This window comes from Monodon monoceros, unplaced genomic scaffold (genome assembly GCF_005190385.1).
Source record: "Monodon monoceros isolate NGI ecotype Baffin Bay Population unplaced genomic scaffold, NGI_Narwhal_1 Super_Scaffold_5, whole genome shotgun sequence".
NCBI lineage: Eukaryota > Metazoa > Chordata > Mammalia > Artiodactyla > Monodontidae > Monodon > Monodon monoceros.
Window position 1 is genome coordinate 31,392,299 of NW_021703782.1, and position 144,179 is coordinate 31,536,477.

Sequence of the window (144,179 nt, forward strand, 5' to 3'; positions counted from 1 at the left end):
TCCCAATCTAGGAACTTTATCTCCTCCCCCACTAGAGATTTAGCATGAGATTAGTCTTTAAGTTTTTTGCAATTTAATACATTATAATGCGGCCTTTTTATTTATTCCTAGGCTCTATTATATGTTGTAGCTTTCAGCTTAGTCCCAAAGACATTTTAATTCAGGTACCCTGGTTTAAACCTTGAATACATGGTTTAAAATGTGTATTCATATACATGCTTCCTCCCAAACACACCGCCAAATGGGATAATAGTACAAATATTGTTCTGCAACTCACTTTTTTTTTTTTTTACATACTCTGCAGAATCTTTTATGTCAGTTCTTACAGACGTGGCTTATTCTAACTTCTATTTATTCTCTCACGGTATGAACGTACCATAATTCACCGTTTCCCCTATAAGCTGTTCTAATGTTTTTCTTTTATTAAGCCACCATGAATATCTTTGACCATATGTCCCTGAGGATTTGTGTATTTCTGTAAGATAGATTCTTACAAGTGGAATGTTGGATCATATGAAATGTGCCTTTTTAAATGTTTATCTGTTCCATCTGCCTGCCCCAAACCAAAGTCTAGAGCTGGAAGAAGTATTAGAGGGCATGTGGTCCATCATGCTTTATAACAGGGAAGGAATCTTGAAACCAAAAGGTGACAAATGGAGATTAGAACAGTGTTAGGATGAGAGCACAGGGCTAGGGATACTGATCTGGAAAGTGGCACAAAAGGTGACGGGGGAGGTGGGGAGAGGTGGGGAGTGGGCTGGGAACCTGGAGAGAAAGGTGACATCTAGAGAAGCAGCCACCTCCCCCCCGGGGGTGGGAGTGGGACAGGAGCACTTGGAATGAAGACAATCAGGCTAGAGAGAGGGTCAAGGAAAGAGCGACGTCATTAGCAGAGCCAGGGCCCAGAGAAGTTAAGGAGAATGAGACCTAGGGATTTGGCCAGGAGGGTTTCTGGTAGAGGGATCTGACCTGAATACTTATCAATGACGTGTTTGAAACTGTCAACACAGAAACAAGTACCGTTTATTGCCTGTGTGCTCATAAAGCCCCCTAAGCCACCCAAGACAGAGGATGAGCCCCGCGGGTCACACAGCCCGCGAGGGCTTGAAGCCTGTTTCTACCCCGCAGGGTTTCCCCTTGCCTCCTGCAACGCAGGAAACTGCATGTCTCTTCTGAACCAGCTCCTATGATCTGAAGTCCAAACGGGTTGAGTCGGCAAGTCCTCCGCGCGCCCCCTCCCCCCGCTTTGAGCCCCCAAAGCCTATGGGGTGGCCTCACTTAACACCCAAGCCCCACCCACCCGGCCAGACCACGCCCATCGGGACACGCCCACTCTGAACCACACCCGCTCTGGACCACACCCACAGCCTCCAGCAGACCTGTGAGTCAGGCTCACCTAGAGCCCCTAACTGCTTTACTCGCTTGCGTCTAGTGCCTGGTAGACACCCTGCTTACTCAAAGGCGTGATGAATGACCTCTATAAGAATTATTAGAAAATGTCTTCTTTCTGGTTCATTATTTTGCACATTCATTCAAAAAACTCACTGAATTCTTAACAGCAAGAGACAGTACCACCTCCCACTGATAGAGAACTTACAGAGGTCTCTGCCTACTGCTAGGATCTGAGGAGAAACATTTGAAAAGACACAGCCTATGCGTCTAAGGATTGCAGAGACTGGCAGAGGAAATAAGCAAAGTAGATAATCTCTACAAAGTGCATTTAGCTCTGGGTAAAATACCACTTTGCTAATCTTGTTTAATCCTCACAGCCACAAATAAATCTCAACATATACCAGAGGAATCAATGATACAAATGAAATTAAGTGGAGTGAACTCCACATGTGAGTTTTAAAATTCTCTATATAGCCCCTTCACTCCCTTTTAGCTTAGAATGATTTGGTTGCCCAGATCTCTGTGTCAAAACTTTCTTTTGCTCCTTCCATTGATTTTGCTTTGGTTCTGTATGCATGGAGAGAGTATGCTGCCTTGTGCAAATCATTTAAGGATGCAGAAACTCAATGCAGTATAAAATGAAAATGCAGTATAAGAGGGGTGTGAAAGTTGGAGGTGTGTACCTAGGTAGGTGTACCTGGGAGATAGGTGGATCCCAGGAGCCTGGTCCATGTCACCTGGAGCAGCCAGGAAGGCATCACCAAGGAGGAGGCCCTTGAGGGGAGAGGCTTAAAAGGTGGGGTGAGCTTTGCTTGGTGGATTGCAAGTGGACAATAAAGGGGGAGGTGAGGCTCTGGGGGTGATGTTCTATACAGAGAAATCACATGTGCAAAGCACTGTGGGAAAGTGTAGCCTGATCTCAAGGGATCTTTAGCGTGACCTCAAGGAGTTCAGCATGGCTGATCATATTGTTGTTGGGGGATGAAAGATAATGCCATCTGGTGGGCGAGGACCAAGACTTTACATACCTGGCTTAGGTTTTTTTTTTTTCCTGTGAGCAATGGGGAACCACTGAAGAATAGTGAGCAGGGGAGTGACATGATGAAATGTCCACATGTGAAATACTTCTTGGGCAGTCATGTGAAGATAAACTAGAATAAAAACTATAGGTAAGAAGTTGGCAAGAAAACTATGGCTATGGTTTAAGTGAGAGGAGATGAGTGTCTGAAGTGGGCAGGTATCGAAGGTGATTGAGTGTAAGACGTTAGAATAAATTAACAACCTAAACTCTCCCCCAAGTTTCCGACATGGGAAGCAGGGTGAATGGCAATGCCACATACAGATGAAAGAAAACAGGAATGGGAACCTGTTTGGGGGTTGATTTCAAGGTTGGTCACACTGAGTTGGAAGTACCTGTGAGACAGCCAAGTGGAGATGTTTCCAAATGTGGGTATGGAGCATCTGCCTTCTGCAAACTTGGACTTCATTGGCGTCTTTTCCTCATATCCTCCTACTCTCTCTCCACTGGTTCTTATGGGGTCATGGATCTTTAAGAATGATGATGAAAGCTCAAGACGCTTTCTCCAGAAAAGTACATGTGCATAAGAAAAATCCTTCTGTGTTTCTCCTTGATTCTCACACTAGTACCACACTCATAAGAGTTCTGACACCAGATGTCAGATACCAGCTGTGTGTCCTACAATTTAACTCAATTCTGACACTATCTACCTGGAGATAGCATCAAATCCCACAGGTTAAGGGCTCAGTCCCACAAGACCTCCCCCACTCCCATTTCAGATGCCAATCACAAGTCCAGGTTGTCACCTGTGCTTCTGACCAGCACAGGTTCCAACAGCATTTTCATCAGGTTGGATTAATTTGAAAATCCCAAGATTCTCCATGGCTTGGTCTTTCTTGTGACCGGCCTCCATCCAGAAGCCATCAAGGAGCCCACCCAGAGTTGCCTCAATAGAACAAAAGTCTCTCTTAGTGCTTAGGAATTTACAAGAGTTTCAGGAGCTCTGTGCCAGGAAAGGGGAAGGAAGACCAAATACGTATGTCTTATTATAAATCATAGCACAACATGCATGCAAAAATGCTTGGATGCCTTTGGGAGATTCCATTCATAGACCTTATCTGAGAAACTCTGTAAATCACATCCCTGTGTTAGAGTAGGAGGAAGCCCTAGGGACACTAACAAACACCCCACGGATGCGTGGAGGAAAAGGAGTGACAAAGGCAACTAAGAGGAGGTGACCGAGGGAAGAGGGGTACCAGGAAAGGGCAGCGGAAGTCTAGGGTAACTGCAACCAAGGAGGGCCGAGATTCAGCATCAGAATAAGGACTGCGGGCTTCCCTGGTGGCGCAGTGGTTGAGAGTCCGCCTGCCGATGCAGGGGACGCGGGTTCGTGCCCCGGTCCGGGAAGATTCCACATGCCGCAGAGCGGCTGGGCCCGTGAGCCATGGCCACTGAGCCTGCGCGTCCGGAGCCTGTGCTCCGCAACGGGAGAGGCCACAACAGTGAGAGGCCCGCGTACAGCCAAAAAAAAAAAAAAAAAGAATAAGGACTGCCCAGGGTTTAGGGATTTGCAGCAAGAAGGAGTCGCTAGTGACCTCAATGAATGAGGATCCTGTAGTGTGATCAGGCACATGATTCGGAGAAGTGACCTGCAGAGGAAGTGGATTTAGTGAGGTCATTATCCACAGATTGGCATTGAGTGCCCTGCATACCTGAAATGCTTTCACCTGTGACAAATACCCAATATTTACTTAGTTCGAGTCTCTTGAGAAATGAAAGTCAGGTTTAAGAATAGAACACTTTGAAGAAAGAGTGAGGAGATCTGAGAAGGCAGTGAGTGGAGAAGAAAAATAGAATGTACGAAGAGACGTGAGTTACAAAGAGAATTGGTTGAGTTGGTCTATGTGGATTGTTGGAGGATGGAGGGAATGAAAAGTACCCACCCAACTGGGAAGGTATCTTGAGACCATTTAATCAACAGATCAGTTTATTACAGTTTAACTTATTCCCAGGGTGGGATCGGGCAGACAATGATCCGGAAGCATTCACAGATGCACTCCACACCACCAAGGGGCTGCTGGGACAATTTTACAGTTAACCCCAGGTATGGGGGTACGTGCTTGGAAACAGGATGTGCGTTCCTGAGTCAAGATGACTGATTGGGTAACTAGTCTCCTGGGCAATGGGAATACGTCCGAGAAGGTCTTCATCATTGTTTGGGGACTAATAGCGCATAGAAGCCACCTGGTCCTGATAAGTAGTAAACAATATCTATTATCTACCAAGCCACTGACGACAGAGAAGTGATTTACTGCACAGTACAGGCCTGGGTAGGGTCAGCAGAAGGACAGGAAGAACTGTATGGGCCCAAGATGGCATCAGTTGTGTTAACAGCCATACGTGGGTTCACAATTTTTTTTCCTTTAAAGACTAAATTTTGAGTCATTTTTCTATTCTACATGCAAAGTCAGAAATTAATAAACTTGGGAAAAGTCATTTCACTTACACGCAATATATAAATAAGATATAATTTTCTCTCAGCAAAGATAGCAGGAATGTGTTTGGTGTATAAACTAAAGGAGAAAAAAACATCATTGCTCAACTTTAAAAATATCCATGCATTTAAATAACGCACATCTGCAGTGGGGCTAATCCGCTGCACATGTAGGCTATAACTGGAAAATGGATGAAAAGAGCAGCAGGAAACAATTTTTTTAAAAAAAGAAAAAACCTTATTGTATAGAAGGGTGTGAAAACAGCCTTGTGCCTTGCTTCTTGGAATTAATGCTTCCTGTAGATAAATTACTAATTCTTCTTGGAGCAACGTGGAAGGGCCCTTTTTTGCTGGATGTCACTGAGTGGACTCAAGCAAATGCCCTGAGCATCCATACTTCTAGAGCTTCTCTTCACTTCTCGCTCAGGATCTGGGTCCCCTGATGCGCTCCACACATCAGGCCCACTTCACGGAAGTCTTCGGGCCTTAGCAGAACTTCCTGGATCAAGATTGCAAAGTTTCTCTGCCTTTAGAAAATCCTATCCATCTTTTTTGTTGATTAATTTACAGTTATTTATAACTACATTCTTAGTTATAATAACAGTAACAGCTAATGCTTCGATAGTCCTATGTGTCAACCATTAGTCGAAATGCTTTCCATACCAACTCACTCAGTCTTATGAACATATGAATAAAGAGAGGGTGGCTGAGTTGTTGTCCAGGATCGCACAGGTAATAAGTGACAGAGCTGGAAATGAGCCCAGGTAATCTGCTCTTAACCACTACCACCTTGTTCTAATCAATATAGTCACCACACAGGAAGCACAAGAGTAGAATAATAAACAACCATGTTCCCACCAGCCAGAAATGACAACTAACTTTCAATCCAATTTGCTCTATGACACTTCTTTGTTAAAGAATCCAAATAGTGCACACAGATAAACAATTCTTTCACCAAGGCCCCCGTTGGCCACTGAACCAGGCTTCCTTGTCTTGCTCTGAAGAGGCAATCACTGTCACAAATTTAATTCCTATTCTTCTAATCTGACCTGTAGTGATGTCACAGGCACTTTCTGGCAAACCAGTTCCCTCTATTATTACCTGATTGCTACCCGTCTCCTGTTTAAGGAATTCTAGGCTGCAAAACCTCCCACCAAAAACATCCTGCACTTGTTTACTTTTGCTTGAATTACCATTCTTGAACCAGGGATTGAGATAAAGACTACATAGAACTACAAGGACCGATAAGGCTCCATCTGGAGAAGTTTTAATGCTGAGGCTGGGCTGTGTGCAGAACATTCAGATAGGACAGGAGAGAAGCAAAGCGTGCCTTTACAGGAATTTAAGGAGCTGGCCTTCTGTCTCTGCCCCCAAGGCAAGAGCTCAAGGCAAAATTCTTGGCTTGGTCTCCAGGTCTTTCTCTTGCCTTCCAAGTCCCATAGAGCAAGACATGGATCTTTGTTTTGTTCACTGATGACTCCCAAGTGCCTAGAATAGTGCCTGGTTCATGATAGGCTCTCAGTAAATATTCGTTTGGGAGCTGAAGATGCCAAAAGCAGAAGGGGAACAGTGGGGAAAACTCAAGTCTTCAAGGCAGACAGCCTAGATTGGGTTGTCTGGCTCCAGCAGGATCCAGCTGTGTGGCCCAGGGCACGGTGCTTAACTTCTGAGGCTCATGTGCTTTTATGGGTCTGGACAGGGAGGGCGCTCCACCGTGGTTCACTGGAGGGACAAAGCCTTTTACCAGGCAATTCTGCCTGGGGCACCACTTGCCCTGTCTGTGCTGTCTGCCAAGGCTGTGCTAAGTCTCCACTCCCTGATGTCCGCCTCACCCCACTCCGGAAGACCAAGACCTCAGCGCTGACAGGCTCCTTTGTGGTCAGCTGCCCTCATTTAGGAGGAACAAAGAGAGGCAGGGCTTGGAATCTGAATTCCTACTCACTTCCTGTGACTACACAGCACAGGGAGAGTTATGGGGAAAACCCAGACTGCAACAGAGAGTTGCACACACTGCACGTACTTACGAAGCTCTTACTCAGCCTTGACGTTTCCCTGACTCAAAACAGTCTTGGATGGAGACAAATGAATATAGCCATTTTACAGGACCTGAGCCCCATATTTTACAAAAACAATCACTATACCAAGCTGATAACTTTGTAAGGATTCTTGAACGATTAAATTACTATTTGCCAAACATTGACGATGTGTGAGGCACTGTTGTAGGTGCTGGGAATGCATCAATGAACAAAACAAAGGTCCCTGCTGTCATGGAGCTTATGGTCTAACAGGCAAGCAGGCAATCAGTGTAGTCAATAAGTACATTGTACTGTTTTATTAGAGGACAGGGCCATGGAATTTTTATTCTGGACTAAGAATTATGATCATAACAAATTTAAAGGATTTAGTGAACAAGTATTTGGAAGGAGTAGAATCAGGGCAGCCCTCAGTTTTACTTTGGAAGATGTTAAGAAAAATAGGCCAGTGTCCTGCCCGCCGACTGGGGGAAACATCACATTTTATCTTACGTGCATTGTGTCCCAGGTTTTAGAACACAGTCATGCTGAATGACACCTTAATACCCTGTTTTGTATCATCTTTCTTCCCCATATGGCACACATTTAAGGTCCCCTCCACCATGCCCACCTCTCTTCCAGGCTCATGGTGAGGAAACTGGAGGTCAGAGCCCTTGAGTGATTGACTCACTCAGGTCCTGCAGGTGGCTTAACAATGGGAGAGTCTGGAACCTGGTTCCTGACACCTTGATGGGTTCTCGTACTTAGCCTGCTGGAAGTCTAGAATCTCATGGGCTGGACTGGGATGAGGACAGGAGAGGGGAGATTATACACAGCAATTACAGCTGTAGTATTTACTACTACAACAACAACAACAACAACAATAGCTAATTTATTGAGTCTTGAAAGTGCCAGGCCCTGGTCCAACAATTTCACAGATACTCTTATTTGGTCCTCACAAAACCCTAAGAGCTCTAGGAAACTGAGGCTCTGAGAGATTGCATACCCTGCTCAAGAACCCAACCTTGAAGAGGGGAAATAATGGGTTAGAACAGGCAGTCTAACTTCAGAGCTCTTGAGAGAAAAGACACAAAGACTTCCACATGCAAAAACAGAAGTGATGTGTACTTCACGTTGTCCCACATCAGACGCTCATAATATCTGGTGGACCCACTGAAAACAAATTGCCCATATGCATTGAAACTGGCCTGATCTCTTTCTTCTGCTATTTCACTGTCCCCCATGCCAGTATGTCACCTGTGTGCCGTGACCTTGGTTCCATACGATATCCAGCACCCCACCAACTGTCCACTCAGTTATTTAAGACAAGCTGATCATCTTTGCTCAAGAGGTCTCCAAATCATGCTTTTCAAATCCCGTCATTCCTTTTATATTTGCTCTTGGCATTATATAAAGCATAGCTTCTCATCAGCTGGAGCTATTTGGTTACCTTGAAATGCAGTTCTTGCTGGATGATGTAAATGCTTACTTTTCTCCTTAACTTTCACAGTAAGGGATTAAACCCGCTTAAGTGGTGATAAGTATGAGGGGGTTTTTCTAGAGTTTTCTATTTTAAGAATGGTTATGGACGTATGAATTTTCATAGACTTAATGTATTTCCGCTATAAACATTGTTCTTTTTGATGTTAAAATCATCTTGACTTTGACTACTTTTGAAGCCCTTTTCAGAGTATTCTTTTAGATACAACCTCCGGTTTAAAAATTTCCTTTTTGGAAGAAGTCATAGGTGCACCTGTCTGGTTCCTTTTAGGGGGACGGTATTTAGAAGCTGAACCAGGCCTTTAGAGCCCCTGTATAGCTGTGCTGTCTCTGTGCTGCCTCCAGGCCAGGCCCTGTGCTGGCACAGGGGATTCTGTGGCACACAAGACAGTCAGTGATCTCAACTAGAGGAGGTCTGGCAAGAAGATTGGGTGGTCTGGGGCAGCAACCCTGAGCAGCTGAGAGCTGAACAATGAGAATGAACCAGTCCAGGGGCTACACCAAGTTCAAGTGAAAATGCTCTGAGGCCAGAACAGAGTCCCGAGGTCCTGGAAGATTTGTGAGCAAGAAAGAGAGTAGAACAAAATGAGGGGAAGCCCAGGAGGTCTGCCTGGGTCCTCCTGTAACAGGACAATGACAAACAATATCTCAGTACGTGCAATCCTCACAAGAGGACGCTGGGAATAGGATTTCTTTTTTTTTGCTTTTAGTAACTAAAATTTGTATTGAGTGAATGAATGGAAGTTACCCAGAATGATTATTTTGATGAGTGTGAAATAATGCTAATGAACACTAACAAAGCAAATGATAAGTAACAAACCACATTGAACAGAAAAACTCAGAAACCAAGGTTCCCTTGCTTACTTTTAAATAGTTTTGTGTGTTTGTGATTGTTACATTGCATAAGTAGGACATAGTCTTTTCCTGCTCAGATTGTTTCCAGCGCAGTATATTGAGTAGAATTCAATATCAATATTTCCCAGCATTCACAAATAATACCGCAACTTCCAGATGTCCTACCAACTGATGTAAGAACCTTGACACTATCTCAAGCTTCTGCCGATACATGAAATAACTAGATAGTGACGGGTGAGGCTGAAAATGAGAGCTCAAGATGTGGTTTAAACAGTTACTTTTAGACTTAGAGCAACTTTTAAGGACAACTTACAACTTTGGGGGTACGTCCTTAAGTCTTTTAAATTCAATGTCACTGACAATTACTTGGCATCTCTATAATTCTGAGTCACATAGCTTGACCTAGTAATGACAAATCTTACGGTTTTAGGGATATGTTATATAAGAGGAAACCCCTATACCAAAAACCTTAACCTTTTTAGGTAGCAGAATCTTTGCTGTTGCTATTAATAAATCCATCCCAACTCTGAACGTAAATAATAAAATGTGTATGGAATCTGTATTTAACAACATGGGGGGAAATATGTGGGATAATATATAGTTTCAGAGATGTAAAAAATATACATTAGGGTTTCTGGGGAATTCCCTGGCAGTCCAGTGGTTAGGACTCCATGCTTTCACTGCCGAGGGTGCAGGTTCAATCCTGGTCAAGGAACTAAGATCCCGCAAGCCACGTGGCACAGCCAAATAAAGAAATAAAGAAATAAATTAGGGTTTCTGGGGCAGTGAGTGGGCAGGCTGGGGTGGGGGGGGTGGGTGCTGAGTGTTAGGATGACACCTGGCTCTGTCTGCTGGCCGCAGCCCCACAGCTCTGCTTCCTCAAAGGGGGATATGAGACCTTCTAACTGGAATATGCTGAGTGTTGCGTGGACATAAAACCCATTTCACAAGAGAAGGTTGAGACTAAGAGTGCCCTCATTAGATCGAGTGAGAAACCAGTGCTCACTTCAGCTATAGGCCAGCTTCTGAGCAGGGCAGCCCTGTTGCAATCCTTCTATTCCTCAACCTTGGTGGCAGGAGATGCCAGGAGGAAAATTGTACCTACTGTGTATTCTGAGTCAGTGGCATCGAAAACGGTCATTTCCCCAGTTTGCTCTCCTTATATGTGCCTGTCTCATCTCTGTGACACTTGTTTTCTTCCCTGCCCCTGGGAGTAGTCTTCAAGATATTGACTTCTGAGGTTCACAGATTTCACAATTTGATACTATTTTTTCTGTCTATAAGCCATTTCTCCTGGAGAAAAGGAAATTTCTTAAAATCCATACGGAGGTGAAGAAAAGCAGTATGTTATTGGTTGTTCTTTTTTACAGTGCAAAATAAAAAGAGAATATATATATATATATATATATAAAAATTAACAATTTCCTTGCCCACACACATAACTGACAAGGAGGTTAAGTTTATAATTTGTATATATAATAATTCACAAAACGTCTTTTTGTATCTTTTTTACTTTGATATAATTTCAAACTTATAGAAAACTTTCAAGAATAACAAAAACTCTCATCATTTAATCAGATTCACCATTAACATAATGCCTCATTTGCTTTATTTATTCTCTCTCATCTCATATACATTTACATGCTGCTTTGTTTCTGAACCATTTGGGAATAAATACAGACATCATACTCCTTTATTCCTACATACTCCAATGTCTATTTCGTGAGGATGTTCTCTTGCATAACAACAGTATCATTATCAAGATGAGGAAATTTAAGATTGTTACATTACTATGACCAAAATTCAAATTTGGTCAATTGTCCCTACATTGTCCTATAAATTATAACAAACCTTTCCCTTGGTCCAGGACTCACTCCAGGATGATGTGTTGCATTTATCTGTCAAATATTTTTGGTATTCTGTAATCTGGAATGGTCCTCTGGCTTGTTTGTCTTTTATGACCATAACAATTTTGAGGAATACAGGCCAGTTATTTTATAAAACGTCCCTCAATTGGCCCTAATGTCTTTCTGATTAGACTCAGATTATACATTTGGGACAGTAATACCACAGAAATGATGTTGTGTCCTGCTCAGTGCATCTTATCAAGAGGCACAGAATGTCACTTTTCCCCATTTTTGCTGACCGTTTGGGTAAGGTCGTGTCTTCCAGTTTTCACCATTATAAAGTTCTCATATTCTTTTTCTTTGATTAATATGTAATTTGTGGGGAGACACTAAGAGACATGTAAATGTCCTTCTCATCAAATTCTGCCAGCCACTAGCTTTAGCATCCATTCATGATTCTTGCCATCATGGTAGCAAAATGGTGAAGAAAACATATTTGAGTTTTCTCTTTCTCATTTCTCTCTTTCTCATATATCTCCTTTCCAGAGATTGCAATCTTTTTTTCCAGTAGCAGCCTTATTTAGCTGACCATCCCACCCACCATTCCCTCACAAACTGTGTCTTGTTTTCTCATCTGTGAAAAGGGACAAAGAATGTTTCCCCTAGGTTGCCTTTTGGAGCAGCTGCTGGTAGGTTTGCCCTGGAATCTTGAGTGTATGCGTTCTTCCTACACAGCACCAGGCACTTATCATGCGATACCATATCAAACCCACCCAGCAGGCCTGTTATAATGTAGGCACAACTATGAACCTCGTTTTGCAGGTAACAACAGATGTTTAGAGAGGATACCTGTGAGTAACTTGCCTGAGGTTCCAGCTAGTTAGCTTTAGTAAAAGGCAGAGCCTGGGTTGGCAGCTAGACTGAGTCCAGAGCCTACGTGCTTAACTGCTACCTTATACTCATCCAAAGCAGACTCATGGCTTGCTCGTGGCAGGGACGAGAGTAGGATGAGCTGGGCAAGGTGCCTGGGGTGCAAAATTTAAGAAGGCTCTCACTCTCAGGTCCTGACCCTGTGCCCGCATGATACTGACAGTGAGTGTCCCCTTAAAATGTGCACCCTAGGCTCACTTCGCCCTCCTCCAAGCCCTGGTTCTTGGGGAGGGCTGGACAGTGGGAATTGGCCTCCGTCACAGTTCATTGTACAGCTCACATATATTCCTGGGATACCTGGGAAGGTAGGGATTTCCAGTTTTTCCCTTTGGTCAATGGACAAACTATTCAGCCTTGAGCCTGATCCGTTCTAAGCAATGCTAAGCACAGAGACTACGATGAGTACCATCCCTGCCCTCCTATAGCTTGCAGGTCTAAGCATTCACTTCCAGGGGAATCAATATGACAGGTCAACACTTGGGCCTTCTTAAGAATCACCTTGGGCTTCCCTGGTGGCGCAGTGGTTGAGAGTCCGCCTGCTGATGCAGGGGACACAGGTTCGTGCCCCGGTCCTGGAAGATCCCACATGCCGCGGAGCGGCTGGGCCCGTGAGCCATGGCCGCTGAGCCTGTGCGTCCGGAGCCTGTGCTCCACGACGGGAGAGGCCACAACAGTGAGAGGCCCGCGTACCGCAAAAAAAAAAAAAAAAATCACTTCAACGTGCATTGGCACATTTTTTGTGGATTTCAAAGTACACAAATGGATTAAACTCTGCTGTCTTGACAACCTCATTGTTTTCCCTTTTCATTAATCTTTTTGCATTTATCTTGGTTATGGTTTGCTTTCCCCACTAACAGAATGAATACTTTGGGGTATTAACTCAGTTGTGCTTCCCTTGGGCTTTATTTCCTTTCAGAACTTAGCTCTTGACAGGACCAGGTTTCAGAAGCATGGGCTCAAATTACAACGTTGCCACTTAGTACTTATGTTCTTGGAAAAGTCAGTGTGTCCCCTGAGACTCAAGTGTTTCATTGGTCCACCAACGTGCCAAGATCATCTTTCCCAGGATTCTGAGTAAAGTGATACAGACGCCAAGTAATCTTAAATCACAGGTGCCATTACCCAGGCAGCAGATGCTGTGCCTGGCCTTTCCTAGTACCAACTGTATAGTGGAGGTGTTGGAAAGCAAAATCTAACTACAAAGGTGATTTTGTTGGAAAAACATCCCAAAGTATTTTCTATTTCAAATACACATTATTGCTTTTTTTCTTTCTTGGATGATCTGAAAAATTCAAGTTGGTTAATCAGATTAAGCTTTGCAGCCATCCCAGGATTACATTTTTTGTTTATTAAACTACTTCAAGATGTATTAAAACAATGTTATTCTGTAGTACGTGAAATGTCCTTCCAGGGAGGACAGTGGGAGCAGAGAAAAATTATGAAACATATAATACATTGTTCTCAACGTGGGACAATTTTTTAAAATTAATTTTACTCTTTTTGGAAACACTGTCACCAAAAGGAAAAGAATGACCTCACTATAGAACTACATGTATGAAGCAAGACCTACTATCATGTATTTATAATTTTTTTTACTTTCACATTTTTAATAAATTTGAAGGGGGTAGGGAGGTTTTTCATTAATGGGTTGGTATATATACAGCCCATGGGTCTTTGGTCTAAAAGCCAACTCTTAGGGAATGGAATAGGACATAGAAATCATTTGATTAAAAAGTCTAGTGATTCGGTTGCTACGCAATGGTTGCAAAGTTTAAAACTGAGTTTGAGGGACCCTGCAATGAAAATAGCTCAGACACAGAGGAGTTAAGAAACAGTTTCTCAGGCCTTGGCTCAGTTATTCCTTACAAATAACGATTCTGCATGACTAGGGAATGATTTAATATGCAGTCTTGGAAAGTTGAAAGGTGATTTTTCTGGTCACAATTTCTATTTCCAAATAGGGCAAAATGAGCCATCGCTTCTACCAAGGTACCATCATTTCTAGTGATAGTCCCATGAATCAAGTTAATTCTTGTGCTGCCAGGAAAGTCGGAATTTTCATTAGTTCTAAAAGCTCTTAACCATAGGTTTCAGATAGGTAGCATTTTAAGTTAAGACTTCTCTGGAAATGACCATCTTTTTTTTTGCATTTTAGCATCCAAGTTGTATGTGCAATTTGCTCTAATTAGGTCTCAATTTTTCCTATTAGCTGTTATTGCTGGAGAATGAAATGGGCAGGTCATTGTGTCTTTTAATCAACGCTGTAGTGTGATCTTGCTTGCACCATGACCTGCTCTCAAACATGCTTGTATCTTTTCAAACATACTGTCTGTAGCCTAGGGGCAGAGAAAACATAGGACTGTTGCATTTTAAAAGGTTCATATAACAGTATCTGCAAGAATGTCAGACATTTGAGTTACGTTTCTGCAATTACAACCATAAGTACAAGAATGAAGGTTTTTCTTTTTCTCTGGACAATAAGGATCCTCCCTAACCTTAAACTAGATTGAGTCTTGAGCAGCCATAGACAATACATAAATGAATGGGCATGTTTGTGTTCCCATAAAATTTCATTTATGGACACTGAAATTTGAATTTCATAGGGTTTATTTGTATCATGAAATAGTCATCCTTTCGATTTTTTTCAACCATTTTAAAAGCTAGAAACCATTCTTAGCTCTGGGGCTGCATAAAAACAGGCAGCAGGCTGGGTTTAGCTCTTGAGCTGAGTTGTAGTTTGCTACAGTAAGTGGCAGAGTCAGGATTTGAACCCAGGCAGTATGGGTCCAGTGAGCTCTTAACATATATATTATATATTATATTATATGTAATACATATATGTTAACATATATATATATTCAATATGATGATAATGATAGTAAATCACGCTCTTTATAGAAAATCTAGCAAAGGATGAAAGAGAAAATAGCAACCACCCACAAAACCACAACCCAGAAATAACCACTAGTAATATTTGATGTTTTCTTTCCATTCTTTTGTCTACTATATGCAGTATTCAGTTTATAAATTTTAGTTTTTCACTTATAAACATTTTTCACATTTCCACACAGGCCACACAATTATAATAATTAATGGATACGTGAGAGTTCATTTTAAATGTACTAGGGGAAATTGCTATTTTGAAAAAAATCCTACAGCTAATAATTTCATAAATCAAAGAATCTTTTGATTAAGTTGGTCACTTTTCATTTACCTGCCACATCTTTGCATTTCTAGGAGTTGGATTTTTTAAAAGCAACCTTGATTGCAGACAGCAGTAAAAAGGCTTTGGAATCCACCAGACCTGAATTTGACTTCTCACTGACACTTTATTGGCCAAATGGCCCTGGGCAAACCGTCAGTTTTTGTTAATCTGAGGTGTTAACTGAGGTGATGTTCAGGGACACCTCAGTTTTCCCTTGTTCCGAAGAGAAACCAAGACCACTATATATAATGTCCCAAGCAGGGACCGAGCGCAGAATTCTGCTCACTTGGTAGCAGCCAGTACTTATGTTCCCTGCCACCAACCACTCCCAGTGCCCAGCACCAGCACAGGAAATAGATTCCTTCCCTCAACACTGTAGAGAAAATGTCCTTTTCTGTTTTGAGCGGCAGGAGTCTTCTTCCTGGAGTGTAAATGGGCCCGCGGGAATGAGTATAAGAAGAAGGATTAATGAGGTGGGTGGACCTGATCTGGAAGTGCCCACCCCGCCCCTTGCCACTCCTGCCTCAACCCAACCAGGAGACTTTGGTCAAAGTTTCCAAACTGAAGCAGTGTCCAGGTTCCTACAATAGCAGGTGGCACCCTGACCTAAGCAGAGGCAGTGTTCTATTTCACAGGTACAGGGGATCTCCAGCCCAAACATCTGAAAAGAATTCGGAGCCCAGCCAAATCCATGAGCAGCAAAAACTCTTTGGAGCTGCAGAGGACGGCAGCACTCACAGCCGAGGGCTGCAGCAACACTGGCTTTCAGGTGAGCAGACCTTTCCTCTTGTTTAAGACCAAGTAAATGGAAGTAATGCTCTTTCCTTGCCTTTCTGGCAAGTTTCTTAACTACAGCAGAGGGCTTCTTGGAACGCAATAAGATTTTTAGTGGCACTCTTTAAGCCTATTATTTTTCCTTCTTGGGTTCTTCTCAGGTTGACAAACCTGAAAAGTCTCTTAACCGAAACTGTTTTGGTCCCTGCCACTTAAAGACAAGATTGTCCTCTCCTACTTGTGTTTAGGGCTCATATGGCACAGATATAGTTTTGTTTTGTTTTTTTATGTATTTATTTATTTATTTTTGGCTGTGTTGGGTCTTCATTGAGGTGCGTGGGCTTCTCCTTACGTTGGCTTCTCTTGTTGCAGGGCACGGGCTCTAGAGCGCAGGCTCGGTAGTTATGGCGCACGGGCTTAGTTGCTCCGCGGCATGTGGGATCTTCCCGGACCATGGCTTGAACCCGTGTCCCCTGCGTTGGCAGGCGGATTCTTAACCACTGCGCCACCAGGGAAGTCCACAGATATAGTATTTACCTACAGACATTTTCCCAAAGAACTGGTGAGAGGGGAAGAATGGGGAAGAATCCAGATCCTGGATGTAGTTAGCACCTCAGGGTCCCTTTCTCTTAAACCAGGTCTCAGAGCCCCTGTCAGATGGTGGCCTGGGTACCTGCCCTGCTGCAGGGGGCAGGTACCCAAATCATCTCATGTCATCATCCAAAACTCACTGAGTGATTAACACTGCTTGGCCCAGGGCTAGGTACCACAGAAGTCCTGTCACCATAAATCACCAGGCTTTTATCTGACTGGGTCTGGGATGGGAATTTTTCGGGGCTGTACCCAAGTATACTTCTTTTTTTTTTTTTTTAAAAGCACTGAAGTAGCTTACTTCCTTGCCTCGAATTAGAATGAAATATATATTTTTAAAAATTTATTTATTTATCTATTTTTGCTGTGTTGGGTCTTCGTTTCTGTGCGAAGCGGCGGCCACTCTTCATCGCGGTGCGCGGGCCTCTCACTATCGCGGCCTCTCTTGCTGCGGAGCACAGGCTCCAGACGCGCAGGCTCAGTAATTGTGGCTCACGGGCCTAGTTGCTCCGCGGCACGTGGGATCTTCCCAGACCAGGGCTCAAACCCGTGTCCCCTGCATTGGTAGGCAGACTCTCAACCACTGCGCCACCAGGGAAGCCGCCAAGTATACTTCTTTTCCTAACCTGACACTCAACATGGGAAGCTCACATGAGCAGGTGTCAGCAATCTCTTGGGCTTCAGCTTCAATAAACAGGCAAAACAAATGTTTAGGCACTAACAAAGAAAGGAACAAGGAAGGTAAAAGGGCTTTGACTCAAGTTGACTCAAGTCCTGAGTCTTCTACTCACAAGTTATTGTAACTTCCTTGATCTTCGGTTTAGTTATCTGTGCATGTGTCACAGTCATGCTTATCTCATAGATTATAAGTATAGGGGATGAAAAATCTTACCCTCTACCCTCTAATGTTCAGTTCCTAAGGTCTGTGAATTAAACTGACAAATGGCAGATAAACAGGAGCAAAGGCATATTAATAAAAATATTTATTAATATTTTTAATCTTTTGTACACATAAAAGTGACAGAAAAGAAGGCTTCACAGGAAAGAAGGGAACATCCCAAAGAAGCATAAGACTCAGAGGCTTATATACTATTTTAAAAAGGAGATAAGGGCTTCCCTGGTGGCGCAGTGGTTGAGAGTCCGCCTGCCGATACAGGGGACACGGGTTCGTGCCCCGGTCTGGGAAGATCCCACATGCCGCGGAGCGGCTGGGCCCGTGAGCCATGGCTGCTGAGCCTGTGCATCCGGAGCCTGTGCTCCGCAACGGGAGAGGCCACAACAGTGAGAGGCCCGCGTACCGGAAAAAAAAAAAAAAAAAAAGGAGATAAATTGTGGAGAAGTGACTAGACAAAGGAAAGAGTGGTTGGGCTCTTAGGGCAAATAAATTGTGGGAAAGTGATGAGGAAATATATGGAGGTAACTACTGGAAGATAAGGTTTGACCATGAGGTATCTCCTCGCCATTTCTGTCTCCAGTGACTATGGTTGTTCTTTGTCTGTTATGGGAGAGGGCAACACTCGCACGAGGGAAAATTATGCCCTGTTTTTAAGCAGATAGAGGAAGAGAAGAGATATCTTCTAAGAATTATTTTGAACTGAAGGCAGACACAGAAAGAGCTCTCGGCTCTTCCTCTATCTGCTTAAATATGGCATATTTAAGCCAAAGTGGCATATTTGGAGTGGCATATCCTGATCGCCATCATAAGTGAGAAAAAAGCATAAAGCAGGGAGCCTTTTCTGATTCAAAAGAATGGAAGGGTTGGAGTGGGATAAAGGGTCAAAGTGAATATGGCAGCAAGAGAAAGGCATCTGCAGTGGAGAAGGGTGCCTGTTGCCAGCAGCTGGCTGCCCATGGTCAGTGAGCAAGACACAGAGCCCCTGAAAGCCGCCCTGTTTTCTATCCCTCACACTCTTCTCCCGCAGCAGAGCATCTCCAGGCCTCAGGGTGCAGAGCAGTGCCTCTCAAACCCCGCAGAGTACCACACACCAGCACCAACAAGCGTTGACCAGGTTATTCGTCCAGTGCTTCTCCTTCAACGAGAATTTCCAGAGACATGTATTTACTCAGCAAGATTGTTAACTGCCCCCTGGATGTGGCCACTGCTAGAGAGGGAGACGAGTTCAAGAAGGAATAATATGCTAATCTTGCATCACAGATGTTCGGAGAACATCAGTTAGAGCTTAACGGTGGGCAGGGATTTCCCAGTTGAACAGGGAGGGGTGTCAGCAGAGCATCACAAATAAAGAGAACTGTCTGTACCCAGGCCCAGGGGCCTGAAACAGCCTGTGTGCTTGGGGTAGAGAAGATGCGGACCTGGGGCTGGGGAGTAGGGAAAGGGGGCAGGCTGGCGTCAGATCACGTGGCCTAGGCATTTGAGAAGAAAGCAATCAACATCTACACTCTCGGGAATTCCCTGGAGGTCCAGTGGTTAGGACTCCACACTTTCACTGCTGAGGGCCCAAGTTCAATCCCTGGTGGGGGAACTAAGATCCCGCAAGCCACGCAGAGCAGTCAAAAAAAAAAAATCTACACTATCAAATCATTAAAGGACTCTACTAGCCCTGTTAAAGATGGACAAAAAATGGAAAGAGATTTGTGTGTGGTTGGGACACCAGTTAGGAGGTTAGTGTGATGATCAGAAGTAGGTTAGAGGCGGTGGAAACTGACGCAGGGGGAAAGTACTTGTGCTCCTAAGAGGCCACTGCGTGGGATTGGGCAGAAGTCAGGGTGAGGAGTCAGAGCTGCTCTGCCTGTGAATATTTCCACATCCTCCTCTGTAATATATGCAAAAAATACATGTAATATATGTTTTTAAAAATGCTGTCTTAGTTCACTCAGGCTGCTGTAACAAAATATCTCGGACTGGGTGGCTTATAGACAGAAACATATTTTTCACAGTTCTGGAGGCTGGGAGGTCCAAGATCATGGCATCAGCAAATTCTATGTCTGGTGAGGGCCCCGTCCTCACATGGCCAAAAATGCAAGGGAGCTCTCTGGGCTTTTGTCTGTTTGTTTGGCCGCACTGCACAGCTTTGGATCTTAGTTCCCCGACCAGGAATTAAACCCGTGCCCTCAGCAGTGAAAGCGTGGAGTCCTAACCACTGGGACTAACCATGGAGTCCTAACCACTTCCCTGGGACCACCAGGGGAGTCCTCTGGGGTCTTTTATATAAAGGCACTAAACCCATTCATGAAGGCCCTTCCCTCATGACCTAATCACCTCCCAAAGGCCCCACCTCCTAATACACCATGCGGGGCATGACATTTTCAAAACAGGAATTTGGCGGGGGGCGTGGTGTGTGGACACAAACGTTCAGACCGTAGCAAGTGCCTAGCACAGTGTGAACATAGTAACAGTAGCTCTTGGTGCCAGGACAGGTTAAAGTCCACATTTCTAGCTTGAGTTGGAAGTGATTCCCTTTACGTATATAGGAAATCTAGGAATCGGGTTGGAGCAAGGAAAAGAATGACTTCATTTTGAGGCTGCTGGTTGAAATTATGAGGCTGAACATCCAGATACAGATATAAATGGAGCAGGAAGCTTTAGGCACACCTGCACCTGGAGCCTGGAAGGGGACATTGTACGTTTGGGGGCTGTTAGCACAGAGGTGGCCAGGGTGTGGACGAGACCACTGGGAGGGAAACCTGGGAAGTGCCAGTGTTTCAGGAGCAGCAAAGTCAGAGAAGTCAGAGGATGAAACAGAGAAGCCAGAGGGAGAGAGAGGACAGAACCAGAGGAGGGAAGGTCTGGGGAAGCAGAGGGGAAAGAGAACCACAAGGTGAACAGCAAAGACCCCTCCACGGTATGGAAGAGACACGTTCATCTGATTTGCTAATTAGGATATTACTGGTGACCGGGGCTGAGGGCCGGGACAGTCTGTGTTATAAGTGGGAGTTAAGAGACTGGAGAAAACGAGGACAGAAAGGACATTCCCCTGGCAGAGAGGAGAGGAGAGAAGAGGGACAGGCTCAGGAGAGGCAAGATGGAAATTGTAGGCAGGGTTTTTCTTATCATTGTAAATTATGACATGCAGAAAAACACATAAAACCAAATAGACAACATATTATAAAGTGCGACCCAGATCAAGAAATAGGACATTGCCATCCCTCAGCTCGGACACCCCTGCCCTGCACATTCTGTTCAACTGCCCCCCTCCCTCAGGCATAACGAGGTTCCCAACTTTGTGGTAACTACTTCGCCGTTTTGCCTTATGCCTTAACTTCTAATTATGAATCCTTAAACACTGCCTTTACCTGTTTTTGAACTTTATATAAGTAGAAAACCTCAAAAAAATTATTTGCTTCTTTTAGAACATTTATATGGAATTAGGTAAGATGAATCATTTTGTATCTGGCTTCTTTTGCCAGATATTTTATATTTCTAAGATTCAGCCATAGTACTGTGTGTAACCAGAGTTCATCCAATTTCCTTGATACACAGTATTCTCTGTCAATACTACACAATTTATCTATTTTACTGTCAGTGGACTTTGCCTCGTTAAGTTTGGAGCTTTGGGGAACTTCAAAATAACAAAGGCAGCTATGAATATTCTTGTACCTGTCTCCTGGTGAATAACACTTGTATTTTGGGGTTATACGTAGGAGTGGAATTACTAGGTCATTGGGAATACATATACACTTTCAACTTTGATAATAATTCCAGACTGGTTTCCTAAGTGGTTTTACCAGTTTATACTCCCATCCACAGAGTGTGAGTTCCTATTACTTCATAGCCTCAACAACATTTATCGGGTTTGTTAATTTCAGTGATTCTGGTAGGTGTATAGTCATATATTAGGGAGGTTTGATTTTAATTTTCTTGTGTTATTGGCCATTAGATTCCTACTTTATGAAATACTTGCTCAAGTCTCTTGTCTATTTTCTCTACTGGATTTTGTCTTTTCCCTATTGATTCGAAAGAGTTCTCTTTCAAAATGAAAGTCTTCTATCACTCTGAAGCTTTCGCTCTTTAACAGTTTGATAAACAAAAGTTAATTGTATTGTGGCCCCATTTATCAGGTGTTTGTTTTATATATCCTGTTTAAGAAATCACTTTCTACCCTGCAAGATCATGAAGATGCCCTCTCATATTTTCTATAAACTTGTTCTTGCTTTCTACATTGAGGCCTCTAGTCCCTCTGAAACTGATTTTTATGTATAGTGTAAGATGAGAGTCAAGTTTTCTGTGTTTCTACATGGACATTCAATTATTTCACCATCACTTTAAAAGGAAAAATCTTTTCTTCACTTGACAAATACCACAAATTCCAAGAGTCTATCTTTGGGGTAAGTTTTTTTAGAATAGGGCAACTGAAAGATTTTTTTCAAACTCAAAGAAGGGGAAAGGATCCAGAGAAAAGGAAGAGATGAAATTGACAGCAGGAGAGGTGGGATAAAACTCAGAACTTCTAACGGTGAAAATCCAGGCAAGTTTTTTTTTTTTTTTTTGCGGTACGCGGGCCTCTCTCTGTTGTGGCCTCTCCCGTTGCGGAGCACAGGCTCCGGACGCGCAGGCTCAGCGGGCATGGCTCACGGGCCCAGCCGCTCCGCGGCATGTGGGATCCTCCCAGACCAGGCCAGGAACCCGTGTCCCCTGCATCGGCAGGCGGACTCTCAACCACTGCGCCACCAGGGAAGCCCCCAGGCAAGTTTTTGAACGAACCTCTTTCTTAAAGCATGTCCCTTAGAATCCCAGCACAAGTGTTCTCCTGCCCATGAGTAAACACTGATCTTGCCATGAGTGGCCGTTAGAGGCACAGGGCCCATCCTTGCTCTGACATCGGTTGGGTAGGACCCACTTATGAATGTCCTGAGACAGCCCTAGACTGGAATTGTGCCTCTACTCTACACACACACGGAGGAAGGCCAGCTCACTCCATGATTCACCTGGTGAGCCAGTCAGGTTTGGAGAGATTGTTAAATGGAGCTCAAAATTTGGGAGGTCATATAAGTGCTGGAATGTTGGCATAGACTTTGAACCCAGATTCTTTGAATATATAAGTTCTGAGGTTGGAAGAGTGCTGTTTCTTCAACACATTAATCAGGGAGATCAGCATGAATCACACTCAGATAACTGAGTATGTTTTCACGTAGCTCAGGACAAGCTTGGCTAGAGCTATCTAGATGCTTTTTTTTTCCCCACAAGTAAATTAAGACACAGAAAATACATGATAATAGAGTTGCCATATGACCCTGCAATCCCACTCCTGGGTGTATATCTGGACATAAGTATAATTCAAAAAGATACATGTACCTCTATGTTCATAGCAGCACTATTTACAATAGCAAGACAGGGAAGCAGTCTAAATGTCCATCAACAGATGAATGGTAAAAAATGATGTGGTACATATATACAATGGAATATTACTCAGCCACAAAAAAGAAGGAAATAATGCCATTTGCAGCAACATAGATGGACCTAGAGATTATCATCCTAAGTGAAGTAAATCAGACAGAGAAAGACAAATATATGATATCACTTATATGTGGAATCTAAAACAAACGATACAAATGAACTTATTTACAAAACAGAAATAGACTCAGACATAAAATACAAACTAATGAAGAAGTGAAATTGAGTTATTTGTAGTGAGGTGGATGGACCTAGAGACTGTCATACAGAGTGAAGTAAGTCAGAAAGAGAAAAACAAATACCGTATGCTAACACATATATGTGGAATCCAAAAAAAAAAAAAAAGATTATGAAGAACCTAGGGGCAGGACAGGAATAAAAAGGCAGACATAGAGAATGGACTTGAGGACATGGGGAGGAGGAAGGGTAAGCTGGGACAAAGTGAGAGAGTGGCATGGACATATATACACGACCAAATGTAAAATAGATAGCTAAAAAAAAAAATAGATGGATAGCTAGTGGGAAGCAGCCACATAGCACAGGAAGATCAGCTTGGTGACTTGTGTCCACCTAGAGGGGTGGGATAGGGAGGGTGGGAGGGAGGGAGATGCAAGAAGAAAGTGATAGGGAACATATGTATATGTATAGCTGATTCGCTTTGTTATAAAGCAGAAACTAACAAACACACCATTGTAAAGCAATTATACGCCAATAAAGATGTTAAAAAAAAAAAACAAAAAACTTATGGTTACCAAAGGGGAAAAGGGCGGGGAGGGAGGGATAAATTAGGAGTTTGGGATTAACAGATACAGACTACTATATATAAAATAGATAAACGATAAGGACCTACTGTACAGCATGGGGAATTATATTCAATATATTTTAATTACGTATAACAAAATAATCTGAAAAAGAATATATGTATAGAACTGAATCACTTTGCTGTACACCTGAAACTAACAAAACATTGTAAATCAACTATACTTTAATAAAAAAACAAAAAATAATGTGGCAATTCTGGAAAACAGATACATCCCCGTTTCTCCAGGCTTTATTGTTGTTGCTGTTTGTTGCTGTTGTCATTATTGTTACTATTTGTTTCTTTAGTGAATTAACTGAAATAATTTTATGTAGTCTGCATTTATTGTCATGTGTGGCCACTAAAGTCTCTGCTCAGTTAGTTTAAGGATCTGATATAAATTCCCAAGTGGCTGGAACCAATAAATCTCCCAGGCTCTGTGTGCCTGCTGGGGAGATTGCCTTCAGTGCTCCGGCAAGCTGGCTACAGTTCTATGTTTACTTTACTCCCTGCTTCTGTTGAGTTTCAACATCAGCCAGAGATGAGAACTTTGATTTTTCTCAGGTCTTTCTCAAGCATGAACATGACTCCGGGCATGTCCCTGGGCTTCTAATTTCCCAGGAATATCAGAGCGTTTCAAAGTCCCTTATGGATATCTCATTCCCCAGCTTTTCCTTTAAATTTTTGTTTATCTTGTTTTCTCCAACTGTTATCACCACCTCAGGCAGCCGCCTACCTTAAACCATTGCCCCCAGGAAAATAGCACTGGGTGAACTCTAACTCAGATTAAATAAAGACATGCCTTGTGAGTGGGATTTTCTGAGGAACTGCAAGACAGGTCAAATAATGGCAGTTATCTTGGAATTGGACTTTGGGAGAGTGACAACCCTATTTTGCCTCATTATTTACCCATTAATATGAGACAAGGCTCTCTGCACCATGAAAAAGTGTCACAGTCCAAAAGGGGCCAAGAGAGGCATAACAGCTCCCCTTCTGGACCACCCAGTTGCCTTATTTTGCTGACCTGCTCAGCTTTGGAAATGTACCAATCATTTTACCCTGTCAGTCACATCACTTTATAAGTTTGCTAGCTTTTAAATAATTTTTTTAAAGTATTTATTTATTTGGTTGCATCAGGTCTTAGTTGCGGCAGGCGGGCTCCTTACTTGCGGCTCAAGGGCTCCTTAGTTGCAGCGCACCAGCTCCTTAGTTGCTGCTCGCAAGCTCCTTAGTAGTGGCATGTGAAATCTTAGTTGCGGCATGCATGCAGGATCTAATTCCCGGACCAGGGATCAAACCCGGGCCCCCTGCACTGGGAGCACAGAGTCTTAACCACTGCACCACCAGGGAAGCCCCAAGAATGTTTATTTTTCTAATTCTCATTACTGCATTCTGAGTTTCTCATCCACTCAAGTCCTTCGGTTCAGGAACACTTACAAGGAGGAAGTTGGTTAGAGAGCACTGGTCTGACTTGTGCAGCCAGGGAGGTTTGAAACAAAGTAATTGCTTAATTACTTAATTGCTTAATTGAGGACTGGTCAGACCCAGGCAGATGAAGCAGCTGGGGAGCAAAGGTTTAGGCACAGGTTATGTTGGAGTCAGCAAGGCAGGGCATAAAGTCAAGAGAAGATATTTCTAGGAGCCAGCAAATGTGAGGCTTTCTGTTGACCCACACAGCCGCTTCCTTGTTCCCCTGCAGAGCATGAGGTCTTGAGGTCAGGGAAGAGGGAAGGAAGAAGTGGGAAAGGAAGAATTTAGAAAAGCACACGTGGGAGTAAGTACTGTGCTCCAAGTACTGACCATAGCGTATGTGGTTCTGACCTTGGCTGCAGATGGCAAGGGGCCTCTTGTTAAGGAGGAAGTGGGAGAGGGAGGAAAGGGGTGAGCTCCTGAAAAAAGCCAGACAGTTGGTGGGTGGGTGGGAAAGTGAGGGTGACAGCAGGGCACAGACACTGAGACTGAAAGCTACATACTAAGTCATTACGAGGAGGGCAAAAAACCCCTTGGGTTGAGGCTTCAGAGCCAGGCTGCCAGGTCCGCCATTTAGGCAAGTGACCTAACCTCTATGCCTATTTCTTCATCCCAAAATAGGTACTAACACCCTGCAACATAAGACTTTTGGGAGATTAATGTAAAGCACTAGTACCTAGCAAGTGCTCAAGTATCAGCAACTATTATTTAAACCATTTACGTGGGGAGGCTGTTTTGGTGCAGGCCAAACCAAATTTTCAACTCCAGGTGTGAAGTCTGTCTCTTCTCATAGCAAATACTGGAATCCACTGATAGAAAAACTGTGAGAGATGCCAACATGCAGATCTGAATTGTTACCATGTCAACTGAACGTAAAACCTCATGTCCCTGAGGTCTCCAGCACACTGGAGAGCTCGGCCCTCAACACCTGTCTCTCTTCAAAGCACTGTAGAAAGTTATTTACAGATATTCTGGTTCATTTTGATTCATGTTCTATTTAATCAAATGAATTTCTTTTAAAATTTTTATACACTGTTAAGTTTATTTGATGTGTTTCTAGCACTTAATTACTTAATTAGTACTCCCTGGAAAGAAGTGCTTGATGGCTAAGGTGACTTTAGAAATCACCAAAAAGTAAATTTTTTCCAACTGTGAGCAAATTCAAATGCCTATGACATAACGATGTGCAACTGACTTGTATAAAATACTCCAGTTCTAAGTAAGGATAATACTTAGAAATAAATGACCGTAACGCCCCACAATAAAATAAGAATCAGATAGGCACTACTGACTCAGGCTTTATCCTGCAGGTGATTCAGGCTTTGGCATAAAACATACCTTTCTTCCCCACTCCCACACCTCATGGCTTGAGGGATCTTAGTTCCCGGACCAGGGATCGAACCTGGGCCCCCTGTAGTGGAAGCTCAGAGTCCTGGACCACCAGGGGATTCCCTAAAACACTCCTTTACATAAAGAGGGCTGGAGAGTGGCTGAAGCAGGAACCAAAAGTAGACTTGGAGTCGATTTCACTGAACTTGCAGGAAGGTCCCAAGTTGTAATACCCACTGTATAAACCAATGGTTGCAAACGCAAAGCAGGATTTTGAATAGCTTAGGGGCTATTCAAGATAATACAAGATGAAGTTACAAGATGAAGGTGTCATTAATGATATCTGATGTCTTTTGACACCACCTGTATCTCTCCTTCCCTATTTCCCTTTTCTTCCTTCTTATTCTGTAGTACTCCAATAAGAGACTTTAATAAAAGCTGAAGCCATGTCTTCTGCTCTTAATTTTAGAAATAAAATTAAGAAATAAATTTAAATATTAGAAATAAGTCTTTCAGTGACTAATCTGACTAAATTGCTTCACAGACAAGTGTTATTACATCCTTCATAGCTTTTGTATATTATAAATATTAGACAGCGTAAATTTCTTAATCTTTTGATCTTTGGCTGACAGGAGGCCTACAGAAAGAAGACCACCACCAGCCTTGTGGCCTATGGTGAAAGCATTTTTATAAACAAAACACAATCTACAGTCACCTCACCATCTGAATTTTTTTTTCTTTTTTTTGCGGCACGCGGGTCTCTCACTGCCGGGGCCCCTCCTGCTGCGGAGCACAGGCTCCGGACGCGCAGGCTTAGCACCCATGGCTCACGGGCCCAGCCGCTCCGCGGCATGTGGGATCTTCCCGGACCGGGGCACGAACCTGTGTCCCCTGCATCAGCAGGCGGACTCTCAACCACTGCGCCACCAGGGAAGCCCTCACCATCTGAATTTTGATCCCTTCAGACAGACTGGAGATTTGCCTACTAAAACAAATCAGAGAAGGAAATGAGAGTAAGAAGAATCTTAATTTCGACGAGAAATTCAAAGGGATTTTATCCTTGTTTATTAATTTTTTTCTCAACTGTAGGAAGATGTTTTCCTTATAAGAGCACCTCCGGTTCCCCTGTGACTAAATGGGTTGCATCTTTGGAATGTCAGACACAGCCACGTTTATTCCAGTTAACCCATAGAAGTAGTACCTTGAACTTTTTAATAGTCCTTATACCGACTATAATTAATGATTAAATAATTTATGATTGACAGCTTTTCCTCTAAACTCCGTGAGAACAGGGACTGTAATGCAATGCCTTGTAACTAATACAGTGTCTATGCCATAGTAGGTGCACAGTAAGTTTTATTAAAGGAATGAATGAGAATGCTTGGGATGGAGTCCCAAGGAACTATATGTAACATTAAGGGTTGAGTGAAAAGGCTTATACGGTACAGGAGAAGGAGAAGTACAGATGGTAGGAAAGAACTAGCAAAATGTGATCACAGAAGTCAGGGACAAGAATATTTTAAGGAGTAAATGGTCCACTATATATGATGAAAACTGGACTTAGGGAAATGGAAACCATTGATTACTTTAGCAAGGGTGATTTCCATAGTGTGGTAAGAATGAAAGCCATTTTGGCATGGGTTCAAGAGTGAATATGAGGCAAAAAATGGAACCAGTGTCTTGTCTGATCAGGCTGCTATAACAAAATACTACAGACTCAGTAGCTTAAAGACAACAGAAATTTATTTCTGGAGACTGGAAGTCTAAGATCAAGGTGTTAGCATGGTCAGTGTTCTAGTGTGAGCCCTCTTCCTGGTTTAGAGCCAGCACCTTTGAAATTACCATGTCCTCACATGGTAGAAGAGGCTCGGTATCTCTGTGGGCTAACTTTTATAAGGGCACTAATTATTCCCGTTCATGAGTGTTCCACCCTCAAGACTTAAGCAACTCTCAAAGGCCCTACTTCCTAATACCATCATTTTTGGGGGTTAGAGTTTCAACATAATGATTTTTTGTGTGTGTGTGTGTGGTACGCGGGCCTCTCACTGTTGTGGCCTCTCCCGTTGCGGAGCACAGGCTCCGGACGCGCAGGCTCAGCGGGCATGGCTCACAGGCCCAGCCTTTCCGTGGCATGTGGGATCTTCCCGGACCGGGGCACGAACCCGTGTCCCCTGCATCGGCAGGCGGACTCTCAACCGCTGCACCACCAGGGAAGCCCCAACATAATGAATTTTGAGGCGACACAAACATTCAGACAGTAGCAACCAGTAAGTGCAGATAGAAAACTGGTGGGGTTTTTTTGGTTTTTTAAATTTTATTTATTTATTGTTTCTGGCTGTGTTGGGTCTTTGTTGCTGCGTGCGGGCTTTTCTTTGGTTGCGGTGAGCGGGTGCTACTCTTCATTGTGGTTCACCGGCTTCTCATTGCGGTGGCTTCTCTTGTTGCAGAGCACGGGCTTTAGATGCGCAGCCTTCAGTAGTTGTGGCATGAGGGCTCATTGGTTGTGCCTCTCGGGCTCTAGAGCGCAGGCTCTGTAGTTGTGGCACACGGGCTTAGCTGTTCCGCGGCATGCAGGATCTTCCCGGACCAGGGATCGAACCGGTATCCCCTGCACTGGCAGGCGGATTCTCAACCACTGCGCCACCAGGGAAGCCCAGAAAACTGGTTTTTAATGGGAGAAGAATTCTTGGCTTCACATATTAAAAAATTGATAAAGATGCAACTATTAGAAAATCAAGGGAAAAGAGGGTTGAGTAAGGCAGTGCACGGGAAAGCACAGAGCACTGTGTAAGAAGTCCAGATGTTGTCATATTATTGCTGTTAGGATTAGCTTCTCCATGCGTGTCTTGAGACCTCTCCCTCTCAAATGTATAGTAGAAGTTCTTGTGGGAGGGTCTTCAACTATTCAAACAACAGCCTAAGTCAAAGAAAAGCAAAAGAAACAATAACAGGAAATTGGAACCAGGCTGAAATAATCACACATTATCAAGTACAAATATGAAAAACTAAGATAAGAGTGAAAGACAACCCAGCAGGAGAAGGGCAGTGATGTCTCGGAGTGTACAATTCTACATTTATACGACTTTTAGCTAGTTCCAGGATCTGGAAACCACATGTGAAAAAAGGAAAACGAATACATATGTGTTTTTGGAGAAATTTAACTCCACTGTTGGTGATGAGTTGGTTAGTGTGGTGACAGGTCGACCATCCCATTATAAAGTTACATTTCTCTCTTTCTAATTAGTAAGTGATCTGAGCAGTGATTCTTCAGGCTGTGTGAATATCCAGTTCCCCAGCACATTTCACCGCATGGTTTTTGCATCCATTGATGACCCTTTCCTGGATCAATTATTAGTTCAGGAGTTGCAAAATGGTAACTTTCATTTCTTCAGTATTCCTTACCCCACATTGTTTTGAAAAGAATGAACTTCCCTTTTTTTGTCTTTCTCTCTTTTTTGAGTATCGTTGTAGACTAACGTTCCCTTTTATTCAATGTTTTATAATCAATTACCAACATTATTTGTTTCTTCCAACACTTTTTATGAAATTTTTCAAACAAACAGAAAAGTTGAAAGAATTTCATAGTGAACATCACCCACATTCTACAAGTTACATTTTACTATCCTTTATCACAGATTTCTTCATCTATGCTGCCCTCTATCCATCCATCATTCCGTCATATTTATTGACATAAGTTGCAGTTATTATTCACATTTTTTACTTTTTGGTACTCAATTTGTCCCAAATTTGGCCAGTGATCAGAGTATATAAAAATGAGGTCATGTTAATGGTTTTTACCAGGTTCCTGCTTCCAGAATACCAGAATCAGGAGTGGGGCTGAGGGTTGGCCTTCATGGCACCTCTATCTTGCTGCATTAGTGGAATGGCCCAAACAAGTGGACATTGCATGCAGCAACCAATCTCCAGCCTACCTGAGCTTGTCTGGTCTGGCACCAGAATTACATTGGAAGCTAATCTGCATTTCATCTTTTAAATATAACCCAGGACTCTGATCATTTCTGATAGAAAAATACAACCTCTTTTAGAAAAATCGTATGACATCAGCCTCGGACAATTAAGCGGGAAGCTTAACCATCATTCATTTTCTCTTTACTTCAAGAATCTATATGAACCAGATGCTAAGTCCTTTATTCTTGGGCATTTTTTGACTTATCTGACTAGTAGATTTACAGGATGATAATATGGACAGAACCAGAAGTAAAACCAGGACCTCCAATGACAAATAAGAAAAAAAAAAGGTCCATATTCTCTCAGATGTATCCATTTATGGTGGCTTCAAAAATAAGAGATACATCAGGTGGGGAGTGGGCAGGGAAACCTTTCCCATGAGCCTGAGGAGAAAGGGGCACATTCTACTCCACAGACCAAGAGGAGATTGAACTCCATGTTTGAAATGTATGTGACAGATGCTAAAGGGCCCTCACTACATTGAGCTACTAAGTACAAGTAGAAAAAAGAATTTGTATCTATTGCATAATTTACATCCATGGCATTGAAATTAAAGTGGTTATTGGAACTTGCCACTGGACCTTGCTGGGGTTTTTTTTCCTTGTTTTTTAAAGTGTTAATAAAGATGCATATATGTTATTCTATCACAAATTAATTTTAATATTTTAATAATTGTATTTCAGTATAATTGGCTTCCTTTTAATCCTATATATTTAATTTTATGTATTTTAAAACACTCTGAAACGGGTGCATCAGCTCCACCAACTGCCCTGCTTTAGGACAGTTCCCAGAAGTTGCACATAGCTTCCATCACAGTGGCAGAACTTCATCATAACCACTGGGAGTTTAGGAAATATGCCTTTTTCTGGGAAACCGTAGGCCCTGCTAAAATTCAGAGCTGTATTTCTAAAGGAAATGGGGAAGAATAGATGTTGGGGACAACTAGAAGTCTTGGCCATAATATTATATTTTTTATTGGAGTCCAAGAGCTGTTAATTAGATTCCTATTTTTTGTTGTCATTTTGGTTTTCCTTTATCCTTACTCTCCCACTTGATTTGTCATAGACTGAAAGAGTTCTCTCAACCTCTTTCTAAATGTGTCTCTAGATTTTTCTCCCAGTTTCCGTTGTTAATCTATGCCACTTGTACATAGATAGCCATCCTTCAGAGAGTGAGATTGGACCCCGAGCACTGGCTTCTTTTTGGACGTGGTAATGGAATTTTTTGTCCTCTCTTCAGCCTTGATTGATTAAGATGATGACCACTGCGTGTTTTACCTTTCTGAGTCATTTTCAGTATATGGTTGTGTTCTGTTATTCCATCTGACTCAATCAAATAGATTTGCTTGCCCTTAGCGTCTCTCATTATATTTGATGTGATTTTTTAAAAAAAACTTTTCATTGGTTTGGTTTATTTTTGTTTGGTTTCTTCTGAAGACATATTTTGTTTGTTTGTTTGTTTGTTTTAGTGGCTCCTTTTATAACCAACTTAAGATTGTGAGTAATCACAAAATTTCTATATTTTCTACTTTCCATTCTTTTATTTCCTTCTCTTCCATCACTTAATTTTAACTGACTATATATCTTTTAGTGTTTACCTTTCTATCTTAAATACTGCTACTTATAATCTCTTCCAGCTCCCAGAAATTAAAAGTTGAGGAAACTGGCATATTTATCCTACCATCAAAATTTTTGTTTCCTTCTCCTTCAAGTGGTGCTCTGATAATCTTTTCTACATTATCAGAGGTTGTAATGTTTATAATTTGTTCTGGAAACTTACTCCCTGGAGTTGTTTTGGATTTTGATTCATTAAAAAGATTCAAAACATGCTATCACTTCTTTTGCCAAAATTTCTCCATTTATCATTTGTTTCGCTGGTTCTTCCTCAAGGTGTTTCTTCAAGAAAGCTCACAGAAGTCATATTCCATGAATACTTGCATGTTTAAATGTAGTTTTTTCTAAATCCAATAAATAGAAACCTTCCTCTAATTTTTCTCCTTCAGGTACAGAACTCTGACTCTTTCCACTTCTCCTTATGTCTCTACCCTTAGAGCTTCCTTTTGCCTATGGCTCACAAAGATCACGAGGGGAGAACGTCATCAGTGTTCTGTAGCCCTGACTCCTTGCAGCCAACTCAAAGCTCTGTTCAGAGCATTCAGAGGTGACAGAGAATTGTTCCAGGGCAGTGTGATAATGAGTCCCAGGCTGGTCAGGTGGTTTCCTCGGCACCCGGTCTGTGAACCCACACAGCCTGGCAAGAAAAACAGGCACATCTCACGGAGAAGCAGTCTAGCCAGTGCCCATCACCTCACATTAAGGATTACGTAAACCCAAGACTTGAGCCAGAGGTTACCTGAACCAAGAGGGTCAGAAAGATCAGAGGCTTCTGGAATACTGCCTTTGAAAATGCAACCGTTCCAAGGTAATGCTCATGCAACTTGAAAGAAAATTTTAGATAGAACTGGCCTTAAAATATTTGACATTTGTAGAGTTTTAAAATAGATAGATAGATAGATAGATGGATGATAGTTAAGAGGGGGGAGGAATGATTGCAATTTGAAGAGATTAGATTCACAAAACAGATGTTGACTTTTACATGCCAACTTTCAACAAGAGGACAAAGTGGCGAAGAGGCGCCACCACTTTGAGCGGCTGGGCCCCTGCCGCAGTAGGTGGGCCGCGTCACGCCACCTCTGGTCCGTAGCTTTGCCTCCCCCTCCTGTTCTGCCGCGGGCCCATGATGCCGCAGTACCAGACACAGGAGGAATTCAGTCACGCAGTGGAGAAACTCTACCTCGCAGACCCTATGAAGGCACGTGTGGTTCTCAAATATAGGCATTCTGATGGGAGTTTGGGTATTAAAGTAACAGATGATTTAGTTTGTTTTGTGTATAGAACAGACCAAGCTCAAGATGTAAGGAAGATTGAGAAATTCCACAGTCAACTAATGTGACTTATGGTGGCCAAGGAATCCCATCAGTGTTGCCATGGAAACGGACTGAATGTTTTGAAATGAAGACTGTTTGTCATGTTCTTAGGAAGTAAATATCTTTTGAATTTGAGAAAGTGTTGGGACAGAAAACACTTTATGTAACTAAGTGGGCTATTCAGAAGCCAGAAGATCAGTTTTTTAACGTTTACTTTAGAGGGCTAGGAATGTAAATGCTTTCAGTTAGAAAGCCTTTATTTAGTTTTGGAAATGGAACAAGGAATGCCTCTATCTTGGAAACTTTCTGAAGATTGTTTGATGTTAGGCAAAATAAAAACTTACTCTCTGGTAAGTTTGTAACAGTAATTTGAAAATGAGGTATCAAGAAAAGCCAATTCTTCCTTAAATTTAGTTAATCTGTCTTTAAAAGAAAATTAAATGTAACCGTTTTTTGCCGGATTGATATATTTCTTTTGGAGCATAAATTTTGTGCTGTTGATGACCAGCAAATACAAAATATTTAACTGGAATTAACTGTGCACAGCAGTATAGCTGATTATATATGGTAGTGTAGTCTCTATATCTAAAAATAGCTATGAAAACAAGTATGCTTTACCTTAAACTTTACAAATTTAAACTATATATTTTGTTTTGTTTTATTTTTATAAATTTATTTATTTATTTTTGGCTGCGTTGGGTCTTCGTTGCTGCGTGCAGGCTTTCTCTAGTTGCAGCAAGCAGGGGCTATTCTTCGTTGCCGTGCAAGGGCTTCTCATTGCAGGGGCTTCTCATTGCAGTTGCTTCTCTTGTAGCGGAGCATGGGCTCTAGGCGCGTGGGCTTCAGTAGCTGTGGCACACAGGCTCAATAGTTGTGGCTCGCGGGCTCTAGAGCTCAGGCTCAGTAGTTGTGGTGCGTGGGCTTAGTCGGTCCACGGCATGTGGGATCTTCGAGGACCAGGGCTCAAACCTGTGTCCCCTGCATTGGCAGGCAGATTCTTAACCACTGCGCCACCAGGGAAGTCCCTGGGTTTTTTTTTTAACATCTTTATTGGGGTATAATTGCTTTACAATGGTGTGTTAGTTTCTGCTGTATAACGAAGTGAATCAGCTATACATATACATATATCCCTATATCTCCTCCCTCTTGCATCTCCCTCCCACCCTCCCTATCCCACCCCTCTAGGTGGACACAAAGCACCGAGCTGATCTCCCTGTGCTATGTGGCTGCTTCCCACTAGCTATCTATTTTACATTTGGTAGTGTATATATATCCATGCCACTACATCTGCATCTTTATTCCTGTCCTGCCCCTAGGTTCTTCAGAACCATTCGTTTTTTTTTTAGATTCCATAAACTCTATTTTTAAATATAAGGGATTCATCATGTCATTAACTTGTTGAGCAAAGACTTACTCTGAATCTAATTTTCAGTGCTCAGAAACATCTGCCATACTTTAAATGCATGAACAGAATGCTCACTAATGGATTGAAACAACCATATTACAGAAATATATGCCACATATTTGCCATCTATATTTTCTCAGAAGGGCTAAGGATTATTTGAACTGTTAAATTTTTGCGTACCTCTACGACACCCCAACCCATTTCTCTCATTACTTAATCAAGGTGTTAAGCATGACTGTCACAACTGTTCTCCATTAAACCAAAAATATGATATTATTTGATATTTATCTTATATTTATAACTTGAATTTTACCACCTAAATATAATGTTCACATGTTGATTCCTACATTAAAATATTTTTTTGTTAGGAATTTGTGTGTTAACCAACGTTTTAACATGGAAAGTTCCGTTAGCCATATGAATTTTGGCATGTTTCAGAGAGATCGGTAAATAAAATATTACATGAATAAAAAAAAAAAAGGACAAATTGACTAAATGCCCCAGAGCAAGCAAGCAAGTAGCAAACTAAACCATAAAATTAACCTAAAAGTCAATGAGTACTTACTGTGTGTGGCACCAGACTGATCACACAGCCCCGCTAGGTAGGTAAAGAAAGCTATGTTCCCATGTAATAGGGTATGAGGCCTCAAGAAAGTAAGGCTGGGGCTTCCCTGGTGGCGCAGTGGCTGAGAATCTGCCTGCCAATGCAGGGGACATGGGTTCGAGCCCTGGTCTGGGAAGATCCCACATGCCACTGAGCAACTAGGCCCATGAGCTACAACTACTGAGCCTGCGCGTCTGGAGCTTGTACTCCACAACAAGAGAGGCCGCGACAGTGAGAGGCCCGCGCACCGCGATGAAGAGTGGCCCCAGCTCGCCGCAGCTAGAGAAAGCCCACACACAGAAACGAAGACCCAACACAGCCAAAAATAAATAAATAAATAAAATTAAAAAAAACAAAAAAGAAAGTAAGGCTGGATTTGAACCCAGGTATGACCACGGAACCCAAGATTTTTATCATAATGCAGCACCAATTCATATAGATAATTTACCAATATTCCAAGAAGCAGTTATCTAAGATTTATGTTAAGTCACTGCCTGTGATCTCTTTATATCGCATTTTGGAATTTTAAGTTATTGTTTGAGGCTGTTGTCCTAGTCTAGTTCCACTCCATGTTCAGAGAAATGGATACAGAAAGGTTAGATCACTTGAAGAAGCTCAGAAAAGCAACTGAAACTGGAGATGTATTACTAACACCTTCACTTAGACATTTAAGGCTTAGAATATTAAAACATAAGATAACCTTCTTAAAGAAATAGAGAAAGTAGTTCTGTGCTAGTCCTGTACCACTTGTAGAGACACAGCTTTATCTGTTATTTTAAGTTTGAGAGCCCTTTTTCCATTCATTCAGAAACAGTCATTGAGCACTTCTATGCCTGGCACTGTGCTGAGCACACAGTATTCAGGAGAGAACAGAGAACAAAGTATCTGCCTTCTCAGCTTAGAGTCCAGGGGGTAAAATACAGATTTACACAGTCCCAAGTCCAAATGACATCACATTCCCAGTTTTGTTGCTGGCCTTGGGACTTTGACATCCATGGCAACATTTAAGGCCTGCCTTGGTCTCAGAATGCACCACATTGATTGCTTCTGTTACTGAATTAAACACAAGGCCTCCGTCTTGGGGTAGCCAAACCAAAGCCCCCTTGGCTCAGTGAGGGAGTTCTTTCCCACCTGGGCTCATGCTGCCAATAATGAAACTGAGTTTGGTGCAAGCCAGATGGGCTTTTATTCTATAGCCAGAGAATGGAGAAGGGGAACTCATGCTCTAAAGGCACCTTCTCCCTGGAGGGAGTGAGTAAGGGAATTCCAAGGGTTAGGAGGCAGACAGGTCATCAGGCTCTAGGAAAGGATGGAGATGTCCAAGGGCAGCTGGGGCATGCGCAGTCTTCCACACTCCTTTGCACACGGCACGAATTGTGCCTAGCAGAGTACAAATCCCGCCTTCCGGCGGAGATCTTAGCACGGTAATGGAGCAAAGGTAACTCTTGATACCTCCAGGTTTTATCCGTGCAGGCACCTTCCTGTGGTCAAGTCAGAGCCAGCTCTGGGGGGTTGACCACTGCATATCTCTCAAAGCATGTATCTCTCACAGGACAGCTGCAAAGCACCTCTGCCAAACACCAGGTACTTTTGAAACAAACACAGAGATAGATCAGGCAAGTGTCCTGCAGCTCTCAGGAGCTGGTATGGAAACACAGAGATAAATCAAGGCAAGGAAAGTGGTGACCCTTAGTCTACTTTGTCCACTATCTGGTTTTACTGTGGGCCTTTGTGGCAACCTGTTGATAAAACACAACTAGCCTGCATGGCTAAAAACCAGTTTCTACCCCTGGGGCCTGGGCTGCATAGCATGGATGACACTTCCAGAAAGTTTGCATTAAAGGTGTACAAAGATGTGAAAATAGATACACACACACATACACATGTAGAAAATTAAATAAACAACTTTTATCACCAATCTAATCTATGCTGGCAGTATAAAGCCCTCCACCCAAGGTATATTATCCCCCTAGAACTCGCCAGGTAATGCTAAGCCCTAGAACGAATTAAAGAACTTCACAGCAACTTCCCGGGATCCTTGTCAACATCCCTTTGCCAGCTGGGAAATGCCCATCTTTCATAAACCTATATGCTCCACGTCCAGCCAAAGGTTAGGATCAAAGTCTACTTGGGTGAAGGTTTCCGTCCTTGCCCCAGGTCTCAAAGCCCAGCTGTGCCCCCTCAGCAAGGTCAGTCACCCAGTCAGAACACACGGGGCCAGAGCAGCTTCTATAAGGAAGGTGGAAAGAAAGGCCCCCCGGCACAGTGATGCTGAGTCTCGGCAGAGAAACCGCAGCCAAGAAATGGAAGCCACATTGTTCAATGGGAGGGAGAGGCCAAGTGAGTGGAGCAGGCACAGTTAGAAGAAGAAAGAATGTCAAACTCATGGAGACATGACCAGCCCACAAATGCAGGAGTGTCCATTCGTGTTATTTAAAGGGCACAGTTGACTTAGAACCAGTCTACGGGGTCAGAAGGCCACCGTGCTGGCATGAGAAATGACCACCAGAACCTAAATAGAGTTTAAAAGTCGCCACAAGCCTTTCTGGAATCTTCAACACCTCTGTCATTTCTACGCTTGTCTAGAGTCCAAATCAGGCTTTCTTAATTGAAAGGGAATTCAATCTGTAGGTACACTACTATGTCTTTAGACATTCCCAAGGCCAAAGGGTCTTGGCCCAAGGGCCAAACTCTATGAGTACAATATGGCCTGCAGTTGGACAGTGTGAGTTCAGATTCCATCTCATCTACTTCTGGTTGTGCAACCTGAGTCAAGTAATCTTCTCTTTGCCTTAGTTTCCTCATCTATAAAAAGAGGGATCCTGGTACCCACCTCACAGGACTCTTAGGATCAGACTTCTTTTTTTCTTTTTTTTTTTTTGGCTGTGAGGGGTCTTCATTGCTGCACGCGGGCTTTCTCTAGTTGCAGCGAGCAGGGGCTACTCTTCATTGTGGTGTGTGGGCTTCTCATTGCGGTGGCTTCTCTTGTTGCGGAGCACGGGCTCTAGGCTCGCGGGCTTCAGTAGTTGCAGCACTCGGGCCCTAGAGCACGTGGGCTTCAGTAGCTGCAGCACACAGACTCTAGGGTGGGCGGGCTCAGTAGTTGTGGCGCACAGGCTTAGTTGCTCCACGGCATGTGGGATCTTCCCAGACCAGGGATCGAACCTGTGTCCCCTGTATTGGCAGGCGGATTCTTAACCACTGCGCGACCAGGGAAGTTCGAGATCAAATACTGATACAAAACATTGCAAAGGGTTTCATGATATGTCTTGTACCTACTAAATATTATGTAAGTTTAGGTGCACATAAAAGCGAAAACCAAAAGTAATAAGGGAGAAGTTTGTTTCCTGCAGGTAAGTCAGGAGGTGGTAGCACAGCTCAAGGTTTTCAGGGGCTCAAACCCCCCGCCCCCCGGTTCACCATTTTGACATCACCAGGATGGGGCCCGGGTGTTCACGTCCCAGCTTGAACCATCCACACACCAGGCAGCAGGACAGACAAGAAGATAGAAGGGACAAAGAGGACCTGCCAGCCATCTCTTAAGGAGCGACCCCAAGCTGCCCCACTCAGGGCTCCACTTCTATTTACATTTCATTGGCCAGAACCTAGTTAAAAGGGAAGCCTAGAATCATAGCCTTCATTCTGGGTGGCGATGTGTTCAGCTAAAATTCTATAGAAGGGGACCCCCTCCACAAATAGATGGCGGGGGAGGGTGATTTCAGTTTTCAGAACTTCTATGTTCTAGAAGTTATATGGTTTAGAAACTGAATGAAAGGAAGAAATTAATTAAAAAGGCCTCTGTCCACCTGTACCCCCTGGAACAGCCACTGTAGATCTATAGTTGCTCGAACAGCATGGAAATGCAAGATCAGAAAGACAGGTAGGGGGCTTCCCTGGTGGCGCAGTGGTTAAGAATCCACCTGCCAGTGAAGGGGACACGGGTTCAAGCCCCGGTCCGGGAAGATCCCACATGCCGCCGAACAACTAAGCCCATGCGCCACAACAACTGAGCCCGTGCTCTAGAGCCCACGACCCACAACTACGGAAACCCACGCACTTAGAGACCCTGTTCCGTGACAAGAGAAGCCACCACAATGAGAAGCCCGTGCACTGCAACGAAGAGTAGCCCCCACTCGCCGCAACCAGAGAAAGCCCACACCCAGCAACGAAGACCCAACACAGCCAGAAATAAACACATAAATAAATAAATTTATTTTTAAAAAAAGACAGGTAGGGAAAAAAACCCAGGCACCGTGTACTCCTGGCTCAAGGATCTGCCTCCAGAGGGAGCCCAGTGCAAGATCATACCCTTAGGACACTCAGCCACTAACACTAAGTAGAGAAATTAAAAGTGGTGTGCTGTAAATTGCTTAGAAATACTCATACACGACACCCACAATGTTGTTACCCATTCGGTGGACAGGCGTGCCCTCAGAATACAGTCATGGTTATAGGAGTCCGGTGTACTAAGTTATCTATTAACCTGAATTGCTAAATAGATGGAAAGAAACAATGAGCTAAGAAGTAATTATGGGCCACCTGTTATATAGCTCCCACGACTCCAGTTTAAAAAGAAGCAGAGATATAGGTGTTTTAAGGGTCATTTTTCAGGCACCAATTAACACCCACAAACACCCCAATTGTTTCTATTGGAAATCCTCAGCCGGGAGATATTGTTCTTCTGAAAACACTAAAAAGCCCAAGCATGGGGGCTTCCCTGGTGGCACAGTAGTTAAGAACCCGCCTGCCAATGCAAGGGACATGGGTTCGAGCCCTGGTCCAGGAAGATCCCACATGCCACAGAGCAACTAATCCCGTGTGCCACAACTACTGATCCTGCGCTCTAGAGCCCCCGAGCCACAACTACTGAAGCCCGTGTGCCGCAACTACTGAAGCCCGCGCGCCTAGAGCCCGTGCTCCGCAACAAGAGAAGCCACCGCAATGAGAAACCCGTGCACCACAACGAAGACCCAACGCACCGCAACGAAGACACAATGCAGCCAAAAATAAAAATAAATAAAATAAATCAAAAAAAAAAAAGCCAAAGCATGTAATCTAACAGAGGTAAAACAATCCCATTAATGTTACAAATACGTCCATAGGTGCTCTTGTTGCCGCTTATGCCCACCCCCACGCCAACCCTCCCCCCCCTTCCTCTTTCATTAACTTTAAAAAGGACAGCTCCACCCTCTTGTTCCACAAGGAAGTCTCAGATTCTGCCACCAGGTGGCAGGAATAATCAGCACCAAGAAGCTGAAGCTCTTGGAACCAGAAAATGTCAGGATTCTGGAAGGGACCATGAGAACAAGTCGAAAGTATGTTGTCTAGATGGGTGGACGGAGGGGTAGGAAGATATGACCTGCCCAGGGTCACGTGTAATTAGGGACCTAAAGGACCAAGCCCCCTCTGTTACCTGTGTCCTGTTTTTCCACCAACTCTTGCTGGGTTTTATTTTTAACTTTTTATTAAGCAAATTTTCAGCACCCATGAAAGTAGAAATAGTAAAGGGAGTCCCTAAGTGCCCATCAGCCAGCTTCAGCATTAGCAACACTTTGTCATCTTTCCACACTATATGTATTGTCCCCCACATACCTCTCTATTTTGTTTTTTGGGGTTTTTTTAAATTTATTTATTTACTTATTTATTTTTGGCTGCGTTGGGTCTTCATTGCTGCGCACGGGCTTTCTCTAGTTGCGGCGAGCGGGGGCTACTCTTCGTTTCCATGCACGGGCTTCTCATTGCGGTAGCTTCTCTTGTTGCGGAGCATGGGCTCTAGGCCCATGGGCTTCAGTAGTTGTGGCTCGCGGGCTCTAGAGTGCAGGCTCAGTAGTTGTGGCGCACGGGCTTAGCTGCTCCGTGGCACGTGGGATCTTCCCTGGACCAGGGCTCGAACCCGTACCCCCTGCATTGGCAGGCAGATTCTTAACCACTGCACCACCAGGGAAACCCCATACCACTATATTTTGATACCAAGTATCCAGAGGTACTACACTGCACTAGATAATGCAACGTTAAAGTCACCTTGGTTCACTAATTCAACAAACAATCGTTAGTATCTGCTATGTGCAAGGAACTGGGCTAAAGTAAGGTATGAGCACTTGTAACACAATAAAGCTGTTTGGCCACAAAACTTTTATGCATAAATCATATGTGTGCCGGAAGTTAGACTTTATTCACATTTATACACTCTTGTGTTTCAGTAAATGGAACACGTAATACAAGTTGGAATTGCATTTTTTTCCCTAGATCTGTGGGGCCAGCCAGAGATTTAAATTTAAAATCAAACTCATACACTTGTTCCTTTTTCAAAGACATGGTCACAGCCGACAGGGCTAGCAGGGAATATGTCCTGAAAAGATATAGACACCTGCCCGACACTGTTTATCTATCTGTTGCCTTACTTGGAATGAAGTACCATATAAAATGTCTAGTTGGGCTGAGATGCGAGAAAGATTGGACCCACCCAAAATAGGTAAAATATAAATGAACCAGGTATTTGTCACATTTGGAAAAAGCGGTAGGGGGTCAGGATACCCATCCAAGAGCAAACCCTACTCAGTTTATTAAAGTAAAATCAAAAAAAGTAAAAATAAAATTGGTCTCACAAAAGAAGCCATTTTTTTTCTTATGCTCATTACTACCAGAGAATGCTTTCAACCGAACAAAACACATTTTAACATCTCATAGATCCAACATCTAAGAATAAAATGATCAATGATCCGGCCCATGGTTTACTATATTTTGCTTTGTTTTATAATTTGAAAGTCTGTGTGATGTGTTGGAAAGGATGTTGGAAACCAACATGCTTATCTCAGCTCTGCTTATTAGAAAGTTACATGGCCTAGACCCAGCAACTTTGTTCCGTTCTGTCTTCCTCAAGTTGGACCACACCAATCTTATCTATCATAACAACACAAACCAAAATCATCCATGTTTCAGATATAAACAATGACCTTCAGTACAACACATGCATTTTTCAGGTCATCACGGTACTGGCTGAACCATGCTTTATCTTTAAATCTTGTCATATAAGGAACTGCTAATATTTTATAATTTTGCAGGATAGCAGAGAGAATATGGCAAGCTCAGGGCAGGAGAACTTAGCCCGGGCTTGGAGAAAGTCACGTAGTTCTGTTTGGCTGGGTGTTCCTTCATGGTTCCTGCAAGGGGAGCAGAGTGAGATAAATGAGCTGGATCGTGCAGCCCTGAACCATGCCAAGGAGTGTGCAACTGACTCCACAGGCCAGGAGACTCACTTTATTATGGAGGAAGAGTAACGAAGAAGGAATATAGACAGACCTGGAGGAAAGAAAGATCAGAAGCAGAAAACTGATCAAGAACATGTTTAATCAAAGAAGTGAAATAATGCAAAACATTTAGGCATTTGTTAGTCTTGTACTTAAAGCATTCATATCTTTAAGGAAAAAAATATAAGTGAAATATGTGATCCAAATTTTCAACTAAAACTTATTTTTGGTATCAACTACCATATGTACTGTAAGATCATATTAGAAAACAGAAAGATTTAGGGATTTCCCTGGTGGTCTAGTGGTTAGGACTCCGTGTCGCTGTTGCAAGGGGCACAGGTTAAATCCCTGGTCAGGGAACTAAGATCTCACAAGCCACGCGGCCCAAAAAAAGAACACAAAAGGATTTACATTTCTAGATTGAGATAATTTTCTTCTTCCTTATGTGGCTTCTACAGACAGTAAATTGTCAAAATTTTTCAAAATCATCTGTGTTTCTTTATGTGCCAAGCTTCCCTGGTTCTTTCTTTAATCAGCTGACTCATCTAAACACCTCATCTTTGCCATCCCGTCCCTCAAAAGTCTTTGGGTATCATTCATTGAAAGAACATTTGTTTTGTGGCTCTGAAATGTTATTTTTGCAATCTGTATTTTTTCCTAGTATGATGACGACTGCTTTGAAAACCAGAAGACGTCAGGAAATGACAACTCACTAAGGAGTAGAGTTGTGCAAAACAGAGAGCAAGAAAATGGCAAACAGGTACGGCTGGAAAGCAGTGGGTGAATCTATCACCACGTTAACTACTGTGCAACAGCTATGGGGACAGAAAGCATGGCACTCAGCTGGCACTCAGAGGAATGAGTTAAATGGTAATTTGAGTGTGTAAGGCAGTCATGAGGAAAACACACAGGCCCAAACAAAGATTTTGTGTTTATACAACTGTGCTCAGAGTTCTCTGATGGGGAGAGTACCCAGGCTTGCTCTGACACTTCACTATTACTATTAGATTCCAAACTCCATCCCAAGGCAGAAAGCACTGGCTTCAGCAGATAACATCTCAATTTTAAAGTAAATGAGGCAGAAAAGAATAAGGCTCTAAGACATGGTTCTAGAACTGTGTGCATCACACCCTACGGTTCCTCAGCAACATCTAAGTGTACACAGCAAGCCGAGGTGCTCTGTGACAATGCCACCTCTTATTTCTTTTATATATTGAATTCTGGGTAGGATCTCATTTTTTTGTTTCTTTGCCTGAAAATATCTTTATTATGTGTTCCCTTTTGATGGATATTTTCACTGAGTATAGTTTTATTTTTAATTTTAAAAAATTTTAATGAAGTAGAGTTGGTGTACAATATTACATAAGTTACAGGTGTAAGGATCTCATTTGAAGACAGCCTTCTGCTAAAAAGGGAGCAAATTGCCCATCTATATCACCCTTAAAAAAGTAATTTTGGGTGCATATTCTGGGGGGAGTTTGCTCATGATAAAAGAATAACTTATTTGAAGTAAAAAATTTGAAATATTATTGCAGCAAAATTTGGAAGACAAAAAATGACCTAATGAACTGTAGTTCCAGCAAACAAACAAACAAACAAACAAATCAGTGCCTAACATATTAGAATATAGCTCACTTTAATATAAGTACATATACATCAATAGGCATATGTCACATATATTAGGATCATGCTTTCATATTATTGGGTCATTGCCTATTTCATTTAATATATTGTAAGAAGTGTTCATATCACTAAGTAGTCTTCAACCAAAAAAAGAGAAAACAATACTTCTTTTCACACAAAAACCTGCACATGGGTGCTTATAGCAGCTTGATTCATAATTGCCAAAACCTGGAAGCAACCAAGATGTCCTTCAGTAGGCGAATGGATAAATAAACTGTGGCCCATCCAGGCAATGAAATATTATTCAGCACTGAAAACAAATGAGCTATCAAGACATGAAAAGACATGGGGGAGCATTACATGTGTATTACCAAGTCACAGAAGCAATCTGAAAAGGCTGCATACTGTATGGTCCCAGATGATGTTTTGGAAAAGGCAAACTGTGGAGACAGTAAAAAGATCACTGGCTGCCAAGATGGGAGGGAGGGGTGGATAGGCATAGAGGAGTTTTAGGGCAGTGAAAACACTCTGTATGATACTATGACAGCTGATGCATGTTATTAAATACTTGTCCAAACCCACAGAATATAGGACACCAATAGTGAGCCCTAATGTAAACTATAGACTTTGTCGGTTCATCATTTGTAACAAACGTACCACTCTGGTGGGGAAGTCAATAATGGGGAAGGCTGCATGGGGTTGGGGGCGGGCGGAAAAGTATGGGAAATCTCTGTACCTTCCTCTCAATTTTGCTATGAACCTAAATAAAACTGCTCTTAAAAGTCTTTTTTTTAAGTTGTTTCACCAAAAAAAGTCAAAAACAAAAAATTAGGTATTATTGTAAACAGAAATATGAAGACTGAGGAGTAGCCACTAGATTTGGCAACAATGGTCCTTAGGTGACCTTGGCAGGTGACCTTAGCAGAAGCCATCTCAGACGTAGACGTCTGGTCACAGTGGCTTGAAAAGTGAGCAGGATGTGAAGGAATGTCACCAAAAGTAAGGGCAATTCTTTCAAGTGGTTTGGCTGTGAAGGGAAGGAGGGAGGGTAGATGTCCCATGGTTGTAGGGTCAGGAAGGTTTTGTTGTTGTTTTGTTTTGTTTTAAAGATGAGAAAGGGTTAAAAACCAAAAAAAAAAACAATAGGAATGCTAGACATTCCATATAGTAGGTAACTTGGGACAATTTCACTCTAAGAAAATAATAATTATGATCATTTAAATCAAAAATTTACCAAACTTTGACTATTGGCCAAGCTTGGTGTTAGGTGGGAAAAAATGAGAAAGGCTTCTCTGTACTCCTGACCTTTGCAGCTACAGCTTGGATTCAGCTGGTCTCTATTACAATCATCCCATCACCTTCCTTGTACCTGAGGCCCAGCCCACAACAGGAAGGCAGCCTAAGTCAGGAGTACAATGGGAGTTTGGTATCAAAGGCCTATATGATCTTTGAGGATCCTTTCAGCTCAGAGACATGCTAATAGCTAATTTCTTTTCTTGGGGTGGGGGGTGGGGGGGGTTAAAGTAAAGAGAATTGAAGGTCTCATGGGATCTGACAAAAAGCTAGAGCTGAGATTTGGCATTATACCTCTTAGGGCATGTTCAAAACTGCTCCACATCTACCAGCTTCCTCCCAGCCTTCCCTTGCCTTTGCTTACAATAGCTGGACCAGTTTGAGGCATTATTGCAAAATGATGAGACGCAGGAAATCCTCTCCACCATCACAAGAATAGGATGGGTCATGGATATTTCAAAGCTAAACAGTACCTAGAAAGATTGTCCATAAAAGATAGCCCAGGTATGTACTTCACTCAGTCAGTTAGAGCAAGTACTAGCTGAGTAAGGGAAATATTTCCCTTTAACCCAACTGACAGAAGAACCCTAGTTCCCAAGGGTAGTTTAACAGCTCTTGAAGATGCTGAGCTACTGTTCATATCTGCAGACCAAGCCTTGGGCTGCCAGGAAAATAAAACCAGCCTTAGTCTCAGTCCTTTGGAAAGTGGGGCTGGCAGAGTATTAAGGAAGATTTGTGCAGCCTCTGGTATTAACTTCATTTAGCACTTGCCTGAAAACAGAGCGGGAGTTGAATGTAGAGACAGGAACTAAAAGCAGAGTTATTAGCCCTCTCCCTGAAGAAATGGAGAAAATACCAATGGCTCCTTCTGAAGTAAAGGGAGAAATGTATGAACCTGGATTTTTTGTGACAAGGGGGAAAATGTCTGTGCATAGATAATTGGAGCCATCATCTTGCAAAATAATTTAAAAGGACCTTTTGGAAAAATTTCCTAGCCAAAATTCTGAGCAAAAGAGATCAGAGTCCATTGTGCTCAGGATTCTCATCATTCCATCTCTGTTCCAATGTTTGATTTTGAGGGCGAAGAGCAAGTGACCATTGAGCAGGATTCTCCAAGAAATGATGAAGATGAGGATGACCAAGAGACGCATCAAAAAGGGTACAGGTTTATACCATAGAAATAACCACACTTACCTCCTCAACACAGTGGTTTTGACACTTTTTAAATTCTCATCTAATTTTTAACATTAATTATGATTTATCAGAGATGGTCACCACCAATCTCCCCTCCCTACTACCCACCCAACACCATTTTCAGAAAAAGTAATGGAGCTCTAGAATAATCAACGTGGTAAATTCAAACTGCTAATGTCCTGGGAACCCAATATCCAGGACAATCTTCTAATTAAAGCTGTGAATTGCCAACTAATTGCTCCAGTCTATACAAAAGTAGTTAATTCATCTTCACAATGTTCAATCAATAAGCAATTGATTTCTCAAAATCCAATTCACTTTAAATCCCAACAAATTTGCTCTTACCTTGTCATATCATAATGTTGCAAGTCCTTATCTCCCATTAGCAGGAGAGACAAATTATTATTTTTATTTTTTGGATCAGAAAAATGAAGCTCAGAGAAGTGACTTAGCCAAGGTTAGTGGAACAAAGCTAATTTAAATTTCAGCTTCTGATTCCCAGTCCAAGATTGTCTGGTACTCTATCATAACATGAAAGTATTTGTAAATTTTCTAAATTCCTATTTAAATTTGGTATAAATTCCTAAGTCTCTGAGGGACTTTATTTTTATGTATCAGAAGACAGACTCGGCCAGAATTAGGATCAAAAACTCTTGTCACATATACATCATCAAGAATATTTGCCACCTTGGAAACCTGAACTTAGTTTCATCCTTTGTTTTACTTTATGAATCTCTGATCCTGGGGGCTGAGAGCTTCTCTTGGGTGGTCAGAGGTACTCAGGTTTCATCCGTGTTAATGGATGGAAAACAACCACCAGGAGATTGGGAGTTGTTCAGCCTAGATAACCAAATGGCCAAAGCAACTATTTCTAGCTACAGTACTTCCTTTTATGAAGTGTCAAATTGCACTATACACATTCCTTGCCATTAAAAAATCTGATCAATTCAACTTAAAGTAGATGGACGTGCCCTATTACATGCTGCCCTCCAACGCTGCTACTTTATAACACTGTATCCACAGCTGAGGACAATGCATCAGCAGCCTTTCCTAAATTAGACCATGAAAAATTTAAGTCTTTACTATACTTATATTCCCTCAATATGTTCTAGAACAGTGTTTCTAATTCTCAGTACGCATATTCACACACATACATAAGACAAAATTTTCATGAAATAATGCCTGTCGTCACTATGTATGATACACTCTGAGATGTCCTATGCTTTTGTTTAAGGATGATCATCATGCACAGTGTGACTGACTTCGCAACCCACTAATGGGTCCCAACTCACAGCTATAAACTATTGTTCCAGAAAAGCAATACGCACTACCACTTCATTTAGCTAAGAATTCGACAAAGGCCTGCCAATCACTCTTAATGCCCATGGTGCTGGTGTTGGGCTCACAGACATCTATTCTCCAAGAAGTTACAGTCAGTTAAGGCTTCATAACAAAATACAATCAAAGGAGACAGTAGGAATAAGTCGCAGGGGAATGCCTCTGTTTGACGAAATGCAAGAAGGCTTTGTAGAAGCAAAGGGCTTGAGCTGTGCCCTGAAACGTGAAGGGGGCTGAGATTTGGACACAGGGGCATGACTGCTGGAGGGAAGGGAACTGGAGGTGTTCACCAAGGGGACGGGAGCTCCCAGTGGGGGCTGAGTCCTTTGAGATCCTGGGGATTGAGAATCTTCTATATAGGAGAAGGGGTTGTTTTAGAAATCCTGTCTAGTGGCCTGGAAGTGGTCATGATTAAATGTGTGAGTAAATTCCTTCCATTTGGCCTCAAGTGGGAGAATGAAGGCACATTGAGCAAAGAGACATGTGCAGGGAAGCCAGGTTTCAGAGTAAGTGGAGGGCCTGGGGGGACAACCGGGAGCACCCAGGAGAAGGAAGGACAGTTGCTATGGGTACAGGCCTGTGGCCTCTCCAGACTCCCTCACTGGTGGACAACATCCTCCCCAGATGAAGTGATCAGATGCACACGTGGCTCACACACCACACACTGCCCTGTAACAAAGCTCTGGGCAGAAACAAATACACCAACAATTCCAGAACGTTCTGAAAAAGCTATATGACAACCCATTGGTTAACGGCCCTCAAATCCGCGAAATTCTACTTTACATGTAAGCATCCTGTGAAGTCCGTCAGCCTCCTGCTAAACAGGGTGGTGACTGAGGACAGGGAATCTCCAGCTTGCTCACACTTTGGGAACCAGAAGGGAGAACCAGAAGGGATGAGAGTTCATTGGATTTTGGGGTGGGGGGCTGTGTTGGGTCTTCAATGCTGCGCATGGGCTTTCTCTAGTTGCAGCGTGCAGGGGCTACTCTTCGTTGTGGTGGCTTCTTTTGTTGCGGAGCATGGGCTCTAGGAGCGAGGGCTTCAGTAGTTGTGGTATGCGGGCTCAGTAGTTGTGGCTCGCGGGCTCTAGAGCGCAGGCTCAGTAGTTGCGGTGCATGGACTTAGCTGCTCCGAAGCATGTGGGATTTTCCCGGACTAGGGCTCAAACCCGTGTCCCCTGCATTGGCAGGCGGATTCTTAACCACTGCACCACCAAGGAAGTCCCCATTGGAATTTTCTTTTTTAAGTCAACATTTACATGAGAGCTTACGAGCTAATGGAGGCCCTCCTAGCACAGTGAGAAACACTCTCGCCCTATGGTTTATTCTCAGCTTTTGGTTAGTTATCCTGTCCCCTGCTTTATTTCCAGGAGCATGTTTTCTGCATCTCTGTAATTCCTCAGGGCTTTGGCACATCCATTCAGCAAAAGTTAGCAAGCCATGGCTGATTTTAGTCTAAAATGAAATGAGTTTCTTATTTCTATTTTGTAGGACACATACTTCATGAATGTGTTTGCCTGCTTGATTTACAAAGCCTTATCTAGCTTTAGCATGCCAGGTTATGTCGTGTATGTGGTGTTTACCTCTGTCTGCCTTCTTGCTTTTGTGTTGTTACAGGTGCCTGGAAAGGAAGTGTGGTACAGTTTATGATTTTTGTAGGGAACACCAAACAATCCTTAAGTCCACGACCTGGGGCATTTTAATAGCAGGTAAATAACAAAAGGGGATGGAATACCAATGTCTCTTTTTCAGGATCCCTCAAATATTTGTTTTCTGTAGAAAACAAATAAATCTTTCCCTTCCCCTTGACTTCCCTGAATCATCCAGAGAGGAGAGAATTTAACCAGGATGCCCCTGAGTGGTGGGTCTCAACTTGAGAAACCCATGTAGATAGCTTCCCTGTCCTGTTTATGCAGCCAGCAGCTCATTTTTTAGGTCACCTACTCTCACTTTGTGATTGTGGTATGGATTTGAGGGTTGGATATTGCAAATTCAGGTAACTGGAAAACATGGTGATAATCACAAGGCAGAAACCTAATTGAAGGGGTGATATAAGTAATCAATCAATGCTCTATATGAACACAACACAAGAAGGAGCCTAGGGTCATGTAGCCCACTCCTCTTACCTGAAAGCAGGACTAGACTGTCTTCACAGATGAGCAGGTGTCCTATTTTGACTCCCTCCAAACAAAGGGCTCCAGGGCCCATTTGAAAGAACATTCCTGTCTATAAAATGTGAACCCTCCCACCCAAGCCCACAGACATGTATGCAAGACTGCTGCCGCCCCAGAAGGTCCGTAGTTTCCCGGTGCTCACACAGCTAGAACAGGGAGTAAGCAGGATTGAAAGCTTTCTTTGTACCAGCTCAGAGAGTATTTTGCAGACCATACTCAAAACCACACAGCTATGCCATTGTAGTACAAAGTAAGCAGATGGTGTGGCTGCGTGCCAGGGCGACTTTATTTGTAGAATTAAAATACAAATATACAAATACAACTGTCCTTGCCACCTACAAAAACAAGTGGTAGGCCAAACTTAACTTGGAAACAAAGACTTGTTTGCTGACCTTTAATGGAAAACCGTGTTGTTCTTACCCTAGAATATCATCTTCAAAAGCCATCACTTCGGTCATCGCCCTACCTCTTTCCTTTAGAGATGCTGTGGCACTTAGGGATTGTCGTTGTGACACTCAGAGATTTTCCTACTCAAGCTTAGGCAAATCTGGGCTACAAACTAGAAGACTCAATATCTTTTTGCCAGTAGTTGCTTTAGTGTCTGGCCTTTCTCTGATGGAAGCTCACCTGCTAAGTCTGAATATCAGAAAAAGTAGTACTAAGCAAGAGTCCCAATGATCAGGCAACAAGATTCAAGAATTCAGAAGGTTCTTTGAGAAAAAAGACCTAGCACCCTGTCCTCCTAGCATTCTTGGTGAGACTTTAAAATTTTTTTTAAAAACCCAAAATATAGTCCTTATAATCAGAGGCACCTATAGCTATATCAAGAGTACCCCTGCGTTCAATGGTTTCCTGATTGAACCTGCCCTTGGCTGAGCCAGGTAAATGCTGGAGGCTGGTCTCCAGCTGATTTGGTGATGTTCACTGTCTGCATTGCTTCCAACAGGTTACCTGGCTCTGGTGATTGCAGCCTGTGTGCTGAACTTTCACAGAGCCCTTCCTCTTTTCGTGATCACGGTGGTTGCCATCTTCTTTGTGATCTGGGATCACTTCATGGCCAAATATGACTCTCAAATCGCTCATTTCCTCTCTCCTGGCCAAAGGCTTCTGGACAGCCACTGGTTCTGGCTGAAGTGGTAAATGCTCTTAGTTCTCTTACTGAGGTTGAGAGTGATGTTAGTCTTTTCTAACACTGTTCCATAGATTTGTTCTGAAATTGCTTCCTCATTTATGGGATATTGAAGCTAGAAACAACCTAGGGAATAATCTGTTAAAAAATGCCTTCATTTTACAAGCAGGACATCAAGGCCTAGATAAGGCAAGATGTGCTCAAATGTCCCTACAAACTGTCTTAATTTCAAGTGCCACTAAATGATAAAATGTTGTGCAAAAGTTGGGACGGTTCTGACTTAGACAGGTAGCTTTCTGCTCTGGGCACGAATCTGGACTCTTGGGGAGGAAAGGTCTGTGAATTAGTAAAGCCAACTCTCTCTTATAGGACCCCCTGTCCTGCAAATGACCATTCAGGGCTTTTCTTTCAGCCTCTCTCTCTGTGGGACCTCCTCTCTTTCCAGGTGGCCCTACAGGGTAGGACCCAGAACCCATTCTCCCCAGTGTGGCCCACATGGAATCTACCAGGAAAGTTCACACATTCTTTGCCTAATAAACCAGGGTTGTACAATCCCAACAGAGCAACCCTCCCTGGCTCTGCCATCCACTGATTCGGTGCTATCGTATGCCCACTAGATTCCCCAAGGAGTCAGAACCCAGGCTAAAGCCTGACTTAGCTCTCTGAGGCTTAGGTGAGGTCTCCAATGCAGAGGACACATTTCAAGCTCTCCCTTGCAGGGAAGAAGGGAACGCTTCCCCCATCTCCCAAAATGAAGACGCCCAGCAGCTCTCGCAAAGAAATCACCGGACTTCCTCTCCAAGCATCGTTTCTCCTCTCTGACTCTTTTACGTATCCAAAGGGCCCAAGTGTTGTGGACACATTGTTTCATTTTTTGACTATGTGCCTTTATAGCTACACCCAAAAAGAGTCTCTTGCAATTTCTAGAAGCATAATTTCCTGGTGCCAGGGTGTGTTACTCAATATTTTTTGTTTGTTAGTTGAAGCTTGTTTAAGATTTTAAAGTTAGCACAGCAAATGATGCCAAAGCCTCCTTCTTTGTTCCCTTAGGGTGATTTGGGGCTGCCTGATCCTGGGAGTTATTTTCTGGCTGGTCTTTGACACCGCCAAATTGGGCCAACAGCAGCTGGTGTCCTTCGGTGGACTCATAATGTACATTACCCTGACATTTCTATTTTCCAAGCACCCAACCAAAGTAAGCATGAAATCGATCATTTCTTGGTCTTTTTCCCTCTTTTTTTCCCTCATGTGTAAATTGCTCAAAATAATGAGTATGAGAGAGTTGAACTGTTATTCAATATTTTTCTTACCTTGTTATGATATTTCAGTGGCTAAGGTGCCCTTTTCCTGAACGTTAATAGTACTGTTGCTCTCTCATTTTCATTCTCAGTAATTTTCCAGTTGCTCAACCAGTGAGATACTCTCTCCTGTCAAGTCTGATTTCTACTCATGTACCCCCTTCCCCCCAATCAAACACACATACAAAGAAAACTCATCCATTTTTATTCAGATTTCCCCAGACCAACAAATAATCTAATATTCTACCATTGGATTCTGCAGTTATCAAATTTGTATTTGCCATTGAGGCTATTTTACTCCAAAAATTTGTACTTAAGCAGTTTTGTTCACATAGAATTCCATTCTCACCCTTGTTCTGTCAGCCTGCAACCCAATAAATGGGGAAGAATTCTGAGATATCAAAACTTTCACATATGCTTCATAATGGCAAAGTCTGGAAGACTGTACTGGCTGAAAGGCTGATCCAAGAAAAGAGCATTAATCAAAACCAAAGCCACCTGATACAATCCAAATTCTTTGCCCTGTGCGGGTGACCATCTCTGCTATTTTCTGTGCCTCCAATCCCATAGTTCTTTGCAGGCCACTCATCTCTACTCCAAAAATGAAAGCACTTGATTGTCCATTACCACTGCACTCCCTGGGTCTGCATTAGAGTTAATTGGTTCCTTTTACTGTGAAATGAGAGCCCCTCAACAGGGTGGAATTTCACTTAATTCACTTACAAATTGTCAAATCAACAAACCTTGGACACACAGAGAAGTCATGTTCGGCCTTTCCATTTTCCAAATGGGGAAATAATTATATGTATCTAACATTTACAGCATGACCGGGAAGGCCAGATTCTTCCTCTTTTAATGGCCCTTCTAAGACTACTCTTCGTGTCTAAGTGATTTTATCTTGACAAAATGGTTACATACACTGCTGGGACTGAAGGCTTAATCTCAGGTTTATGAAGAGGGAGCACAACCCTGAGATTTTTAGGTATGATTCTATGGAGGGATTCTCTGCTCACAACTGCTTTGGCCTCCAAAAGAAGGTGGATCACAGGCCACATCTGAGAAGCTTCCAAGGAAATAGTGATCCTCTGGGCATTTATGCTGAGTTCAGCATTCATATTCTAATAACCTATATCTCTTCCTATTTCTGTATAGGTTTACTGGAGGCCTGTCTTTTGGGGTGTTGGGTTACAGTTTCTTCTTGGGCTTTTGATACTAAGGACAGAACCTGGATTTATGGCTTTTGATTGGCTGGGGAAACAAGTTCAGGTAAATTTGGTTCAAAAGAATGCCTTGCTTTTATAGTGCTTTTAACATTTGAATATAACCCTCAAGACATGTCAGAAATAGCTTTATTTGTCTGCATTAGTTGACCCAAATTTTAATTCCATAGCATGAATTAGACAAATAACTTTGTTTATGTTAATCCATGTAGTTTATTAATATTCTGGTTTTCTCTTACCCATACCATCCACTGCATCACTCCTCAATCCCATTTGACCCCTTCATCCTGCCTGAGGGGTGTCACTCTTCTAAGATGTTTCCCCCAACAGAGAAATAGGCTTCTTTGCATCTAGTGGCAACCAGTACCTCCCATGTACCATCTGTGGCTTCTGGAGCAAGTTACCACACCCAGCTTATTCGTTAGCACCCTAGAGTCAGAGTGAATGGCAGAAACGCCAGGAAACTGTATGCAGTTATAGTTCTAAGATATACTTCCAGGCCATCCACTGGAGGGGGAAAGTTGACAAAATTAACTCTCCAAGTCTATCCCACAAGTTTTCTGAGTCCCCACCCTCTGCAGAGCCGTAGGTCCTGTGGATGGTAACTACCTCTTTAGTGCTTGTAATGACCTGCTCTTTTCCTTTCTTTAACTCAGACATTCCTGGAGTACACTAATGCTGGTGCCTCATTTGTCTTTGGTGAGAAATATGAAGACCACTTTTTTGCATTTAAGGTAAAGCCAAACACTTTTTTTCTATGTAGACACTCCCTTTTCAGTAACTTCTCAGTCTTTGTAGATGTTCAGATAGAACCTAACTGATCAGAACCCAGGCATATACCTGCCAGGCATGTCATAGGGACACAGCCCATCACTGGGCTTTCTCCTTTACCTGAAGTCAGTGGACTGAAAACATTTAATTTTTTTACAGTAACATTCAGGGAAACATGTAGAGGAAGTCAGGAATACTGAAGCACAGGCATACCTCAGAGATATTGCCGGTTCGGTTCCAGACCACCGCAATAAAATTAATACCGCGGTAAAGCCAGTCAAAAATTTTTTGGTTTCCCAGCTCATATAAGTTATGTTTATACCCTACTGTAATCTAGTAAGTGTGCAATAGCAGTATGTCTAAAAAAAGTACACACCTTAATTAAAAAATACTTTACTGCTAAAAAAAATGCCAAAACAATTACAATAGTAACATCAAAGATCACTGATCACCATAACAAATATAATAATAATGAAGAAGTTTGAAATATTGTGAGAATTACCGAAATGTGACCCAGGGACACAAAGTGAGCAAATGCTGTTGGAAAAATGGCGCCTACAGACTTGCTCACCCAAGGTTTACCAAAATCGTTCAGTTTGTAAAAAACACAACCTCCAAGAAGTGCAATAAAGCAAAGCACAATAAAACAAGGTATGCCTGTACTTTTGGATGTCTTGTAGCATTTGCTGAGATAGTTATGAAAGATCATGTAGGGGGGACTTCCCTGGTGGCGCAGTGGTTAAGAATCCGCCTGCCAATGCAGGGGACACGGGTTCGAGCCCTTGTCCGGGAAGATCCCACATGCTGCGGAGCAACTAAGCCTGTGCACCACAACTACTGAAGCCCACACACCTGGATCCCGTGCTCTGCAACAAGAGAAGCCACCGCAATGAGAAGCCCACACACCACAACGAAGAGTAGCCCCCTCTCCCAGCAACTAGAGAAAGCCCGCGCACAGCAACAGGACCCAACGCAGCCAAAAATTAATTAATTAATTAATTTTCTTAGAAAAGATCATACGGGGTAATAGTATCTGAGATTTCAGGGAAAAGAACATTAGGTCCCTGGCAATGAATAGACATATGGCTGCTAATGCCTCCCCAGTCCAAGCTCAGTGACAGCCCTGCAGTCGGGAAACTCCTTAATCCCAGACAAACTGGGACAGCTGGTCACTCACATCAAGCTCTGTTCTTCCAGAGCCATCCCCTTGCTTAACACCTTTCCCCTCTCTCTTTCAGCACAGCCTTCACCTCGGCAGGCCTGCAAGCTGGGCCTCCTCCCAACCAAAGGAGGGATGTTATTTTACAGGCGAAAGGCAACTTGGCAACTTGGCCCCATGCTCAGGCCTAATCGATTCTCTCCCAGGCCTCCCCCATCCCCAGGAAGCCCATCTTCCTCTGGGAAGTCCCTGCAAATCCTTGTCAATTAGTCAGAAAGATGCATTTGGCTTTTCCTTCAGATTTCTTTTTTGTGGTGTGCTATTGTTCCTACACTTCTCCATTGTCTTCTCACTCGGGGACTCCAAATTTACCTCCAAATTACCTCGGCATCGGTTAGGCCAACTGCTATGCTGAATCTTTTTTTAAACTGCTGACTTGATACTTTGGTGCTGAGATAACTAAGCCATCTCTGAAAGGTCAAATGTTTACAAATTGAGATAGAAATATGCTCCTGTCATGAATTGAATCCAGAATTACAAAAAATAATATCACGGAGAAGGAGGAACTTGCTGCCCAGACTGCACCAGTGTCTTTAGACCTCCCCCAACCCTCTGCCCCCAGGGCAGTAGTCTCCATCCTTTCTGCCAAAGCAGATTCCTGTGGGAACATTGGGGAGATGAGCCCCTTTAACTCCCTGAAGCTTTCAGGAAGGCTCTGCCTGCCCATTAAAGCCAATAAAATCACATAAGTGAGCAAGCTCTGAATAATGGCACAAAAAGTCTTTTAATATATATTATTAATAGATTTTTCTAAATTAGATCCTGTACAAATTGTCCTTGGCCATTCTGTGTCTCTGGTGGCAGCTTGTCCCTGGCCATTTAGCTGGGAACAGAGGGGAAGGGGAACAATGGAGTAGGGGTGGGGAGGGACCCAGACCACAGCTCTGTGTGGTCTATGCAGGGAAGAAACTGTTCCCTGTAGACACACAGGCTGCATTGAAGGCATCCAAAGAGCATCAGGAAAATCGGATCTAGAAAAAGACAACCTTTGTTAACACAGACGTAAACTAGTTTCCAGAGTTTAATCTTTGTAAAGTGATTCAAAAATCTATAGGTAAAATAGTTATTATTCTAAAAGCTAAATCCATGAATGCTTGCTTTATACAAGGCATTGTTTAAGCACCTACTGTGTCACTACTGTGAATAAGGATCTGAGGTAGCTCACACTTAATCGTGACCCAGGTTACTTTGCTAATAAGTAGTGAAGCCCATGTCTGTTTAATATCAGAACAACAAGAATATCTGCCAGTGGCTTTCAGTTTCTTGATCTAATTATTACAAATTCCCCCCAAAACGTCATTCCTTCTCTTAGAAACTAAAGTAAGAAAAGCTCATCATAGCAGGATTTTTTTTTTTAAGTCAAGTTTCCTATGAAATAGACTCAAGCTTATCCAGAACAAATTAGAGTAAGAGACTGTAGATGGGGAAGTTGCCTGTTAAAAACGTTGTTTAGTTCAAGAGGAGTTTCCAGTATTTTGATGACATTTCAGAGGGGGAAAAGGAGGCAGAAAGGAGACTGATCTGAAAGCTACTAATACTGCTGGGGCCAATGTTAACCCGTGACCACTCCTCCCCACCACCACCCCCAGGTCCTGCCCATCATGGTTTTCTTCAGCACTGTGATGTCCATGTTGTACTACCTTGGATTGATGGAGTGGATCATTAAAAAGGTACCAGGACTAGAAGGCAGTGGGTGACCGGTGTAGAGCTGATTATCGCAGGGACAAATTCTTGAATGCCTTTTATCTGGGTTTTTCCAAAGTACCTTTCCCTTTGTACCAAGATCCACACCCACCTCAAGTTATTAGATTTAAACCCAAAAATCCTACATGGGTCCACAGAGGGAATTTTATCTCCAGGACTTCTAATAGGGCTGTGACTTGCAACACACTGAGCATCTTCATGAAGCAGTTATTCCGTTAGCCAAAGAATTGACTCCAAGCGATGGGGACCTGATTGTCCCTTCATCTTGGCTATCTGCCCAAGGCTTACACAGTCACTGCTTATCCTCAGGTGATAACGAAAGTGGACCCTCCTGGTCTAGGAGTTGCTAGAGAATCAAAGAAGAAGGGGAAGCTGATCTTTTCTCCTGAGGGATTTTTGTAAGCACACAAATTTTTTTTTTTAGGTCTGAAAAGTTAACCTCAGTTCTGCTGCCCCAGCAGCTGTCAGTCATACATTATGTTAGATCACAAAACTCAGAAATTTGTAAGCTAGTTTGAATGTACATGAGAGCAAGGCAGTGTATACAGGGCTTGGGAACAGACACAGCCCTCTTTTGATCTCTGTAAAGAAATAAAATTTATTTATTTTAAAAAAGAAAAAGAGAGAGAGAGCCAGAATACCAGGAGAATTAAAAGTTTCAGCAAGAGCACCAGGGCGCATAGTTTTCTAATTGTCAGTTTAAACATTCAGCATTCCTGTGTCCACATCGAAGCAGGAAGGAAGGAGAGAGGATGCAACAGGAAGTCCCCATTCTGAGGTGGGCACCACAGTCCCTGGTTGGAAGGACCACTACAAATTGGGACCATCAACCATGTTTGTTTGAGAGTTAAGTAGAAAAGGCCAAACCTCAACTACATCCCATTACTTATTAGCTAGGCAAACTTTGACAGAACAGCTAAACTGTTCTGTGCCTTGGTTTCCTCTTCTGTAAAATGGGCCTAATTATAGGACCTCCCTCAAAGGCTTATTGTGAGGATTAAATGCATTACTTAGAACAATGGCTTAAAACAGTGCCTGGAATGCTGTGAAGACTGCCATGACTGTTAGCAATTATTACAACTTATTACTTGTACGCAATAGACATTCAAAAAACTTTACTTGTATGAAATAGACATTTCAATAGACATTGTATAGTGTTCAAAGTATATACAATGACTCAGACTTACCACTCAAATAGGATTTGATCAGACTGCACTATGGACTATATAAGGTATACTCAAGTTTAGTACAATTGTTGAAGGCCTCAGTATTTTCCTCCAGTTTAAAGATTTTTATCCCTACTTTGAAGTTCTGTGTATACAAATAGCTCTTTACTGACTTTATCCTTTTTTGCCTTTTAGGTTGGATGGGTAATGCTAGTGACTATGGGAACATCTCCTGTTGAATCTGTAGTTGCTTCTGGCAATATATTTGTTGGACAGGTAACTTGTAATATCAAAAAACAAAACACTTGCTAAAATGGATACTCTTTCCAGAAAGAGAAATAAAAAAAATATGACGGTGTTATTTCTTTTAGTGTAGGGGGAAGGGTGTCAAGATAATGAACCCTCAATATTGACAATGTCCAGATTCCAAGGAGAGAGAAAGAGAGAGAGAGAGAGAGAGAGCGCCCTTCTAAGAGTATCAATGCACTAGTGTGGAATTTGGGTCCTTGAAAATTTATGGAGAGGAAGAAAGATTGAATCATTTTATCAAAGCATAAGGCTTCTCATGTATAGATTCTCAATAAGTCCTTTCTGAATTAACTGAATTGTTGAGGTTTCTGGCCCACCCATCAGAGGCTAGCAGCTCATCTACTCAAATGGAGTTCACCATTTATCTTGAAGCTGCAAACATGTAACAGACAGCCTCACACTCTGTAGTATAATGCTTGTGGCAACGAAAGAGACCAAAAAGGCTTTCCACCAACACCGTGCAGCCATATAAATACTTAAGCTCATTCTCAACTTATCTGAGCAGTCTCTTTGCTAAGTCTGAAGAAAAATGCTGATGAGCAAAAGTATTTTCACCTTCCTTATCCATCACGTGGATAAATGCTCTTTTTTAAAAAAATATTTATTTATTTACTTATTTATTTGGTTGCACCGGGTCTTAGTTGCTGCAGGAGGCCTCCTTAGTTGCGGCTCACCAGCTCCTTAGTTGTGACACATGGGCTCCTTAGTTGTGGCATGCAAACTCTTAGTTGCAGCACTCATGTGGGATCTAGTTCCCTGACCAAGGATTGAGCCTGGGCCCCCTGCATTGGGAGGGTGGAGTCTTATCCACTGCGCCACCAGGGAAGTCCCGATAGATGCTCTTTTGCCCGAAGTCCATTTAAGCAAAGAAGTATGTTGCCAAGTTCTGTCCCTCAAAATGGCAGCATTCCTAAGGGGTAGATAAGTAAGAAATGGTAATAATCATCCTCAACATTCAGGATATATGGCTTCAGGCAGAATGGAATCACACACCAAGGAAACCAAGTGTGAATACTTGCTAGCACGGCTGTGCAAAGAAATTGAACTCGAAGCAAAAATCAAGTCACCCAGAAAAACACATGGTTCCAGATCAGTAGACTTATACAACTGCTCCAGGCAGGCTGAGCCTTCTGATTGGTAAGCCCAGCTTACTAGCCTGGAGCAAAGTCTTTAGAGTGGGGCCCATACTTCTTTGCCCAGGAGTTGAAATTGTTATAATTATAGTCATAAAATCTCTCAGGACTAATTAGGGCACCATCTTGAGTTGATTACTCCTACCTGCAGGGTAAGAGGGCTCATGTACTGAGTTTCTATTTGGTCCATAAATTGAAGCTCAACACACTCAATCTCATAGCACAATTAGAAATAATGAGGGGAAAATTGTAAAATTGCACACATGCTTCTGTGGTGCTCAATCTGATACTTAATATGCTAAAAGTACAGCTATTATTTATGGAGAGCCCATGCTGCAGGCCACCTGCCCTCCTTAATGGGACTCAAGCCTTTACAACTACACTCTAATTGATTCCTTTCCATGCAAGGGGAAGAGGGGGGTCTCTGATTCTCAATTAGGAATGGGCCTGTGGGCACCGGTATATGTTATTGCTGGTATTTTTTCATACTTGTGTCTTGTTTCCCTATAGTATCAGCAAAGAGGTTTAGGGTCTGTTGAGATGAAGCTGGAAGATAGGAAGTCACAGAGGTTTGGGAATCACAGTTCCCAAGGCCAGGCCACTGGGCGGTTACTTGGCCCATGGTGCTCCAACCTTAGAAAAGAGTACTAAGCCATCACAGTCCAATCCTAGGCTAGGTGAGAGCCTTATGTGAATTGGCCTTGCAAACTTCACACGTGACTCTGTATGCGCACTGCCCTGGAGTCCAAAAGACCCAGACAATGATGGTGTGGGTTCTCAAACATGAGCACGCATCGGAACCACCAGGAAGCCTTGTTAAAACACCACTGCTGGATCCAGCCCCAGAGTTTCTGATTCAGGAAATTTGAGAATTTGCATGTCAAACAAGTTCCTGAGTCAAGCTGATAGAGTTGATCTGAAGTCCACTCTTAGAAATACTGCTGTAGAGAATGGAATTTTGAGTAAATTAGCATGTCCTCGTAAGGGAACGTTTAATCTGATCACTTTTTGTTTCCAGACAGAGTCTCCACTGCTGGTCCGACCATATTTACCGTGCGTCACCAAGTCTGAACTCCACGCAGTCATGACCGCTGGGTTCTCTACTATTGCTGGAAGTGTCTTAGGCGCATACATTTCTTTTGGGGTAAGAATGTTTGGGGATTAATTTATAAAACCTCTTCTTTGTTTGCTATTGTCATTTCTGCTTTTTCCTTTACTATTGCTGCCAGATAAGGAGGGCAAAAGAGTGTTCTTTTTGCTGTCTAGTTGGTCACAGTTTCTTTGACATTTGAATGGAGTGACCCCAAGGAGCTTTGGTGTTTCACTCTCATATCTCTGCCACCTAAATGTGAACTATATCCACCCATGGCAGAATGAAATCATATTATGAGGATAATTTGGCTGAAGATTTGAATAAGTAAAAAAAAAAAAAAAAAAAACAACCTATTACTGACACTAAAGGCCATCTAGTTCAGTGGTCAGCAAACTATGGCCCATGGGCCAAATTTAGATCACTTCCTTTTTTTGTAACTAAAGTAAACTAAAGTTTGATTGGAAACCAGCTATCCTGTTCATTATCTAAGCAGCTTATATGATACAGACTTGAGTAGTTGTGGCCCTAAAAGCCAAAACTATTCACCCTCTACAGAAAACATTTTCTGACTCCTGGCTTACAGCACTGATTCTCAAAACTTACTTCACGTTAGAATCACCTGGGAGCTTTTAAAAGCCCTAATGCCCAGGCCCCTCCCCCAGAGTAATTCAACAGAATCTCTTGGGACGAGACGCAGGCATCAGTGTTCCCTTTCAATCCTCAGGTTTCAATGTATAGCCCAGTTTGAAAGCAGTGGGTCTATGCGATGGCGCTGAAGAACGTTATGGTAACTGGTGCACATGCCCTGAGCACAGGGCTTATTTACAACCCCTGGTGGAGAAATGGAATAACACAGCAGCTGTGTGGTCCAGGTGATGAGGAATTCTTACAAGATAGGCAAGTTTCATTACAGGACTTCATCTGAGCCTCACAGAGCGAATCAGTAGGAAGAGGGAAGAAAAAAAGGGTGAAGGAGACCTCAGGAATACCAGTTTGACTGACTCTCCAGATGGGTTGCTGTAGGAATTCTACATACAAAACTGTGCTGTGTGGAATGGGAGTGGGGAGGCAGGTGCAGATTCTATAATTCTGAAAATACAGGGAAGAGAATCCAGAAACAAGATAAGGATGTGGGAAGGGAAGGGGGAAGAGTTTAAGTAGACCTGCAGAGAGGAAAACAAATCGCTTACAGATTAAAGGGACTCTGGATAAACACATATTATGTAGGGGCACAAAGGACATCAGGAAAGCAAAAGGAAAATGGAGAGGGGTGTACCCATGCCTGCACCCCAGATACCCACCATCTAAACTGATGATGTAATGAAATAGCTTTAGGGACTATATGAACATTCAGAGGAACAACAGAGAGGTAGAGTTATCTTCCTTGAAAATTTCTACAACACAGGATTAATTAATTCTCTTCTGAAATGCTCAGATTGTGGTTTTGTGCTTCTCCCCGAGGATGTGGTCAACTGGTATAACTTCCTCCCTCCTCTCAAGGTGATACCCAGCGTGTGGCTCTTCCAAGCCTCCAAAGAAACATTGATTTCTGGCACGTAATCAATGCCTGCCTTGTAAGGCATTTGAGCCATTCATTCAGAACACAACAGAAAAGCTAAACCTAAGTTGGTCTTCTTTCTCCTGAAATCACAGGTTTCGTCCTCTCACTTGTTAACTGCTTCAGTTATGTCTGCACCTGCGGCATTGGCTATTTCTAAACTTTTTTGGCCTGAGACAGAAACACCTAAAATAACCCTCAAGAATGCCATGAAAGTGGAAAATGGGTAAGTGGGACACATTCACCTAGTTATTAGTTATTGACTATACAAGCTGGAGGTTGGTGGGAGGGGAGGTTTGCTCCAGTCCAAAGTGCAGCAAGAATTTGATCATCAGAGAACACAGTGAATTTAATTTCCCATGACTATGTAGACTTCACCCAAAGTATCTTGTTTCAGTACTCAAGGAGATCTTTTCTAAATATCAATACCTAAATGTCAATACATTTCCTTGACTGTTCAGTGTAGATATTTCATTTAATTAACTTTTTTAGATTGAAGTATAGTTGATTTTCAATATTATATTAGTTTTAGGTGAAGAGATATTTAATTTTAAATATAGCATAGGGTTCATTGGGCCATGATTTAAGACTGTTAGAAAGCCATAGGATCACTGTTTCTGGAAGTTTCTTATATAATAGGGAAGAAAAGTGTGGTATCGGTATTCCTTTTTATTAAAATTTATTTATTTATATATTTATTAAAATATTTCTTTCTTTATTTGGCTGCATTAAGTCTTAGTTACGATGTGAGAGCTCTTCATTACAGCAGGCCAGCTTCTCTCTAGTTGTGGTGTGTGGGCTCAGTAGTTGAGGCACACAGGCTCTCTAGTTGTGGCACACAGTCTCTCTAGTTGTGATGCGTGGGCTCTAGAGCCCGCAAGCTTAGTTGTCCCACGGCATGCGGGATCTTAGTTCCCCGACCAGAGATCGAACCCACGTCCCCTGCATTGGAAGGCGGATTCTTAACCATTGGACCACCAGGGAAGTCCCGATATAGGTATTTCTAACCCCTCTTAGGTTCATTTACTTTTTGCCCTGTTCAAAAGAAAGAGAAGAGGGTGGAAAAAACTAAGGGATTTAGGGTATTCAAAAGTATGTCATTAAGTAACAGAATTCATCAACCAATATGTTTCTGAGATTCATCCCTTGTTTGTATGTAGAGAGAGTCATAACCATGAGTGAAAAAGCAAGTTGCCAAAGAATATATATGGAATATGTGGATTTCACTTATATAGTTAGCAAGTATGTAAACTGACACAATGTATTAGGTAGGGATAAAGAAAATTGAAAAGAAAGGGAATCATAAGCAAATTCCAATGGGCCAAGTACCTCTGATATTAGAGAGAAGAAGATGAGATGAAGTAGGGGGTGCTCAAAGCTGATGTGACTCTCCATTTCTTAAACGAGGTGGTGGATACACAGGCCTTCCTTGAATTGCTAGTTCTTTTACTGTGAATATTTTATAAATATTCTCTGGAAGCTACTTTTAATTAAATATCATTGTTAAAACCTGTAATATTTTTATCCCAATTTTTTATTATAAACGCCTCCAAATTAAAAGAGTAGTATGACATTTAGACACTCATATGCCCATCACCTACACTCAACAATTATAAATCCCATCATAATTTCACGGAATTCAGGTATTTCAGCCAGGACATGGGTCTGAGAGTTTGTCTCTCCATTTGAATGAGCTCTGATTATGCCATTTCTACACCTGTGATGTCCATCCACTGATAATCCCTTGGTAATTCTGGAATTGCTATTTTTTGATAAAGTGATTCAAAGAATCTCCTAGAAGCCGCAGCACAGGGAGCATCCTCATCCATTCCCCTGGTGGCAAACATCGCTGTGAATCTGATTGCCTTCCTGGCCCTGTTGTCTTTTGTGAATTCAGCCCTGTCCTGGTTTGGAAACATGTTTGACTACCCACAACTGAGTTTCGAGGTATGATTCTATCATGCTTTTCCTCCTTTTTGTTTCTGCCAATCTTTGTTTAAAAATAAAATAGGTTTGTGAACAGCCTTGCCTAACGTGTATAGTGCACTCTTATACAATGTACAAACTTATCATGAATCCCACTCTTCCCACACCCCTTTTGCTGTCTCCTATCACCCTCCTTACCCCAACACAGAACCATTCTGTCCTGACCCCGTTCCCCAAAATCCAGGTTACTTCAAATGACCCAATTTCAACCTTGACTCCTAATGGATATAGACAGGCTAGAGAATGCACAGGGATCTCTGTGCCTAAAAGACACACAGAGGGGGCGGGAACAATCTGGTCATGAGCGTGAGGCCGAAGAACCAGAAGCAAATCACTACTCTAATAAAGTATCCATTTTTGGTTTTTGTAGGTAATATGCTCCTACATCTTCATGCCCTTTTCCTTCATGATGGGAGTGGACTGGCAAGACAGCTTTATGGTTGCCAAACTCATAGGTTATAAGACATTCTTCAATGAATTTGTGGCTTATCAGAAACTCTCAGAATTGATCCATTTAAGGCAAGAGAGTGGACCCAAATTTGTGGATGGTGTGCAGCAATATATGTCGGTGAGTAAATTTTTCCCCCCAATATACTTCTTTGTCACACACATACATTCATCAAATAGCTGCTGGTGCCTCTGTGTGTCAGGCACCATGCCAGGCATTTGGGGTACATCAGAAGGAAACAGGCCCCAAATCTCTGACATCATAACGTACATAGTGACTCATAATTGTCAGTTGTGTTGAGTTAATCACAGTGTCTGTGCGCACGCACGTGCGCGTGTGTGTGTGTACAGAAAGAAACGCAGCTAATCCTTACCACTGTGATCATTTACCTCTGAGCACTATCAATACAAACCCAGAGTCATATGAGCTGGGACTGGAATCAATCAACAGATATTTATGGAATGTCTTCTGTGAGCACTGTGCTATGTACGGAGGCCACGGTGTTGAATGAGTGATAAGGCCTCTGCTCTCATGCGGCTCATAGTCTAATGACCAGGAAGGACTCTTCCTTCCTATTTAAGAAATTTTTCGAACTCTGAGAAACTGCCTAAGTGCCGCATAGCACCTGGATATCGAAAGAAACAGTGAGACACAGTAACTACTCTCCAAGCGAATGAGGGAAGAGAAAAAGCTCAGGGCCTTTCAGACAAGCACCCTATAATTATGTCAGGATTTCTGGTCCATAGCGTGCAAGGAGATGCTTATGTCTGCTTGGCCTTGAATGGGATGAGGGAACTTGGAGGAGGCCATTATTTAAGCCATATTTGCAGCTGAGTCTCTAACTTCTACTTTCCAGAACAGAATTGTCACACGTGGAAACTCTTAGGGAAATGGTGAACATTTCCGACCACCACCATGACTCATTAGAACAATCCATTTGGAATGAATGTCCTGGGCAGGTATTTGGCTTTAAAAGGAACAGGGAGGGAAAGCATGCTGCCCAAGGTTCTAACTGAGACTGCCTGCCTCTGACCACCACCACCATCTCACCCAGCCTCCCAAACACCAAACATGCAAATTTTCCTCCCACCTGTCACACAAATACCACAGCAAACTCCAGGAGAGTACTGATTTGTATTTTACGGTCAGCGGCATTTTGACCCACACATCTGATATGAACAAGAACTCTAGGACAGTAGGTCTCCTGCGTCTCAAATGTTCATTCTTCAACTGACCACGCAATGGAGCTTGGCCAAATGTCCTCATTGTTTGGAGGCCACCACAAACTAGCTTGCTTCTCTGCCAAAAGTAAAGAATAGGCTAAATTAAGTGAAATGTTTTCCATCCCCAACTGGCAGTTGCCTGGAGAACGTAGTTTTGCTAAAAGGAAGCTCTCAGTTCTGGTTGTGCTAAGCAGGTTTGTCAACAGGTTATTAAGAGGACAGAAATAGAACAGTAGAGCTGATTTAGGTTGGGAGTGAGCCCAACCAGAGGCAGACCCACAGAAGATATTTGGAGATATGAGCTCAATGGCTTCTGCTATTGTTGAGTCACAAAGGGGAAAACATTTTGTTTTTCCCAATTTGTTATTTCCAATCAACCAAATGGGGATGAGTTCCTACAATTTCTGTTTACCAACCAACAAGTGGTGGGAGTGTCCCACCATCTACTGGAAAAAGTACCACGTGACTAAAACATTTGATCTGGGTCCATGAGGCAAAAACCCAGTGTAATCCATTGCATTATGCCCACTGACGACCTCCATCTAAGCGGTCAGAATGTGTAGGTACAGATGGCCAACAGGCACATGGAAAGATGCTCAACATCACTAATTATTAGAGAAATGCAAATCAAAACTATGAGGTATCACCTCACACCAGTCAGAATGGCCATCATTAAAAAGTCTACAAATAATAAATACTGGAGAGGCTGTGTAGAAAGGGTAACCCTCCTACACTGTTGGTGGGAATGTACATTAGTGCAGCCACTATGGAAAACAGTATGGAGGTTCCTCAAAAAACTAAAAATAGAGTTTCCACATGATCCAGCAATCCCACTCCTGGGCATATATCTGGACAAAACTATAATATGAAAAGATACATGCACCCCAGTGTTCATAGCAGCACTATTTACAATAGCCAAGACATGGATGCAACCTAAATATCCATCGACAGATGAATGGATAAAGAAGGTATGGTCGGTATACATAATGTAATACTACTCAGCCATAAAAAAGAATGAAATGATGCCATTTGCAGTGACATGGGTAGACCTAGAGATTATCATACTAAGTGAAGTAAGTCAGAAAGAGAAAGACAAATACCATATGATATCACTTATATCTAAGTGGAATCTAAAATATGACACAGATGAACTTATTTACGAAATAGAAACAGACTCACAGACAGAAAACAAACTTATGGTTACCAACAGGGAAAGGAGGAGGGGGAAGGGATAAATTAGGAGTTTGGAATTAGCAGATACAAACCACTATATATAAAATTGATAAACAACAAGGTCCTACTGTACAGCACAGGGAACTATATTTAATACCCTGTAATAAACCATAATGGAAAAGAATATATATATGTGTGTGTGTGTGTGTGTATATGTATATATAAATATATATATATATAAAACTGAATCACTTTGCTGTACAGCAGAAACTAACACAATGTTGTAAATCAACTATACTTCAATTAAAAGAATAAGAGAAATGTGTAGGTAGCACGTTGTCCCCAGAATGAGCTCTTTATCACTCCACCATTTTCTCCTTCTTAAATATAATACTTTGCATGTTTGTTTGTTTACACATAAAACATACCATGGTACAGAATTCAAAAGGTACAAGAGATGTGGAGGGAAAAGGAAGTCATCCTCCCTATTTCTTTGCCATTCACCTCCTCTCCCTGTTCCACATTATGCTCACTGTTGTTAGTGTTGCGCTTTGCTCTTGGTAACATATCTTGGATGCCACGCCATATCAATGCCTGTGACACAGTATGAGCACATCATAACTTATTTTAACCAGTCCCTTGTTGATGAACACAGTTACCAATTTTTTGCTATTAGAAGTAATGCTGCAATGACTGTCCTTGTGGCACCTTTGCTCCTGTGCAAGGAGAGCTGGAAGATGTATTATGGATGGATTAGATTCCACTTAGATATAAGTGATATCATATGGTATTTGTCTTTCCATCACATAATCCTGCACATTTATGGGCAAAGGCAAAGTGGAATCATCCCAGCCTCCTTTTCCTCTTATCATAAAACCCTACATGGCCACGTCCGTGTATCCCTTTCCCACAGATCCCCAGAAGGAGAAAGAGGAATCTCAAGCACTTTATGCCATCTCCCTCCTCACGGTCTCTTAACAAGCTTGCCTATTTTTGAAGCCAACTGAACTAAATGAAAAGCACTAGACAGAGCAGGGGACAAAGATGATGAGCTTTTCCAGAAACAGCGGACTGCTCAAATACTTGAAATATTTTTTTCCTGCCCACTATATGCACACTGATTGAGAATATCAACAAAGGAGTTCTCAGAAATTATGAAAGAAAAGAGGAGCCTTATAATCAACAAAAAACTTACCATGAAAAAAAAAAACTTAACCATGAGCACTTGAGTCTTGAATGTGAGCTTTTAAAAATCCAGTTAGTGAAAGAAAAAAGAAAAGGTTTGTTCTTTGAACCAAATCATAGATTTTCCTCAGGATTTTGGAAAAGAAAATTATTGCCTCGGTTGTATGGGTGCCTTTGCCAGATTGGCTGTGCCTCTGGTGAACAACTGAGCCTATTGAATCTTCCAAGCCTCCCATAATCAGCCCCTCAACCTGAGGAAGATTGTCTGGCCTGAGCAGCACCTCTTGCCTATTGGAATAGAGAAGGAGGGTCATGCTCACGCTTCCAAGAATTCACCTGCCATCTTCTTACTGCCCTGTGAAAGGACTATTCACTCTCCCACTACCTAACATTCCTATGGTCTGGTCAGAGCTGAGGAACAAAGAAAGGCAAGCACACACCACAGTCAGCTGAAAGGAGCCCCTCTGGTATCTGTGAGCTTCGTTTTTACTAAGGTAATTCCTTTTCACTGAAGTATAATTTGCATACAAAAAAGGCCTATTTTTGGTGTACGTATGTTTTGATAAATCTGTCACCTGTGTAACCATGACCACAAACAATCAAGATACCACACATTTCCACCACACCTAGAAAACTTCCCTCATGGCCAGTTGTCAACAACACCCCATCCCACCCCAACCCAGTCCCAGGAAACCAGTGATCTTTCTCTTACTATAGATCACTTTTGCTTGTTCTAGAATTTCATATAAATGGACTCACTTAGGATTCATGTTGTTGCATGTATTAGTTTTTTCCTTCCTACTGCAGAGTAGTATCCTTTTTTAATGCATATCCACACCTTATTTTTCCATTCGCCAATTGAATGGCATTTGAGTTGTTTCCAGCTTGGGGCTATTGTGAATAAAGCTGTTATAAATATTCACGTACAGTCTTCTTGAAGACACATGTTTTTATTTCTCCTGGGAACATTCCTAGGAGTGGCGTTACTGGGTCATACAGGCTGTTATGTTAATTTGATAAGAAACTGCCAAGTATGTTTGTATTTTACAAACAGGCCGTGTCAGTTTACATTCCCACCAACAATGTACAAGAGTTCCAATTGCTCAACATCCTTGCCAACACTGGGTGTTGTCCTTCTTTTTTAGCCATTTTAGTGGATGTGTAGTGAGCTCATTGTTTTAATTTAATTTGCATTTTCCTGGTGATTAATGACGTCAAACATCTTCTCATGTGCTTATTTTGGCCATTTGCATATCTTTTGTGAAATCTCTTTATGTTTTTTATTGGGTGCTTGTCTTCTTAATGAGTTATAACAGTTCTTTATACATTCTGAATAAGTCCTTTGTCAAATAAATGTAATGTGAGTATTTTCTGGGACCAGTTTTGTATTGTCAGCAGCTAGTACTGTGCCTGACACAATATAGCAAGTGGTCAGGTCATACTGAATATTAGAGTTATCATCGAGCAGAAAATAGCATTTGTAGAGGCCAACAGTACCAACTCCAAGGACTTCATGGAGAGTCTCTGAATCCACACAGCCCCTTTCCCTCCCTGAAAATTCAAGGGGAGGACTTCCCTGGTGGCGCAGTGGTTAAGAATCTGCCTGCCAATGCAGGGAACACGGGTTCAATCCCTGGTCCAGCAAGATCCCACATGCCGCAGAGCAACTAAGCCCGTGCACCACAACTACTGAGCCTGCGTGCCACAACTACTGAAGCCCGTGCACCTAGAGCCCATGCTCCAAGACAAGAGAAGCCACTGCAATGAGAAGCCCACGCACCGCAACGAAGAGTAGCCCCCACTTGCTACAACTAGAGAAAGCCCACAGGCAGCAACGAAGACCCCTCACAGCCAAAAAAAAAAAAAAAAAAAAATTCAAGGGGAGATGGAAAAAAGAGACCAGAAAGCAACAGGTGTTTGACACCATACACTGTACATTTATTTGTCAATATTGATTCCATAGTCGGAATAGGAAGCCCAGTTAGGATATCAGATATACTCAGCTGGGTCACATAATGTATACATCTGTGTGTTTATGCTTATTTCTAGATTCGTGCTGAGACAATTGCCACTTATGCTCTCTGTGGCTTTGCCAATTTTGGTTCCCTAGGAATAGTGATCGGCGGACTCAGTAAGTGAAAAGAATATTCTCCAACAACAGATATGATATAAACATTCTTCCAATCTCCATGTTGCTCTGTAACATTATTTGTGTCCGAAAAAAAGAGCCCTGCAACAGCAATAAATTCTTTTGGGTCTATTTTTTATCCCTGCTCTGCAATGTAGTTTTTCCCATGTCTATTCAAGCTAATGTCGGGAAAAATCTGCTCAAATGTACAGGTGTTACTCCACTCAAAGATGACAAATAGATTACACTTTGTCTGCCAATTCCAATAGATTTATAATGACCAGCTAGAGAAGGATTCTGAGGGCCAGTGGAAATTCAATGGGAAAATGCCGTGATTAATTAATTCTATGCCACCACGGGCAAAGAAGGAGATGGTGACAGAGGAGTTGCAGATACTTGGAATCCTTCCTTGAAACCCATTTGCCTTGTCATGCCCTCATGAACATACTGTGAGTTCTCCTACACCAGAGAAACTTCTCTGGACGTGGAGCTCATCACTAAGCTCTTGAATCTTGAATTCTCCAGCTCAGTTTAAAAAAAGAAAAGTCAACGGACCTGAGACTCCAGCCCCAGAACAATTCTCAAAGGCTGGGAGTTTGGAATTCTAATCAATAGGCTCAACATTAATCTGCCATGCTTGCTTCCACATTTCCCAGCATCCATAGCTCCTTCCAGAAAGCATGACATCGCCGCAGGAGCAGTGAGAGCTCTGATTGCGGGGACCGTCGCCTGCTTCATGACAGCCTGCATCGCAGGTACTGCATTGCATCCTCTGTGTCTGGTCTCCCTGTGCTCAGAGGATGGCAGCTTTGGGGGGACGGTGCCTCTGCAGAGAGCTGAGAGGCACAGCTGCCATTAAGCAGATTGTGAAGTGAAAAGTGTGGAGCATGGTGGAGAAGCCAACAATAGAAGGAGAGTTCAGTGACTTCATTAATTAAATAAACAGAACTCTGTTCCACTTCCAGGTATGCTTACCAGCACTCCTGTGGACAGCAACTGTCATCACATTTTGGAGAATGCCTTCAACTCCAGCTCGGTTAGAAACACAACCGATGTAGTATCTTGTTGCCAGAGTCTATTGAACAGGTATTGTATTCTTGATGATAACTTCTTTATATCCATCATTAATAATAAAAATAGACCGAAAGACCCCAACCACTTATTTTTGTAACTTCATAACTCTTAATATAAGAACTTGTCTGGCAGTTCTAACCACCTTTCATCTTGACTAACTAAGACTAGAAACCATAGCACTAACCAGCGCTGCTCAAACATTTTAATATGCCCCCAGCTGTGTATTAGGTGCTTTGTATGAATTAGCTCACTTAAACCTTGCAGCCGCTGTATAAGTTAGGCACTACTGCTTTTTTAAGCATTAGATAAAATCTGGGTTTGGGGAGGCAACGTCACTTACCCAAGCAAAATGAGTGCAAGCAGATCAAGATAGAAAGACCCAAGAAAATTTGGGTCTTTCTGCCCATAGAGCCCATGCCCTAGTAGTTACTAGGTACTGCCTCCCTTTCAAGGGTATCAAGCAGTGCAGGCTTCCCTGACAACATGATGATGGTGACGCTACAATGGATGAGGGGCCATCAGTGACCCATGCCAGCCACCCCCATTCTGTACAGTCTCTATCTTCAGAAGCAGTATCACCACTCCATCTGCCCTTCTTAATGTGCACGTGTTTTTATAAGGATTGCTTCTATCCTTTATTCTTTTACTCTAGAGGAAATAAGGTGAGTCTTTCAGGCCAAACAGGATTTAAGAGTCAAAACTACTTCTCTGGTGCCTCTGTCCTTAACCCACCCTAACTGGAATGTGAGGCAGGATATCAGCTTCTCGCCCTATGCAATCTCTAATATGTCATCTTCTGTTCATCTACTGTTTCTGTTTTCTAAGGTTCAACTAACTGTTTTATTCTACTTTTCACCAGCACTGTTGTCAACGGTCCCGGTGAGGTCATCCCAGCAGGAAACCATAGCCTATATTCTTTGAAACACTGCTGCAATTTGTTGAATCCACCAACACTAAACTGCAGGTGGATTCCTTTTTGAGTTCAGCCACTTCTCCAACAGAAAAAATGTGAAAAAAGAAAAAATGTGAAAAAGGTTTTGGAATACCTTGAGTAATTTATTTGTGTTTTCATTCTTGTTCATGCACAAGAGTAATTTTTTAAAATCCATGTGTAAATAGTTGACTTGTGTTTGTGTGTGTGTGTGTGTGGTGATGGTGGTGATGATGAAGTAGGGACCTAAATGCCCAAAGGACTCTTTATCTCCGAAGTACAATATACTAGGATATTTCTTATTATTGATCATTTGTATCATATTTTTCTTGGAACTTACTGTGCCCTTTCAGTATTTAGACTTTATTTTAGAAATAAAATTGCATTAAATCTTTAAAAAATCTAGTGTATATTTTATACTTAGAGCTTATCTTGAGAAGCTAAATTTTCATTGGCAAGACAATCTGTAATTAGATCTCATAAAATTTACAACTGAAAAATAAATTTACATACCCAGGTTGTTCCAGATAATACCTAAAAGTTTTCCAATAACTGAAATTAGTATCAGTTTTTAAATTTTAGTTCCTCAGTTCCATATATGAAATAGCTCCATATTTCAAATATTCATGATTAACATAATGGGCAATGAAATTTTACAGGATGATTTCCTACATGAATTGAAGTGTGTGTGTATATTTGGTATTAATATATGTTGCCAGACTGCTTCTTAGAGAAATACGTTGTCCTAATTTTCATCTGCTTTGCAATATAAATTTTCTGATGTGTTTTATTCATCTACTTCTGTGAGTATGTGTGATATTTCCTTTTAAGTATTTAAAAGGTATATATGTTAAGTATTTAAAAAGTATATATATTCACATAAGTTGCATGCTGATTTCTTTTTTAATGCTGTTTCTTTCTTTTGTTTTGTTTTTTTTTTTTGCGGTATGCGGGCCTCTCACCGCTGTGGCCTCTCCCATTGCGGAGCACAGGCTCCGGGCGCGCAGGCTCAGCGGCCATGGCTCACGGGCCCAGCCGCTCCGCGGCATGTGGGATCCTCCCGGACCGGGGCACGAACCCGCATCCCCTGCATCGGCAGGCGGGCTCCCAACCACTGCGCCACCAGGGAAGCCCTGTTGTTTCTTTTTTAATGTTTGAGGGAGGGAGATACTATTCCTGAGCCATATTATGGGAAAGGATAGTAAGGGTAGGATCAGGCAAATCAGCTGGTAAGCACTTGAGGCTCGTTGCCTCCAGAAACCTTATCAATCCCCTGTGAACATTGTGAGTGGCTCTGGGCTGGCTGGAAGTTTCCCTTTTCCCAGTGAAGCCAGTCGATGGAGAGTTTTGGTGGACGGTGATGTCTTCACTCTTCTTTGGCAGACATAGAAGCTGGAGGGCTCTTTGTTCCTCACAGTTTATCCTTCACCCAGCCATAGTCTTCTAAGATGTCAAAGATGGAGTGTCTGTGTGTTTCCTCGGTCGTCGCCTGAGGTCACTTAGTGCTGACAGCATGTTGCTGTCAGTCTGTGCACCCTGACCTTGTTTCAAGCCAAGGCTATGAAATCTACTTTGAAGAATTCTGCACTGTCTTGTCTGTCCATGAAATCCGAAGTCCCTAGCCGTCTTTCTGAGTCTATCTTTCACACTGACACAGTTTTCACTAATCTGAAAGCCCTTTTTTATTTTATTTTATTTTTTAAACATCTTTATTGCAGTATAAGTGCTGTACAATGGTGTGTTAACTTCTGCTTTATAACAAAGTGAATCAGCTATACATATACATATGTCCCCATATCTCCTCCCTCTTGCGTCTCCCTCCCCACCCTCCCTATCCCACCCCTCTAGGTGGTCACAAAGCACTGCGGTGATCTCCCTGTGCTATGTGGCTGCTTCCCACTAGCTATCTATTTTACATTTGGTAGTATGTATCAGTCCATGCCACTCTCTCACTTCATCCCAGCTTACCCTTCCCCCTCCCTGTGTCCTCAAGTCCATTCTCTACATCTGCATCTTTATTCCTGTCCTGCCCCTATGTTCTTCAGAACCATTTTTTGAAAGCCCTTTTTTAAATACAGTTATGAGTCCAGTTATGAATGTTTCCTAATTTCAATGAAGATGGAAGTTTGCTTTCCGGCTTTTTATTCTCCTTGTTATTTTCCATTGGCTTGCAAAAGGGGAGGGGGTCAGAAATGGCATTTCTCTCTCCAATCCAGAAGCTATAGTTATAAACAAATTCTCTGACCTTACAGAAGACTTAGGGTCTCAGCCAAAAATAGTTGGAGTCATAGAATATGGACATTTTTCTTTGATTTTTCTTTCCACTGGTAAAATAGAACATCCAAGCAATTAGGTCTGAGTGAGAAGGTCTCTGTAACTACACAGATTACTAACATGCATCATTTTGAAAATGCTCCCACCCTAATTGCTTTCATGTTTCTGTGGTTTAGTTAGGCTGGTAGGCCATTGTGAAGAGCTTAAGATGTGCACCTGCCCAGTGAGGCTGACTTCCAATTACAGAACAATTCCAAAATCAGGCATGCTTATAAAGAAGGTATTGAAGGACACACTGTGCCAGGAAGGATTAAACTACTCTGAATGTACTGGAGCAGGGGCAGCAGAGGCGATCATTCACATTTTAAACAGGAAGGAGCACAGGATTAAAGAAATCCTTGGTACATGTGCACCATATGGGGCTAATGAACCACATGGTCCTAAGAAAAGCTACCTTTTTTACAGCCTGTTACTTAATAAAAGCAACTTTGTTTTAAGCAGAAGCAGGAAGAAAAGTGTACACTTGTCCATTCTTTTTCTGGATCACAAGCTTACGATGATGAATGTGTTTTCCTTTTTATTACAAAGGCAATGTGACTGCCGCTGGATGTAGAGGGAGTTCTTTCTACTCTGGTCTTTAGTAGACTACTTGGCATTTCTATTTCAAGAGACTCTAGAAAGTAAATGATGGATCTGCACCAAGTCAGTTCCTCTACTCACTATGCCTTTTGCAAAATAGGAAGACAGTGACTGATACAAGGGGTACAGCCTATAGCCATGGAATAGAAAAAAGCACTCAAATGACAATCTTGAGATTTAGTCCTCTGGCAACTGAAAACCAAGCACTTTATTTTTTCTTTCTTTCTTCCTTTTTTCTTTTCTTTTCTTTTTTCTTTTTTTTGGCCGCTTCTGGAGTCCTAACCACTGGACCGCCAAGGAATTCCCCAATCACTTTAGTATGAGAAACCAAGATTAGGAAAAAACTGATGTATTACAAGTCATGTTTACATGAAGAATCAGACCTGTATCTTCCATGCACTGGGCATGCTTCCAGTAACACTCATAAAATAAGAGGACAGTAGAATCCTAAGTCACTCAGAAATGCCTCATCTCCTTCCACACTCCCCCCAACCCACTTTAAGTCATGTAAAGCCACCAAATCTATAGATTTCTATAGCTAAAAGGAGAATTAGGGCAATATTCCCTGGTCTAATCTGAGTTCCTTCAACTGCAGAGTACCTACCTCATTTCATAATTGTTAACCCATATGTCTGTCTGACCCACTAGACAGACTACTAATTCCTATGTATCTCCAGTACTAGTGCCTGACATCTAGTAGACATTCAGTAAATGTTTATTCGATGAATGAATGAATGAATATTGCAAAATGACTAACCTTCACATAAGCAAGAATAGTTAACTGGATCACTGTTAAAAACTTTGTAAAAATATCATCCAAAAATGCATACTCAGAATAAAAATTGCAAATGATATGCCAGTGTGTATAATGGAGAAATTGGAAATCTTCCTCCCACCTCAATCTCATTCCCCATAGTTAGCCACAGTGAACCCTGGTATCACTGTTAATTTTTCTCAGTATATAATAAACTATACAGTAAGTTATAACTGTCAAACTGGAGTGAATGAATCTTCTTTCAAGCCCAATGCCAGAATTACTTTCACCTTCTATTTCTTGGCAACATCATGCACATGATTTTGCTTGTCTTACAGCATTAACTGTCCTGAACAATGATTAGCAAATGAAGTTCAAGCAACTAGTCTTCCTGATAATCTCTGCAAGGCCAGTTGGCAATTCAGTAGTGTTATCTACCTTGAAGCTAAATGGAATCATTAAAAGCATCTCAATACCCAACATAAATAGGTGTACTTAAGTAACCAGATTCTTTCTGCTTGTATGAGCAATTGTTCTGCTATCATATTTGGAAAAGCTCTCATAGGAAACAGGAAACCACAAGCTGGTTGCAACTGCTGGCAGGTATGAAATATGATTCAGCAGCTAAGCGTCCATCTCTGGACCTGAACTGTCAGTGTCCAAATCCTGGCCACAGCCACTAGCTCCATTACCTTAGATATTTATGTAACTGCTCTGTGCCTCAGTTTCCCCATCTATAAAGTGCAAACAAACACATCTCCTCCCTCATATTTTTGTGAGAATTAAGTAAGTTATATCATATAAAGCACTTAGAAAAATGCCTCACAGAGAAAGGCTATAAAAGACACTTTTTCTTCATTAAGGTATCATTTATATACAATAAATGTACAGATTTTAAGTGTACATTTTGATGAGTTTTGACAAATACATACATCCATGTGACCATCGCCCCAATCAAGATGGAGCACACTTCCATCATTTCAGAAAGCTCCCCGGTACCCCTCCCCAGTCAATCTCTCCCCCACGCTTCCATACTCCCAGGCAAGCCTGATTGATTTTCTTTCCCCTAGAGATTAGTTCAAATAAACGATTCAGCTAGAACATCATGTAAATGGATCCCGACAGCACATGCTTTTTTGTCTCTTGCTTTTCTCATTCAGCATAATGAATTTAAGTTTTATCCAGTAGGTCATTCTGCTTTTATTGCCGAGTATTATTCCATTGTATGACTACACCATTTATATATCACTTATATAACTTCTACTCTTGATTTATATATCACTTCTACTCTTGATTGACATTTAGGTTGTCTAGTTTTTGTAGAATATTTGCTTTTGAGAGAGATTTCTATTTGCCACACACTCTTTAGGAGTATCGGAATATCTTAAGCTTCAGAAATATAAATTGGAATGTGAAGAAGGCATCGTTTGCCACATGGGGGCTTGCTCCTTATCACCCTTCCTCTCCCTCATAATCTTGCTGAATCTTTTTACTATATGTTGCTCTTCACAGGGATTTTCAAGATGGCGGGCTTCAGGCCACAAACTGGAAGACCAGTGATGACTGAGCCTCAGTGGGGAATAACTGAGAGACTAGAGCACCATGAGGTCACTCTTGGTTGAACAGAATGTTGATTAGCCTGCTGCTACATACGGCATGATGGCACTTTCACTGTACTGCATTCTGAGAAAAATCACGGGGCTTTTCTAAGTCTCCAGTAAAAGTAAATTACCTTAACATTAACTGTAGTACAAGAACATGAGTTAAAAATAGACAAGAAATGTAAAAAACATTTTGTAGTTTGCAAGTATTGTAGGAAAGCCCAACACATATTTGAGGTGAGCTTTGATCATACCATGACAGATTTTGGCTCCAATAGCTTGCAAGGTACAGAAGCATCCAGCAACTAACAATTTTGTTACTTAGGAGCCATGATAAACTTAATCCCATTTGTGGGAAAGATTGGCCAGTTCTTAAAAGCACTTGCGCAAAACAAAGACTCAAATTCTCATTAGAATTCACCCATCAAAATTCAACGTGCCCTTTCTGAGATGGACATCTCAAAGGGTTGAGAATTATTTGCTCTCTTTGACCATCCATTCATCCATGCCTGGCCATGTAAAACAGGTTATCCAGAAAGTGAGGGTTTCTGTGTATACTTAAACCAAAAAGAACCAAACAGAAGGAAACAATATGTTCTTGGGGACTCACCAGAGGTCCTCCTGTTGCCGTCTGACTTGAGTACGTTTCCATAGCAACAGACTCCAGCGTTCTCAAACAAGGGTCAGGTGCTCACAGGAGGCTGCAGCTGGACACTGAAGAAAGTTTCTTTTCTCAAAAGTTACAGAAGTATTCCAAAAAAATTCGATCAAAATTCCATCTAAAATTGGCAGGAGGGTGGTCTTCTAGATGACCTGAAAATAAAATTAGTTTCTTAAATACTCTCTCCTCCCTCTTCCCATTATTACCAGGAAAATGTTTGGGGAGAATTTTATTCAGGTTACAGTTTTTTACAAGTGCCTCTGGTCAGATAGGACAGACACTGTCCAGACATCAATAGTGAGAAACGGGTCAGAGATCCAGAGAATTTTCCCAGCAGCTGGCCAGAGCCTGGGGGGTCCTGAGGGGATAAGGCAGAGATTTGGGGCTCCAGAGGTGGCTCCCTATGTTGGCCTGCTACAACTGTATAGGGAGAGGTGCTCAGAGGTGTTTTTGTCTCTACCCCTTCTCATAATACCTTTTATAAGATGCTTTATTGCAAAAGTAATCAGCCTTATTTTTGTAGAAAAATATTCAAAATCTGAAGAAGAAAATAAAAACTTTATCCATATCCCATCACAAAATATAACAAGTGCTAATAATCTGTGGTATATAGTCATTCAATGTGTGTGTTTGCTTAAGACTTTCAAAATGAGATCACTATTGTGATTTACTTTGAGGCCAGCTTTTCCCTCTTAATATATCATGAACACTTTTGCATGTTGTTAAGTATTCTCCTACATCATCATTTGTAAATGGCTGTTGTGCATCCCACTGACTGTATCACTGTACCAGAATTTACCCAGTCTCTTATGGTTGGCTATTACAGACGTTTCCCATTTTTCATGATTACCAACACATCAACAATACATATTCTTGTAGTCAAATCTTTGCACAAATTCATGATTAATTCCTTGTAAGACATACAAAAATGCTAGAGACACATAGAGATTTTATCTCCCAACATAAATGCTAAGTCTCAGGGCAAAGCCAAATGATCAAACTTTGAATGGATGACATATTTACAGTATAAAGCTTGTCCACCTGCTAGATTCTGCTGGCAATCAAGAAGGTAAATGAAACATGACAGAGAACTTGGGCTTGTGTGGGATTTTATACACTAAACAGTGACATCAGCTTTGTAAAAACCCTGGGCAAATGACACACCAGGTTATCTTCATCTGCTTAAAGATGAATTTCCTAGTTCCATACTTGAAACTGAAAGTGATTTCTCTATGTCTTGAGTGGGCTTTTGTACTGCCAACACAGATTAACTGGGTATGAATAAAACAAAAGTAAGTTTGAATGCCAACTCCCAACCCCACTTAGACCCAGTCCAGCAAGAAGAAAGTCCTAGTCCATGGAAAATCAAATAGTATGGTTCCTGGGCTTCCCTGGTGGCGCAGCGGTTGAGAGTCCACCTGCCAATGCAGGGGACGCGGGTTCGTGCCCTGGTCCGGGAAGATCCCACATGCCGCGGAGCGGCTGGGCCCGTGAGCCATGGCCGCTGAGCCTGCGGGTCCGGAGCCTGTGCTCCGCAACGGGAGAGGCCACAACAGTGAGAGGCCCGCGTACCGCAAAAAAAAAAAAAAAAAAAAAAAAGTAGGGTTCCTGCCAGTTCCGCTGGATATAGGGCAAGCTGACGGCAGGGGATGGGAGAGCACTGCATAGGTCCTTGGGCCTGGGTCTGTTCACCCAGTTAGGGGAGGGCAGCAATTTCCAGCAAAAGCAGGATCCAGAATTGTGTGTCCTGTCTCCTCAGGTTGCCCAGGAGAGCGGCCATGGGTTCTCCTTTGCAGGGAGACGGAGTAGAGTCAACTCCCTGTACCTACCGATGGTTCACAAATAGCCGCATACTATACACCTGTTCTGTACCTAGCTCTTTGTCACTTAATGATATATCCTAGGACTCCTTCTAAATCACTATATAAAAACTTCATTCGTTTGTACATATCATATGGATCTACTATGATTTATTTAGTAGTTTTCTATTTATGTAATATCCCGCATTTTGCACCCCCAAAATGCTGCAGTAAATAGCCTCCACGTATGTCGCTTCACTTATGTGTGAGTATACCTGTAGGAGAAATTTCTAGAAATGGAATTGCTGAAACTTAGGTCATGTACATTTGTAATTTTCAAAGACATTGACAAATTACCTTCCATAAAGATTTGACTGATATTCTCACCAGCCAAACACAGTGCAGTGCTTTAGTAAACTTATGAATTTTTGCAAAATGCAAAGAAAATGGTACCTCAGTGTTTTTTAATGTATATTTCTCTTGCTTAATGAAGCTGAGAATCTTTCTGTATGTTTAGGAGCCATTTGCATTTCTTCTGTGAATACTTTATTCCTACCCTTTATTAGTTTCTCTATTGGGTAAGTTGTCTCTTCCTCAGACATTTGTAGGTGCTATTTATCTATGAGGGAGAATAAGCCTTTATCTGCAATAAGAACTGTAAATATTTTCCCCATATTGTCATTTGTACTTTTACTTTTTTTTTTTTTTGCGGTACGCGGGCCTCTCACTGTTGTGGCCTCTCCCGTTGTGGAGCACAGGCTCCGGACACACAGGCTCAGTGGCCATGGCTCACGGGCCCAGCCGCTCCGCGGCATGTGGGATCTTCCCGGACCGGGGCACGAACCCATGTCCCCTGCATCGGCAGGCGGACTCTCAACCACTGCACCACCAGGGAAGCCCTGTATTTTTACTTTTTTATGGTGCTTTTTTGCCATGCATACATTTTTCCCCTCCATGTTTAAATGTATTGATTTCTTTAATTATGGCTTCTAGGTTTTGTGTCATAAAAAAATCCATCTTCATTTCAAAGTCAAAAAGTAATTTCCGGGCTTCCCTGGTGGCGCAGTGGTTGAGAGTCCGCCTGCCGATGCAGGGGACACGGGCGCTTTCAATCCCTGGTTGGAGAACTAAGATCCCACAAGCCACACTGTGTGGTCAAAAAAAAAAAAAAAAGTAATTTCCTTGTAAATTTTTTATGGTTTCACTTTGCATATTTAAATTTTTGATCCATTTGAATTTTGTCCTGGTAAGTGGTGTGATATATGGCTCTAACTTCATTTTTGCTAGATGGTTGTCCCAACTTCATTTACTGAATACTGGTAGTTTCTATTTTCGCCATTTATTTAAGATATCACTTTTAACACATAATAAGATTCCATGTATTGGGGTTTATATAGACTCCGTTCTATTCCCTTGATCTATCTCCAGTAAGGATCAATTGTTTGATTTTGAAGGGTATCAAGGTATGCTACCCTAAAAGATGCCACTTTTGTGTAAGGATTGTTTTGAGCTGAAAGCAATTAGCTCTCTGCCCTCCCCTTTTCTGTCTAAAAGCAAGGCATAAATTTCCGTTTGTAAAAGTGTCTCCTCCTACACCAGGAAGATCATGACAACCCTTAATCACTGGAGACAACTCTTATCAATGGAGAAAATACCAACTTGAGTTTGCATAATAAATCTATAATTCTTCTCTTCCACTAGTTTCCCCTATATAGTTACCTTCCCACAATTTACTGCCCCGGGAAGCACAATTTATTGCTAATTTACTTCCTACAATTTACTCCACTTCCTTTGTCTAGTAACTTCACAGTTTATCACTCTTTGTTAAGATGGTATACATGCCCCCGGGTCTAACCACTTCTTTGGGTTTCTTCTTCTTTCTTTTGAAGCCCCCATATATATGCAAAGTAAATTTCTTCTTCTGTTAACCTGTCTTTTACGTGTTTAACTCATGGCCCCCAGGCACAGAACCCAAGAGGGTAGAAGAAAGGATCCTTTCCTTCCCCCACCGTCTCTAAAATGGAGGTTGTAATATCTACCCCGAAGAATTAGATTAGAGAATCAAATGAACGTGGGGTGTTCCGCCCATAGAGGAATTCAATAAATTTCAGCAATGATGATGAAGAGAAGGAAAATATTGCCTACCTCACTCCTGTGCAAAGAAATGCAGATACCCAGAGGGTTCACAGATAATCCTGGTTCCCAGATTAGGCTTTTCATTATACTCTGAACTAAAGATTTCTCTACATGCAAAAAGTGACATTAGCAATGATCCTGATAGTAATTTTAGTGAATTTCTCACTAACCCAGTTTGAAAGGGAATCCCTAGGACTGTTATTCTCCTGAAACTGGACTGCCAAGGCAAATTTGGCAGGCAAGACAAGGTTTGAATTCTAGTTTAGCCACTCATCTCTGAGAATCTGTTTCCTTATCATTAGAAGAGAGATAACTATACTTCCTTCTCATTCTGACAAATGAGATAGTAAGATAATTGGCTAGCACTGTGTTTGTCATTTAGCGTATGTTCAATCCCCATGGTGGCTATTTTTGTTTTATCATCATCATGTTCTTTGTCATAATCATTAAAGATTATGGCTTTGGGTGAATGAGGACAAAAAAAAGGAGGGTAATTATAAGGCCAACTGGCCCGAGGCAGGGGAACGCAATCAGATTCACAGGTTGCATCAGACCTAAACTCTCCGGACCACCCAGCTCCAGAAACTCACCTGGAGACTTTCCGGACCACCCAGTTCCAGGAACTGACCTGGGGACCTTCCACCCGGCCCAGCCTTCCCGCCTTTCGAGGGGCGGGACTAACGGTCCCAAGACTGATGCAACCGGCACCAGATATTGCCACGATACCCGAAGAGACCATCAAATAAGGAATAACCTGCGCCCTCCCGGATTCACCACACCCGTTTCCCTTCTTCCCCTATAAAATCTTGCCCAACCCTCACCCGGGTGCGACTTCTCTGGCCCCTTTCTCTCGGACCAGTGAACCTCACCCGGGAGCGCTCCCTAATAAAGCTCACTTGAAGCTTTCCTCTGTTTCGCGGTGCCGTTTGTTAAGATCCAACCTTACAGTAATAAACAACAGTATTGGAAGGAAAGAAAGGACATAATAATCAGAATATTTAAAAAAATTTTAAGTAGGATATATTGATGGAGAACAGAGGGATATGTGTGAATAATGTGATTAAACTAGGTAAAATAAAATATTAATAGTAGAATCTAAGTAGTGCAAAATTATTTCAAGTTTGCTGTATGTTTGAAAAAAAATTTATAGTAAAATGTTTGGGAAAATTCAAGGCTACCATCCCTCTCTCCTTCCCATCCTAATTTTACTGTAACCCCCCACAAACACTCAAAGGCAAGGATGATTGATTTTCCTTGTGTCTTGATATTTTGCATGGAGTGAAGAACTTGTAATTCACTTCCTGGCCAAAATTACAAGCTGTTGTTATGTATGTGATTCCCTCCCTTCCCCTAAAATTCATACTTTTTATTTCCTGCTGGTTCAGCTGACAGCTCCAATTCGAGAGCTGTCCAATTCTGACAGCTCCACATCAGCAACCAATATCACTCACATCCCAGAATCCCCCCTCCCACCCTGTTGCTCTCAGGCCCCCAAGTCCCGGAGTCAAACAGTTTCTCACTAGGAAACTACAAAGAGGAAGAAGTTGGGACCTGGGATTGAAATTCTGTATCCAGAGCATTTGAAACGCCAAAGTCAGCTGCAGCTTTCTCCTGTTGCTATGGCACAGGTGACTCTGTAGAGTCACCAGCCTGGAAACTGACAGACATAGATCAGTGTGCACTGGTTGCCATGGTGAGGAAAAACCTAAGGATGCTTCCTCCATGCCCATTGGTGCCCAGCATGTCAGGTGTCCAGAGCTGCAAGAGAGTGCTAAAAGCCCTCATCAAATCATTAACTTTTAGGCAGGAATTCAATTGTGCTCAATTGGTCTGAGGGTCAAGCTTCACGAAAGAGATTGTCACAGGGAGGAGAAACGCTGGACCCTTCAGAAACCTGGAAAATAAAGTATTCAAAGCAAATTCTGTGGTTTTTTTAGTGACTTGTTCATGTTCTTTTTCAAAGGAAAGTTTAATTAACTCCATTTAGAAATGTTTAACCTTGGGCAATTAACATCCTTAAGTCCAATATTTGTCAAGATGCTGTCCCCAAGGTAACAAATCAGAATCTCTGGGGGTGGGGCCCAGGTACCAGCAGTTTTAACCATGTCCCTAAGGTCCTAGGCACACTGAAGTTTTTAAACTACTGCCCTAGTGTACCTATATAACTTTAAAGTGTCAATACAAAAACAATTCCAGTCAGTAGCACCAAAACGTTTCACCATTCTTGTTCCTTTTTGTCATGTTCTTACATCACCATGGCTCCCTAAGAGCTGCACTCTTTGAAAGATATTTGTCTACCAAACAAATTGCATGTACAGTCAGCCCTCCGTATCCTGGGATTCCGCATCCACGGATTCAACCAACGCCAGTCGCAGGCTGTTGAATCTGCGGACGCAGAACCCACGAATACACTGCCGACAGTACCAGTCATTTTCTATAAGGGACTTGTGCATCCGCAGATTTGGGTATCTGCTGGGGGTCCTGGAACCAATCTCTGAGGATACCAAGGGATAGCTATATTGAATAATGATTTTCCCCCTTTTAATCAAAGACGTATATAGTCCCCCTCAGCTCAGGTGAAATGTATATAGCTCATTAGGCTTTCAGAGATTAAAAACAATAGCTCAAGTTCCCCAGTCCTACCTTTGCCAACCCTTAGTGATCTGAGCATCCCAAGTTGGGATTACAGAAACTATTGAAGAACTCCACGGCATCAAAGACCGGTTCTGAGATGTTAAACATAAGCAATAACAAGATCCATCCTCCTTCTAAGGAATGTAAACTTATTTATTCCTTCATTACTTATAACTACCCCTGTCCCAGTATGGATAGAATTTAAAGTAATTCACAAAGATTCATAAAATAACGTAAATTAGCACAGCCTTCTACTTGTTTCCTATTAGCCCATCTCCCTTTCCTTTGCAGTATTAATAGTCCTCATTTTTAGCTAAAACACATGGCTACCCACATTTCCCAGCTGTCCTTATAGCTAGGTGTACCCATATGACTAAGGTCTGGTCAATGGGATGTACATGGAAGTTGTTTATGCAACTTCTAGGAAGTATCCTCAAAAGGGAGGATTGGTTGTGTCCCTTCCTGCTGACTGGCCACAGACATAATGGGGAGAGTAGCCATCTTGGACCATGAGTTGGAAGCTGTGTGTTGAGAATGACAGAGCAACACATTAGAAGTCCGGGCTCCTGATGATGGTGGAGCTGCCATTCCAAACTTGGACAACCTACCCAAACTTTTTTTTTTTTTTTTTTGCGGTACACGGGCCTCTCACTGTTGTGGCCTCTCCCGTCGTGGAGCACAGGCTCAGCGGCCATGGCTCACGGGCCCAGCCGCTCCACGGCATGTGGGATCTTCCCGGACAGGGGCATGAACCCATGTCCCCTGCATTGGCAGGCGGACTCTCAACCACTGCACCACCAGGGAAGCCCTACCCAAACTTTTTCCTGAGAAAATTGAAGCTTCTTTCTTGTTTAAGTCACTGGTGTTTGGGGTTTTTCATTCCACACAGCCAAACCTAATCCTTACTACTAACATAAATGAGGGGGAAAAAGATAAAAACATACAATAAAGCCAGAAATAAACTTAGCACAAAAATAAATACCATATAGTCTTATATATTTGCTGTGAATAAGTTGCAACTTTAGCTTCACGCTTTCTAATGGTCAGTGTGACAATAAGTCTTTTAAAGACACATCTCAGTGTCATAACGTTTATTTTTTTAATTGCTCAGGAGAAACACAACTGTTCCTGATGCTAAGAACAAATTAATTCATCCTAAGAGTCTCCATAAAGAGGGCATCCATCATGTAATATAATAACAACAACTGCCACAACTTTCTTACGGTAGAAACAGTTGTTTCATGATGTTCTTCAATACAGGCCAGGAGAATCCCAGTGTAGGTAATTTGATTTGAAAGTGCCCTGTCTACTCATTTATGTAGTATGCTAGATTGAATGCTCTCTTTCCCATCCCTCACAAACACTCTCTAGGTAGGACTTAGAGAGATAACAGGTGGGAGGATAAGAAGGTGGTTTAAAAAACCAAACTCTACCCATATCCAAGTTGTCTACCACCAGCATCACCATCACCTATGAGAAATGGGCAGGATTGATATGTCCTCCCTTCCATGTACCCCAACCTTTCTTGTTATGATATTTCCTCCTTAAAACACCCTTGAAGTTATTTTAACTTAAATTTTATAGATTATTTCAAATCTGTTAAAATTTTTGTGTGTCTTTGTGCACTTGAGGAGGAACTCAGTATGTGATTTTTCCATCTGTAGTCCCTACATATCTCTGAATTGCGTAATACAAGTAGATAATGAATAAAATACAGCCAAGTAAAGCAGTCATTTACTAAAAGAAAAACACAAGGACAAAAAATGTAAATATTTAACTTATGGGTCATGCGTCCCAACTGTGAATACAAAGTGGCAAATGTCAGCAGTTTGTATCCCGTAAAGGAAACTAAAATGGTTTCCAACACAACATTCTTTTGCTAGGGGCAGCAGGGCAGACACCGCCAAAGTCACAGAGACACGTTTTCAAAATTTCTAGTGAGATGCTTCCTGATGGAGCCTCGTGCCTGCTCCATTGATTCTACAGCATTTCAAGCAGGATCTTGCTCTCCAACCTGGGTTCCTTTCTGGCTCTATCCTGTTGAAGGAATGATTTGTGAGACAGTGTGGGAAATGAGTAGTGAACATGTGCTACCTGAACCAGATGGTTACATACTTCACATCCAATGTGGTACCTTTATACTTTCTGGCTAGGTTTTGTTAAGGTATGCTTTCCTATTACCCAACATTGGATTTGAGAATAGAAGGATACATTGTTTTTTGTTTGGTGGTTTTTACCCTGAGCATTACTTGTTTTCATGATGCAAATACTGCACTTAAATTGGTAAAGTAGAGATATGAGAGTATATCTGCGGTCATTGCAAGTAACCCAAGTCCCACAGAAACAGAACACAAAATGAATTCCTTTTGATCCCTCAGAGAGGATGATGGAACATCTATTTTCCCCCATTTAATTAACTGTCCAACTCCCCTAGGCAGCTACAGGCAAACACCTCAAAATTTTATCACACCAGTCTAGTTATCCTCCAGCGGCCCAAAGCCACCTTTTCACTTATATATGGAATTCACAAACAAATTCATTTCCCACAAACGGAATCTCTAATTAGGATCAACTTCATTTGAAACTGTGCAGCAGACAGGAAAATGCGAGCATTACAGAACATCATTAATAGCAACTGCAAATAACTTTTTAATCGATCTAGGTATTCCTCTCCAAGAAGTTACTCTTCTCTTCCATCGAGGAAACAATTTTTGCTTTCCATTAGCAACAATCTCAACATCAAGCATAATAATAGTAATAATGATCATTTTTTAAAATGCCAGCCAACAACTGGGTAGATCTTTCTCATTTAAAAAAGCTTCCAGGAGACTTCCCTGGTGGTCCTGTGGTTGAGACTCTGCACTCCCAATTCAGGGTCACGGGTTCGGTCCCCAGTCAGGTAGCTAGGATCCCGCATGCCGCACATCAGGGCCAAAATAAATAAATAAATAAAAATAAAAAAGCTTTCATTTGCATAATCATCTCACTTGATCTTACTTCTGCTTTCTGTATACTAAAGTAGGTGTTTTTACTTCATTTCACAGGCATAAGGCTGAGGGGTTCCCTGTGGGGACTCGTGTTACTAAGGTTTGTCTGATCGACCTTGGACAAGTTACTCAATGTCTCTGAACCTCAGTAAATCTATAAAATGAGGATAAAACTAGTACCTACCACAGACTGGTGCTGTGATGTGCAGTAACAGACATGCGGCAACCCTGGTAAAGCCTTGTAATTGTTGGTTGAGCACGGAGGGGTAAGCTGGTCTTCCCAAAGATGAACAGTTTTTAATCTGCAGAACCAGGAAGAACCTGGCCTCTCAACTCCAGACTTGGGGCTTCCTTGAAGCAAGAATCTATTTAGGGGAGGGGCTTCCCTGGTGGAGCAGTGGTTGAGAGTCCGCCTGCCAATGCTGGGGATACGGGTTCGTGCCCCGGTCCGGGAAGATCCCACGTGCCGCGGAGCGGCTGGGCCCGTCAGCCATGGCCGCTGGGCCTGCGCGTCCGGAGCCTGTGCTCCACAGCGGTGAGAGGCCCGCGTACCGAAAAAAAAAAAAAAAAGAATCTATTTAGGGGCAAAACTAAGATCAGATCAGACATTTCCAACACTTAAACCTCTCTTTATTTCTGCCATCCCATCAGCTATGTGAGCTGATGTAAGCTTGAAGAGTTAAAGGATTACTGACTCTCCTTTAAGGCTGGGATGAAACACAAACATTTGATGATCAATAGAAGAGTCTGTAAATAATGAACAGAACTCACAGAATTGTGCTTGGAATCCCAAAGGCTAGAAACACCTGTCACATATTGCTTCTCTGCCCTGGTACACTTTGGGGACAATGCACAATGCTGAAGTCCACTGCTGGCCACAAGGTGGCAGAATGTCACCAGCAAGGACGCTCAAGCCCAAACTTCACGCTGGAGCAAATCAGGGAAGGTCGCTGACGCCCAAGACAACAAATGAAATAATCCAGTTAACATCAGCCCTAAACCCAAGTTAGTGACAAATATTCTGCAAATGCCATTCTTCTGCCTAAATGCTCAGCTCTTATTCCAGACAGTAAAATGGGCACCTCATCGATCTTCACCTACAAAAAGGAACCTCAAGGTGACCATGAACTTATTCCAACATATATGGCTACTTCTATTTACATGAATCCCAATTTTCAAACATATAAAATAATTGAGAAACTTTAGGTGTTGGGAGCCATCCTCCAGAATCCTCAGAGCTCTCTTATATAATATTTTCTTATAAAGATGAAAATATCTTTAAAATTAAATTATTTCCATATTATGCAAAATTACCATAAACATTTTAAAACCTGGATTTTCCTACTAACCTACCTGTTTCTGAGCTACCTTCCCTTTTACTTTCTACAAAAGTGAATGTGTAAGGACTATGGAATAATTTAATGGCTTAACAATATACAAGGTTTTACACAGACTTGGATTGTTTTAGAGTTGGATGGTAACTGGGAGATTATTTACTTTAATGCCCTTATTCTCCCAGTGAAGAAAGTAGTACTGCCAGAAGTTAATTAACTTGCCTAAGATAACACAGAAAGTCAGTTCAGAACTGAGACCTGAACTTTTGTCATCTGAGTTTCAGGATAGTTTGGACTAATTTAGATCTTTCATTTAATTGTGTCAGGAAAGTCATGATTGTCCTTTACCCAACAGAATTGAAAAACTACTTGCAAGAGGAGAAAGTACCAGTCCAGTATCATGCTGTGTGATTCCAGCACTTCAGCTGGATCCATATTAGAAATTCAGCAGCGGTTAAGACAAAAACTGAGAAGCATCATGATCACAATGGTAATCCCCCCACCCTCCAAAAATTAAAACCCTAACAGATGATCCAGGGGTGAGTCTTTCTAGAACTTGAAAAAGAAACTGCCAGGTCACAGCCACTCCACTGGGATACGAGATTACATAAAATTCAGGCAGAAGGAGCAAAATGCCTCTCCGGGGACACCGGAGACCCTGAGCCTGTCTCAGGAGGTGTGACTATAAAGTAATGGGTCTGATTTTAAAAGAAGCACAACCAGCACTTACACGTCTAAGTGAGCAGTCACCTTGGGAAGCTGCATATTTGTGCCAGAGTTGCTGCAGCGGCTCCAACGTTAACTCTTCTTTGGGATTTGCCGTCAGAGCTTCACCATGTTCTGCCAGATATCTACCATGGGCGTAAATCTGGGTTGTGTGAGGGTGGACTTGTTTCTGGAAAACCTCCAGAGTCAGCTCTTGGGAGTAAGGTGGGTGGTCAAGGCAGATAATAATATTTTGGGATAAAACTGAGTTGCATATAGTCATTGGGTCGATTTCCCCTGTGGTTTATAAATTCGACCAGATGGCTCATCTAGGAAAAGAATCACCTATTGGAGGCAGTCAGGAAAAACTTTAAGGTATTACTAATGTGTATGTTACTGATTTCAAAATAAAGCCTTCTTAATTCCAGTTCTTAATCATTTTGCATCCACTGGTAAGTTACTCTTCTGTCTCCCAACTCATGTCTCAGCTCCTCTAAGGGAAAAGGCCAATTATTAGATTAAATTACATGAAATTGCTGCCATTCGGACATATTTGACCTACAAAAATCATATAATTCAAGCTAATACATTTGAAGTCGTAATATTTAGCCCAGTGGCAAAAAGGAGTTCAACAGCATTAAGAGATGTCACCGTGCTGAGGTGGGCGATCCTGAGTGTCAACACTGAATCGCCAGAAAACGATGCCGAACAACCCGAGAGGTAAACATCAGTTTTCTCCCTCCATAGTTCTACTTTTTATGCATTTAGGTTTCTTTTCATTATCTAATTTAAACTGCACATCTTGAGGGTGAAAAAGCCAGCCACGCACACCAGCAAACAGCCTTTCACAAACAGGGCTATTCTGTAAGAAACATCGGTCTCACCCTAAGTCATAGCCTGCACTTAATGGCCATCCATATTCCACACATTTGGAAGCAAATTTGCCAACTTAGTCCCTCTAGGTCCTGGGACTCCGCTAGATAGGCCAGATGATCCGATTTTAACTTAACTGATTTCACTAAGGAATGGAGTGTACACTTGGCCTTTCCACCTCCCTCGCTCAGGGCAGATGTGACCTTGCAAATTATGATTGAAGTCATTGTTCTGTGAGCTATCTTTCCCTTCTGGTTCGTTCTTTTTCTGTTTCTTTATGGTAATTTATTGCAAGAGTAATTTTTTTTTTTTTTTTTTTTTAGGTATTTGGCTTCATTTTAAGAGTAAATTTTTTGCCCCAGTTTTATTGAGATATAACCCTCTGGTTCTTCTTCAATTCATTTTTAGTATTGTTTTTCCTTGTCCTGTATTTACCATCAAAACAGGATTAGAGAAGCTGTTCCACCATCCCTTCATTTGAATATTCAGAAAGTGTCATTCAATATCACTAACCTGCCTGGGAGAAAAGACTCATTAGGTAAAGCAGAGAACTTCTGGATGTTATTTCAGCTAACATGTCATTTACTGTTTGGGTGGAAAACTGTGTCATCCATCTGCCTCCTACAGAATTCTCTCAGGAAAAGCTTTGACGAGGGAAAGTGTCGCTGGTAAAAGCTGGCCTTGAGGAATTAACCAGATGATATGCAAAGCTATAAAGACTGCATGTTGAAGAGATGCTTCCCACCAAGATCAATCCCATCAAGATCAAGGCATGGCCAGCGGACACAGGCTGGCATCACAGCCCAGCCCCTCCCATGAGGCTCCCGCCCTGTGCCTCTATCCCAACAGTCCCCAGCCCTCAAAATTCATCGTTGGTGGGAAGTCACTCGGCACATTCAATTATATTGTAACAAATTTTAAATTGTTCACCTGCGCCTCAAAATGGGAAAAGTGGGGCTACGTGACTGTAGAGTTATGATCTCTGCTGGGGACTTCCTGATAAGCCCCAGGCTGGCCGGGACGTATTCGCATATCCTTTGTGTTAGCCCACAAGCAGCTTGGCTGACCCGGCTTCCCCGACCCGACCCTTTTTATTATCACTGCCCAGAAATGCAGTTCTTGGTTTGTTTTCTTTTTAACAACCTTTTGTGATTACAAAAGCAATATCTTTTCACTATTAAAAAATTAGATCATTTTGCAACATATATATGTATGAGTCATCACATTGTACATCTTAAACTTACACAATATTATGTGTCAATTATACCTCAATAAAGCTGGAAAAATTGGAAAATGTCAATAAGGAAAAAATGGGAAAATTAAAACATCATATTCTTATTCCCCAAGGTTACCACAATTAACACCTATATCTACATTGTGCCACACTTTCTTTCTATGCATATATATCACATATATATATAATAATTCATCTTTCCATGTTCATAAATTTTATTCTAAGCTAATACCTTTCAACCACCTCCCTCCACCACCACACTGTACCCAAAATGCATTCCTGCTAGTTTAGCTAACCAAGCATCCAATCCAGGACCATGCATTATATCAGATTATTATGCTCTTTAATTTTCTTTTAACCTGGGACACTCATCTCTTGTTACAAATCACTGAGTCCTTGAAGACAGCAGGCCAGTTATCTAGCTGAAGTCCTATCCTTTGGATTTATTTGCCTTGTTGCTTCCTTAGGCCATCTGCCATTAAGCTTGTTCTCCCATCTCCATATTCCCTGTAAACTGGAAATTAGATCCAAAGGATTAGATACAAACACTTCCTGGCTAGCATCCATCAGAGGACCTATGATATATTGCATATTGCACCACATCAGGGGACAGGTAACACTTAGTTGCCTACCATCAGTGTTGCTGGGATTGCCCTCTGGATTAAGGGAGATAAGAACTTAATTCATCCAACCAGGAAGTAATCTGTGGGGTGTTACACCGGCAAATTATTTTTGGGACTCTAAACCTTTGTAGCTAATAACCTGATCCCAAAACCATACCATAAGCAAATAGGGAAGTACAGACTGCACAAGTCTGAGACTAAGAGCAGGGTTAGAGTGAGTGGGGAAGGTAATGCCAAGACTTTTGATTAGTGATCGAAGCTGGAAGAAGTGAATATTAGGGCATTCATAGTGCCCTCCACTTGCCAAAGTAATTGATGGACATTAATACAGCTTGCTGTAAACCCACGAGTCCCAGGGACTTGGGTGAGACTAAACAACTGATAAAGTCAGCAGTGGTATCGCGCAATTTTTTTTCCGGAAGAGCTCTTACAGGAGATCGAGGACTCTGATTTCTCTTTTAACACTCATTAGTCAAAGTTACAACGCCAGGCTCACACACGCAAGTTCTTCAGAAACAAGAACTGGATTTAATCCTCCCCAGAGGAGCCTGATATAAGTACCTGCTTCAGCTGTAATCCTGTGAGCTGGGTACCATCACAGCAACTAGGCAATGGGCAGGATAGGATCCCATCTCCCCACCTACCCACTTTAGTCCCACTCTCCATCGTGGGGGCCATAATTTTGTGACAATGACCCCGTGCACTGAGGTTGTTTGTTGATCCATGGTTGCTGAGTTCACTGCTAGACAGGGGACATCAAATGGGACCCTCTCAGGTACAGGTAGCGTCAGGCACCCACCCCCACCAGGAACAGGGATGACCTGATACTCTTGTTAGCCATGTACGGTACAGGTTGTACTGCTTTGCTGCTTGCTTTTTCAAGATGAGAGTGGCACGGTATTTAAGACAGCAGGAAAAACCAGAATTTGTCAATCCTTTAAGCAGGTACAACTGGAAAGCCTCAGAAGGAAGATGGCTCTGAATATGTTTACCTCTGTGCCCCTGAGCAAAACATTCATGTGATGACTCAGAGCTGAGGTGGCTCTGTCTGACTGCCAGACTGGCCTATTTCCAGAATAATAACAAAAATGTGCAATTAACCTGGATAAGGCAAATTAGCCCAGGATGTAAGAGGGAGAGAAAATAAATACCACATTCCACAGCCCCCGCGCCCCCCAACACAGACTACCAGAATTTGGCCTCAAGCAAATATAATAGATTTAGACTAGTTCAAGTGAAACTCTTGGGGCAGCTCCAATAAGTTTTCCTGTCTTTCCTACTATGTAGAAAGAAAATCTGAAAGGTCTCCTGGGACCACTGCAGTGGTCTTCTGAGTGCTCAGAGTTAAAAGGGGGGTTCTTGCATGGCTGGTAGATACACAGCCTTTGGCCAAGTGGAAGCTCAATAACTTCTGACTAAATGATCCAATCAGGTAAATTTTCCTCCTAATGGACATCAAGTTGAAAATTAAAAGGAAAAAGAAGAACACAGTATTTAGAAAAATGGGTCCTAGAGGCTGTTCTACCTGCTGCTTCAACTCCAAGAAGGTGCCTCTGGTCTCTGCTTTTAGTACAAGAAGCTTGGACAACCAGTTCAGCTGGAAGCGTGCCATCCGTCCTGCCAGCAGCCCCTCGTTAGCTACCTCTGACCTGTTGAAAAGCTGAAAATACAACCTTGAGCCATTCTCTCTGCAGCTCAACTCCGATAATTCTCTTTCTAAATATTAGCAGCAGCCCCGTTATGCCATAGTTTTAAAAGTACTTGTCCCTTTTTTGCCTTCTTTGACCACATCAACCACCACACTACTTTTCTTCAGGAAAAAGCTTTTTATGTAAAGAGTGAATTGCCTTTTTATTTGCTTTTCTCCCTATGTAGCTAGGCGTGCTACATTTTTTCTTGATGGCTTTTATACTTGGTTAAAATCACCTGGAAAAAATCAGTAGGGAAGAGGAGAGTATTTCCTTAGTTACCCATTGGCCATAGTAACTGAAGTCCACAGAAATCCATTTCCCATTTCCTATTAAAATTTTATAAGCATTTAAAATATTCACTTGGGTGCATCGTGTTTTCTTTTGCATCCCAATTGAGTTTCTTTTCCAGCCTGAGGTCTAAAGTCTGGCTGATTTTCCTCAGTGGCTTTACTCACTTAAAATAATTTTTTTCCCAATAAGTAAACACCCAATTCTGTTCATTAAACCAGTGACCTTTGAGTTTTCTAACACAGTTCTCCAAAGCTGGAGCCAACTGTTGACAACGCTTTGGTTGATAGGCACACACAGATTAAACTGTCTGCCCTGAGATATATTTTTCTCCCCAACTTAGAAGGATTCCCTGCTTTAGATGCTGGGCTCCCTACAAATCATAACCAAAAGTCACTGCAGCTTGCCTTTCCCAGCTTTAAAGCCAATACAAATGCCCTCTCTGGCACATGAGTGGAATAGAAATTTACTAGCTCCCCAGTCCTCACTCTCTAGGTCCTTATTTTAGGGAACCTAGACCCAACCAGGCTGAACATACCTTGTAACTCCCTAGAGGCTCTCAAAGATCAGACTTCTCAAAGATCTTACTTAAAACTCAGATTCCCAGGCATCACCTCCCACAGACTCTGATTCAGTAGGTCTTAGTGGGGTCCATGAATCTGCATTTTTCAACAAACTCCTGTCGCCACCTCAAGTAAATGGTCCTTGGAACTTACTTTGACAAACACTGCTCCAAGAGAGCTCATCTCAATGGCTTTTGATCAATGCTGTGTTCATTCATTTACCCAGCAAACAGTGACCTGCTATGTGTAGGCTGTCATTCAGGGGCAGATAAATTTCACTTGGGCCCTACCCTCAAGAAACTTACAGTCTAGCAGGAAAAACTGAGACATGAACATAAGTATCTACTCAAAGGGAGTGAGAGATTTGTCATGAAAAAGGAACAGAGTTCAGAAGAGGAAGAGTAACTTTGAGCTGGAGAGGGATGGGGCATGGCTTTATGGAGAGGTGACATAGGCATTAAGTCTGAAAGAATGTGTAGTATTTGGGCACATGGAGGTAAAAAAGAGGAGGCATTCTGAAACACAATAGGCGGAAGCAACAGCACTGTGTGGGGAAGTGTGAGGACCTGTGTGGGGAAGAAGGAGTCATTTAACGGGCTTGGAGCACAGGGTGCAGGAAGGGGCATAGAAGCAATCCAGTCGAGCTTATAGAAGAGAGTTGTGGCCAATCCTGAAGGGCTTTGAATGCCAAGTACAATGACTTGGTTACAAGTAAGATCTTGAGGTATCCCTGGCAAAGGAGTGAACTGCGAGCAGATTTGCAAGTAGTCCCAAGCTGCCCCAAGCATGTAGTAACATGGTGGCCGTGGGCATTTGCCCAAGGAGGTGGGAAGAAAGTCTACTAAGCTCTTCTCTGCAAGGATCCCTCAGCCCTGCAGTTCAGCCAGGAGCCTCATACACTATACCTCAGAATACGACATCCAGTGTCAGCTCATACCTTGCCTTGCAGCAACCCACTAATGTTAGAAAAGGACTAGAGCTTTCAGCCGTGGATTTTACCACCACTGAACCTATAAATTCTCCTTGAGTTGGAAGGATGAGAAAAAATGTAGAGTTAGAATGCTCCATGCTCTCACACTTTTATCCTCTTGAGAACACTGCTACATCTCTATTCATGTTCCACCACACACACACGCACACACACACACACACGCATGCACACACACTTAAAACTGAAGGGAGACAGAGCTATAATCTGTTGGCAGGTTAAAACTAAGAACACAGTGCTATTAAGACTAGACTTTTCCTGGCAAAATTTCCCATATCCAGTTCAATGAATAATTTTTATTTGTGTGTATAGCACTTTGTAGGCTTGCCGTGGGTTGCAACTTCCCTATCTAGACCATAACTATGAAATGAATCATTTTTTCTAGTCATAACAGTTCCATCCCCCACCACACCACCCCCCCCCCCAGATACATGTTCCCCCAACTCAGGGGCTGACTGTCCATCTGCATATCACAGGATCATGTGAAAATCCTTAATTAGAAGGCCAGTTCCTCTGCATGAACTTCAGAATCACCAACAGCATAGATTACATGAGCAAATTGTACCCATAAATTCAGCTCCCACCCTATTCTTCACCTGAGTCTAATCAGAAATACAAACAACATGTGCCAGAGAGAAATGAATTACAGTCAGAAGCAGGGACCCAGAAGAAGCAGAGGGAGGTTAGGATTATTTGCCCAGGTGATGGGTCATTTCTCCAGGAAATGTAATGAGAGGCGATAATAACATGTACTTTTTCAGGGAAGGAGGGTTTTTTTCTGCTTGCTTTGCGACAGCAGCACAACCTTTAGCAAGTGCAATATGTCCCTTGAGACCTTTTTGCACATCTACTGTTATAAAGAGCCATTACACAGGGAGTTAGGAATACAGCGCCTACTGCTCTCTGCCGGTTTTACTGACAGGCTATGTCAACAAATTAAAGAGAGTAGCTGCCTAGTCCTGCAGCCAGGCGGGCCCATTCCTTGTGTGACCTGCTCACCGTGGATCATGCTTTAGAAGAGGCCAGGAGGAACGATCTGAATGCTTGCGCTCCCCTTTGCATGAATGTGCACTGACGTATCTTCAATCAGAGCCTCCTGGCAACCTTCTCTGTCTGCTCCAATGCAGGTGCACGTGAAAGCAGATCAAAATGGAATATGGGACTGGAGTTAACACTACTGTACTGTACACTTGAAAAGTTGCTATGAGAGTAGAGCATTAATGTTCTCACCATAACAACAGCAACAACAATAAAAGGGTGAGATGAAACGTGGTAAGTAACCTTATTGTGGTAAACATTTCACAACACGTGAGTCTATCAGATCATTGTGCACCTTAAACTTACACAATGTTATACGTCAATTATAACTCAACAAAGCTAGAATAAAAAATTTTTGATTAAAAATTATGGAATGCGTATTTGTATATGTATAGCCGATTCACTTTGTTATACAGCAGAAACTAACACACCATTGTAAAGCAATTAGACTCCAATAAAGATGTTTTAAAAAAAAAGTATGGAATGCGGACCTTCTGTGAGTCAACGCTGGCCTCTGTGGAGACCCCAGCAATAGCTGCTGGCCAAGGCTGGCAGGGCTGGGAGCAGTGATAAAGGATCTTTAGCAGATCAGTTTGCAAGCTGGTTCCTGCTGGGAGGACAGCTAGGACCTGTAAAACCTGTCCCTTTTTTCCCCCCGGGGTATCTGGGATGTCTGCCAAGGCTGCTGGCCCTGCCCCGCTGCCCACAGGCACAGCCTAAATGCTCACGGAGGTAACACACACACACACACACACACACACACACACACACACACACACGTAAACTGCCACCGGCTAGAAATGGGGCTACCCTAGAAGGGTACTTAGATTTCAGAATCCTGGAGGTAAGGGTCTAGAACTGTGCTTTTCGGTATGGTAGCTGCTAGTCATGTGTGGCCACTAGTGCTTGAAATGAGGAGAGCCTGAATTGAGATCTGAGCTGTGCTTTAAAGTATAAAATACACGTGAGACTTTGAATACTTAGCATGAAATAAAGAATGCAAAATATCTTGTTACTTTTTATATGATCGAATTTTGAAATGAAAATATGTTGGATTATACTAAATTCTTATTGCTAGTGTAATAAATCACTACCAAATTTCGTGGTTTTACACCGATTTTTTAGATTACAGTCATGGAGGTCAGAAATCCAAAATGGGTCTCACTGAGCTAAAATGCAGGTGTATTCCTGGGCTTCCCTGGTGGCGCAGTGGTTGAGAGTCTGCCTGCCGTTGCAGGGGACGCGGGTTCGTGCCCCAGTCCGGGAGGATCCTACATGCCGTGGAGCGGCCTGGCCCGTAAGCCATGGCCGCTGAGCCTGCACTTCCGGAGCCTGTGCTCTGCAACGGGAGAGGCCACAACAGTGAGAGGCCCGCGTACCGCAAAAATAAATAAATAAAATAAAATGCAGGCGTGTTCCTCTGTAGGCTGTAGGAGAGAATCTGTTTTCTTACTTTTTCCAGTTTCTGGAGGCTGCCCACAGTCCTTGACTCATGGCCCCCTTCCTCCATCTTCAAAGCTTGCACTATTCCATCTGTCTAACCATTCTTCTCTGACCGCAGCCAGAAAAGAATTTCAGCTTTTAACAATCCATGTGATTAGAACAGGCCCAGATAATCCAGAATAATTCAGATTTATCTCCCCATCTCAAGGCCCTTAACTTAATCACATCTGCTAAATCCCTTGTGTCCTATAGGGTAACATACCACAGGTGGCAAAATTAGAATGTGAACATCTTTGGAGGCCATTACTCTGCCTACCACATGGATATGTTGGATGAAATATAATATATTATTAAGATTAATTTCACCAGTTTCTTTTTTACTTTTTTAACTGGTCTACTAGAAAAAATTGTAATTGCGTATGTGGCTGTCACATTACATTTCTATCAGACATTGCTAGTCTAGGGCTTTTTAATCGCCAAGATTCACTACATGGACCACTTTAGGGTGCCCAGACCCTCTCTAGGGCACAGGGGTACAGCCCTGAGGTGACCTCCACTCCTAGAACACAGCCACGTGGCATATACCCTATGCTCAGGGTGACCATATGCCCCTGTTTGCCAGGCGCAGTCCTGGTTTACACTGAGGTTCCAGCAGAATTAGTATCAGTGTTCCCACTCACTCTCAAAATGCCCTGGTTTGGATGATGCATTAAATGTTTGTCCTGCTCATGTGTACTGTGTGAATATGAAGCTGCTCACCCATCATCAGCCAGCGCCTCCAATCAATTTGCCATGAAGGTAATGGGTTTGCACTGGTCTTCACGTCCCGCCCCGCTGGACTTTCCCAGTCTTCTTCATGGGCAATGGCTCCCACAGCAAGTACAGCTGACACATCAAACTAGTTGGTTGTAAGCTAATCAACTTTTGAGTTTTTTAATTATACTTTGTTGTCATTTTATAATTATAAAAATAGCACTATAATTATAAAAATAAATCATTATAATAATCCATAATGTAGAAAATGTTATGTGTCCTGTAATTCTCCACACACATCCCCATAAATAACCAGTGTCAACAGTTTGCTGAATATTCCTTCAGGTATTCTCTTCTCTGTGCAACAAGTTTGGTTGAAGAGTCTCAGTTCAGTGAAACAAGTGTGAAGCTGGTTTCACTGTTCTTTGACGGGCATCAGGAAGACTAAATCTAGCTCAATCTGTTAAACTCAATCATCCAGTAATGATTAAATCCAGTTTGAACTTAATCTCTTTCTCTAGTTAACACTCAGTGAAACTCAGGAAGTATAATTATTAGTGCTCAGTTCAAAGTCTCAGCCCAGAGGTTTGTTTGAAGATGTTTGAAGTAAAGAAGGGAATGCTAGACCCACCTTCTCACACCCTCTATTCTCTGTTCCAGCACAGCTTTTATTGATGTGTGTGTGTGTGTGTGTGTGTGTGTGTGTGTGCATTTGAAAGGTACAGTCCCCTTTCCGCTGGCCATTGCCAGCTCTCTGTGCAGAGGTGGACATGGAAAGGTGGTGCTGTCTATTGGATGATTGGTCCCACAGTGAAGACTTCTACCCAGCATGTCCTTATTTAGGCAATAAGGGCTACCAGGCACTCATAGCCAGAACATGGTAGCATTGCTTTTCCTCTCCTTTCTGTACAACCCCAAGTGGTAGGTGCTGTACCCCTTGAAGTGTGTACATCTTCCACTTGACCAGGTGTGTGTCCTTCACCCAACATCCTCAGTCCCTAGCTTCTGCAGTGGAATCTCCCACCTGCTCTGCTGTGCTCCTGTGGGTACTGGGTGGGTGAGCTAAGGGTCTACCCAGCACCTCCAACTGCACAATTCTTTAAGGGCTTTTCCTTCTTGAGAAAACTCCACAAATTCCAGGAGCAATCTGGGCCTGCTGGCCAGGTCCCAGGGTTACCCTCAAACCTCAGAAGCAATTTTTGCATGCCCTCTCAGAGGAGTTCAGGTCTTTTGAACATTAGCTGCCCATACTCTTTGCTTGGCCTTGCAATAAACACTGTACTTTCCTTCACCACAACCCAGTGTCAGTAGATTGACTTTACTGCACAAGGCAAGCTGACCCAAGTTTGATACAATAACAGGAATATTACTATCCCAAGAATCCTGCTGCCCCCTGTCTGCCTCCCTCTCCAGCCATCTTTGTAAATGGAAGGGGTGGTAATATTAAGTTCCTCTGGAAGCCACTTCAAAAAGCCTGTGTAGTTGCTAGATGCTGAGCAGCGCTCATTGACAGCTGGGGCTGACTCCTCAGGTATCAGGTAAATCTAGAAGGAACAGAAAAGTTTCTCCACAGGTATTTACACCCTCCTACACATCCTAACAGATTTTGCTTCTAAGGTGTCCCTCAGGAGAAATTCTCCCAAGTCCTAGCATTGAAATGAATTCTACGCAATTACTTCAACTGTTAAGTAAAACACACATATGATTTTCAATATTTATGTAATTGCAACTTAAAGGCAAAACAAAAGAATAGTGACAGAAGAAATGAAACTAGGCAAATCTTGCACAGATTATCCCCATCATAAACAAGCAAGTCATAAATAGTCTGAGGGAGAAGTGATGCCCCAGGCCACTCAATGGCTGCCTTTGCAGCACTCAGCTGCTGGCAAGACCAAAACGTAAAATAAAACTCATCAGAAATGTTATAAGATGGAGTCACAAAAATGGACCAGAAAGAAAAACAAAAAGATGAACTATAAGAGGGGAAAGATAAGAGATCCAGAGAATCAGTCCAGGAAGTCCAAAATCCAATGAAGAGAAGTTCTAAAAGAGAATGAAAAAAGTGAAGAAGCAGAAATTATGAATAATCATGACAATAATGGTAATACATTTCAGCTTGAAAATTCTCTGCATAATGAATGAATAAAGAGTCATGAAAATTGAACTTCCAAATGAACTTTAAGAGAAAAACAATGATTTGTACAAAGAATTGGCCAGCAAATTAACATAGCTTGAAGATGGAAGAAGGCACGATACCTTCAAAATTCTAAATGAAAGTTATTCTCAACCTATAACTCTATCCAGTCAAATGATCCATCAAAGAAAATGGATTAAGTACTATTTTTAGACAGGTTCTCAAAAATTTACTTCCTATGCACCCTTTTTAAGGAAGTTAATGGAGGAGATGTCCTAACAAAATAATAACTGATACATATCTGGCACTTTCTAGACCAGGTACTATCGGAGGTGCTTTACATATATTAATTGGTTTACTCCTCACCACACTCTTATGAGGTGGGTGCTATTATTATCTGCATTTTTTTCAAGGAGGAAATTAGGCTCAGAGAATTTAGGTGATTTGTTCAAAATCTCACAGCTCGTAAGTACTAGAGAAAGTAGGAACTGAAATAAGAAAGAAGACAAGGGATCCAGGAAAAAGAAATTCAACCAGGAAAATGGCGTAGAAAAACTCAGGATGATGCAAAGTGTAGCCCCTAGATGCTCACGGGTCAGCAGATGTGGAGCATCGTCGTCCAATCTGGAGCTGAAGGACGGAGGACTTTGGAAGCAACATCTGCAACACGGAGGAATCAATTAATGAATTATCTGATATTTTTGACTATCCGGAAAATGAAATTGATCAGTGGGGGACAGATCTGGTGGGACGTAATTATAGCACACTATTTGGCTCTATAGCTAAGACATAATAATGTAAACACTGCTTACCGATTTTGTAAAAAAATGTTTTGATACAAAATAAAATAGGAAGAAGGGATAAACTGTGTGTGATGAGGAGCAGGGGAGTGAGACTGTGTAAGAAATTTAAATCCTCATCAGCCAAACAAAGAGACAATGTCTAAGATCAATAAATCCAGAAATGGCAGCACAAGCATATTCTTTAAATGGCAGCAAATACCGAAATAAATGGTTAAAAACATTTTTAAGTATTTGCCTTTGGGAAGTGGGACACAGGGTAAAAAGGGATGGAAAATTTTAGTACTACCTAATCTTTTAATTAGTCTTTTAAAATATACATTAGTTACCAAATTCTATTATTTTTTTCAATTATATGAAAACGAATAAGGTGACTAACAAGAAGTATGAAAAAAGACTATTGACTCAAATATATGGGTCTGACCTGTTCCAGATTTCCAGTATTCAGATATATGAATGATTTTTTGCATATATGGTATAATATGGAATATTAAATATATGAAGACATTTAGGAAGTTTAAAATATATAGTCATTAAAACCCTTTTATTTAATACAAATATATCATGCAAATCAATTGTTCAACCATAACCATGTAGCCTATGGCTTTGATGTTTCTTATGTTTAAAATTAGAGATGAAGTTATCATTTGGATGTTATCAGAAGCACGTTAGGTTTACATTTTTTCCTTTAGACCTTTTTGCATTTTTCTAAATTTTCTTCAATTAAAATACACTGCTTTTCTACAGAAAAAAAGTTTAAAGGAGAGATTTTTTTTAAAAGACGATGTATTTGAATTTTCAAACTAGATTCATAGGCTACTTTGATAAATCCAAAAATTTAAATAGAAAGAAAAGAATTTAAAAGAGGAAAACATTTTTCTTTTTAAAGAAAGAGAATGGAAAGGAAAAATGTCCCTGTATCATACAAGAACATTTGTTTTTTCTAAATGACTCAAACCTAACATAACACATTCCAAAAGAATTTATTTCACATGTTTTGTTGTATGAGACTTTCAACAATGTTACTCAAAATCCCAGGCCATGGGCTGAGGATTGGAAACCCTCCATTACCTAGAGACTGCTCAGTGTGATGGTAAATGTTGTAACATAAAATGGAAAGAAACACTGGGCTGCCTCCCTCCCCGATGTAGAATCCCAAGCAGGATGGAAAGAGAAGAGAGTGAAATGACGACAAAACTCCCTTCCCTCCGAAACTGTTGCCTGTGTATAGATGATAAATCTAAGAAAAGCTGCCAAGAGGCCCCATAAATGAACGGCTCTCCTTTGCTAAGCCTGAGGCATAGCTGCTACACAGAGGACTGCTGGGAGTTTCATGTCAAAAGGTGACTTGATGGAACCCTTTTCCCTCACTCATAATTTATTTAAATGCCAAGAATCTTAATGCAGACTGTCAACAGCTCCAAGTAACGTTTAACACGTGTGACCTCACTTGAGTCCCTATCTCTCTTTAAGTACTTTAAAAACACATTATCACCTCATCTCAGTTTACAGCAGGATCTTAAAGAAATGCCATGTCTTGAAATGAAATGTTACATAAATCACCGCTGCAAAGGTCTGTGACAAAGCCAGCCTGATTGCCCAACACTCCACAGCACACACGAAGGCAGGAAATCTGCTCTGAAAACCAAGAGAAGACATGTCTGTCTGCTACAGAACGCCCAGCATCAAGGAATGTCCTCCAAGTGTTTCAAAAAATTCCTGTTCAAAAATAAAATGCAGGTTTCTGGGGCATCCTGGTATGTTCTCTAAATCACCACACAACCACCTGGTCCAAGTGTGGGAGAAACTTTGAGAATGGCCCTGGTATCTGGGGTGTTTTCAGGGCCTTGAGACTGCCTGGAATGGAGGGATGTGGCTTAACTGTCCCTAGAATGTCTGGTCCAATACCCAAGAGCACTGATGCCAGAGCCCCTTGGATAAAGGTCTGAAAGATGGCGGAACTGAGCCTGAAGGAGATCCTCTGGTACCTTCAGGCAAAGCTTTTCCCAGGGGGTCTTCAGTGATGACCTGAAGGCTCCCAAGAAGAGCGTAGGCTCTGAGGAACCCCCAAAAGGCACTGAAAGTGCCAGAATAGAGCAGCATCAGCTCCCATGGCATAAAGCCACACGGGATGTTTTATGGCATAAATTATAATTACGCACCCCTAAATAACCTGGTGCTTCCTGGAGGCCGTGCCCAGCTCCCTAACCTGTTTTCCACAGCCTCCGCATTCCCACAGGCATGAACCAGAACCTCTCCCTGAGTCCTGGACAAAACTCAAGTGTCTGCCCAAGGGCTTAACTCCCCACCACCACCCGACCCCGCACTCCACCTCCATCCCTGTTGCCCATCATACCCCCCAGGGGTGTCCAATGCTCCAACTCGACACCAACCAGGCTCCTCCACCACCTCTGAGATTGCTTTCCAAGCTGTAGTTTGCCAAACTACAAGGCAGCTTCCAACTAGCCTCCCCTGATTAAGTAGGAAGTGCTCACCTGTCCCTCTGTCCCCGTGCTCCACACAGGAGGGATGTGAATGGTGTCACAAGCCTTTGACTGCCTCTTTCAAATGCCATCGTTCTCAGGTATCCACTCTCCTGACCCGGTGGGAAGGCCAATGTCAGTCCCGTTTCCAATCCAGCTGCGCTTCCCTTCCCTCCCATCATCAGGGGCTTACAGAATCCAGAGGCGGGCGGGGAATCTCTCAGCATCTGCTTCCCGGGCTGCCCTTGCTCCGTGCAGAGAGCTAGTGGGTCTGCCGTGTGGCCACCCTCATTGTTCTTCCAGGGATGGGCTTCCCAAGCACACAGGCCCAGCCCACTGCACAACACCGGCAGTGCCCCCAGATCCTGCCCCCTCAGGAGCCAGGTTTGGACCCTTTAGGCCTTGCCACTCAGGCCCTGAGCTCTGGTCCTCTTTAGGCCCTGAAATCCAACCCCACCCTGGGGCCAGCCTGCTTTTGCAAACCAGAAAATACAAAGCCTTTACTCGCTTGCTTTTCCTTAATAAAGGGGCTTAATTGCCAATGAGGAGTCATTTGATGGTCCCAAGGGCCAGATCCCAGATCCTAGAATAGGAAGAAGTTGTTTGTATTTAAGGAAGGGAAGGAGAATAGAAAATAAGGTTGGTGTAGATGGTTTTTAGACACCACTTCTATAAAAGGGACTGTTTTTTAATATATGTGTTTATTCATCAAACATTTAGGGAGTGGCTATGGGCCCTTTAAAATGCTAGACAATGGGAGCCACGGAATCTGCCCTCAGGTAGGTATCTGGAAGCATCCTGTGAACAGCCATCAAAGAGCTCCTATCAACCAGGAGGAAATGCTATTTATTTTCTCTTAAAACCACTCATTATTACTTGTCTGCACAGAGCGTAAATTTCCATATCTTAAATTACTCATTGGTTACTTTGCGTTTTAGAGAGAGGGCTGTAGATTGGATTTCCTTAGGGTAGAGCCCTCTAGGACCTCAATACCAAAAATCGCAGGAGTTTTCCTGGATTTGGGGCTATGAAACGTAAAACTCCTTCACTCACATCACTTGATCCCTCTTACAGAAGAATTACAGGTGGCAAGCCTGCAAGTCCTCTGATTACATTTATAAAGAAAGAAAGCAAAGCTCAGAGAAGTTAATTTCCAAAGAGGGGGCTAATCCACGGGGAAAGGGCCAGGTTCTAACCAATGACTCATCTACATACGTAAGCAATTCACGAACCCCAATTCACAAAACCTTGTGTTCCTAACTGGAAGCGGAAAGAAAGCTGGAAGCATTGAACTCCTGAGGGAGGGGGGTTGAGAGGTGGGGAAGCTGTTGTCATCAGAGTGAGATTTACCACAAAGCTGATAAAGCTTAAGTCTCGGGGTCCTGCACTTACATAAGTTCCTTTGGAGGCTCATAATATGAAAAGGTAACACTTCATACACATTTCACCCAGGAGACTGTAATTTCTCACTTGTTTTGAGTTTGTAATTTGTTGGATTCTGTTTTCTCACTTTAAATAAATATTTGTTGTTCAAAAATAAAAATTCGCTGAAGTTAAAAAAAAAGTCTTTTCCTTAAATAGGCTCCCCCAAGATCCTATAAGTTCCCAGCAACCTGGTTCACCACTGTTCTACTTTTGTTTGGCAACACGAGGGTGGTCACAGGGTACTGAGGCATAGAGAAGGGAATTGCCAACCTGACAAACACCATCCTTCACCTTACCAAACAGAGACACCCATATGTAAATAGCATGTAAAGTTAATTTTTAAAAAGCCTTCTTTTAATTGACTTCCTACATATCAAAGGAGAAAACAAAGATGATCAGTGCCTGGGGGAAAAGTTGCCAGGCAAAGAAATAACCACTAGAGGGTAAGTTAACAAAGGGGGAAAAGTCAGGAATTTTTAAGTGTAATGAACGAGGTTTCATGGAGGTTATGCTAATTAAGGATTGAGAACCATAGGTCTGTACATGGTTGGTTAAAACAGCCCCATCGTTTATTGGTCAGGAAAGTCTTCAGTTAGGCCCAGAGAGGGTCTGGTGTCCCACAGGCCACTGAAGGCTCGTGGTCATTTATCAGCTTTCAGCACGTCAGAACCAGCTATGATGAAGCATGACATTGCATTTTGATATCTCCTGGGCAAGTGCTGCTGGAAGTGGAAATTCTTCTTTGAGCGTACAATAAGCCAGGAACAATAAGGTACTCAGCTTAGGGCTAATCAACCTGACAACCATGAAGATATATATTATTAAATGATTAAGTAAACTGAAAGTGCTTAGAACAGTGTCCGGCACATAGCCAGTGCTACATCATAATTTGCTAATATTATTATAAGCATGGATATACACTTTCTAGTCTGAGAAACTGGGATCCAAAGTGGTCAAGTAACTTTCTCGAGACCACCCAACTAGTGGTGATGGAGCTGGATTCCCAATCCAGTACTCTCTGACTTCTTTCTTTAGCCAAAACTGCCCCTTTCCACAGAAATCCCTGGTTAAGTGTCCCAGTTTCCTGGATTCCTTTGAAAATTATACTAGAAAGAGAACTCTGAGCATGCACTTATTCACCCTCATAGGGCTCAGGATGCAGTTGTGGTCTTCGGATGAGAATTTGGAAGCGAGAGGACCTCAATCCCATGGAACACAGCCCTTTTTCCTTCAGGTCTATGACTGGAGCAGGGCTGCAGGACAGGACAAATTCTGAGACTCTGTTCAGAGAATGGATGGCCTGGAACATAGAGGACCCCAGCGAGGAAGATTATGTTTTCCAAAAGTGGCCACGATGATATCTCCCACCTCGTTTACTCTTCTTACAATGCATGAGATATGATTTTTTTAATAGACTTTTTCATTTTTATTTTTTGGCTGCGCTGTGCAGCTTGTGGGATTTTAGTTCCCTGACCAGGGATTGAACCCAGGCCCTCGGCAGTGAGAGCGCGGAGTCCTAACCACTGGACAACCAGGGAATTCCCTAATAGACTTTATTTTTTTAGAGCAGTTTTAGGTTTACAGAAAAATCTTACAGATTTTCTGGGGGCCCTCACACCCTCGACCTTTCCAAGGACCTGGCAAGAGCTCCAACAATGTGTTCACATGGTCATGTGTTATGTAAAGTTTGCAAAAATAAGATTTTTAACTTTAATTGGTCTATTCCACTGCTCTTTCCACTCTCTTTTCCTCTATCACACTTCCCTTCATGTAGGGTGATTCTGGAGTGGCCACAGGTATTTCAGGATACAGTTGAAGGAGATTTGGTGATACACGTAGCTTGAGTTTAGCTTGGGACGTGTTTACACATTTCACAGTCACATCTGTGTGTGGTTTAGCCTTCCCTTTGTAGGGATGGCTTCCAGAAATACTCCTGCTGCCCACTGTGCCAACACCAAATATCATGGCATGAAGACCCCAGGCCAGAGACTGCATCAGGAAACAAAAGGGCCCCATGGCACTTGCTACTGCAAGGATGAGGATAATGGAGGAAAAACAAGGACTGAATTGTGTGCAGGCATAAGCCAGTCTGTGTGAAATTCTTCCAATCGTCAGAGGTGTAATATTGTAAGCAGAGGACCCCTGGTCAAAATTCCTCTTATTAAGAATACTCAAGGGCTTCCCTGGTGGCACAGTGGTTGAAAGTCCGCCTGCCGATGCAGGGGACACGGGTTCGTGCCCCGGTCTGGGAAGATCCCACATGCTGCGGAGCGGCTGGGCCCGTGAGCCATGGCCGCTGAGCCTGCACATCCGGAGCCTGTGCTCTGCAACGGGAGAGGCCACAACAGTGAGAGGCCTGCGTACCGAAAAAAAAAAGAAGAATACTCAATACAGCTGATACAACAATAAACCTATCATACAATTTTTTCATCTTTGTTGGAAATTATGCAAAATGGAATGTATCAGAATTCCTGTGTATATAGGGTACAAACAGTAATACAAACAGTTGCTGTGTGATGTCCCATGTTTCATGCACCCCAAGGTGTCAGATTGGGGCTTAGCGTATCTGACACATCCTTTCCTGACAAAGCCTAACAATGTCTGACGAGATGGCATGCGAAATTGCCACCAATGCTCAGAAATGGCCTGGAAGAAAAAGAAAACAGTGCTCCAGTGACAAAACTCCTATACATAGGCATCAATCGGTCAACAGGTGCAGTTATAAGTGTAATTTGATTACCCGACTATATAACACGATTCAACTTGGTGGGAATTTCAAAATGTATCTGAATTGCTCATATGGACCTTATTTTCATATTAATTTTATATATTGTCTTCAGAGTTACTGATCCTACCAAAATAAATATGACAGGAGGGAAATATCCTGGTGGAAGCCGATAATGTAAATCAAAAAGTAAAAATTAGCAGAGCTTTAAAGTGTCAAAAAAAAAAAAACTCTCTTGGTTTTAGAAGATAATGGAAACTAAAACCTTTGATGATCAAAATCATGAAGATAAGGGAAAAAGATTCACAACAGCCAATAAAAGGTAAATGAAAATGAAAATATTGGGTTGGCCAAAAAGTTACGGAAAACCCCGAACGAACTTTTGGGCCAACCCAATAGAAAAGATAAAGGTGATTAGGAGAATCAGGACACTAATACAGGAAACAAAAGGAAAGAAGACGGATGGCATTTTAAAGGAAAATACAGTTGGTGCAGACAATGGAGCAAGCTTGAGACACAGAGCTTCTTTATTTTAATAAATTTGGTGACTTTGCTACATGTCCTTTACTTTGCTACATGTCCTTTACATGTCCTCTCTTATCTAGCCAAGAACAGAGGGGGATAAAAGTATCTTAGAGATTTGTCAGGCACAAAATTGAGTCTTTTATGTTGTTTTCTGCAGTTTGTGAAATTTCTGGTATTTCTCTGCTTTGTAAAATGTGTAGTTTGACTTCTTTTCCAATTCTAAGCATTCCTTTTGATAACTAATTTTCTAATTGCGATTTTGTACTATTTTTCCTTCAAGAAAGCCCCTGAATTATCTGAGCTTCAGGCCCTACTAACCACAGATCTGACTCCGGAGACTGGTTGTACAGTTTGAACCCCTGTCAATCAATGTCAAACAATATTCAGACATTATTCTCTGCCCAAAGGAGAGGATCCGGAAGAGGAAGAGACAGATCCAGATGGCCCCACAGGTTCGCTTTTCTCTCTGATTTTGGGAGTTTAGTGAAAGGTGCCAACCAGGGTTCTAGTTTTGGGAAGAAATAGAGTATGTTGGCAAGTGTTGGCTGCTTTTTGTACCTTTTAAGAAGACTCAACAAACAGTGGATTCAGGCGAGGTAACCAGTTTGAAAGCAGAGAGGGAGAGAAATAGCACTATGCCAAGGCAGAAAGGTGCTTTCTGCTAAGATCCTTAAATCTAAGTTGACTCTCAGAGCTGAAAAAGGCAACTGCTAAATAATTACCACTTGTAATACAAATGAATGAATGAATAAATAAATGAGTAAATAAATAAAAATTTTAAAAGGCCACCTGCTCCTCTACATAGATTCTAGTGCCAATATCTGTAAAGTCATAGTCTTTAAGCATCCACTTTAATTAGCTTAAACACAAAGGGGGGCTTCCCTGGTGGCACAGCGGTTGAGAGTCCGCCTGCCGATGCAGGGGACGCGGGTTCGTGCCCCGGTCCGGGAAGATCCCACATGCCTCGGAGTGGCTGGACCCGCGGGCCATGGCCGCTGAGTCTGCGCGTCCGGAGCCTGTGCTCCGCAACGGGAGAGGCCACAACAGTGAGAGGCCCGCGTACCGCAAAAAACACACACACACACACAAAGAGATTGTTAAGGATATAAAGAGCTCATAAAATTGCTGGAAAGGCTGAAGAAGCAGGCTGTAGCTGTAGGGCAGTTTCCCAAATCAGCAGTTTCCATTTCTACAAATGGCAGCAGCTCCCAGTGGCTCGGTCTGGTGGTGTGGTTTTGGATGGCATCCTTGAATCTCAGTCTAGGGTCATTTTCTGCAGAACTCTGGCCAGTACATCTCATTTAAGAACAGTGATAATAATCCATAGGCCTTATCTCTCTTTTTTTTTTTGTGGTACGTGGGCCTCTCACTGTTGTGGCCTCTCCCGTTGCGGAGCACAGGCTCCAGACGCACAGGCTCAGCAGCCATGGCTCACAGGCCCAGCCGCTCCACGGCATGTGGAATCTTCCCGAACCGGGGCACGAACCTGTGTCCCCTGCATCGGCAGGCGGACTCTCAACCACTGCGTCACCAGGGAAGTCCCATAGGCCTTATCTCTTGCTGTGAGAATAAAAAAGATCTTTCCACAAGGGCTTAATTACCAAAATATACTAACAGCTCATACAACTAAACAACAAAAAAATTAAAAAATCCAATTGAAAAGTGGGCAGAAGACCTAAATAGAGAAAAGGGAATCCTCCTACACTGTTGGTGGGAATGTAAGTTGGTGCAGCTGCTATGGAAAACAGTCTGGAGGTTCTTCAAAAAACTAAAAATAGAGTGGCCATATGATCCAGCAATCCTACTTTTGGGCATATATCCAGGCAAAACTTTAATTCAAAAAGATACATGCACCCCTATGTTCACAGCAGCACTATTTCCAATAGCTAAGACATGGAAACAACCTAAATGTCCATCGACAGATGAATGGATAAAGAAGATGTGGTACATACATACAATGGCATATTACTCAGCCATAAAAAAGAATGAAATAATGCCATTTGCAGCAACATGGATGGACCTAGAGGTTATCATAGTAAGTGAAGTAAGTCAGAGACAAATACCATATGATACCACTTATATGTGGAATCTAAAAAAGTGATACAAATGAACTTATTGACAAAACAGAAATAGACTCACAGACATAGAGAACAGACTTGTGGTTGCCAAGGTGGGCGGGAATGGGGGATGGATAGAGTGGGAGTTTGGGATTAGCAGATGCAAACTATTATATAGAGAATGAATAAACAACAAGGTCCTACTCTATAGCACAGGGACCTATATTCAATATCCTATGATAAACATAATGGAAAAGACTACAAAAAACAATGTATATATATGAATAACAGAATCATTTTGCTGTACAGCAGAAATTAACACAACCTGTAAATCGACTATACTTCAATTTAAATAAAGACCTTTTCAGAGATGTACTAATAATGTCTGACCCCTTTGGGGGATTTTCTCAAGGACTCTCCATTACAAAACACAGCACTGTTGTGCAAAATGATGTTTGGAAAAACATCAAAGAATTAGGCAGTCATATAAGTGGAAATATCTGTTTTTACTGATACTAGAAGTATCAGTAAGTTAGTGGGAACTAACTTCTGTAATAAGAACAAGGATACAAAGATGGAGTTGTTTAAATTCCACCACCTATGTTATTCTGGAGCTGTCTTCTCCTCAATCCCTTCTATCACTTTACCTCTCACACTACCACCGTTGTCAATAAAACTGGAAAAATCTATGCCATAGAATAGGATAATTTTTGAAAATTTTTGTTTACCACTGGAATTCTCTTCCAAAGCAGTAATATTTAGGAGTTGACAACAATTTTGAATTCTTTAATGCTGTAGAGGAGACTTTTTGTTGCCTATGTTTGGGACGTATGACAAACCTATGACAGCAATAAAATGCAGCAGGTTCTCTGAGTAGTAGAGGGGAACCGCTTTTACAGACAAGTTTAACTTCTGTAACTGATAAATTCTTCATGATACAACAGATTAGCAGCAACTCCATTATCAATGGATTCTATTATTGATAGGGGATATTTTTATATCCTTTATACAGACTCCATACATAGGTTAACTCAGGTTACTTACTAAGTATGTTTCAGGGAAATGAAGCAAGCACATGGTGTTTCTATGCTTGGCTGTTCAATACCTCTGACAACAGACCTGAGAATATGCGGTTCGTAATTCCTTTAATGGACTCAAAAGTGTAAAATTTCTCTGCCGAATTTTGTGCAGATATTGCAGTGTAGATATTGCAGTGTAGATATGTTTTCACTTCTGGAAAATCTTTTATCTTACAGAAAAAACTATCGGCAAGATTCTTTTGACTTTGCTACCCTTCACCCCAGACTCACCAGAAGTCACTTGTGGTTTTACTTTGTGCCAACTTAGCTAAGCTTGACCTATGCTTCCCAAAAGTCCTTTCCCCATACAGCTCCAAGCTAGGATTGTACCCAAGAGTAATTTGCATGAGATTTGGAAGCCGCAAAGTATACAGCAGCTGTTATGCTTGGAAGCTGAGTGCTGGTCCCAGGGGCCAGGGCAGGTCATACACATTGCTGACCTGCGGGCTCATCTTGTTAGCTTGCGGCAGCAGCAGGCTGTGCAGCTACTTCAGCTCCTGCCCCGTCTCTTCAGTCAGCTCCGCCTAGCCCTTGGCCAAGCACATGGCTTCAAAGCGAAAGGCACTCACTTTTCCACAGGTCAGCGACATCACCAGAGTTAGATGCAGTGAAAGACAGATACAGTTTGCCTTCACACATTCCAACCTGTTTCTTTTCCTCTGCTTCACATCCAGCTTTTCTTCCCCACTGTCTGCCCTGCTGGCCTACAGCAACTTCAGGCCAACGACCAAACAGTTCCCCTTCATGGGCTTTCAAAGTCACTAGCTGGTGACTTTTCTCTGATCCTCCAACCAGTGTCCTTCCAGAACTCGACTGCCTCAGCTCTGCCACAGTTGTGTAAAGTCTAATCCCTATAACAAATCCCATTTCCATACCACTGGTTGAACTGCTGCCCTGGTTGAACTCTGATGTGCTGCTGCTGAGGATGCTTATGGAGAACAGAGTGACAGAGGGACCCAAGAAACGCAGCTGCAAATCTCAGCTTGTTAATTACTGCAGTCAAACCAAGAGTCGCTCAGGACCACTGGCAGAAAGCCAATCAACGCACCTTACTCCTAACGGTCATCAAAAGTCTTCACATTTTTAAGCTCTCTGATAAAGCCATTCCACCCCTAAGAATTTATCTCAAGGAAATTGTTACAGATTGTATAATACTTTGATACATCACTTGGTGAAACATTTTGGTTAAAACAGATGATCCATGAAATGCTGTCTCAAGATGGTTAGTTTTGCTGACTGCAGAACTCTTTTGCTTTGCTGAGTGAGTGGGCAGAGATGAATAAGTCTGAATTCTGGACATCACGAGGAACGTTTGGAAACTGTGTGTGGGAAAGAGAAAGTAGAGAGAAGAGGCTACTGTCTGGAAAGAAGAAAGGACGGTAGGAAACACAAATATCATATGGCTAAATAATCTTGAGTTTCCAAGATTGTGTTGTGTGCTGTGTGTTTCCCCATGAAACAGTCCCATCTGCTAAGTCACAGTGGGACTGGTTCTATTTGGAGACAAGTCAAAGTGCTGAGTCAATCTTCAAAATGAGCATTATGGCAAAAATAGAAAAAAAATAGGGAAATATTGGAAACTAAGCGTTAGGAATTGGGAATTATTTAAATGAATTATGTCATTTCTAGACAACAAAATACCAAGCCACCATCAAAAACTATATCGTAGGGCTTCCCTGGTGGCGCAGTGGTTGAGAGTCCGCCTGCCGATGCAGGGGACACGGGTTCGTGCCCCGGTCTGGGAAGATCCCACATGCCGCGGAGCGGCTGGACCCGTGGGCCATGGCCGCTGAGCCTGCACGTCCGAAGCTTGTGCTCCGCAACGGGAGAGGCCACAACAGTGAGAGGCCCGCGTACTGCAAAAAAAAAAAAAAAAAAAAAACTATATCGTAAAAGAATGTTTAATAATATGAAAAATCACCTAAAGTGAAGAAAGCACATTTCAAATAGAATGTGGAATATCTGCAAAGAAAAGAGAGAGTAAACACCAAATGCTGACAGCTGCGGTAGGCTACGCTGATTTTTATTTTCTTCCTTTTATTTATTTGTAATGTTTTAAATTTCTATAATGAACATAATTTTCTTTCATAACAAATCAAAACAGTAGATATATGTAGATTTTTATAAACTCTGTGAGTCTTATACCTAAAACAAGGGCTCAAAGGTAGGAAAGCAAATAGTATGTAGATTTAGGCAAGTACTCATGTTCTGGAAATTGCTATTCTGATCTAGCTGCATCTTATCATACTTCTGTCACCTTCAGGAGAAGGGACATCGATCAGCACATGCCCCCTCTCCTCCTCCTCATCCAGGACAGTCACACCTTGAAGGTGCTAACAGAGATGAGATTCACTGTCCTCAAAGTGAGGCAACCTGAGTTCTTACCTTGTCTCTGTTGAAGGCTGCCATTAATTCTGAGGAACGACTTGGCACTATCCAGTAGAGCTGAAGCTACACTTCTAAATTTATACCCTGAAGAAACTCTCACATGTGCCTAAGGAGTTATGTACTAGAATGTTTATTTCAGTATGGCATTTTTTTCCTATGGAAAATTTCAAACATATACAAAAGCTAACAGAGAAGTTTAATAAACCCCCATATACCTGTTCCTCAGCTTCAATAATAATCAACTCATGGCCAATCTCAACTCATCTAAACCCCACCCACTCACCACCACTCCTGGATTAGTATCTCAAGACACATCCCAGACATCATAGCATCTCATCCATAAACATTTCAGTATAGCTATATCACACATACTGACTATATATGAATATAATATATATAATAAAGACTCTTTAAAAATAACCAAAAATAATAACCACAATAGCTTATTACATCAAAGACAAAATAAGAATCATTTCTTAATATCCTTAATTATCAGGTCAAAGTTCAACTTTTTAATTTTTTCATAAATGTGATCATTCTTGAGACAATTAGGACTCTGAAAATGATGGGATATTTAAAACTATTGTTAAATTTTTTAGATGTGATAATGACTTTGTGTTTTTAAGTCTTATGCTGAAATACTTATGGATAAAATGATATGTTATCTGGGATTTGCTTCCAAATGGGGGTAATGAAGATAGTGACAAAGCAAGACTGGCTGTGAGTTCATCATTGTTGAAGTTGAGAGACGGGTACATAAGTGTTTATTATATCATTCCCTCTGCTTTTTTATATATTTAAAATTTTCCATAGTAAAAAGTAAAAAAATAAAGAAGAAGATCCAAACAAGGTATTGCTTATGCATAGAAAGAAAGATAGGAAGACAGAACAAAAGTGGGGAAAAAAAGAAAGGTAAAGACAAAATTAAGAACATGGTTACCTGGGGAGGGAGAGGCAGAGGGTAGTCAACATTATTGGAAATGTTCTCGTTATTGGTTGCAAGTGACCTTTATGTTATATTAAATGTTATTTAAATGTTACATTTTAAATGTTATGTTGCTTTATTTTATTTAAAAAATTTATTTATTTTATTTAATAAATTTATTTATTTTATTTATTTATTTTTAGCTGCGTTAGGTCTTTGTTGCTGCACGTGGGCTTTCTCTAGTTGCAGTGAGGGGAGGCTACTCTTCATTGCGGTGTGCGGGCTTCTTATTGCGGTGGCTTCTCTTGTTGCAGAGCACAGGCTCTAAGAGCATGGGCTTCAGTAGTTGTGGCTTGCGGCCTCTAGAGCGCAGGCTCAGTAGTTGTGGCGCACAGGCTTAGTTGCTCTGCGGCATGTGGGATCTTCCCTGGACCAGGGCTCGAACCCGTGTCCCCTGCATTAGCAGGCAGATTCTTAACCACTGTGCCACCAGGGAAGCCCTGTTATGTTGCTTTAAACTAAAATATTAAATGGTAGATAAAATAAAAGAGTGCTATTCGAGCACCAATGCTGATATGTGGTGTCACAAACCAATGATTAGAATTAGTCCAATTCAGGGCAGTTGAGTACCAAAGGAAAAGAGAAAAAAATTTACATGGTGACATACACACACACACACACACACACAAAACAGAAACAGTAGCTTCAGAAACAGTGCTTATCCTTACTATATGCAACACTCTGAGGTCTTCTATTATAACTCACTTTCTAAAATATGCAGGTCAGGATGCAATAAACTGATTTCCTGACCCTCAATGATCCACACTGTGGAAAACACAGGACCATGTAATGATTAGGGTCTCTTCAGATTCTCAAACTTTAAAAGGCTAAAGTTGGTTGAATCTATTCTATAGGCATTAGCCCTGATTACAAACACCAGCCATAAAAAGGGGCTATTATTGTATTTCTATGTAAGAAAACAGGGAATTCCTTGGTGGTCCAGTGGTTAAGGTTCTGTGCTTCCCATGCAGCGGGTGTGGGTTCAATCCCTGGTTGGGGAACTAAGATCCCACAGGCTGTGTGGTGTGGCCGAAAGAAAAAAGAGAGAGAACATAGGTAAATGCTCTCTTTTGCTGGACTCTCCTCCTCTTTCTGATCTCTAAATGGTGGATAGCACTGAGGCTCAGTCCTCAAACTCTTTCCCTGTCTCTAGACACCCAAGCCCAAATGATATCATCCAGTTCCTGTATTTTATATACCATTTCCTTTCCAGTTACTTCCAAAGTTGTATTTCCAGCCCTGACCTTCCCTCTGAATTCCAGATTCCCTTATCTAACTGCCTACATGACGTCTCTATCAGGCTATATCCGATACTCCTCTTAAACCACGCTGGATTCTACCCCACGTCTTCTCAGTCCCAGTAAATAACTATCATTGATCCAGACACACAGACCAAAAACCCTGCCATCACCCTTGACTCCTCTCTTTCTTCCATAGCTCACATGCAATCCATCAGCAAATTCTCCTGTGACCTTCAAGGAAAATTCCAGATCTGTCCACTACTGATCCCTTCCTAGTGACCACTTCCACCACCTCAGTCCACCCTGTCAATGCTCACAGTTCCCGGAACGAACTTCTCCTCCTATGTCTTCCTTTCACAACTAGAATGTTTCCAGGCCTTCCTGACCTCATTTTGTGCCACTCACCACCCCAGAACCGTGGCATGTGCCTCTGTGCCCTCTCAGAGCACAAGTAGACACCCTCTAATTTTCCAGAAGCTTCTTTTTTCTCCCTACCTTTATTCCTCATCCTACCCCCACCCTAAGCCCGGTGGGAGCCCTGACTCTTATGACTCAGGCCAATGATATTTTCTCTACTGTCCTTCTTTTTCTTAATTCTTTCTACTCTTCAAAGAGCTAATTCCCTCCATTAACGGGCGCTACATCCCTTACACCCATCCTCTTACCCTCCTCCAACCCCTGGCTTAGTTTCATGGTGGACAGGGTGCAGAGGGTTTACCAGTAAGAGAAGTACTTATCTGGATGGATGTCAAAATATTTATGCCCCCAGCACTACTCTTAACACTCCCACACCTGGTAATTTTCATCACAGATCAGATTTGTGAAGGGTGCGTGATTACCAGGTTTCTGTCAGAGGACTTCATTTTCCGGCCGAACTAACCTTAAGTAAGAGAGACTGCATGTAAAATGTATAAAAAGGAGCCCACCAGACACTCCTCCTTTCATCCTTCCAGAATCTTAAAAGAATGTTCATTCAGCATTAGAAAAAGCTTTAGCCTCAGAAAAACCTTTCCTACCTCTCTTCCCCAAACCTCTACTATACCTTCCATCTCTCCTACTGCAGTGTCCCTCACCCCAAGGTACCAACACCCTCTCCCGGTCCTCTCTGTGAATGACTCTTGCCTGGAACATTGCATGCCCTGCAGCTCTCTGATGCCATAGCTGCCCTATAGCTCTCCTCAAAGGTCCACAGCACCCACGTGCCCAACAGCTTCCTCTGCCCTCACCCCTGGCCTTGCTTTCTGTAGAAGTCTCTACCAGCTCTTTCAGAGGCAGCCGCCATCATGGTTTATGACATTCTAGTGATATTTTCTCCACTTCTGAATGGAGACCTGAAAAACAGGGCTGAAAAGACCACAAGGTCTGGGGCCACCTGGATTTCACACCCATACTTTCTAATTCACAGGCCATTCCTTTGCTCACCACCTTCCACGCTGACTCAAGGCACATGTGTCTGGGCTCCTTAACCCCTGGCTACCACAAGCACTTGGGCCTACACCAGGAACCCAAAGCAGATGCACTTCTCCATTAGTAGGAGTCAGGTACTTCACGTAAGCTGAGACACTTCAGGCAGTTTGATGAGACTGTCTCAAAGGACATAAGTCCTAGCCACAGGCCACCAGGGAATGCATTGATTAATCTTGATTTCTTATTTTATTTTACAAATGCATAGTATTTTCTAAGTTCTAGGTACTATTCTAAGCACTTTGCAAATATTTACCCACTTAGTCCTCACAAGTACGCAAGAGGTACTACTATCCCCATTTTCCGAATGGTCAAACTGAGGTACAGATCAATTATGTAACTTATCCAAGGTTATACAGCTAACACGATTCAAATCCTAGCTAATAGAATTGAAACTCATGCAATCCGTTATTTTACCCTAATTATCACTGCTTATCAACCTAATTATAATAGTCCTCTCAGGTTTGGTCCATGATGGAGACAATTTGTCATGGGTCTCTCATGTTTCTGCACCACTTTGAGCACAGGTACAACTCTTTTTGTTCCTATCTATTATTTCAAAGATGTCCGCATAGTAAAGAGCCTTTGGAAGATAGAGTTATTGTCTCCCTGTGGAGCAAAAGGTGGACATACTACCCATTATAAAAGATTCAAGCTCCCTGAGCTCAGGGCTCCTCTCCTGAAATGAAATAAACATCTGACCTTCTTCAAATCTCCCAGTAGGAATTGGGGCTCAGAGAACAAATCTGACACTCTGGCTACTGCTATTACAAATGAAGACTTTGTCTCTGATTCAAGAGTCTCCTGTCTTCTGCCAGGATCCATGCAACCATGCTAGGCTGTTAACTGGCAAGTAGTGTAAAATCTCAGACCCTTCACAGTCTTGACAACCTGTATCTCCATTGTGAAGATGGATCTGTTTCACAGATGACTTTCTGGAGGAGGCAGTGTTCGAGCCGGGATGTGATGGAGATGAAGGGCCTCCAGGTAGGAGAATGACATGTAAGGTCAGGCAACAGGAGTATGCATGATACTGCAGGCGGTATTGCAGTGGGCCTTGTGCCCCAAGTTTCAGTCTCTCTTGAAGCTCTCCATTGGGTAATTGACTTGTTTTTAGATAAGTCCCCTTTTGTATCTCCTAGCTTCTCTTTAGAAGCTGCAACATGATTTTCTTTTTCCACTTTATCAAACTGGCCACGAACGAGCTGAGAAAACATGATGAAAGTTCCTTCTGCCTCAAACATTTCTGATTGCCTTGGCTTCTGGGAATCAAGCTTGCTGAGGGTAAGCATCTAGGTTCAGCCAAAGCTGATGAAGTCAGTGACAGCTTGGGTCCAGGGTGAAATCCTGTTCATCTGGAGCCCTAACTTTCTCTTCACATCACACAGGTGCCTGCCATTGGACTGATGTTTATATCCTTTGTTAAAGTTTTACCCTAAACATTTGTTGCAATAAAACTTCTTAGGCTTAACTGATGTCAATGCTTGATGATAATGCCTACATATAGAATATTATTTCCAACTCAAATGTATAAAAAAAGCATCTTAAAGATTGAAATGGAAGACTTAGCTTACTCCAGCAATATGTGAATTTCTGACATTGGATTGCCCCCATAAGAGCCTGAGACAAGGATTCAAATGTGAAGAGTGTGATCCTGCTAAGAAAAGCCTAGGCACCAGTGTAGTGTACATACTTCAGAGTTCTCCCTCCTGGGAGTGAAGGACCTGGAGTACTTGTATACCAGCTCCCATCAATATTTGGTTGAAGTCTGTGGGTGGGGTGGGAGGACATGGGGGGAGAGGACAGTCAATTCCCCAGCCCTGCTGCTCTCCAGGTAGCAGATGACGTGGACACTGGCAGGCTCATGTCAGCCAGCACCCATGGCAGTGGTGAGGCTTCAGGGATACGAGCAGGAAGCTGCTCTAGACTGGAAGGTCTCTGCTGCTGAGCAAAGGACACTGGCCCACCTGTTCCTAGAGAACAAAGTTACAAGGGAAAAAAGAGCACTGTAAAACCTCATCCTCTCATGGAATGGCTGAAAAAAACAGGCCTCAAAAAAAAAATATATATATATATATATATATATAAGTTTTCTGTAAGGATCTTTGCTGCATTAGCTGTGAAAAGGAAAGATGACCCTGGCTGGTCATCTGCCCCAAAGCAGCTGCTTGAGCAGCATGTCCAGCTGTGGAGGGGGAGAAAGAGGGGCCGGAGAGGTCCATGTCCTTGTTCTGCCCGGGCTGGCCCTCCAGTGCCTTTAACTTTTGTCTGAAGTAGGTGTGGCCACATGAGTGATTATCCTTCTATCAGAGAATTAACCAAGCCCGAAAGACTGGGGGCCAAAAATGTTGTGTCACCTGTAAGTGAGGTCACTTCTGGGGTCTGCGTCTCAGTCATGCCTCACTGGGAGAGCAGACCCTGGATGAGCAAGAGAGGACACACAGGTTGGCACTCAAGACCAGCTCCAGAACTGGCTTAAAAGGCTCTAGTTCGCAGATTTGTGGTGGCCACCTGGGGCAGGAGAAGTTTGTGCCTAAATTGGCATGATGTTTTCAGTGAAATGGTCCAGAGCATCTCTCACTTTCTCTGGTAAGCAAACAGAGCAGGCATAAGCCCAAGATGATTAGCAAGAAGCAGGAAACAAAAGGGAAACACAGAGACACTCTAGGGTCTTCAAAACGAACTCTGGGAGAGGAGGGTTCCATGGAAGAATCACTATCCTCTGCCTGCTGAAGGCGCTCAGCATCCAAGAAATGCAGACGTTATCTTTGTGGGCACAATAGCAGCAGTCACCTCCCCCCATGCTGCCCGGCTCCCTTCACCCGCTGTCCACCTGCTCAGTTCTGGTCGCATCTGCAGAGCCCCTCCTACAACCAGCTTCATGATCTGGGCCATGTACAGCACCACCACCCGAACAACTGATTATTAAATATCATTCTTCAAATTGAGTCCCTTGTTTTACACACATACATTTTTTAATAAAGGAAATTTGGCCTTATTACGATGAATGAAAATGCAGTATCACTGAGGACCTCTCTCTCTCAGAGGCAAGTTTTACTCTTTGCTCTTTGATGAATCAAAAGGACTGAAATAGACACCTAGAAAATGTGCAGCAGAAGTAGGTCAGCACCCAGACCTGGAATTGGCAACGAAGTCCTCCCAAACCCCCAGTGAGGACATGCGGACTCTGCACTCTCCACAGGACACTGAGGAAAAAGGTTTCCAGTCTCTCCCTCCCCCAATGAGGAGAAGAGGAGAGAGCTACCAAAGAAAGGAAAGTAAAATGGAAGAGAAAGAGGGTAAAGAGAGGGACAGAGTGAACGAGACAGGATGGCGGAAAGGAAAGCACACAGTGCTCACCACCACCGATCTGAGTCCGAAGCTCTAGCAAGTATCATTCACTAGCAGGAACTTTCCTCTCATTAAAGCAAAAGGAACGTTCAACCCTATTCAGCCTTCCTGTGTGCTAATTACTGCAGGATTGACTGCAGCGGGATCCCTTCAACAAAGCCATTTGGATTCACAATTTAACCTGCAAAAAAGATTCACTCAATTAAAAACAATGCTGACCTTTGGAAGGCTTTTTTCTGGAAGTAAAGAACTGACTTTTTAATATTAATAAATCCTAATAAGTTCCATAACCACAAAGCCAATGGGTATGTGCACTTGAATATCTGATGGCGTTTATGATAAGGATGTCATACAAGCCCACGTCATGTCTTCCTGAGCCCCAAACAGAAGATGGACAGATGTTCCACAGAGGGCAACTCAATGAGCATCCCTCAGAAATGGGACTAGCTCTTGGGGACAGGGAGTGGCAAATGTTTTTTGTCCCAAGAACCCACATGAAGGACTGTGCAATGCAAGATGCTGAAGTACAGTGGGGATGGGGCTAGCAGGGTAACCAGAGTGAGCCTGAGAGTGGAGGGCTATCAAGAGCTCTTGGGATCTCTTCCCACACACATAGAGCTCTACTTGATGTATATGTAAGAAAGCACAGAACTTCCAGAGAGAAGAGATGGTTTAAACTTGTGTAAATCTGAATCTCATCTTCACCTTTGAGGTAGGACTGAAAAAAGGTGGGTGATAGGCAAAAATAGAAACAAATAGATCTTGGAGATGCAAGTGGAATTAAGGGTTTCATGTTCAGTGTACCTGACCAGGCATCAGAAGGATTTGATTCTGCATCCTGCCCCTGAGGGCGGTTGCCAGTATCAATTAACCTCTGTGGATCTAAGTCTTTACTTGAAAAGGAACAATGCCCACCCTCTGTAGATTGACTTATTGTTTTCACACATTATATTCGATGCTCACAATAACTCAGTTGGCACAGATACCAGAGAGATATCATTGTCCTCATTTGAGCAATAAGCCCTCCCCAAGACTTGACTGGATATGGGGGTCACCATCCCAGTTCCACTATTTGCTGGCTGTGTGACTTTGGACAGGTTAATTAACCTCCTCTGTGCCTCAGTTTCTCCATCTATTAAGTAGGAATAAGATAGTACTTACTTCATAGGGCTGGTATAAGGATTAAATGAAGTAATATATACAAAATGCTTAGTAAGGTCCTGGCACTTAATAAAATAAGCTCTTCATAAATGTTAGTTCTTCTTGACTAAGGTGTCAAACCTGGAATTCTAATCCAGGTCTTCCAACACCAGGATAGCTCAGTGATTGAGAACATGGGCTTTAAAGTCTAAGCTCTACATTTAGTAGTTGTTATCCTCATCTTTGTTATTATTCGCTGCTTTCTACTCACTCACAAAGACACTGACAAAACAAACTGGATAGATAAGTATGCTATAAAATTCTGAGGTAATATGATATAGTTAGCCTTCAGAAGGACAACTTTTTAAATAGATCACTTAGGAATTTCCTGCTAAAGATGGAAAATTAAACACACTCATCCACTTTTACTCCCTCCTGAAATCCCATTAAAATGACACTAGAGGATTTTTTTTTTAATTTTATAAACTCACAAGGATAAAAAGAAAGAAGAGGACACATCAGCAACTGAATTTTGGAAGCTAGGAACCAGAGGGACAAGAGTGACTGATACAAAAAATAAAGAATCCTAATGCTAATTAACACAGAGAAAACCAAGAAGCAACCCCAAAAGGCTCAGGAATTGGCAGCACCAGGCACTTCTAGACGTGAGTGTGAAGGTGAGGCTGACAACAGGATGTTGAAGACTCATACACTGAGATGCCATCCCCTGCTCAGCCCAACTGGATGACTACTCTTCCCAACACTGGAGAAAGATGAAAGGGTTTCTTTTCTGAAAAGAACATCAGATATAGTTGAAGATAGAAGTATTGTACTGAAAAGGGGGGAATTAAATGAATATTTACATGTAGTGCCGCTCAGAGAATACATTTGGAGAGCAGTACAGCTAGCCACAAAATTAAATAAAATTTAAAATTCAGTTTCTCAAGTGCACTAGCCACATTCAAAGTGCTCCATAGACATGTTGGACAGTACAGATCCAGAACATTTCCACCACCTCAGAACGTTCTGTTGGCCAGCTCTGGTCTAGTGTGAAGATTAGATCATTTTTCTGAAGCATCTGAACAGCCCAAGGGGAAAGACTCAAAGATACCAACAAAATGGTCAAAATTTTAAAATGCCTAAAATCGCTAGCCTCCAGTCATCTTATTAAACCTCCCTCTTTGAAATGACACCAAAGATCATCAGCAAGATGAAGTCTCTATCATGAAAGATAAGAGACCAAAAACAAACAGAAAAAAATAATTTGGAGAAACAGAGAGACAGCAGTGAGAAGGGAACTTCAAAAGAATCATCATTAATATCTTCGGAGAGTTAAGAGATGTTGCATCCATAAAACAAGAGTGGATTACCAAAACAAAGAAATAATCAAATAAATGTTGAAAAAAGGGCTTAGAAATTTTCAAATGATAGAAGAAAAAAATTCAATAGAAGGATGGAAAGATAAGGTTGAGAAAGTGTCCCAGAAAGTGCACAAAATGATAACTAAATAGAAAAGATGAAAAGAAAGATGAGTAAACTGTCTTAGTCCTTGTGCTTCCTTTACCTTTTCACTAATTAAATGCCAGGAACATGAGGCCAGGTTCCAGGGGTCCTAGCTCCCCAGCCATACAGAGAAGCTACTCATGGGCCTCTGACAATGTATGCCTGATTCTGTGTATGTTAAATTCATGTTCCATCTTCTTTCTTTGGTGTCCTCATCTCCAATTTACCCCACCCCACACCTTGTTTCTTTGCTTAGTAGTCAAAGCCAAGGTTAGAATATCTTATTTTTCTGTAAGTCAAAACAGAGAAGTGATGCTGTACACCTGAAACTAACACAACATTGTAAATCGACTATACTTCAATAATAAAAAACAAAACAAAACAGGGAAGTGATTTTCAAAAAACACAGGGGTGAAATGGAAGTTTGGGGTCTAGTTGGGGTCCTTGTGTCTAGTACAACCTCCTCCTTTCTTCAATGGTGTGAGCCCAGCCATTCTTTCTTTTCACCAGACTTCTGCTCTTGGGTGCGTCTTCACCATGCCCTTGCCCTCCACCCTCCACTGGCTACCTGGTACTGCCTCTCTGTAATCATAATCGTCACAGTGCAGCTATCAATCCTCCGAACTTCTTAGTATAGAGAAAAGTGACCAGGAAATGTCACCGTCGATAAGTTGGGAGACAAAAGGAAAAAAAAATGAAAGGAAACAGATTTTAAAAGAATTAAGGAAAGGAAAAAGAAGGTTATATTAATAACATTTTTAACTTTTTATTGTACAAAATTAAAAACATACACAAAATAATAGTTTAAGGAATACCCATGTTCATGTTATCCAGATTCAACAATATCAAGCCAGAGTTAATAGTTGGTTTGAAAAAATAATAATAATGCTCACCATGTGCTAAGTATGTCCTAAGTATTATGTACAGGTATGTGATAGATTAAAAATGGTTTGGGAGTGATAAAAATATTCAAAAATCGATTGTGGTGACAGTTGCTCAACTCTGTGAATATATGAAAAAGCACTGAATTGTACACTTTAAATAGGTGAATTATATGTTAAGTGAATTCTATCCCAATGAAGCTGTCACCAAAGGAAAACAAAAGAAATCATACCTGAGGTCTGCTCTGTATCCAGCTGGGTGCCCGACAATGGGATCCAGTTACACCACACATTTCCCTGTTTCATGGTGTGGGGAGTGTGTTTGGACCAGGGTCATGGGGAGGGGAGCCTGCCCAGGAGACCCACAGTCAGTACCAGGCAGGCTGGGTTGTGCTGTCCCAACAGCAGACACCAGGCAGTTCCTGCTTACCCTGAGCTAAACAAATAAATAAAATTTTAAGCTAATACTAAAATTACTCAGCTGCAAACCTGTGTAACTTTTTGTGAAAAAGAATGGATGTCTCCAGAGCTAGAGCTGTTAACCCAGAGAGTGGAGTCCCGAGCCTTCTGTTTTCATGCTCGTTTTTTTGGGCCTCTCACCGTTGCGGCCCCTCCCATTGCAGAGCACAGGCTCCGGAAGCGCAGGCTCAGCGGCCGTGGCTCACGCGCCTAGCTGCTCCGAGGCATGTGGGATCTTCCCGGACCGGGGCACCACTGCGCCACCAGGGAAGCCCTGTTTTCATGCTCTTTGAAGTCTACCACCAACTAAAAACATCCAATCACTCTGATATGCAGAGAGGCCTCAGGGAAAGAGAGGGCCTGGAGGCTGAGAGCAATAAAGGGAGAGAAACAGTGATTCAGCCAGTCCCCAGCCTTTGTAGCCAGCCTTTGAGGCACCAGACATGTGAGTAAAGCCATCCTGTATCCTTCAGTTCCAGTTCCAACACAGCCACACCACGTGGAGCAGAGATGAACTGTGCCCATGCCCAGATTGTGGAACCGAGCAAATAAACAGTTGATATTGTCTTAACCCACCAAGTTTTGGGGTGGTTTGGTATGTAGCAATAAATAACTGAAACAATATAATGTTATTTAGTGCTCATCACTATCCTATGAAGTTGGGACCAATATCATTCCCACTCACAAATAAATAAACTAAGGCTTAGAGAGGTTAAACTAGTAACTTGTGCAAAGTCACAGTTAGTAAGGGAAGCCAGAATTTGATCCTAAGCAATAAGACTGCAGAACCTATGCTCTTAACTTGGAGGATTTAATACTATTAGTTGTCACCTTTAGTTTTAAACATCAGAAGTTATCTTGAACTACCTTATTTGATATTTAGTAGAAAGCCTTTTATAATTGCAGGAAAATCAAAGGAGCAAGACTCTGAAACTAACCCTCAACTGCTGTCAGAACTCTGTGTGAGTGTATGTATAAGTGTGTGTGTATGTGTGTGTTTGTGTGTGTGTGTGTGTGTGAGGTGTGTTTTCTCTTGAAATGTTGGTTTCCTTCTGTCAGATGGGCTTTCTCCAAAGGTTTAAAAGTTTTAGGCAGGTCAAAAGTGGCTGAATTATCACAGGAAATATAGCTATAGCAGGTCTCAGTCTTATATCTTCCAACTTTGCCATCAAAGAAAACCTGAGGCTCTCTCTGGTCCCAATAAAAAGTTCTGGGAATAAATTCTAATTTGTCCATCATGGGCCAAGTGCTCACAGTTGGACCAAAAATCAGCTTAAGAGGATGAGATCTTTAAAGAGATGGAAGCTCCAATTTGCTGCTCATGGATTAAATTCTAGGATGGAGAACTTTCCAGAGGAAGGTGAGTAGTCGTGTGCTGATCTAGTCAGGCAAACAGCAGCAAAAACTATGTCAATGAGAGACATTTGGAAATTAGGGAGGGAAAGAGAAGTCAAAATTCAGAACTTCCCTCTGCAATGTAGGATATCTCATCTAAAGAAAGCATATTTTACATGAGTTCCATAGATTGAACTTGGATAAAATGCTTTGAGAAATTCTCCCTCTCATTATATTTATAAAAGCCTTCCTAGTAATGTGGGATTAGTTAGCCAGAACCAAGCTGATATAACAAGATTGACCTCAACTATGAATGTAGGGACTTCCCTTGTGGCGCAGTGGTTAAGAATCCGCCTGCCAATGCAGGGGACATGGATTTGATCCCTGGCTGGGGAAGATCCCACATGCCGCGGAGCAGCTAAGCCCGTGCGCCACAACTACTGAGCCTGAGCTCTAGAGCCCACGAGCCACAACTACTGAAGCCTGTGCACCTAGAGCCCGTGCTCCGCCACAAAAGAAGCCACCACAGTGAGAAGCCCGCACACCGCAACTAAGAGTAGCCCCCGCTCACCGCAACTAGGGAAAGCTCATGCGTAGCAACAAAGACACAACGCAGCCAAAAATAAATAAATAAATAATTTTTTTAAAAAAACAAACAAACTATGAATGTAACATGAAATCCCCCTTGGCAGTCAGAAGGCTCCTGGGAGAAAATGGCCCAATGCAAGGGCAAACAGGGAAAATGGCTGATTAGCCATTTAATACCCAGAATTTCCAAGCCAGAAGGCACCCCCAGAGGTCACCTAATCGAACCCAGAGGTTTTGCCAACCGCTAATTTGTGCATGTACAGCATCAGTGTGGATATATAGAAACCTCTCTAACTGCTTCCCCAACTGGAAAGTCTGGAATTAAACTTTCTCTACAACCAGCATCCTTCCTCCTGTCACCAAAGGAGAACCTCATCTCTCTACTTTATATTATATTATCTGCAAAACCCAAAGACAAAATTTTAATCACTGACATGTGCACATAATAAACACTAAGTGGCTAGACTTGGAGTAGCACTGCTCACTCTAATAGACCATTTTGCTATTAATAAAAATCCACACATTTAACTTATCCACTTATGTATTATATTCATAGAGACTATCAGCTCAAGTAAATTAAAAATCTCATTCCTCTCACACACCACCCTTAAAAATCCAATGATCAAATTCTTGAGCAAGGCTGTAGTTAAATACAGATTCCTGGAAGTTTAAACAGAATCTGTTTAAAATTTATTCATGTGACCCGTTGTTGATGGGCACTGAGAAGACTAAACATGAAAGAAGCTGTCTTCTTTTAGGTAGAAAAGGTATATTTTTATCAGAGGGTGTGAAGGATGAGAAGAGTTTCCAAGTTCTCTGCAGTGCTCTGAGCTGTAGCACGCATTTCCCAAGTGACACTCCCACGTTGATCAGAACGTGGTGATTATTTGCATCTGGTACTTCTATTTGATGAGTCCTTCCTCTCTGCTCACGTTCAATCACTCTTCTCTTTTATCAAGATGTTCTCTCTCCATCTTTAACATTGCAAAATAAAATTTTGCTCTTGAAATCTAGGTACTTTCTCCTCTAATATTGCATTAGCATTTCTTCTATGGTTTCACAGAATTCTTGTACATTATTCAACCATTTTTAACCTGCCTAAAACTCTTTTATTTATTTATTTAATTAATTTATTTATTTTTGGCTGCATTGTGTCTTTGTTGCTGCACGGGCTTTCTCTAGTTGTGGCGAGCAGGGGCTACTCTTCTGTTGCAGTGCGCGGGCTTCTCATTGAGGTGCCTTCTTTTGTTGCGGAGCACAGGCTCTAGGCACACGGGCTTCGGTAGTTGTGGCTCGCAGGCTCCGCGGCATGTGGGATCCTCCCGGACCAGGGCTCGAACCCATGTCCCCTGCACTGGCAGGAAGATTCTTAACCACTGCGCCACCAGGGAAGTCCTAACCTGCCTAAAACTCTTAAACCTTTGATTAGTTATATAAATGAATGTCCCCAAATGCAAAAATATTCCTTAAGGAATAAATCTTCAAAAACTCATATAATTTTTATAAACACTTGAGAATACGTGATATCTGTTTAAGGATTCTTAATCTTAATTTTAAAATATTAAGCAAATGTTCAGCAATGCTTACAGTTATTTTGAATAGTCATCACCTATCCCTCATTTGTAATTTATAAATTAATAGGGGTGTTTCCGGGCTTCCTTGGTGGTGCAGTGGTTAAGAATCCGCCTGCCAATGCAGGGGACATGGATTTGATCCCTGGCCCGGGAAGATCCCACATGCCGCGGAGCAACTAAGCCCGTGTGCCACAACTACTGAGCCTGTACTCAAGAGCCCATGCTCCACAACAAGAGAAGTCACGACAATGAGAAGCCCACGCACTGCAACAAAGAGTAGGCCCCATTTGCCTCAACTAGAGAAAGCCCATGCGCAGCAACGAAGACCCAACGCAGCCAAAAATAAAAACAAATAAATAAATTTATTTTTAAAAAACGGGGTGTTTCCAAGTGATCATTCGATACATGTATGCACATTGGTTGGTGTGATTACATGAAATGGAAGTCGCCCAGCTAAATACTGGGGACTTTTTTTGTATATATGAGTTCACTGGGAACAGAAATGGGAAGTCATCCATGTATAGGCCCTCTCACAAAGGTGAGAGAGGGGTGGAGAAAAAAAGGATAATGGATTCATGGTATTGCATGAGAGAGAACGGAGAGGTAAGAGGATGAGAGAGAGTTGGCCTGTAGGCAAGAAAAGAAAATGGAACACTAGAGGATGCTAGGAAATGCATTACTTTAGGAGCTGCCAAGTCAAACTCCTCCAGAGAGCACACTTGTAAGAGTCAAATGGAATAAGCATAAGTAGGGAAACTATAAGGTAAACTGATACAGGCAGGCTCACCCAAAGGCTTTCAAGTTCAATTTTTAAAAAATTAATGAACGCCAAACAAAACAGATTTGTGAGACAAATTCAGCCCGTGGACTGCCTGTTTGTGACTTCTGCTTTAAAGAATAGTTAATAATGTATCTTCTCTATAGTGGCAAAAAGTATAGACTCAAGAGCCAGACTATTTGGATTCAAATCCTCCTCCTACCTGTGTGACCTTGGGGAAGTAACTTAACATTGGCTGGATTCCCAAGAGGGAGTGTTCAAAGAAACCCAACAGAAGCTGCAAGGACTTAAAGAGTGTCATTTCCTCCATATTCTATTGGTTAAGCGCAAGTCACCGGCTAGTTTGATTCAATAATGTAGAGAAATAGGTTCCAGCTGTCAATGGGGAATGGCTTGTGCATGCAGGGAGGGAAAGGACTGATGGTCACTATCTTGGAAATAAGCCACCAAACTGTCCATCCATCTCTTTCAACAACAGGAAGATGGAATGGAAGACTAAGAAAGTTTTGTTTGACAAGAATTTCCTAAATGGACAGTTATAAATTTTCAAAAATTGTTATTATGTAAATAATATCTGTTAATTTTTTTAATTAGCAAATAGAAATGAGTAAATAAAAAATAAATTAATCACTACTGTCATCCAGAGAAAATCACTCAGTTTGGTTATGGGCAAAATTAATTGTTACCTCATTAGGAAGAATTCAGGCACAATTTTTCAGCTCTCCCCGCTTTGAATACCAACTGAATCCAGGAAATTACTCAATGTTACTCAACTTTGTTGAATGGGCAGAAAGCCAGCCCCCAGATGTCAGGACAAATATAGGGGCTTAGAGACTGAATGGGTTAGAGGAGAGGAACGAAATGAGCAGATGCCTTGCTGAAGTTGTGAGAGGGAACATCTGCTGTCCTATTTGCAGAGGTATTTGGTAATCAAGAAGACGGTGTGAATGCACAAATGGAGCGACCTGTATTGAGATTCAGAGCATGAACACTGATGTCAGTGTTTTGTAGCTAATTAGATGGAGAGTGTTACATTGTGTATCTAATCTTACAGAATGAAAGCAGAATGTTCCTCTCCATCAGGGTTTACTACCAATTTTCAAGCAGAGTGTGGCCTGTTCCCCTTCCTTGGACAACAGAATGAGCAAGAATAAACCAAAGTAACCAAGCCACAGTTCCTTACATTATACACCCGAAATGTTCAGGCTTCACCAGTTTTAAATGACATCATAAGGTCACATTTCTTTACGATGTAAAAATGATGGGGCTTCAGGTTCCTATCCACTTGGCCCTGGAAGTCCAGTTCTTCTACCAGCTTCCTCTTCACCACCGTTTCTGGGACTCCCATGGATTGTCTCATGCATCATGTTGCTGTTTTCATGGCTGACTGAAGCCTCGGCCACTGGTGAGGCTCTGGCTGCTGCTGCCAGCTCCCCTGTGGTCCCTGGACCTGCTTCTTTTCAGCTGCTACTGATTTCTGCTGTCCCACGTGGAATTTCTCTCAGCGAATGCAGAAACCAAGCTATAATGTTTAAAAAGGGGGTTTATGGGGACTTAACAGAGAGGAGTTATAACAAAAAGAAACCCAAAGCTGGACAGCAGATACGGTTCTCCACAGTTCCCTGATAGTCTCAGTTGGGGTCTCCTGTTTGCCTGATCCTTCACATGCATCAAGTGGATAGTAACAGCTTACCTTTCCCCATGAGAGGCATTCTCAAATACCTTTTCTATTTAGAGTCAAGGACATCAACATCCACAAGAGCACAAGAGAGGAGAGCTCTCCCTCCTCACCTTCCTCTAGCTCGAGACTTGTCTCCTGAGCCCCTTTTGTGCCCCCAGGTCCTGCTTCCTAACAAGGGTGGCTGACAATGGCCATGCCCAGTCCCACAAGGGGGAACCTTTCTCTATACCCTACTCCTCTGGCCTTCAACAGAACAATATATTTCCAGAGAATTCGACTGAGTTTTCTATAAGACAGTTGCAAGATCCGGGTCTGGTGTGACCAAGCCCAGTGCAGTTCCTCTTCTCAGCCTTTCGTCCAGACAGAACCACCTTCTAGCCCTTGACACTCATAAGCAGGGCCTTTTTTCTTTTTTTTAAATTTTGAATTTTATTTTATTTATTTTTTTATACAGCAGGTTCTTATTAGTCATCAATTCTATACACATCAATGTATACATGTCAATCCCAATCGCCCAATTCATCATACCACCCCACCACCACCCCCACTGCTTTCCCCGCTTGGTGTCCATATGTTTGTTCTCTACATCTGTGTCTCAATTTCTGCCCTGCAAACTGGTTCATCTGTACCATTTTTCTAGGTTCCACATATATGCGTTAATATACGATATTTGTTTTTCTCTTTCTGACTTACTTCACTCTCTATGACAGTCTCTAGATCCATCCACGTCTCAACAAATGACCCAATTTCATTCCTTTTTATGGTTGAGTAATATTCCATTGTATATATGTACCACATCTTCTTTATCCATTCGTGTCAATGGGCATTTACATTGCTTCCATAACCTGGCTATTGTAAATAGTGCTGCAATGAACATTGGGGTGCATGTGTCTTTTTGAATTATGGTTTTCTCTGGGTATATGTCCAGTAGTGGGATTGCTAGATCATATGGTAATTCTATTTTTAGTTTTTTAAGGAACCTCCATACTGTTCTCCATAGTGGCTGTATCAATTTACATTCCCACCAACAGTGCAAGAGGTTTCCCTTTTCTCCACACCCTCTCCAGGATTTGTTTGTAGAATTTTTGATGATGGCCATTCTGACCGTTGTGAGGTGATACGTCATTGTAGTTTTGATTTGCATTTCTCTAATAATTAGTGATGTTGAGCATCTTTTCATGTGTTTGTTGGCCATCTGTATGTCTTCTTTGGAAAAATGTCTATTTAGGTGTTCTGCCCATTTTGGGATTGGGTTGTTTGTTTTTTTAATATTGAGCTGCATGAGCTGTTTATATATTTTGGAGATTAATCCTTTATCCGTTGATTCGTTTGCAAATATTTTCTCCCATTCTGAGGGTTGTCCTTTCGTCTGGTTTATGGTTTCCTTTGCTGTGCAAAAGATTTGAAGTTTCATTAGGTCCCATTTGTTTATTTTTTGTTTTTATTTCCATTACTGTAGGAGGTGGATCAAAAAAGATCTTGCTGTGATTTATGTCAAAGAGTGTTCTTTCTATGTTTTCCTCTAAGAGTTTTATAGTGTCCAGTCTTACATTTAGGTCTCTAATCCATTTTGAGTTTATTTTTTGTATAGTGTTAGGGAGTGTTCTAATTTCATTCTTTTACATGTAGCTGTCCAGTTTTCCCAGCACCACTTATTGAAGAGACTGTTTTTTCTCCATTGTACGTCCTTGCCTCCTTTGTCATAGATTAGCTGACCATTAGCGTGGGTTTATCTCTGGGCTTTCTATCTTGTACCATTGATGTATATTTCTGTTTTTGTGCCAGTACCATTTTGTCTTGATTACTGTATCTTTGTAGTATAGTCTGAAGTCAGGGAGTCTGATTCCTCCAGCTCTGTTTTTTTCCCCTCAAGACTGCTTTGGCTATTCAGGGTCTTTTGTGTCTCCATACAAATTTTTTTTTTTTTTTTTGCGGTACGCGGGCCTCTCACTGCTGTGGCCTCTCCCGCTGCGGAGCACAGGCTCCGGACACGCAGGCTCAGCGGCCATGGCTTACGGGCCCAGCCGCTCCACAGCATGTGGGGTCCTCCCGGACCGGGGCACGAACCCGTGTCCCCTGCATCAGCAGGCGGACTCCCAACCACTGCGCCACCAGGGAAGCCCTCTCCATACAAATTTTAAGATTTTTTTGTTCTAGTTCTGTAAAAAATGCCATTGGTAATTTGATGGGGATTGCATTGAATCTGTAGATTGCTTTGGGTAGTATAGTCATTTTCACAATATTGATTCTTCCAATCCAAGAACATGGCATATCTCTCCATCTGTTGGTATCATCTTCAATTTCTTTCATCAGTGCCTTATAGTTTCCTGCACACAGGTCTTTTGTCTCCCTAGGTAGCTTTATTCCTAGGTATTTTATTCTTTTTGTTGCAATGGTAAATGGGAGTGTTTCCTTAATTTCTCTTTCAGATTTTTCATCATTAGTATATAGGAATGCAAGAGATTTCTGTGCATTAATTTTGTATCCTGCAACTTTACCAAATTCATTGATTAGCTCTGGTAGTTTTCTGGTGGCATCTTTAGGATTCTCTATGTATAGTATCATGTCATCTGCAAGCAGTGACAGTTTTACTCTTCTTTTCCAATTTGTGTTCCTTTTATTTCTTTTTCTTCTCTGATTGCCGTGGCTAGGACTTCCAAAGCTATGTTGAATAATAGTGGTGAGAGTGGACATCCTTGTCTTGTTCCTGATCTTAGAGGAAATGATAAGCAGGGCCTTTAACATTCACATACACACCTCCCAAGAGCAAGCAAGAAGTATAGAGAGGCTGACATTCTCACAACACTTCCCGACACCCACCACCCAAAAAAGCAACCAAATCTGCATGACACTTTAAACATTTATGCCATCACCATTACCCAACAGACTGCTCAGCTTCAGGGTTCCAGCCTTCAAGTAAATCGCCAGTATGCACATCTTCCACAAAGACAAAGCAGGGGTTCTTGCTTTCTGACTAAAGACCCATTGTGATGGTTTTCCCATACTATTGGGACAGACCACTTGAAAGGGACATTTAAGCCCTCATCACTTAGAGAAGGAAAATTACGCTCTGGAAGCTTCAAATGGTACAGCCATTGTGTTCATCTCATACCCACCCCATGGAAGGAGACAAATGGCATTTCTCACTTCCAATTTTAGAATATAAACAAATGTATTCTAACCTGACACTATGTTGACTCAGGTGCTGATCCCAGAGCAGAGGAAAGTTCCCATAAACACGACTGAGATGTACATTTTTGAAAGCGGTTTTTAGACCATCCAGCTAAGAAAGGTACCTTAATGACCAGCCATCTCTCCAACATAAGGCAGCTTTGGATTTTTTACTTCCCATTCACCTGACTCAACCCCATAATTCCCTCATTGGGTTGCTACTCTCTCTTTCTCTTCTCCCCTCTCTCTTCCTTTTCTTCATCCTTGCTCTCACTTCCTCTCCTTCTTTGTTTCCAGATAGTTCTCTTTACTAACTGGACAAATATTAACTAGGCAGTCAGTGAGGTAGGGAGTCCCCCGGCCTCACCATTAATTCCTGGGTCTCACCACAAATTCCTGGGCCACAAGCTACCTGGAGGTAGCACTTAGGCTAGGACTGTGGGCATCTTAGAGGTAAGTGAATGATAAGGGGCTCATTCTTCAATACCTTTGCAGTATGTAAAACCTTAGCATATTTTTGACCCCAGGGGATAAATACTGGGAGCTCCAAAAAAACCAACATCAAATTTTCCACCAACCCAGAAGAAAAATTTTTTTAAATCTGAAAATAAAACTTTTCTTACACACTATATTCATAATCTGAGATGCATATGAGGCTACTTTTGCATCTCCTCTCTGCTCTGTAAGTTTTGAACCTAGGACTCCCCAGTCAAATTTACACAACAATCCTGATGAATACCTGAGACCTGTACTAACAAATGATACCACTTTTGAAGTTCTCAATGCTTATTTTGTGCATTCTGCAGGACAGCTTTCTTTTTGGCTACATTGGGTCTTCGTTGCTGCATGCGGGCTTTCTCTATTTGTGGCAAGCAGGGGCTACTCTTCATTGCAGTGCACGGGCCTCTTACTGTGGTGGCTTCTCTTGTTGCAGAGCACACGGGCTTCAGTATTTTGGGCACGTGGGCTCAGGAGTTGTGGCTCACGAGCTCCATAGCGCAGGCTCAGGAGTTGTGGTGCACAGGCTTAGTTGTTCCACATCATGTGGGATCTTCCCAGACCAGGGCTTGAACCCGTGTCCCCTACATTGGCAGGTGTACTCTTAACCACTGCACCACCAGGGAAGCCCAGGACAGCTTACTCTTTCTAGCTGCTTTTCCTTGATTGTTACAAATTAGGAGCAGTTACAGATAAAGAATGTGCATTAGCTTTTTAAAAAATAGATTTTATTTTTTATTTTTTTGCGGTACGCGGGCCTCTCACTGTTGTGGCCTCTCCCGTTGCGGAGCACAGGCTCTGGATGCACAGGCTCAGTGGCCATGGCTCACGGGCCCAGCCGCTCCGCGGCATGTGGGATCTTCCCCGACTGGGGCACAAACCTGTGTCCCCTGCATCGGCAGGCGGACTCTCAACCACTGCACCACCAGGGAAGCCCTAGACTTTATTTTTTAGAGCAGTTTCAGGTCCAGAGAAAAACTGAGTGGAAAGTACAGAGAGTTCTCATATGCCCCCTTCACCTACACATTCACAACCTCTTCAACAATCAACATCCTGCACCAGAGTGTACATTTGTTACAATCTATAAACCTGCATTGATGCAACATCATCACCAGAAGTCCAGAGTTTACATTAGGATTCAATCTTGGTATTGTACATTCTATAGTTTTGGACAAATGTGTAATGACATTTATCCACTCCTGTAGTATCGTACAGAATAGATTCACTGTGCTAAAAACCTTCTATGCTATATATTTTCATCTCCTTCTCCCCCTAGCCCCTGGCAATCACTGATCTTTTTACTGTCTCCACAGTTTTGCCTTCTCCAGAATGTTATATAGTTGGAATTACATAGACAATAGCCTGAAAGATAGGCTTCTTTCTCTTAGCAATATGCATTTAAGATTCCTCCATGTCTATTCATGGCTTGATAGCTCATTTTTTTTAGTGCTGAATAATATCCCACTGTCTAGATGTGTCACAGTTTATTTATCCATTTACATACTGGAAGACACAATGGTTGCTTCCAAGTTTGGGCAGTTATGAATAAACCTGCTATAAACATCCATGTGCAGATTTTTCTGTGGACACGTTTTCAACTTGTTTGGGTAAACACCAAGGAGTGCAACTACTGGGTCATATGTTAAGAATTTGTATGGTTTTGTAAGAATCTGCCAAACTATCACCACCAACAAATGAGAGTTCCTGTTGCTTCATTCCTTCTTGCCAGAATTTAGTGTTGTCAGTGTTTTGAATTTTCATAATTCTAATAGGTATATAGTGGTGTCTCTTTGTTGTTTTAATTTGTAATTCCCTAATGACGTATGAAGTTGAGCTTCTTTTCGTATGCTTATTTGCTATCTGTATATCTTCTTTGGTAAGGTGTCTGCTCAGATTTTTTGCCTATTTTTTGATTGGGTTGTTCCTTATTGTTGAATTGCAAGAGTTCTTCATATATTTTGGATAACAGTCTATCAAATATGTCTTTTGCAAATATTTTCTCCCATTCTGTGCTTGTCTTCTCGTTCTCTTCATAGTGTCATTTGCACATGTTTTTCATTTTAATGAAATCCAGTTTATCAAGTATTTCTTTCATGGATCTTGTCTCTGGTGTTGTATATAAAAAGCCATTGCCATGCACAAAGTCATCTAGATTTTCCCCTATCTCATCTGCTATGTTTTTTAGTTTTGCATTTTATGTTTAGATTGATAATCAATTTTGAGTTAATTTTTGCTAAGAGTGTAATTTTTGTGTCTAAATTCATATTTTTGCAGGTGGATGCCCAGTTGTTCCCGCACCATTTGTTGAAAAAAATTATCTCTGCTCCACTGTATTGCCTTTGCTTCTTTGTCAAAGATCAGTTCACTATATTTATGTGAGTCTATTTCTGGGCTCTCTGTTGATCTTTTTCTATTGATCTTTGTTCCATTGATCTTTGTCAGTACCATACTGGCTTGATGACTGTAGCTTTGTAGTAAATCTTGAAGTTGGGTAGTATCAGTCCTCCAACTTTGTTCTTGTCCTTCAATTTTGAGTTGGTTATTCTGCATCTTTCACTCTCCATACCTACTTTAGAATTAGTTTATCTATATTCATAAAATAATTTGCTGGGATTGCATTGAATCTCTAGATCAAGATGGGAGGAACTGACATCTTGACAATATTGAATCTTCTTATCTACATGAGTGTGGAATATCACTCCATTTATTTAGTTCTTTGATTTCCTTCATCAGAGTTTTCTAGTTTTCCTCATATAGATCATGTACATACTTTGTTAAATTTATACCTAAGTATTTCATCTTTGAGGGTGCTAATGGAAATGGTATTGTGTTTTTATTCAAATTCCATTTGTTCATCATTGGTATATAGGAAAGCAACTGACTTTTGTATATTAACCTTGTATCCTGCAACCTTGCTATAATGCTTACTAAAGCCAATAGATTTTTTTGTTGATTCTTTCAGATTTCTACATAGACAATCATGTCATCTGCAAACAAAGACAGTTTTATGCTTTCCTTCCCAATATCTATACCTTCTATTTCACATCTTATTACATTATCTAAAACTTCTAGTATGATGTTGAAACAAGTAGTGAGAGGGGACATCCTTGCGTTTTTCCTAGTCTTAGCAAGAAAGCGTCAAGTTTCTCACCATTAAGTATGATGTTAGTTGTAGGGTATTTGTTTTGTTTATAAAGTAGAGGAAGTTCCCCTCTATTTCTAGTTTAATGAGAGTTTTTTATCATGAATGAGTACTGGATTTTGTCACATACTTTTTCTGTGTCTTTCGATATTATCATGTGATTTTTTTTTTCATTTTTGGCCTGTTGACGTGATGGAATACATTAAATGATTTTTGAATGTTGAACCAGCCTTGCATACCTGAGATAAATTCCAGCTGGTCATGGTGTGTAATTCTTTTTATGCATTGTTGAATTCAATTTGTTAGTATTTTGTCGAGGATTTTTGCATCTATGTTCATGAGAGATATTGGTCTGTAGTTTTGTTTTGTTTTGTTTTCCCCTGTAATGTCTTTATCTGGTTTTAGTATTAGGGTAATGCCAGTCTCATAGAGTGAGTTAGGACATATTCCATCAACTTCTATCTTCAGGAAAATATTGTAGAGATTTGCTATAACTTCTTAAATATTCAGTAGAATTCACCAGTAAATCTATCTGGACCTGGGTGCTTTCTGTTTGGGAAAAGTTATTAACTGTTAATTGAATTTGTTTAACAGATATGGGCTTGTTCAGATTGTCTATTTTTCCTTGTGTGATTTTTGGTAGATCGTGTCTTTCAGGGAACTGGTCCCTTTCATCTTGGTTATTGAATTTGTGGGCATAGTGTTGTTCATAGTATTCCTTTATTATCTTTTGAATGTCTATGGGATTTATAACAATAACCCGTTTTTAACTTCTGATATTAGTCATCTGTGTCCTCTCTCTTTTTTTCTTAGCTAGCTTGGTTAGAGGCGTATTGACATTATAGATCTTTTCAAAGAACTAGCTTTTGGTTTTGTTGATTTTTCTCTATTGATTTCCTATTTTAAATTTCATTGATTTCTGCTCTAATTTTTACTCCTTTCTTTCTGCTTACTTTGGATTTAATTTTCACTTCCTTTTCTAGTTTCCTAAGGTGGAAGCTTAGATTATTGATACTAGATATCTCTATTCCTAATATATGCATTCAATGATATAAATTTCCCTCTAAGCACTATTTTTTGGTATAATCCACAAATTTTGGTAAGTTCTCTCTTTCCATTTTCATTTAGTTCAAAGTATTTTTAAATTTCTCTCAAGATTTCTTCTTTGGCCCATGTGTAATTTAGAAATCAGTTGTTTAATTTCCAAGTATTTGGGGGTTTTCCAGCTGTCTTTCTGTTATTGATTTCTAGTTTAATTCCATTGTGTTCTAAAAGCAATGTATGATTTTTTTGTATGATTTCCATTCTTTCTAACTTATTAAGGTATGTTTTAAGGCCCAGAATGTGGTCTGTCTTGGTGAATGTTCCACGTGAACTTGAGGAGAATGTGTAATCTGCTGTTGTTGAGTGAAGTAGTCTATAGATATTCACTATATCCAGTTGATTGATGGTGATGTTGAGATCAACTATGTCCTTATTGATTTTCTGCCTGCTGGATCTGTCCATTTCTGATACAGTGTTGTTGAAGTCTCCAACTGTGATAGTGGATTTATCTATTTCTTCTTGCAATTCTATCACTGCCTCATGTAGTCTGATGCTCAGTTGTTAGGCACATACATGTTAAAAATTATTATGTCTTCTTGGAGAATTGACCCTTTTATTATTATGTAATGCCCCTCTTTATCCCTGATAACTTTCCTTGCTATGAATTCTGCTTTGCCTGAAATTATCAGTAATATAGCTACTCTTATTTTCTTTTGATTAGGATTAGCATAGTATATCTTTTTACTTTTGATCTGTATGTCTTTACATTTAAAGTGGGTTTCTTTTAGACAACATATAGCTGGGTCTTGTTTTTTGATCCATTCTGACAATCACTGTCTTTTAATTTGCTTATTTACACCACTGACATTTAAAATTATTATTGATACAGTTGTATTAATGTCTATCATATTTGTTACTATTTTCTACTTGTTACCCTTGTTCTTTGTTTCTATTTTTGTCTTCCACTCTTTTTTCTGCCTCTTGTGGTTCTAACTAAGCATTTTATATGATTCACTGTCTCTCCTTTCTTAGCATAGTTATTATATTTCTTTTTTTTAACTTTTTTTATAGTAGTTGCCCTAGAGTTTGCATCCATGTCTACTTTCAAATACTACTTCACAGGTAATGCAAGTTCCTTATAATAACAAAATATTCCTAATTTTTCCTCCTGTCCTTTGTATCATTGCTGTCATTTATTTCACTTACACATAAATTAAAATCACCAAATATTGTTTCTATAATTATTTTAAACATACCTTACCTGTTATAAAAATAACAGTTGTTATTTTACCTTCATTTGTTCCTTCTCTAATGCTCTTTCTTTCTATATTGTAGTTCCATGCTTCTGACCTATATCACTTTCCTTCCCTCTGGAGAATATCTTTCAACATTTCTTGCAACTGTTTTTTGCAAGGTCTATTGGCAAAAAATTCCCTCAACTTTTGTCTGGGAAAGTTTTTATTTCTCCTTCACTTTTGAAGGATAATTTAACAGGGTATGGAATTATATGTTAGTGGGTTTTTTTTCTCCCAACACTTTAAATATTTCATTCCACTCTTTTTTGCTTACATGATTTCTGAGCAGTTAGATGTAATTCTCATCTTTGTTCCTCTATAGGTAAGGTTTTTTTGTTGTTGTGTTTTCATTTTTGTTTTTTCCTCTGGCTTCTTTCAGTACTTTTTTCTTTATCTTTTATCTTCTGCAGTTTAAATATGATATGCCTAGATTAGGACTTTATCCTCTCTGGTGTTCTCTGAGCTTCCTACATTTGTGGGTTGTGGGTTGGTGTCTGACATTAATTCGGGGGAAATTTTCATTCATTATTACTTCAAATATTGCATCTGTTCCTTTATCTCTTAGTTCTCCTTCTGGTTTTCCCATTACAAATATGTTACACTTTTTGTAATTGTCCCACAGTCCTTGGATATTCTATTCTTTTTTCCCCCAGTCCTTTTCCTCTTTGTTTTTCAGTATTGGAAGTTTCGATTGATATATTGGCAAGCTCAGAGATTCTTTTCTCAGTCGTGTCCAGTTTAATAATCCCATCAAAGGCACTCCTCATTTCTGTTACAATGTTTTTTATCTCTACCATTTCTTTTTGATTCTTTCTTAGAATTTCCATCTCTCTGCTTACATTATCCATCTGTTCCTGTGTGTTGTCTACTTTTTCCATTAGAGTCCTTACCATATTAGTAATAGTTCTTTTAAGTTCACAGTCTGAAAATTCCATCATCCCTGCATATCTGAGTCCAGTTCTTATGCTTGCTCTGTCCTCGAACTGTGTTTTGCCTTTTAGTATGCCTTATAATTTTTTTCTTGTAAGGCAGACGTAATATATTGGGTAAAATGAGTTGTGGTAAATAGGCCTTTATAATGGGGGGGCAGCAAAAGGGTTCTGTAGTCCTATAATTAGGTCTCTGTCTTTTAGTGAGCCTATGCCCCCTGAACTTCACAAGTCCTTCTTAATTTTTTTCACCTTAGGTGGTACATGTGGCTCAAGGGGTTTGGAGTTCGATATTTCCTTTCTCCCACATGGAAAGCTAGAGGAGACTAAAATGGGGTATTTCTCTTCCCTGATATGAAAGGCTAGAGCATGCTGGGGCTGGGTATTTCCCTTCTCCCAGATTGGTTAGGCTCTGATAAAGTTTCAGTAGGTTAGGCTCTGTTAATAGTTCACTTGAGGGCAGACCTTGTCAGAAGAACAAAATGCTCTGGAGTATTTTAAAATAGCACTTTTCCCCTCCACTGCTAGAAGTCTGAGTGGATTTCCCTACAATCTTCACTGTGAGAACCTGGTAGAGGTCTTGGAGGTAAAGCTCACAAAAGTGTGAGGGCTCCCCTGGATTTTCATCTCTCGTACTTGTCCACACTGAGCATCCAGCAATTAATCAATGACAATTCAGGTTTTCCTACCGTGATACTGGTTCCCATGGAGGTAGAGTTCTACTTTGGTAAATTGCAGTTCTCTGTATCTGCCTGCCTGTCTGTCTGTCCAGTTTTGGGGGCAGCAGTTTGCCCCATGACCTCACTTCTCTGATGAATCTAAGAAGAATTGTTTTTCATTTTGTTCAGCTTTATGTTTGTTGTTGGATGGAGTGATGACTTCTAAGCTCCTTAAAGTTATTCTTAGATTCCACCTTTAGTCTATCCTCAGCAATAAATAAGTCTTCGGAAAGAGTTAAAGATATTTAAGTTCCAAGTGTGTAATTATAAAATTCCTCTAGTAATCCATGCAATTCAAGGCTTTCATTTTGACGTTCATTCATTCAATCACTCATTCATTCATTATTCACTCTTTGATTTAATCATACTCATCCAACTTCATTCATTCAATCAATTAATCATCGTTTCATTCCCTCAACGAATCATTTACCTATTATTTAATGAATCATTCACAAAATCACTCATTCAATCACATGCATTCATTCCATGGCAAACATTAATTCAACCATTCACAACATCAGTCATGCAATCAATCAGTCACTAGTATCAATACTTCTTGCAACCCACAGTTTTGATTTGACAGTCATTCAATCATTCATTTATTAATTTACTCAATTATTCATTCAGTCATTCTTTCATTCAATCACATTTATTCATTCTATTGTGATCACTGATTTAT

General features: G+C 41.9%; 1 protein-coding gene across 1 annotated transcript; it reads left to right on the top strand.

Annotated features, from left to right (window-relative positions):
- Positions 1-15,820: 15,820 nt before the first annotated feature.
- SLC28A3 (solute carrier family 28 member 3) lies at positions 15,821-73,160 on the top strand. Its single transcript, XM_029204031.1, has 18 exons — positions 15,821-16,022; positions 43,381-43,479; positions 46,715-46,794; positions 49,784-49,875; positions 51,287-51,476; positions 52,520-52,664; positions 53,920-54,033; positions 54,644-54,721; positions 57,567-57,647; positions 59,043-59,123; positions 61,308-61,433; positions 63,036-63,166; positions 64,719-64,887; positions 65,297-65,494; positions 71,005-71,086; positions 71,740-71,838; positions 72,049-72,169; positions 73,017-73,160. The coding sequence occupies exons 1-18, from the start codon at positions 15,945-15,947 to the stop codon at positions 73,135-73,137; spliced, it is 2,085 nt and encodes a 694-aa protein (XP_029059864.1). The 5' UTR covers positions 15,821-15,944; the 3' UTR covers positions 73,138-73,160.
- The last annotated feature ends 71,019 nt before the right edge of the window (positions 73,161-144,179 follow it).

What these genes read in the sequence shown, in the direction of transcription:
- SLC28A3 (XM_029204031.1), top strand. Translation starts at nt 15,945, where the DNA reads ATGAGCAGCAAAAACTCTTTGGAGCTGCAGAGGACGGCAGCACTCACA. An exon ending in GCAATATATTTGTTGGACAG is followed by an intron (nt 59,124 to 61,307) that starts GTAACTTGTAAT and finishes TTTTGTTTCCAG; the next exon opens with ACAGAGTCTCCACTGCTGGT. An exon ending in CATGACAGCCTGCATCGCAG is followed by an intron (nt 71,839 to 72,048) that starts GTACTGCATTGC and finishes TTCCACTTCCAG; the next exon opens with GTATGCTTACCAGCACTCCT.